Source organism: Homarus americanus, unplaced genomic scaffold (assembly GCF_018991925.1).
Source record: "Homarus americanus isolate GMGI-L3 unplaced genomic scaffold, GMGI_Hamer_2.0 scaffold36734, whole genome shotgun sequence".
In the NCBI taxonomy this organism is placed as follows: Eukaryota; Metazoa; Arthropoda; class Malacostraca; order Decapoda; family Nephropidae; genus Homarus; species Homarus americanus.
This window is the reverse complement of record NW_024733126.1, coordinates 8881178-9025356: the sequence shown is the minus strand read 5'-3', so window position 1 is coordinate 9025356 and position 144179 is coordinate 8881178. Positions and strand designations below refer to the sequence as shown.

The following is a 144179-nucleotide window of genomic DNA, read 5'->3' as shown; positions in this document are numbered from 1 at the left end:
CAGTAAATGACTGCGTTAATTCTTGAAACTACCGACAGTGGTAAATTTAGGATGAGAATGATGAACAGAAGTCACGTCATGGATTCGAGTTTGGTCCTTAATGATCACCATAAATTTCTGTCAACTTCACCTACCAGGTATAATGGTAGCCTCCCTTTTTCGCGAAACAAGTATATAAATTAAAGAAAATACTTGCAGTGTGTTTAATGTATTACAGTATATTATAAATAAATAAATAAATCGGCAAATCTATTTCAAGTAAATGGAAATATTTTACTCACACCAACATTAGTTCTAGTTAAATAACTGACGCTTAAGTGAGTCACTAGTATACACCAGCCGGTAAAATTTGATGCCAATACTTGAAGTGAATTGGCATTATTTTAAATAACCAACCATAAATAAATGGAAAAAAGATCAGAGGTGAGAAACATCATATTGTATGTATGTTGTGTTGTCAAAGGAAGAGAAACAATGAAACTCTGCAATTGTGTGTAAATGAGGCAGAAAGATAAATCAGCAACCTAAGACTTGGTCAAAATTTTTGTGATGCCATATGGAAGTAGGGTCTACCAATAGACAATACTGTGCATTATGCTTCCAATATCTTCCCAGGCAGTAGAATCTCCCTGTTTGGTAGCTGCCTAAAACTTTTAGTAATATTATTACTTTGATACAACATGATAAAGTTGACAAACAATGAAAATAAACAAACAAAAGTTATTTACCAAGACCTCTCTGAGAACAGAGGGTAATTGATGGAGGGGAGATAAGGCTATTTATAGCCTGTCTTTGTGTAGGAAGTCGACCACACTAAAAATAATTCATTTAAAATTTATATTTTTTACATAGAATATTCAGTACATGACTGCGATTATAAAAAATATATATATATATATATATATATATATATATATATATATATATATATATATATATATATATATATATATATATATATATATATATATATATATATATATATATATATATATATATATACACACAGTAAGCTTTCATAGCGGTTTACATATCTGTGGTGCCTTGCCAGCTGAACTTTCACTTAACTTGGATTTTCACAGCCTTGTGTGAGTGTCGGTGGTGTCCCGACAAATTGTTAGATTTCGCACCACCCCACCGCCACCTGCCTGACTGCCTGTTTTAGCTCATAAAATTCATCAAATTACCCAGCCAGAATATAATTTACATTGCTGGAATTCTTATAATTTGGTGATCATTTTGAATATAAACAACATATATTTTGCATTAAACATACAATTTTAGATAAAAATTGTTCTCTAAATGATATGTTATCTTTTGTCAAAATATATGACATTTATATTAAAATATTCCTGGTCTTACAAGGAATCCAGCAATGTCAATTATATTATCCTAACTTTAATCTGAGGTATTATTTTATACTAATATTTAAAAACTCTTGAATGGAGGATTGGTGGGGGGTGGGGGGATTAGGTTGACAGCACGGTTGGAGAGGGAGGCAGGTGGGGTACTTTGATTGACAGATAGTGTTGAAGAATATTTTTTTTTTTTATTAACTGTAGATATTTGTTTTTTAGCTCATAAAATTCATACAAATTATCCGGCCAGAATATAATTTACATTGCTGGAATTCTTATAATTTGGTGATCATTTTGAATATAAACATCATATTTTGCATTAGACATACAATTTTAGATAAAAAATTGTTCTCTAATTAATTATGTTATCTTTTTGTGCAAATATATGACATTTATATTCAAAATATTCCTGGTCTTACAGGGAATCCAGCAATGTCAATTATATTATCCTAACTTTAGTTTGAGGTATTATTTATTAAATTTAGGGTTATCCCACACATCTCCTTGGGACTGGTTATGGGGGGTGGGGGGAGGGAGGGAGGGACCACCATCTGTTACCCTGTGAAGAATTATTTTTTTTATTAACTGAAGATATTTGTTTTAGCTCATAAAATTCATACAAATTATCCGGGTTCAAATATAATTTACATTGCTGGAATTTTATAATTTGATGATCATTTTGAATATAGTTGTATTCTCACTTAACGCGGTCAATTGAACCAGAGGGTCCTGCTGCTAAGTGAAATCCGCTATGGAACAACAGAACATATGGGATTAATTCCAACAGAAACCGCCCGACCCCAAACTCCACTTTTTGAAGGCACACATACCTATGTTGTAGTAAAATAACATCTTAATTTTATGATGGTACATGCACACAATTAATACTTAAGAGAAATAGAGAAATACAGTCACTCAAGTTAATGTCCATTCAAATAATGGACTCAACTCTCCCTCTCACACTACACAGCCGGTTAACAGATGGTCGGTCGTCCCTCCTCCCCACCCCCACCAACCGCCCCAAGGAGATGTGATAACCTTAAACTAAAGTTAGTATAATTGACATTGCTGGATTCTTGTAAGACCAGGAATATTTTGAATATAAATGTCATATATTTTGCACAAAAGATACCTATAGTTACTTAGAGAAAAATTTTTATCTAAAAAAAGTTTAAAGCAAAATTATATAATGTTTATATTCAAAATGATCACCAAATTATAAGAATTCCAGCAATGTAAATTATATTCACCGGAATTTGTATGAATTTTATGAGCTAAACAAATATCTTCAGTTAATAAAAAAAATAATCTTCACGCATTAATTATCTTCGTCAATCAAAGTACCCCACCTTGCCTCCTCTTCCAACTCCATGTCAGTCCTAACCTCCCCACCCCCCAATCAATCCTCCTCTCAGAGTTTTAACATTTAGTATTAAATACCTCAGATTAAAGTTAGGATAATATAATTGACATTGCTGGATTCCTTTGTAAGACCAGGAATTTTTGAATATAAATGTCATATATTTTGCACAAAAGATACCATAGTATCTAGAGAAAAATTTTTTATCTAAAAATTGTAAGTTTAAACAAAATCTATGATGTTTATATTCAAAATGATCACCAAATTATAAGAATTCCAGCAATGTAAATTATATTCTGACCGGTAATTTGTATGAATTTATGAGCTAAAACAAATATCTTCAGATGTATAATAATACCTTCAGTAGACAGATGGTCGGTTGGTCCCTCCTTCCCCCACCCCCACCACCAACCGGTCCCAAGGAGATGTGGGATAACCACTAAAATAATACCTCAAACTAAAGTTAGATAATATAATTGATATTGCTGGATTCCTTTGTAAGACCAGGAATATTTTTGAATATAAATGTCACTTAACGCGCACTGTATATATATATATATATATATATATATATATATATATATATATATATATATATATATATATATATATACATTATATATATGATAGTTAACCTCACTTTACGCTGTTAATGTAACTTACAGGTCCTCAGCGGAAAGTGAGGGAACGCCAGAAGTAATAACATAACATATGGGATTCACTTTACGCGGTTAATGTAACCCACAGGGTCCCGCGGAAAGTGAGGAACGCGTAAAGTGAATAACATAACATATGGGATTAATTGAAATAGAGTCCGGGCTGACCCCCAAACTCCACATTTTGACGACACACAACTATGTTGTAGTAAAAATTTTATATTAACTTTATGATGGTATGAAAAAACAAGTAATATAGAAGAGGTTAGGTTAGGAAAAATAAAGGTTAACATAGGAAAAATAAAGGTTAGGTTAGGAAAACTAAAAGTTATGTGGAACACTTACGTTAGTAGAAGAGATGGGTCGGCATACGGGGATGGAGGCTGGTTCCGAGGCAGAGGGCAGATTACTGGCCCTCAGGTGAATCACCATCACTGTCACTTACAGTTGTCAGGGCTTCCCTGACAAATCCCTCAAAGTCATCTTCACTGTCACTATCACTGGCTTGGGCTGGCTGTGGTGGGTTGCGGGCGAAGAACTCGGTTATGCTTTTTTGACGGCTGGTGTTGATGTTGTCGTGATACACCTTGATGTACGGCTCCATAGCCTGCACCAGTCGGGTATGGAAGACGTCATGGCGTTCATCGTCATTGTCGCGGGAAACGATGGACTTAATTTTTTCTGTAAACTCTATGAGACACTTAATATCACTATGACTTAAACTAGGTTCTTCGGAGAATGACGCACCTTCTTCCTCCTCTTCACTGGCGGGTTCTTCTTCCAACATCTCGTCGGCAGTCACTTCAGGATCTCTGATCACCTCCATGATGTCTTCGTTGGTGGTCTCGGAGAAGCCTTCAGCTGTAATACTGAGCGCAGCTTCTCTGGCAAGGTCCACTGCTATTGCAACAGTCTGAACCTCACCAGTCACAGATTGACTCCTCCTCTCACCTGGTATTCCATGCAACACATGTCTCCATGCGTGACGAATTGTAGCAATAGACAGCTGATCCCATGACTCCACCAAGAAGTCCACAGCTTTCTTGATGTTAAATACTCTCCAGAATTGTTTGAACAGTAATTTTTGCTGTGCCAACTGTTGATCCTCATCTTCTTCGCTCTTGCTATCGGTGGTGGTGTCACTCAGGTTACGCAACTCTTCCCTGGTGTTGGTGTAGTCGTTCAGGAGTTTGAATTTTTTCGTAGAGAATGCAGCTTTTACATTACAGATTAACTCTTGGTCCATGGGCTGAAATATAGACGTAGTGTTGGGAGGAAGGAAGACCACTTTTACGTTGGGGTGACGATCTAACAGTAGGGGCGAGTGTCCTGGTGCGTTGTCCAGCAGCAACAAATTCTTGAATGGCACATTCTGTCGCTCACAGAATTTCTTTACATCGGGAACAAAACAGTCATCAAACCAGGAGAGGTGACAGTATAGAGAACATCCACGCCTTACGTGCGGTCAGCCAGTGGACATTTAGCTTGGTCATGTCCATGGTTTTGTAGGCGTGCGGCCTGCATGCTGTGTGGATCACCGAGAACTTGAGCTTACAGGTACCGGAGGCATTGGTGGTAAACAGGACGGTGATGCGTTCCTTCTGCATCTTCCGGCCCTGAATCTTACTGGCATTCTTTATAACGAAGGACTTGGAAGGTAGCTTTTTCCAGAAAAGACCAGATTCGTCCATGTTAAACACCTGGTCGTCACTGTACTGTCCTTCCTCCATAATCTCACGTAAAAACGGAGGAAATTCCCTAGCCGCAGCACGGTCAGCACTCGCTTCTTCACCACCAATGTTTATATTGGTGATCTTGTTCCGGATCTTAAACCTCTGTAACCACCCAGAGGAAGCATTAAAGGGTTTGGGCTCTGTAATTCCCATCTTTCGTGCCACTGCGATGTACAGTTCACGTGCGTAGTCCTTAACAGAGCGCGTGTCGACCGCCATGTTCCGTCGCGCCTGACGCACCAAGTACCTCACAAGTAATTTTTCTGTCTTGAGAAGCACCTGGTTGTGAAAATACTTGATCATAGAAGCACCTGTAGACTTTGTGATCTTCATGTGCTCCTTTATCTTGGCTGCATCCTTCTTTATTGTTCGAATCGTAGATTCATTCACACCATGCTGGCGCGCCAAATCAACCTGCCTTGTTCCTTTCTCCAACTCTTGGATGATGGTATACTTCACCTCGTAGCTTAAGGAACGTCGTGTCTTCTTTGGCTTAGTGCCGCTGGGTCCAGGTAAGGAAAGGTTTCTCTCTGGGGGTGGTGGTCCGGCGGAAGCCATTTTAGAGAACAATGGATGCACGTTTACACGGTGTGGCCTTGAGGGATGAAACTGCCGCGGCTAGGTCAAGCGTCGTCTTTCCTCCCTCCCTCCCTCCCCCGGGTGGACACGTCATAATACTTTAAGCCAATTACAGCTAGCAGCAGAGGGGGGTAGGGATGCATGGCCAATCACAGTCCGATACGTCATATGACGTCAGTGATAACGCAACAAAGACACACACTGCGCAACCTTACCGCGCGGCTTGCCCAAGCGGAGGGAGGAGGAGGGAGAGGCGAGGAGCACAGGCAGGCAGGCGGGTGGGGCGAATCTAAAAATAGCGTCGCGCCGGACACTCTCCGCGTAATGGGGTTCACGCACCGCGTAATGTGAGCACGTTAGGTTCTGGCAAGGCACCGCGTTAACGTGGAATGTGGGACCGCGTAAAGTGAGGGTTGACTGTATATATATATATATATATATATATATATATATATATATATATATATATATATATATATATATATATATATATATATATATATATATATATATATATATATATATATATATATACACGTAACCTTTTACACTCAAATCCTAATGAAATACCACAATTAGAATACGGTGGTAGCTGTTGTATAAACAGTGGGAACACGGTCCCACCACCGAGACGAGGTAACACTCCCACCACCGATCGTCTCGTGCGAAGCAAGCGTATAAATTAAAGAAAATACTTGCAGTTTGTTTAATATGTTACAGTATATTATAAATAAATAAACAAATAAATCGGTAAATCCATTTCAAGTAAATGGAAAAATTTTACTCGACACCGACATTAGTTCCAGTTACCGGTAAATAGCAGATGCATCAGTGACGTCACTAATGTTTACACTACACCAGCGGGTAACATTTGATGACATTACTTGAAGTGAATTGGAAATAAATAAATAAACAAATAAATCGGTAAATCCATTTCAAGTAAATGGAAAAATTTTACTCGACACCGACATTAGTTCCAGTTTCTGGTAAATAGCAGACGCTTCAGTGACGTCTCTAGTGTTTACACTAACCAGCGGGTAACATTTGATGACATTACTTGAAGTGAATTGGCCTTATTTTAAAAAACCAAGGATGGTTGGTAGAGGACTACTGAGTCAGTGGGTAAGTGTCACATTTGGGGTACTGGTCTTATACAGCAAATAGAGCTCAAAAGCTACTTTTTAAATGGAAATTTGGGGGGACCGTTTTATGCACCCCGACGCCTTATAGGCCGAGATATACGGTAATTGGTTCCAGCTCACCGAAAATTTCCTAATTCAACAAAAATGGTAGAAAAGTTCACTTACTTTGAGGTGTGTATGTAGAAGGCTCCTGGATGATGATGATGATGATGTGCATTTGAAGTGGGAGGTGGAGGAGGAGAAGGGAGAAGAGAAGGCATTGGGGTGGAAGAGAAGTCACCCCATGGCACCATTTCACCCATAAAATTTTAGTTCTCCTGGTGTATTTCAAGATTATTTTCTTTAAATCAACACTGCACTGCATTATATATTGTCAATATGTAAAATAAATTTCAAAATGACCAATAATTTGCTTGGAAACACAGTAAAAAGCGTTTAGTTGAAGAGAGTCTCAAGCAAGATGTTACCTCCAGTGAAAACAGAGAGAGACTAACGCCTGTTTGCTGTGTTATGAGGCTGGATGCCGCGCATTAAACTAGTCACTTTACCTTCAATATGTTCAATAATTGTTAAAATGACTAAAAACTTGAATATTAAACTTTTAAAATTATTGACTAGTATAAACTTCTTGATATTTACTAAAATAGTAAGGAATTTAAGCCCTAGAACCGATTAATGTATTGGCGGACTGATACTAAAGCTGGTTGCCCGGTCAGTGCAAGCGAAAACATGTTGAGGTCGGTTCTTAAGAAATTCGTTAACCGAATTTTTGTTCGTTAACCGAGGCGTTCGTTAAACGAGGGGTCACTGTACAGTAATCGGTTTTAGGGCTTAAAATTCGTAACCATTTGAATAAATATCAAGAAGGTTGTACTATTCAATAATTTTCCAAGTCTAATATTAAAGTTTTTAGTCATCTTAACAATTATTTAACATAATTGAAGTACAGGGCACTAGTTTTTAGCGCGCCAAACAGCCACTTGACTCCCCCAGAATGGCGTCACTTTGTGTCCCTGCTCAGTGGAGGAAGCTTCTTGCTTGACTCTCTTGAACATAAACTATTTTTAAATTTTTACTGTACAATTATTGGTCATTCTGAAGTTTATTTTACATATTGACAATATATAATGCAGTGCAGTGTTGATTTAAATAAAATAATATTGAATTACACCAAGTGAACTAAAATTTTATGGGTGAAATAGCTGCATGGGGTGACTTCTCTTCCACCTCAATGCCTTCTCTTCTCCCTTCTCCTCCACCCCCATTCTAATTCCCATCATCATCCAGGAGCCTTCTACATGCACACCTCAAAGTAAGTGTACTTTACTGCATTTATTTTTAGTTTGTATGTAATTTTCTGTGAGCTGGAACCAATTACCCAAAATCCCATTGAAACAATGGTTTCGGTTAATGAAATTTTCGGTGAACGAACGACCTTCTGGAACGAATTGTGTTCGTTAACCGAGAGACCACTGTATATACAGTAGACTCGCAACTTACACATATTTTTCTTACGCGGTTTCAACTATGCACGGATTATCCCGGGAGTTAGGTTACATTTTCCAATTTCAAGCTCAAATTTTTAAAAATGGTTCGTAAGCCCGTCAAACGCTCCACCCTTGCCATCCCACCTCTCTGTCTTCAGTTGCCGTGTGGGTATTGAGTATTGTCAGAGTAACACCTGCCTCTCGTGTGTGTCAATGTAGTGATCTTAAACCTCTCTCATGCTCTTTCATTATGCCCAAACACAAGCCAAGTCTGTACTGTACAGGGACTCAAATGTACTAAATAATTACTAAAAATTGTATGTCTAGTGCAAACTATAGCATGTTTATATTCAAATTAATCATTATCTTATAGGAATCCCAGCAATGTAAATTATATTCTCCCAGGTCAGTTCAGTGACATTTTATAAGTGATAAACTTAAAGTCCTCTACAGTATATGACAGATAAGACACACAGGATTAATGTTCCCACTGGCTGGTGAATACCTCGCCTCACCTCACCCCCCACTCCTCCCCCCTGCCTGGCTGTCAACACACCACCTCCCCTTCCCAGGGGTAAAGGTAGATTTAGGCTTAAAAAAAATTTCTTATAAAATCTCACAGACTAAAGTTAGGAGAATATAATTTGCATTGCTGGAATCCTTGCAAGACAGCGAATAATTTGAATGTAGACTTTACACACCTCAGATAAGGGATTGTGGACCTGCATTACATTGCAGTACAGGTTGACAACCCTTTATCCGAAATTCCAAAAACAGAAAAGCTCTGAAAACCGAAAGTTTTTTTATTTTTTTTTTATACGGGTATCAGCCCACCCGGGCACAGGTCACTCACTCACATCGGGACCTGGGGGGCGAAAATGTAATAATAATAATAATAATACAGTAATACCCCGTTTTACGCGCTTCTACATTTATGCGGTACCCCGCCAGAACCCAATTCCCACTTTACGCGGTGCATCTACTCATATACGCGGGAAGCGGCGCGGGCAGGGTGCGCACAAGGTCTCCCAGTCATCAAAACATTGCCTAGTTCTTCACCCGCCATCCACCACAGCCGGCCCAAGTCAGTGATAGTGATAATTATAGTGAGGATATGGACTTTGAGGGGTTTGACAAAGAGGCCCTGCAAGCCTCTGTGGTGGATAGTGATACAATTGATACAAGTGATACAGGTGAGGGCCAATAATCTGCCCTCTGCCTCGGAACCAAACCCCCATCCCCGTGTGCCCAGCCATCTTTTCTACTAATGTAAGTGTTAAAAAACCTAATACAGGTTGTGCCTCTCTAGTCCGGCATTCTGTGGTCCAGAAACTCCCGTGGTCCGAAACGATTTTAGTTTGTTCAATAGGTAGATAGGCAGTTTTTTTTTTTTTTTTTTTTTTTCTTTCTTTCTTACTTATCTGAATTATTATTATTACTGGAGTATTGCAGTTTCGCCCCTCAGGCTCCAATGTGGGTCAGTGACCTGTGCCCGGGTGGGCTAATCCCCGTAAAAAAAACCCAACAAAGCCGCGGGAAATTAAGGTTTGTTTACATCCGGCAGTTTGGCTCTCTCTCTCTCTCTGTTTGTCTATACAGTACAGAGTACAACATTTAACCCTTCAATATATATGAACAGTAAATGAGTGTTGCTTTCATATTATTATGTAGAGTAATGACGATATGTTTTCACCTGTGCTCACTTACATATGCACAGTTTCACTTTTTTCTTTAACATTAATGGTTAGCTACTTATATTGTTCCATTTATTAACATTAAATTACATTACTTCAAACAACCATATTAATTTTTACATAAATTTTATTACAGCTACAACCAGGGTCTTATTTTCTTGTTGTTTATTTGTAGAACCACTCAGTCACTGGTTTTGTAAACATTAACGAAAACAATGCCGACAGCCGTCTCGTCTCCTCGTGTGTTTTAATATTCCACGAATTATTAATGAATTGTATTGTTCATTTTGAACACACAAACATTATTAATTCAATAAAAAAAATCAGAAACGTTAATTAAAACCTATATGAACAGTAAATAAGTGATGCTTTCATATTTTTATGTACAGTAATGACGATATGTTTTTCACATGTGCGCACTTACATACGCGCAGTCTCACTTTTTTTCTTTAACATTAATGGTTTGCTACTTTTATTGTTCCATTTATTAACATTAAATAACATTACTTAAAACAACCATATTAATTTTTTACATTAATCTTACTACAGCTACAACCAGGGTCTTATTTTCTTGTTTTATATGTAGAACCAATCATTCACTGGTTTTGTTATCAACGAAAACAATGCTGTCTCATTTCCTCGTGTGTTTTAATATTCTACGTATTATTAATGAATTGTATTGCTCATAATTGTATTGCTCATTTTGCACACATAAACATTAATTCAATAAAAAAGACATTCAGTAATAAACAATAATGAATCTTTTGTACATAAGAGAAATGACGCTGTTTACACGATTGTGCATGTCTGAACGTTGGCGAGCCATTCAAACCCGTCGAAATTCGAGTTTCCGCCGTCAAAATTTTAAAATGTGTAGTTTTTTTTTTTTTTTTTTTTTTTTTCAAATAAAAAACGGTGAATTAAAAACTCGCGAAATTTGAGAAGCTATTGTATGACTTTTAACCCTTCAATATGTGAAAGTGGTGCTAACTTAAGCACAAGTCACTATCTGGCCAGGAAGAGGGTGAATTTCCATGGTCCGGCACCGGTCAGGTCCCAAGTTTGCCGGACTAAAGAGGTACAACTTGTATTATTGATATTTCTCTTAATTATTAATTGTGTGTGCATCCCATCATAAAATTAAGATGTTATTTTTACTACAATGTACGTATTGTGTCTGAAAAATTGGAGTTTGGGGGTCGGCCGAGTCTCTATTGCAATTAATCCCATATGTTCTGTTATTCCATTTACCTGTTTCTCGTTTTACACGGTTCTCCGTAGGTTCAATTGACCGCGTAAAACGGGGTATTACTGTAATAATAATTATTCATAGTAAATAAAAAATTTAATAAAAAATACACAAAAATAAAATAAGAATAACAATAATAATAATAATAATAATAATAAAATATTAATAATAAAATAATAATAATAAGATTAATAATAATAACAATAGTACTGTAATAATAATAATAATAAAGAAATACAAGAATGAAAAAAAGATTAAATGTGAGAAACACGACCTAGACCTATGAATTATTATTATTATTATTATTATGATTATTATTATGATTATTATTATTATTATTATTATTATTATTATTATTATTATTATTATTATTATTATTATTATTATTATTATTATTATTATTATTATTATTATTATATTTTAGCCCCCCAGGCCCCATGTGTGGGTCAGTGACCTGTGCCCGGGTGGTCTGATCCCTGTAAAAAAAACTAACCATTCTGAAATCCGAAAAGTTCTGAAATCCATCTGGTCCCAAGGATTTCGCATAAGGGGTTGTCAACCTGTAGTGATTTATGAGTTCTAGTGTATATGTACAATCGGCCACAGGAATAAGCATACACACTGTAGCTGTAAGGTCCAAAAATGGTCTGGTAATTTTGAAACTGCCCATCCAGATGCATGGTGAAACTCAGCTTCCCCCCACTTGTTATCTCTATCTATTTTCTGTTTCCCTTCTTTATTCTTTTATTAACTCCTCTTCCTTCCTTTACTTATCCAAACATCAGTAAAAAAATAAGTAGGGTAAGAGAAAAAATGGAGGAGGAGGAGGGAGCTGTATGATAAGTGCAATCCCATTTGGCAACAAGTTTACTACCATTGGATACAATATATTACTTGTAATATAAACACAAGACACTAGTAAAACATTCACAACAAATGTATGTTCAGATACAGTGGTCCCTCGGTTAACGAACGGTTTAGTTAACGAATTACCTCCCATAAGAATCTTCAATTCGGTTAACAAACAAAAATTCAATTAACGAAATCCTTACGAACATCACGTTTTGTTGTGAGCATCAGCTGATGGGCTAGTCTGCCAATTCAGTAATCTGTTCTATGTTTACATTCGTTACATTACCTAACCCTATTTTTCCCATTAATTACATGTAATTATATATCGTGATTTAGTATATAGCAAACACCATTGGACCTTGTCTCGCGATATATTCCGACCCTACTGTAGTTCTATTTTAAGCTTTATTCTACTTTTTATGGCAGCAATAAATACTGTATGTAGAGTGAACTGCCCCCCCCCCCCCCACACACACAGGTTCTTCATATTTTCTTATTTTATAGTTTTATATTATTTTATCTTTATATCTAAACCACATTAGAGTACAGGTATATATAACCATGTTCTTTATGGGAGATTTAAGGTATGATATTTTCAAGTGTAATACAGTTTTCTGCTCTTGAAAATGTAACCCCCTCGTAAGATGCGACACGACTGTACAGTATTACCCCGCTTTACACGGTTTCACTTTCCGCGATTTCTCATTTACGCGGTACCTTGCCAGAACCGGACTTTTACTTTCGGCGGTGCATCTACTCATATACGCGTGAAGTATAATTTTTTTTTTTTTTATTTAGCTCATAAAATTCATACAAATTACCCGGCCAGAATATAATTTACATTGCTGGAATTCTTACATTTTGATGATCATTTTGGATATAAACATCATGGATTTTGCATTAGACATACAAATTTTAGATCTAATGTAATAATTTGGTTTACACAAAGCAAGCATTTTATCTTTTGTGCAAAATATATGAAGTTTACATTCAAAATATTCCCTGACCTGCAAGGAATCCAGAAATGTCAATTATATTAAACTAACTTTAGTCTGAGTTATTATTTATTACTAAAAATGTAAATTACTATTTTCTCCCAAAGCTTCTCTGGTAGGGAGGGAGGGACGAACCCAGCTAGGGCCGAGTACAGGTTGTACCTCTCTAGTCCGGCAACCTCGGGACCTGACTGGTGCCGGACCATGGAAATTCACCCTTTTCATGGATAGATAGTGACTTGTGCTTATGCTTGAAAGCACTAGCACCGTTTTCTCTGCATCATGGTCTCTTTGAAGACATATTGAAAGGTTAAATGTCGTATAGTAGCTTCTCAAATTTCGCGAGTTTTTAATTGTTAACGTATTTTATTGGAACACAAGAAAAAAAATATAAATAAAAATATTGACGGCGGAAACTTGAATTTTGACGGGTTTGAACGGCCCGCCAACGTGCAGACGACGTGCATAATCGTGTAAACAGCGTCATTTCTCTTATGTACAAAAGAGTCATTATTGTTTATTACTGAATGTCTTTTTTATTGAATTTATGTTTATGTGTGCAAAATGAGCAATACAATTCATTAATAATACGTAGAATATTAAAACACACGAGGAAATGACACAGCATTGTTTTCATTGATTACAAAACCAGTGACTGACTGGTTCTACATATAAAACTGAAGAAAATAAGACCTTGGCTGTAGCTGTAGTAAAATTAATATGGTTGTTTTAAGTGATCTTATTTAATGTTAATAAATGGAACAATAGAAGTAGCTAACGATAATGGTAAAGAAAAAAGAGAGATCGCGTATGTAAGTGCGCACACGTGAAAACATATCATCATTACTGTACCCGTACAGGGGTACCTAGTGACAGCACTAGGATCCTGCTTCCTCTATCAAGGAATAAACAATTGAAATTGAAAAAATTTAAATTACTTTACATAAGAATATGAAAGCAACACTTATTTACTGTTCATATATATTTTAATTAATGTTTCTGAATTTGTTTTTATTGAATTAATGTTTGTGTGTGCAAAATTATCAATACAATTTATTGATAATGAGGAGACGAGACGGCTGCCGGCATTGTTTATGTTAAAGCTTACAAAACCAGTGACTGATTGGTTCTACATATAAAACTGAAGAAAATAAGACCCTGATTTTAGCTGTAGTAAAATTAATGTAAAAAAATTAATATGGTTGTTTGAAGTACCTGTAATGTTATTTAATGTTAATAAATGGAACAATATAAGTAGCTAACCATTAATGGTAAAAAAAACCTGAGACTGCGCGTATGTAAGTGCGCACATGTGAAAACATATCATTACTCTACATAAGAATATGAAAGCAACACTTATTTACTGCTCATATATATTGAAGGGTTAAATGTTGTACTCTGTATAACAAGCAGAGAGAGAGAGAGAGAGAGAGAGAGCAGCCGAACTGCCCGATGTAAACAAACCTTAATTTTTCGCGTTTTTTTTTTTTTTTTTAAAGGGATTAGCCCACCCAGGAATAGGTAGGTCACTGACCCACATTGGCCTGAGGGGCAAAAATTTAATACTCCTGTAATAATAACACCCAGATAAAAAAAAAAAAAGCTGCCTATCTACCTATTGGACAAACTAAAATCGTTCCGGACCACGGGAGTTTCCGGACCACAGAATGCTGGACTAGAGAGGTACAACCTGTATTTTGATTGACAGATAGTGTCCTTGAAGAATATTTCTTTGTTTATTTAATGAAGATATATGTTTTAGCTCATAAAATTCATACAAATTACCCGGCCAGAATATAATTTACATTGCTGGAATTCTTACAATATGATGATCATTTTGAATGTAAACATCATGGATTTTACATTTGACATACAAATTTTAGATTTAATGTAATAATTTGGTTTACACAAAGCAAATATTTTATCTTTTGTGCAAAATATATGACGTTTACATTCAAAATATTCCCTGACCTGCAAGGAATCCAGAAATGTCAATTATATTATCCTAACTTTAGTCTGAGGTATTATTTATTACTAAAAGTTAAAATCTAGTTTTTTCACATTTCTCTGGTAGGGACGGAAGGTGGGGGGTGGGGGGAGGGTTGGGACCGACCGACCGACCATCTGGCGCGGTTGGAAGAGGAGGGAAGGCAAGTTGGGGTACTTTGATTGACAGATAGTGTCGTGAAGAATATATTTTTTTTTTATTAACTGAATATATTTGTTTTAGCTCATAAAATTCATACAAATTTCTGGACCAGAATATAATTTACATTGCTGGAATTCTTACAATATGATGATCATTTTGAATATAAACATCATGGATTTTGCATTAGACATACAAATTTTAGATCTAATGTAATAATTTGGTTTACACAAAGCAAGTACAGTAGTACCCCGCTTAACGCGGTCATTTGAACCCACAGGGTACCGTGTTAAGTGAAAACCGCGTTAAGTGAACAACAGAACATATGGGATTAATTCCAATAGAGACTGGCCCGACCCCCAAACTCCACTTTTTGACGACACACAACTATGTTGTAGTAAAAATTTTATCTTAACTTTATGATGGTATGAACAAACAAGTAATATAGAAGAGGTTAGGTTAGGAAAAATAAAGGTTAAGTTAGGATAAATAAAAGTTATGTTGAACACTTACGTTAGTAGAAGAGATGGGTCGGCATACGGGGATGGAGGCTGGTTCCGAGGCAGAGGGCAGATTACTGGCCCTCAGGTGAATCACCATTACTAGGTGCATCACCATCACTGTCACTTACAGTTGTCAGGGCTTCCCTGACAAATCCCTCAAAGTCACTATCACTGGCTCTGGCTGGCTGTGGTGGGTTGCGGGCGAAGAACTCGGTAATGCTTTTTTGACGGCTAGTGTTAATGTTGTCTTGATACACCGTGATGTACGGCTCCATAGCCTGCACCAGCCGGGTATGGAAGACTTCATAGCGGTCATCGTCATTGTCGTGGGAAAGGAAGGACTTCATTTTTTCTGCACACTCCATGGCACCCTTAATATCACTATGACTTAACTTGTGTTCTTCGGAGAATGACGCACCTTCTTCCTCTTCACTGACGTGCTCATCTTCCAACATCTCGTCGGCAGTCACTTCAGGATCTCTGATCACCTCCAGGATGTCTTCGTTGGTGGTCTCGGAGAAGCCTTCAGCTGTAATATTGTGCGCAGCTTCTCTGGCAAGGTCCACTGCTACTGCAACAGTCTGAACCTCACCAGTCACAGGTTGACTCCTCCTCTCAGCTGGTATGCCATGCAACACATGTCTCCATGCGTGACGAATCGTAGCAATAGACAGCTGATCCCATGCCTCCACCAAGAAGTCTACAGCTTGTTTGACGTTAAACTTCTTCCAAAACTGTTTGACGAGAACTTCTTGAGTCGCCACCTCTTGTTCCTTGTCCTCGTCGCTTTTACTCTCGCTGTCGGTGTCATCCAGCTTACGCAACTCATCCTTGGTGTTGGTAGAGTCGTTCAGGAGCTTGAACTTCTTTGCAGAGTATGCAGCTTTCACATTGCAGATCAACTCCTGGTCCATGGGCTGGATTAATGACGTAGTGTTGGGAGGAAGGAAGACCACTTTTACGTTGGGGTGACGATCCATAAGTAGGGGCGAGTGTCCAGGTGCGTTGTCAAGGAGCAACAAAATATTGAATGAAACATTCTGTTGCTCGCAGAATTTCTTCACGTCGGGAACAAAACAGTCGTCAAACCAGAAGAGGGACAGAGAAGAGGACATCCACGCCTTACGTGCGGTTAGCCAGTGGACATTAAGCTTGTTCATGTCCATATTCTTGTAGGCGTGCGGCTTGCGGGCTGTGTGAATCACCGATAACTTTGGTTTACAGGTACCGGAGGCATTGGTGGTAAAGAGGACGGTGATGCGTTCCTTCTGCAACTTCCGACCCCATACCTTGCTGGCAGACTGAACAACGAAGGTCTTGGAAGGTGGCTTTTTCCAGAAAAGACCAGATTCGTCCATGTTAAACACCTGGTCGTCAGTGTGCTGTCCTTCCTCCATAACCTCATGTAAGAACGGAGGAAAATCTCTAGCCGCCACACGGTCAGCACTCGCTTCCTCACCACCAATGTTGATGTTGGTGATCTTGTTCCTCTTCTTAAACCTATGCAGCCAACCAGAGGAAGCATTGAAGGGTTTGGGCTCTGCAATTCCCAGCTTACGTGACACTGCTGCGTACAGTTCACGTGCGTACTCCTGCACTGAGCGCGTGTCCACCGCCATGTTGCGTCGCGCCTGACGAATCAAATAACTCACCAGCAAATTTTCCACCTTTACCAGCACCCTATTCTGGCAATACTTGATCATTGAAGCACCTGCAGACTTTGTGATTTTCATGTGTTCTATAATCTTGGCTGAATCCTTCTTAATAGTGCGAATCGTAGATTCGTTGACGCCATGCCGGCGCGCGAGATCAGCTTGACGTGTTCCTTTCTCCAAATCTTGAATGATCTGGTATTTCACTTCGTAGCTTAGGCCACGGCGTGACTTCTTGGGCTTAGGGCGGCTGGGTCCAGGTAAGGAAAGGCTTCTCTCTGGTGGCGGTGGTGGTCTGGCGGAAGCCATTTCACAGAACAATGGATGCACGTATACACGGGGTGGCCTGGAGGGATGAAACTACCGCGGCAGCGTCCTCTTTCCTCCCTCCCTCCCCGGGTGGACACGTCATATTATTTTAAACCAATTACAGCTAGCAGCAGAGGGGGGGTAGGGATGCATGGCCAATCACAGTGCGATATGTCATATGACGTCAGTGATAGCGCAACAAAGACACACACTGCGCAACCTTACAGCCCGGCTTGCCCAGGCGGAGGCGGGAGGGAGGAGGAGGAGGAGGAGGGAGAGGCGAGGCAAGGCAGGCGGGAGCGGGTGGCGGGTGGGGCGAATCTAAAAATAGCGTCTCGAGCCGAACACTCTGCGCGTATATGGGTAGATGAACCGCGTTAAGTGAAAGTTCGGTTCTGGCGAGGCACCGCGTATATGCGAAATCGCGTTAAGTGAAACCGCGTTAAGCGGGGTATTACTGTATTTTATCTTTTGTGCAAAATATATGAAGTTTACATTCAAAATATTCCCTGACCTGCAAGGAATCCAGAAATGTCAATTATATTATCCTAACTTTAGTCTGAGGTATTATTACTAAACGTTAAAATCTAGTGTTTCACCCAATCATTTCTCAGAGAGGTAGGGGCCAGTGAGCTGGGAAGAGGGGGGGGGATTTGAGTCCATTATTTGAATGGACATTAACCTGGCGACTGTATTTCTCTTAAATATTAATTGTGTGAGCATACCATCATAAAATTTAGATGTTATTTTTACTACAACATAGGTATTGTGTCGGAAAAAGTGGAGTTTGGGGGTCGGGCCAGTCTCTATTGGAATTAATCCCACATGTTCTGTGGTTCACTTTATGCGGTTTTCACTTTCCACGGTACCCTGTGGGTTCAATTGGCCGCGTAAATTGAGGTACTACTGTATGTCACTCATAAATTCTTCCTGTTTTAGTTGTGTTTGAAGATAATAGTAGAAGGTTTGGGTAATCATTAAGCTGGTACAGTATTAATACAGTACAGTAGACTCCTTATTTCTTGGTCCAATGCTTCACTTCCTATATCTTGCGACCCCTTAAATTACCTCAAGTTTTCTGTCCTGTGCGGCCATTCGTCGACAAGCTAAACTTTCTTCTGTCGGTGTCACAGTCTGAAAAGAGAGAATGGACATTTACAAAACTGAGGGTGTTTGCCACAGTATGTGGCGTTGGCTCGTGAAAATGGCTCGACGTGAAAAAGATAACAAGAGACATCACTAAGATAAGGACCATCTAGAGGAAGATCTTCTTATCCTTGAAGGCCGCATCTCCTGACAAGTTAACGTAAAATATTTATTTATTAAAAATTCTTGAAGAAATTAAAATAAAAAAAGTTGACTACTGTGACTAAAATTGGCATTGTGTAAGAAAACCGTTAATTATTCTCTATTATCTTTCATTTCTTGAGAGAAACATTAAATGATTTTAATTTGTGTCATCAAATTTATTTTTTAAGGTTTCTTAGAGAAACCTGAAGATATATTCAGAATCTTTCATTCATTTTAGCTGGATGGTTGAGGCAATTATCCATTGAGTCAGGGGTAGTGACCCTGCCTGCCAGTCTGTCTGAGGGGAAGGATTATGCTGGGATATCCCATCATGTTGTCTGGCTCAAGTGCAGTCCAGGGAGCAGTTGGTCAGGCTCAATGTGTATTTGAATTTGTTAAAAATATTTTGAAAGGATGATTATGTATTGAAATGAGTGTTGAGGTGAAGGAAGGAATTGTGAGGATCCCATATGATTGACCACATCGTTGTGACTTAAATAGTCCGGTACTCAGTGTTTTAACTGTACGGGCATCCCCTCTGATACGGAACCCCGGGTTACGGAAATTTGCGCTTTCAAGATTTTGAAATTATGGCCAGAAAATTCGAGATATGGAAATTTTTTTATAAATCTTTAAATTAAAAAATCTGCAATTTTAACCAAAATTTTTACCCAAATTGTTTAGATTATTTCATGTGGATTCTCTGTGGTAGCCATAAGGCATTTGCGACCCCACAACAACAACAGCGGTTTCGGTCCATTTGAATTCTGTCTCCAGCCTGTGTTCAGTTTTGCCTTCGTGTTCAGGACAGTGTTACTGTGTATTCTTATTCATGATGAGTGGAAAGAAGCCATCAAGTACAAGTGCTAGCTGTGGTGGTAAGAGACTACGAAAAAGTGGAAACAAAATTAGGTGTGTTAAGGAGGTTTGATGAGGGGGAAAAACTGAGTTACATCGCCTAAATATTGGGTTTTGCTGCCTCCACTTTCAGAACAATCCGTAATAACAGAGACAAGGCTAGTGCTGTAGGTGCTACATCATTAACAGCCCATAAACTGTATTTTCATGTGAGTGATGTAATGATAAGTAGGGAACACTTACTGAGTGTGTGGGTTGAGGACCAGACCAAGCAACATGTGCCCATTAACACCATGATACTGTACTTGAGGAAAAGGCTGAGAGTCTGTATGAAGATTTAGTGAAGGAAGAAGGTACAAGTTCTGATGAAAACCCCTTTAATGCCACCAAACGATCGTTTGAACGGTTTAAGAAATGCCTAAACTTACATAGCATTAAGATGGTCGATGAAGCAGCCAGTGCTGATACTGAAGCTGCAAAGAAATATCGAGCAGAAAGAAAGGTAATTTGAGGCTGATGGATACACACCACAGTAAGTGTACAACGTTGATGAAACCAGCCTTTCTGTAAGTGTATGCCTGCCAGGACATTTATTTCTACTGAAGAGAAGACAGCTCCAGGTTTTAAGGAGTGTGTAATGCTCCTGGAGATTTTAAGTTAAAGCTCATACTTGTGTACCACTCTGAAGATTCAAGGGCAGCGCCAAACCTAGGTTACCAGTGATATGGCGTTGTAATAAGAAGCATGGATGACTGCCAGCCTCTTCCAAGATTGGTTCACAAACAGTTTTTGTCCAGCATCAGAAAGGTAAAGTAACCAAAGAAATATTTCCAACAAGGCCTTGTTACTGTTAGATAATGCTCCCAGCCACCCTATTAACCTTAATGACCTTTTGAATAATATCAAGGTTGAGTACCTGCCCAAGAACACAACTGCCTTGCTCCAGCTTATGGATCAAGGTGTGATGGCCAGCTTTAAGGCTTACTTTCTATGCAGGACATTCAGACAACTTATAGCTGCAATTGATGGAGAGGAACAGCTATCACTTAGAGATTTCTGGAAACAATTTAACATCACGAATGCTAAAAACAACATTGCTGACTCCTGGGATGAGGTGAAAAATACAACAATGAATGATGTGTGGAAGAACATCTGGCCAGAATGTATCCAAGATTTCCAAGGGTTTCCCCAGGTTCAGACCTTAAATGAGGCGCAACAGGAAATTATAGCTCTCGCAAATGGTGCAGGGCTTGAGGATGTGGATCAGGATGGTGTGGTTGAGTTGTTGGAGTAACACAGAGAAGATCTAATGTTGAGGGAACAGGAGCGAGCTGCTGGTTAGGGAGGGGAGGATACAGATAAATCTTGATAAATGATGAGGTTATGTTCCTGAACACCCATCACTGAGTGAAATATTGTAGACAGGGAGCATTATAACATGGGGTTCAATGGGATATGTTCCCAGCCAGTCCCCATTCACACATGTGTTACTAACAAAAAATTTCAACAAACTACTAATAGTACAAAACAATTTAACAAGACTGACCACATTATCATGAACACGTCTGGTCATCATCACATGTCCCGTTCAAGGCCTTATAAGGGGACCCTTATAGGTGGAGTGGAGACATGACCCACACAGCCTCTGGGGAGTCTCATGCTGCTTAACAATGTCAAGCTTCACCTCAGAGACACAGTTGTCTTGGCCTTCCCAGACATTTTCAAAGTTACACTGCTCACTTCACAATCACAAAAACAGAGCTAAAGTTCTTGTCACAAAAACAGAGCCAACAATGATAGCAAAACCAATGATAGCAGCCAACACTGTTCACATTATTTTCACAACACCTTAGTCACAAAACACAGAAAATATTACTCCACAGTCACCATAACACAGTTCAGTCTAAATGGTAGTGCTGTCCTCTGTCCTCTCATTATATAAGAAAAATAAAACACCGATGGAAAGTACAATGCACGATACCGACCGATAATAGTGAAGCCATACGATTTTGGGTTTACGGTCGACAAAAGACCAAACAGAGCGCTATAGTGTGCAGGTTGGCCGTGTGGCAGCGTGGTGTTACAAATAAAGGTAGAGATGCGTGGTGCATAGTGTTACATAGTTTCCTTATAAAATGTCACTGTCTTGACATTGAAAATTATAATTTACATTGCTGGAATCCTTGCAAGACAGCGATTAATTTAAATATATACAACCCATGGCTTGCACAAGAGATAAAAAGAAATTCCTTCCCAATGGATATCGTGAAAGCAGAGTTTTTGACCGTGACCATCGTGAAAGCAGAGTTTTTGACCGTGACCATCGTGAAAGCAGAGTTTTTGACCGTGACCATCGTGAAAGCAGAGTTTTTGACCGTGACCATAGTGAAAGCAGAGTTTTTGACCGTGACCATCGTGAAAGCAGAGTTTTTGACCGTGACCATCGTGAAAGCAGAGTTTTTGACCGTGACCATCGTGAAAGCAGAGTGACCGTGACCATCGAAAGCAGAGTTTTGACGTGACCATCGTGAAAGCAGAGTTTTTGACCGTGACCATCGTGAAAGCAGAGTTTTTGACCGTGACCATCGTGAAAGCAGAGTTTTTGACCGTGACCATCGTGAAAGCAGAGTTTTTGACCGTGACCAGTGAAAGCAGAGTTTTTGACCGTGACCATCGTGAAAGCAGAGTTTTTGACCGTGACCATCGTTAAAGCGGAGTATCGCTGAATGAAACGTCGTTTATCAAGGTTTACCTGTACAGAAGTTCCATCTACAGCCTGTGAATTGACAACAAAGGTTTTGGCAAAAGGGATTAGTCACGGGAAGATCTGGTTCAGACCTTTGAGACTAATGATCCAGATTGTGAACGCAGCCTCAAGTTTGCAAAAGGATTGGAGAACTTCAAGAGCGGCTACAAGGAACTGTACGTCAACGACAGACTTCCTTAGACAAGTTCTTCACCCCAAGACCACAGCCAGCAACAAATGAAGATGATAGACAGGGAGAGGCAGTAGTGAACCTTGTCTCTCTCACAGTAACTCCAGTTGCACCACCTAACCTCACTTAAGGGAGGCATCTGGCTTAGATAGATGAAAAATTAATATCATAAAATGTGAAAAAAATTCCCGAGCAAAGATGTTGCCTATGGCCGTATGTGGACGGAGTTTTATAGCGTTATTCATAATGTTTATGCAGTTATATCTGGTCCCCCTACTGCTCTTCCCACCTTCCCATGTCCCCTTGGGTAGACATATGAATGATTGTGATAAAATATTTTCCCCCCAAAATATGGAATAAATAGCACAAAAAAGTCTTTAGAAATTCATTTCAGGCAACTCTCTTCCTGTCTGGCGAGTAGAGGAAAGCAAGACATGATTAGTCAGTAGGTCCCAGACCTTGTGAAGGAGAGGAGGTGTGTACTCTGCAGCACTGCACATCTTACCTCATTTGTACTGCTGTACCAGGCTTCTCCTTGAATATCAGGATGGCTTGTTATTCAAAACATAATAGACAACTAAAGGAACCACGTGCCAACAGCACTGCTAAACCCAAGAGGAGGAAAGAAGAAAATATCGCTAAAACTGACAACAGTAACAGCCGTCTCACCTGAGGCACTGAGCTCCAGCCTTCCACCTTGGGAGTCCCCTCCCCTCTACCTCGCATAAAGAATTTAACTGGAGTTCAGTTGGAGATGTAAAAATACACACACACACAAATAAAAAAACAAACAATATATTACATGTTAAATTGGCACTTACACGGGGGAGAAATGTTGAGAAACTTTATCATCCTGTGGTTACTGACCCACATCGGGGCCTGGGGGGCGATAATGTACGGTAATTATATTAATAATGATAATGATAATAATAATAGTAATAAAGAACCATAAATAAATGCAAAAAAAAAAAAAATCAAGAATGAGAAACAATATATGTATGTTGTGTTGTCAATAGTAAGAGAAGCAATTGAGACCTTGCAATTGTGTGTAAATGAGGTAGAAAGTCAGATCAGCAACTTGGGACTTGGTCACCATTTTTGTGATGTTCTTTGACTTTTCCATTTTTTATTCACGGTTTCTGTGCTGGCTCATATTTATTTACTAAAGTGGTTAATGTTTTAAAGCAAATTCTATTGAAATATGAATGGCAAGTGAACAAAAATGAATAGAGGGAATTAAATGAGGTAGGTTAGGGAAAGGTACTTTGAAAACGTATGTTTTATTTCCGTACACTATGTACTTCAGTATTAACCGTCCTTTCGGATTATCCGTCGGCCCCTTCCCCCCATATGTGGTCGGTTAATCGAGGTTTTACTGTACGTGTGTGTGTGTGTGTGTAAAACACATACAAATAAATAATAATGGAAAAAATACTCATAAATAATCAGAAATCAAATTTAGTATTAAAAATGTGACGGTCTACCCTCCAGTCCGTGCTCTATTACTGTACAGTCGTCCCTCTGTTAACAAACACAATTTGTTCCAGAGGGCCGTTCGTTAACCGAAACCATTGTTTCAATGGGATTTTGGGTAATTGGTTCCAGCTCACTGAAAATTACATACAAAGTAAAAATAAATGCAGTGTGTATGTAGAGGGCTCCTGGTTGATGATGATGATGATGGGAATTAGAAGTGGGGGTGGAGGAGAAGGGAGAAGAGAAGGAAGTGGGGGTGGAAGAGAAATCACCCCATGCTCCATGCCGTCATTTCACCCATAAAATTTTAAGTTCACTAGGTGTAATTCAAGATTATTTTCTTTAAATCAACACTGCACCATATATTGTCAATATGTTAAATAAATTTCAAAATGACCAATAATTGTACTGTAAAAACAAAAAATAGTTTATGTTCAAGAGAGTTTCAAGCAAGATATTACCTCTACTGACCAGAGATACAAACTGATGCTTGTTTGGTGAGTCGAGTGGCTGTTTGGCGCACTAAAAACTAGTTTCCTGTACTTCAATTGTGTTAAATAATTGTTAAAATGACTAAAAAATTTAATATAAAACTTGGAAAATTATTGAATAGTACAACCTTCTTGATATTTACTCAAATGGGAACGAATTTAAGCCCTAGAACTGATTACTGTATTGGCGGACTAATATTCCAGCTGGTGAGCAGGCGAAAACATGTTGAGAGGAATTTGTTAACCGAATTTTTTTTCATTAACCGAATTGAATATTCTTATGGAAGGTAATTCGTACACCGAAATTTTGTTAACTGAGGCGTTTGTTAACCGAGGGACCACTGTACTTTATATCTCCATTTGCCGGAATCCCTCAAACACGGAAAACTCCAGTAGCGAGAATTGAAATTTGCTTGGAAAATCGTTCCTAAAGCCAGAATTATCCAAAAAATTCTGGTTTTAGGAAAAAAAATTCCGAGGTTGAAAATTGAGAGAATTTTCTGAAAATGTCTGGAATAAAAATGAAAGCTAAATTATTTTTTTTTGGGGGACTTGACCTGACCTGACTCTATGTCAAGTGAAGGTAGGGTGGGGGAATAGTACTGGGTAGTCTCATATTACTGACCTAATGGAATGTGGGTCTCATGACCTAAAGATGTCTTGAATAAACACGAAAGCTAAAGTATTTTAATGGAGATTGTGAGAAAGCAGAAAGATGTGGGTGATTAGAGAGATGGAGTGGAAAGGACTGGTAACATGCACCAGTGTTGCCGAGCGATAGGCTCCTCAACGGCTGATCTTTTAATTTTCCTCCATGCAGTCACACAACAAGACCCTCAGTGGATGCTTGTTGTCTTAATTCCCGTGTGTGTGTGTGTGTGTGTGTGTGTGTTTTGAGCTTGCCAAGCACATTGTAGGATTTGAAGAAGTTGATGAAGAGTTTGTTCAGGAGTCAGGTGGTGAGGTGACATGCCAAGACACTTACACAACACACACATCAACAGCACTACTAAACCATTGTCTTATAACATTTTACTTTTATAATTTATATTTTAAAATTAATTGATACATGATGGCTCGACAGGACTACTTTTGTACTTAGACGACTGATCAATGAATAAACCAGGGCATATGGAGACTCATTATACACTAGTGATGTAACAAAACTTTGAAACTGCAACCACATAAATTATCACAACCTGTACTCAAATGTACTGAGTTAATTACTAAAATTATTATGTATGGTGCAAAGAAGGGATGTTTATACTCAAATTGGTCACTATCTTACAAGAATTCCAGCAATGCAGATTATACTCTCCTAAGTCAAGTCTTGTATAATCCTTGAGTAACTGTTAATCTTCTCCTGGCTGTTGAACCTCACCTCCCAGCCAGCAGTGGGGGAGCAGAGGGTACCGTAATGATTTATGGGATGAATTTTGTTTTAGGCTTAAAGTTTTCTCTTATAAAATGTCACAGACTTGACTCAAGAGAATATAACTTGCATTAATTTTACTTACTTTTTACTTTTACATTTATCCTCTTCACCACTGATCAGTTCATTAGCAGCTTGGGCGATCGGTCACGTCTCTGTTACGCACCGTTGGCAAGTACTGGGCACGCACCGGCTCCTGAATGTACCTGAACCAGCTCCCGTGTTGGTTAAGTCTGGTCTTGAAAGAACTTACACTCGGTGTCGTCACAACACTTTCTGGTAGATTGTTCCAAGAGTTCACAACCATTACTCCGAAAAAGTTTGCCCTCACAGTTTCTGGGCTTGCGGCTTCTTCAACCTTGAGCTGTGACCCCTTGTGGTGCGAGCATCCGCCAGCTCCAAGTAAGGACACTCGACTGAGTAGTGCCCTTTGAGATGCTTGTACACCTCAATTGGGTCACCCCTTACCTGTCTGTAGTATAGGCTAGGTAATTTTTGGCGCTCTAATCTCTCAGGGTAGCTGAGGTGCCGAAGTGCAGGCACCAGTCTGGTGGCCCTCCTTTGGACATTTTCAACCAACTGACAGTCCCTAGCATATCTCGGGGACCAGATGGGGTGACGGTACTCCAGATGGGGAAGCACTTCACTCTTGAAGATCGTTACGAGGGTCGGGCCGTCTAGATGTCTGAACGACTTTCTTATAAGACCCAATAATTTATTTGCCTGATTTACCTTCTTCTCGCAATGGCCCGAGAACTTCAGCTCATTGTTAACATACACACCCAGGTCCTTTTCACATTCAGTCTCAAATTGTGCAGTTTCTTCGTCCCATTGGGACATGTGATATACCTCCTTACTGTTGGTATGCCCCAGGTGCGTCATCTTACACTTCCTGACATTGAATCTCAGCAGTCATTTCTTCAACCATTCTTGAAGCTTGCAGAGATCCTTTTGCAGCTCTTCACAGTCTGCTCGGTTCTTAATTTCCCAAAATAACTTGGTATCATCAGCAAACATTTGTATGGAGGAGTGTACAGCCATATTTTAAAATGTTACGTAATGTAATGTTGAAGGGATACAACTTTGCTCATTTATACTTATACTTATCACAACCTCCCTAAAATACTTTAGGTTTTCTGTTTATTTAAGACATCTTCAGGTCATGAGACACACTAATCCCCCAGCCAACAAAGGGTGACCTGACATTCCATCAGAAGGTCAGTAATGAGACCACTAATCCCCCACCCTACCTCCACCCGACATTGAGTCGGTCAGGTACACAAGATCCACTAATCCCCCACAGCTCCATGGGAGTGGAAAATACCAGTCTGCTGTAACACAACTTCAGTCATGCCCACATCATATAGATTTTTAATTTTTAAATATATTTATTTAACCAAACATTTTGATAAACTATTCTGGATTGTTAAAGTAAAGAAATGGAGTTTCTAACTTAATTAGAATGCATTTACGGACTCCGGTGGTTTAGACGCAAGGAAAACTTCCCCAGCACCCAGAAACATTCTGGGGAAGTGGGCTAGTGTCTGTGTGTGCAAGAGGTCTAGTTTAGACACTCAGAAAATTTTCCCAGTAACCGGAAAATATTCCGGGGATAAAGAATTTTTCCGGGTGTGAGAAAGTTGTCTGGTTAGCCGTAAATCTCTCATCCCCTGAAGTGCTCTGTACCATTGTTCCGGCTAACGGGGATATCACTGCAATACAGGTAAAAGAATTAATTGTTCTAAGGCCAAACACATGAAGGAAATATACATATTTGTACACAAGTAAAAATGCCCCCCCCCCTCCTCCTCCTCTGCAAATGTTATTTGCGAATTTGGGGGGGGGGCTGTACTACCTACACCTTAAACCAGGCATCCCTCTTAACTCAGCTCTCATCATTTCTGGGAAGTTAAATTTTTTTTTTTTTTTTTTCATTTATTATCATGTTACATCATGAATGACTCACTGTATGTGATTAAAACTGTCTTAATTTGGGCTGCAAAAAATTTCCTTAGGAATAGGAAAAATGGTTTTGCATTGTGGAATTTTGAGAGGGGGAAATATTTTCAAGAACGGAACCTTCCGTTACACGGGGGATGCCTGGATACACCCTGTATGTAGTTTTGTATTTATATTTTGAAACAGAAACCATAATGCTTTATGCAGAACTGTACAATAATTATTGATATATAATTGACACTAGTATTGGCCAGATGTATGTGTAAACAAAGGTCGGGTCAGCACGATAAATTTTCCTTTTTAAATTAGGTTTCAATTAACCTTGTTTTATATAGATTACAGCACAGCACAGTACAGCACAGCACAGTTCAGCACAGTGCAGTACAGCACAGTTCAGTACAGTGCAGTACAGTACAGCACAACACTGTATATTACAGCACAGTACAGCACAACACAGCACAGTACAGCACAATACAGTACAGCACAGCACAATAAAGCACAGTACATCACAGTAAAGTACAGCACAGCACAGTGCAATACAGTACAGCACAGTACAGTGCAGCACAATACAGCATAGTACAGCATAGTACCCCACAGTACAGCACAGCACAGTGCAACACAGTACAGGACAGCACAATACAGGACAGCACAGTACAGCACATCACAGTATAGTACAGCACAGTACAGTACTGCACAGTACAGTACAACACAGTACAGCACAAAACAGTACAGCACAGTACATTAAAGCACAGCACAACACAGTACAGCACAGTACTGCACAACACAGTACAGCACAGCACAACACAGTACAGCACAACACAGTACAGCACAAGCACAGTACAGCACAACACAGTACAGTACAGCACAGCACAACACTACAGCACAACACAGCACAGCACAACACAGCACAACACAGCACAGTACAGCACAGTACAGCACAACACAACACAGTACAGCACAGCACAACACAGTACAGCACAGACAGCACAGCACAGTACAGCACATTACCATTAGTATCATTGTGGTGTGTCATAAACCTTCCTTGCTATGTCATATAACTAACTATGTTGTGTTCGTGCACAATGCTCTGGTGCTTCTACACAATGTTCTCAACTTAATTTTTTCATTTCAGATGATGATGCTCTCTAGTGATGAAGACGAACCGGTGGATAAAAAAATGAAGAACTCAGTGGAGGCAAGTGGAAAGTCTCTTAAGATGGAGAAGAAAACAGTGGCCAGTAATGGTGGTAGGAAGAATACTGGAAGGAGTGACACAAACAATTGGAGTGGCGCCAGAAACACTCGGAGTGGCGCCAGAAACACTCGGAGTGGCGTCAGAAACACTCGGAGTGGCGCCAGAAACACTCGGAGTGGTGTTAGAAATACTCGGAGTGGGCGTGGCAGGAACATTCGTAGTGGTGCTGCAACACAACCAGAAATAAAAACTGAATCAGCCTCAAGTAAAGAGCAGAATGATGTAACTTCTGGCCACATTTTCACAAAAGAAGAAGTAAGACGTTACTGTAATGGTTTAGAAATAATTTGTCTTTCTCTTAATTGTATTTAAGAGAGCTAGGATTATTGTGCACTCAACACACAGTAAGATGACAATAGATGTTACAAAAGATATTTATAAAGTCTGTTGTACAGTATACAGTTGTACCCCACTTAACGCGGTCAATTGAACCCAGAGGGTCCCGCGTTAAGTGAAATCCGTGTTAAGTGAACAACAGAACATATGGGATTAATTCCAATAGAAACCGGCCCGACAACCAAACTCCACTTTTTGAAGGCACATACCTATGTTGTAGTAAAAATAACATCTTAATTTTATGATGGTACATGCACACAATTAATACTTAAGAGAAATAGAGAAATACAGTCGCCAAGTTAATGTCCATTCAAATAATGGACTCGACTCCCTCCCCCTCTCACACTACACTGCTTGGGGGAAAACCACTAAATTTTAATAACTAATACCTCAAACTAAAGTTAGGAGAATACAATTGACATTGCTGGATTCCTTGTAAGACCAGGAATATTTTGAATATAAATGTCATATATTTTGCACAAAAGATAACATAGTTACCTAGAGAAAAATTTTTATCTAAAACTTGTATGTTTAATGCAAAATATATGATGTTTATATTCAAAATGATCACCAAATTATAAGAATTCCAGCAATGTAAATTATATTCTGACCGGGTAATTTGTATGAATTTTATGAGCTAAAACAAATATCTTCAGTTAATAAAAAAAAAAATAATCTTCACGACACTATCTGTCAATCAAAGTACCCCACCTTGCCTCCCCCCCTCTTCCAACCGCGCGTCAGTCCCAACCCTCCCCCCACCAATCCTCCCTTCCAGGGTTTTTAACATTTAGTATTAAATAATACCTCAGATTAAAGTTAGGATAATATAATTGACATTGCTGGATTCCTTGTAAGACCAGGAATATTTTGAATATAAATGTCATATATTTTGCACAAAAGATAACATAGTTAATTTGAGAAAAATTTTTATCTAAAATTTGTATGTCTAATGCAAAATATATGATGTTTATATTCAAAATGATCATCAAATTATAAGAATTCCAGCAATGTAAATTATATTCAGACCGGGTAATTTGTATGAATTTTATGAGCTAAAACAAATATCTTCAGTTAATAAAAAAAAAAATAATTCTTCACTGGGTAACAGATGGTCGGTCGGTCCCTCCCTCCCCCCCACCCCCCACCAACCGTCCCAAGGAGATGTGTGGGATAACCACTAAATTTTAATAAATAATACCTCAAACTAAAGTTAGGATAATATAATTGACATTGCTGGATTCCTTGTAAGACCAGGAATATTTTGAATATAAATGTCATATATTTTGCACAAAAGGTTATGTTTAATGTATGTCAATGCAAAATATATGATGTTTATATTCAAAATGATCACCAAATTATAAGAATTCCAGCAATGTAAATTATATTCTGGCCGGGTAATTTGTATGAATTTTATGAGCTAAAACAGGCAGTCAGGCAGGGTGGCGGGTGGGGCAAATCTAAAAATAGCGTCTTGAGCCGGACACTCACCGCGTATATGTGGAAAAAATCCGTGTTAAGTGAAAGTTCAGCTCTGGCGAGGCACCGCGTATATGATAAAACACGTTAAGTGAAACCGCGTTAGGCGGGGTAATACTGTATAATGTACAATACATGTAGATTTTTACAGTTCCCTCAACCTTACTGGGGGTCCTTTTTTTGGTTACTCCTTCCTTTCATTCTATTGTATTGCTGACCTATGGTGTAATGGTCAACACATTGACCTCGCAAACAAGTGGTCCCAGGTTTCATCCCCAGGCAGGGTGAACTATGGGCAAGTTTCTTTGTCATTTGCCTCTTGTCTTCCAAGCAAAACTTTTGGCCCAGCTTCAAAATACACTTTGACAAAATTATCAATAACAATGAAGAGATCTTACACAGGTTACTGGCCTCCTTCCCTCAACATGGCCACCTCTCATGGGTGGCCATTCAGTAAGTAAGGTTAGGTAAGTAATATGTGGACCATAATGATTAACCATTGCAGTTGGTGAGCTGCCCAGTCTTCTTGGATTATTCCTTGACACCATCATACAGTTCGTTATCTTAGGATTTGGTCGTGTCGTTGGCTTTAACACTTTAAACAAATTCACACTGGGGTGGTCCTAGGCCCGGCCAGCCGTGTATATGAGGGACAGGCATTATTAGCAACTGTTCTGACACTACAGAGTGCTTGTTTTGTTTACTGTAATATTAAAGTAGTTTCCCTTTTTTTTCTAGAGTGATTCAGAGCCTGAGTACACGGGTCTCTCTGAGTATGAGCTCAAGATTCGGCGAAACATCGAGGAAAGACAGAAGTTTTTGGAGTCCTTAGAGATATTCAAGTTGAAAGAGGAAATTAATGCACTGAAGCCCCAGCCAGTCAAGAAGCCATCTTATAGAGGAATAGCTAAAAAGGGGAAGACTCATGCTGAGCCGTACGTCTCTCTCTCTTTCTCTCTCTCTTTGTTTTTTAATTATTTTTTGGGTGTTTTAATTTTCTCTTAATAGTGTCATACCAGAAAGGTCGTTTATCATGGTTTTATACAAACTTAAAAAATTTAGATTGTATTTATGTGGGTTTAGATGAGTTATTTGTGTACAGTTTTTCAAATACTGCTACAAAATGTCTCCTAAAATGTATATACACCGCTGTACTGGATCTCCTGGAGGTGCGGGAATCTGTTACACCAGCAACTTTGTCCTCACTCAGACGTCAACAGGTGAGGATAAGGTTACTCTTTTAATGCATTCCCCATGAATATTTGTAAAGCTGTGTGTATACATTTTTCTGGGACACAATAAGACAGAACCTCAATACACCTGAATTTGCTTCTTTTTTTTTTTTTTTTTTACTCTGGTGCTTTGAACCGCCCCTTTATTCACCAAAAATATTTTTTTAAAAGTCCAGAAATTCTGCCATCAGCCCAGACGGTTTGTGATCGTCTGTGCTTTTGAACGTCCGTGTGGGTGTCACTCTGAGTCCTGCCTTCATCACTGTGCTCCACCTCGCTACCTACACTTTTTTACATGAACTTTTTATGTTGAGTATGTAGTATCTTTAATGGGGATACTTGAGGTTTTAAGAGATGGGTAAAATTAAAAAAAATATGAAGAGAACATCACTTGCTCACTGAATAGTGTACAGTGGTCTAATGAGATATGCTGTAGACCCAACAAGTACTGTATGAGAGCTAAGACACTGTGTATGTAAACAGCTGGGGGGACCGGGCATTGTTGTATTCATCAGGTTTATTTATTGATTCCGTATTATATTCAGCCTCTTAAGGTGTGAGTAATATAACATCTTCATTAATAGAGGAAAAATACAATACACTGGTCCCTCGGTTAACGAACGGTTCGATTAACGAAATTTTGATTAACGAATTACCTCCCATAAGGATCTTCAATTCGGTTAACGAACAAAACTTTGATTAATGAAATCCTTACGACAAACACGTTTTGTTATGAGCATCAACTGATGGGCTAGTCTGCCAATTCAGTAATCTGTTCTATGTTTGCATTCGTTTCCAGTGGGGTAAATATCAAGAAAGTTGTGCTCTTTAATATTTTTGCATTTTTACATTCAAATTATTGGTCATTTGGAAATTTAGTTAACATATTGATAATATATATAGCGCAGTGCAGTGTTGATTTAAATAAAATAATCTTGAATTAAACTTAGTGAACTTAAAATTTTATTGGTGAAATGACGGCATTAAGCATGGGTCCCCTGAAAGGTGATTTCTCCTCCATCCCCACTTCCTTCTCTTTTCCCTTCTCCTCCACCCCACTTCTAATTCCCATCATTATCATCAACCAGGAACCTTCTACATACACACCTCAAAGTAAGTGTACTTTACTGCATTTTGTTTAGACTTTGTATGTACTTTTCGGTGAGCTGGAACCAATTACCCAATATCCCATTGAAACAATGGATTCAGTTAACGAACGACCTTCTGGAACGAATTGTGTTCGTTAACCGAGGGACCACTGTATATAATTTGTAATATGACTTGAAAATAAAAGGATAAGCTGTATTGGAAGGTGTTCACTCAGGAGTGAGAGGTTTTAGCATCTTTACAACAGGGTCACTATAACACACTGTACTATAGTATTTGATGTGGAGTTACTGTACCTTCCTAACAATGTTAGTTATTATCTTTGAGCGATACATGATGGCTCAATTTAACTACTTGTACACTTATTAATGAATAAACTAAGCAGTATGCAGATACACCAGTGGCATATTCTTAAAGAATGCAAGGCGTGCATAGTAGAAAGCAAAATATATTTTTAAATACAGTAATACCCCGATTTACGCAGTTTCGCTTTACGCGATTCTACATGTACGGGGTACCTCGCCAGAACCGGAATTTCATTTTACGCGGTGCATCTACTCATATACGCGGGTGAAGTATAATTTCTTTATTTAGCCCATAAAATTCATACAAATTACCCGGCCAGAATATAATTTACATTGCTGGAATTCTTACAATATCATGATCATTTTGAATATAAACATCATGGATTTTGCATTAGACATACAAATTTTAGATCTAATGTAATAATTTGGTTTACACAAAGCAAATATTTTATCTTTTGTGCAAAATATATGAAGTTTACATTCAAAATATTTCCTGACCTGCAAGGAATCCAGAAATGTCAATTATATTATCCTAACTTTAGTCTGAGGTATTATTTATCACTAAAAATGTAAATATACTGTTTTCTCCCAAACATTTCTCTGGTAGGGAGGGAAGGTGGGGGGTAGGGAAGGAGGGAGGGACCCAGCGATCGTGTGAAGAGGGGGGGAGCGGGAGGTGGGGTATTTTGATTTACAGATAGTGTCTGGGTGACGAATATTTTTTTTATTTAGTGAAGATATTTGTTTTAGCTCATAAACTTCATACAAATTACCCGGCCAGAATATAATTTACATTGCTGAAATTCTTACAATATGATGATCATTTTGAATATAAACATCATGGATTTTGCATTAGACATAAAAATTTTAGATCTAATGTAATAATTTGGTTTACACAAAGCAAATATTTTGCCTTTTGTGTAAAATATATGAAGTTTACATTCAAAATATTCCTTGACCTGCAAGGAATCCAGAAATGTCAATTATATTATCCTAACTTTAGTCTGAGGTATTATTTATTACTATACCTTAAAATGTAGTGTTTTCACCCAAACATTTCTCAGAGAGGGAGGAGCCAGCGAGCTTGGGAAGAGAGAAGGGGGGGGGGGAGTTGATTATTATTTGAATGGACATTAACCTGGCGACTGTATTTCTCTTAAATATTAATTGTGTGAGCATACCATCATAAAATTAAGATGTTAGTTTTACTACAACATAAGTATTGTGTCGGAAAAAGTGGAGTTTGGGGGTCAGTCCAGTCTCTATTGGAATTAATCCCATATGTTCTGTTGTTCACTTTACGCGGTTTTCACTTTCCGCGGTACCCTGTGGGTTCAACTGAGTTCGTAAATCAGGGTACTACTGTAGTCTCTTCAGTAATACAGATTTAATTTTAGAATCTTCACTGTTTTCACTCAAGAAAGTTAAGGAGACTCAGCGTCGCTTAGTGCATGCAGAAGGATAAGCCGCATGCCTTCAATGGACATTTAGCTGTAACTATCCTATCAATAACATGCGAAAATGAACTTTATTGTGTTGAAGCAGAAGGAATTTCAGCTATTTTTAGTAAAATTTGATACTGTATTTTTCCCTTAATAAGCATGAAGTCTTATGTTATACGGTGATATACTTTATTTTTCCCTTAATAAGCATGAAGTCTTATGTTATACGGTGATATACTTTAATTTTCCCTTAATAAGCATGAAGTCTTATGTTATACGGTGATATTATATTACCTAAGAGCTGTTGTTCCATAAAAGTGGCTATTTAATAAGGTTTCTGTAACTAATGGGTACAAATGCATGCACTTCAAAAACTGCATTCACTGGTCCACATTATAATTTTTAATATTTCTAAATAACCCAACAGTCAATTTTCATTTACAGTATTATCACTTGGGAAAGTTATTAAGTTTTCTGTTTTACTTGAAATAATAATCGGATCATATAAATAAAAATATTTACTTATTATTTAAATGTTCATCAATAAGATCATTGGCAACTTTACAGAGGGCCAGCATTGTGCATGATGCCTAGTCATTTTTTTAACTACTTTATTTCTAAATTACTGTAGATCAACACTGAAAGATTAATATTAATTTACCCTAAGTATTTTTACACCAATTATTTAATGAATTGTAATGTATACTTTGTCATGTCACTAATATAATTTAAGGAATTAGGTGTTTATATAAGCTAGACAACCCTTATTTAGAGAGAGGCCAGATCCTACTTGATATTTGATTTGGTAACTGATATATGTGGGTGTTCTGCATGACTCATCAGTGCAGCCACGGTACACCACCGAGATACATAATACACTAGAGTATTATTTATTAACTGATGGTAAATACACTACAGTACAGTAATATGAACCTAAGTGCTGTAGATAGTTGTTATGGTAAACATGATAGATGGAGAGTGCTGGTGATGGAGTTAGGGTGATCAGCTGTTCGGGCTTTGTCAATAAATGGATGAGAATTTAATATGACGCAATGACTTATCTGGGTTGGGTGTGAGATTCTATTACCTGGAAAATGTATAATTTTATGATAATTTTTATCAACCTGGCACCAAATGAACCTAAATAATGTGAGAATTATGATGAAATTACATAAAGATGTGTTAAAGGGATTGTAGTGGATACTCTCCCCTACAACTGCTGATTGGTCACTTACCGTCCGCTTCCCAACACCTGACTGCTCTGTATAAAGAAAATGCCATTGTGAGTTTCCCTCCTCACCTTCATCCTTAGTGCGAGACCTCCTACATGTACGTACGTATGTGAGCCTAACAAAGAGAAAATAGATAAACACAAGGAGAAATTAGCCTACTGGCCACATACACTACGCCACAAGATCTTGGAGAAGGGAGCCACCCACCTGTGCTACCTCCTGTTCCCAGATCAGTCTTGTCTGCCACACACAATATGCCCCCACCCTCTTATTTTTATATTCATAGTACTGTACAGTTTTCTCTTTATTCATAAGGCACATTCTATGTGTTTTTTACGGGAATTAGCCCACATTTAGCCCACCCGGGCACAGGTAAATGACCCACAATGGGGCCTAAGGGGCAAAAAAATAGGAATAGAAAGAAATTAAAAATAGAAAAGAAAAAGGTTATATTAATCTACACCACGAAGATGCTAGAAAACCAGCTTTTTAAAGTGAGACAGATTGTACAAGTATGGAAACACAGAAGACGGCAGAGCATTCCACAGTTTGGCTGTGTGAGGAAAGGAGGTACTATAACGGGTTATTCTAGTGTAGTGGTTCTTAAACTTTTTGGCCTTCCCCCCTCTGTATAAGTCCTAGCACCCCCTGCCACAACCCTTGGTTATTATAGAGTGGGAGGGATGAGCTTTTGTGTACAAGACGCGTTCAGTGCCTGACCAGACTTTTCTTTCACTGTTTGCGACCCCATTGAAATCTTCTGCCCCCCCGTTTAAGAACCACTGTTCTAGTGTGACTGACATCCACAGAGAAATTGGGCATCGAGAGCAAGACGAGTGTTATGAGCCCATGGCCTTGCCGGTGGTACACATCATGCCAAATCCACCGAACATTGCCCGTTAAAGTACCTGTAAAAGAGAGGGAGTGAAGCAACATTGTGGCGAAGAGAAAGGGAAGAAAGATTGTCAACTAAAGCAGGAGAGTTAATAAGACTAAATGCCTTTGATTCCACCCTATGTAACAGTTGGACAGAAGAAGAGCCACCCCAGATATGAGAGCAGTACTCCAAGTTAGGATGAATGATTCCCTAATATACATGAAGGAACTGCTCAGATGGAAGTAGCTACGGCATCTGTACAGCATTCCCAACTTTCGGGAGGTAGCTTTAGCAATGTTGAGGATGTGTGGCTTCCATGACATATTAGAGGAAATGGTGAGGCCAAGCATATCTATTTTAGAATTTGGCAGAATGATAGCGTCCTGAAATGTGATTGGTGGGAGATCATCTAATTTGGAAAGTGTAGTTGGTAAATACTGAGTTTTATTACTATTGAATTTAACCAAGTTTCTACCTCCCCATTCAGAGATGCTGCACAGATCCACATTGATAGATGTAATGATATCAGCTGTAGAAACAGATCTAATTTGAGAGTTAGGGGGAAGGGGAAAATGTGAAGAAGAGTGAAGAGTAGAATCATCAGCGTAGGAATGGATAGAATTAATTGTAGTGTGAAGTAAATCATTGATAAAAAGAAGGAAGAGAGTAAGTGAAAGAACAGAACCCTGTGGGACACCACTATTGGTAGAGAAAGAGCAAGAGATCGATCCTCGACAACAACTGCCATGGATCGGTTCTCAAGGAAGCTAGAGATTAGAGAACAAAATGGGGGAGAGAAACCATAAGAGGGAAGTTTAGAAAGCAAAGACTTGTGCCATACCCTGTCAAATACTTTGGAGATGTCGAGGGCCACGACGAAAGCTTCCCCATAATCCCTAAGAGAAGATGACTTAAGATGGGTGCAGTAGGAGAGCAGATCACCAGTAGATCTCCCCTGGCGAAAGCCATACTGGTGATCCGACAAAAGAAAATGGCTTTCAAGGTGACAGAGAAAATGGTATTCTAGATAGTTTTGAAAATCTTCGGGATGGGCTGAACCGAGGCATGCTTCTAAGAAGAAGGAAAAGTTTGGGTTTTGAGACAGAGGCAAAAGAGGCGAGCAAGCACAGGGGCCAGAGCTTCAGCACACACTCTCAGAACACGAGCGGGTATTACCTCCAGTCCATGTCGCCTTACTCACATCCAACCTGTATCTTTTTATATAATAGGTAGGTCTACTGTAGGTGTGGATGTTATATATATATACAGTGGTCCCACGGTTAACGAGCACAATTCGTTCCAGCAGGTTGCTCGTTAACCGAAAAACTCGTTAACCGAAACCATTGTTTCAATGGGTTTTTGGGTAATTGGTTCCAGCTCATCGAAAATTGCCTAAATTCAACAAAGAAGGTAGAAAAGTACACTTACTTTGAGGTGTGTATGTAGAAGGCTCCTGGATGATGATGGGAATTAGAATGGGGGTGGAGGAGAAGGGAGAAGAGAAGGCATTGGGGTGGAAGAGAAGTCACCCCATGGCACCATTTCACCCATAAAATTTTAGTTCTCTTGGTGTAATTCAAGATTATTTTCTTTAAATCAACACTGCACTGCATTATATATTGTCAATATGTAAAATAAATTTCAAAATGACCAATAATTTGCTTGGAAACACAAAAAAAAGCATTTAGTTGAAGAGAGTCTCAAGCAAGATGTTACCTCCACTGAAAACAGAGAGAGACTAACGCCTGTCTGGTGTGTTAACAGGCTGGATGGCATGCTAGAAACTAATTTCTTTACCTTCAATTATGTTCAATAATTGTTAAAATGACTAAAAAAGTTAATATTAAACTTTTAAAATGATTGAATAGTATAAACTTCTTGATATTTACTAAAATAGTAAGGAATTTAAGCCCTAAAACCGATTGCTGTATTGGCGGACTAATACTACAGCTGGTGGACCGCCAAATGCAAGCGAAAACATGTTGAAGTCGGCTCGTAAAAACTCGTTAATCAAGGGATTGCTCGTTAACCGAAGTTAAGAATCTTTTGGAAGGTAAATCGTTAACCGAGGCGCTCGTTAACCGAGGGACCACTGTACAGTTTTACCCCGCTTAACGCGCTTTCACTTAACGCGTTTTCGCATATACGCGGTGCCTTGCCAAAGCTGAACTTTCACTTAACGCGGGTTTTTTCCACATATACGCGGTGAGTGTCCGGCTCGGATGCTATTTTTAGATTTTGACCACGCGCCACCCACCCGCCCGCCTGCCTGCCTGCCTCTCCCTCCTCCTCCCTCCGCTTGGGTAAGCGGCGCGGTAAGGTTGCGCAGTGTGTGTCTTTGTTGCGTTATCACTGACGTCATATGACGTCTCGGACTGTGATTGGCCATGCAGCCCTACCCCCCTCTGCTGCTAGCTGTAATTGGCTTAAAGTATTATGACGTGACTACCCCGGGGAGGGAGGGAGGGAGGAGAGACGACGCTTGACCTAGCCGCGGCAGTTTCATCCCTCAAGGCCACGCCGGGTTAACGCGCATCCATTGTTCCGTAAAATGGCTTCCGCCGGACCACCACCCCCAGAGAGAAACCTTTCCTTACCTGGACCCAGCGGCACTAAACCAAAGAAGACACGACGTTCATTAAGCTACGAGCTGAAGTACCAAATTGTTCAAGATTTGGAGAAAGGAAGACGCCAAGTTGATCTCGCGCGCCAGCATGGCGTCAACGAATCTACGATTCGTACAATAAAGAAGGATGCAGCCAAGATAAAGGAGCACATGAAGATCACAAAGTCTGCAGGTGCTTCATCTATCAGGTATTGCCAGAACAGGGTGCTGGCAAAAGTGGAAACTTTGCTGGTGAGTTATTTGGTGCGTCAGGCGCGACGCAACATGGCGGTGGACACGCGCTCAGTGCAGGAGTACGCACGTGAGCTATACGCAGCAGTGACACGTAAACTGGGAATTGCAGAGCCCAAACCCTTCAATGCTTCCCATGGTTGGCTGCATAGGTTTAAGAGGAGGAACAAGGTCACCAACATCAGCATTGTTGGTGAGGAAGCGAGTGCTGACCGTGCGGCGGCTAGAGATTTTCCTCCGTTTTTACGTGAGATTATGGAGGAAGGACAGTACAGTGACGACCAGGTGTTTAACATGGACGAATCTGGTCTTTTCTGGAAAAAGTTACCTTCCAAGACCTTCGTTGTCCAGTCTGCGAGCAAGGTAAGGGGCCGGAAGATGCAGAAGGAACGCATCACCGTCCTGTTTACCACCAATGCCTCCGGTACCTGTAAACCAAAGTTATCGGTGATTCACAAAGCCCGCAAGCCGCACGCCTACAAGAATATGGACATGAACAAGCTTAATGTCCACTGGCTAACCGCACGTAAGGCGTGGATGTCCTCTTCTCTGTCCCTCTTCTGGTTTGACAACTGTTTTGTTCCTGACGTGCAGAAATTCTGCGAGCAACAGAATGTTCCTTTCAATATTTTGTTGCTCCTTGACAACGCACCTGGACACTCGCCCCTACTTATGGATCGTCACCCCAACGTAAAAGTGGTCTTCCTTCCTCCCAACACTACGTCATTAATCCAGCCCATGGACCAGGAGTTAATCTGCAATGTTAAAGCTGCATACTCGGCAAAGAAATTCAAGCTCCTGAACGACTCTACCAACACCAAGGATGAGTTGCGTAAGCTGGGTGACACCGACAGCGAGAGTAAAAGCGACGAGGACAAGGAACAAGAGGCGGCGACTCAAGAACTTCTCGTCAAACAATTTTGGAAGAAGTTTAACGTCAAACAAGCTGTAGACTTCTTGGTGGAGGCATGGGATCTGCTGACTATTGCTACGATTCGTCACGCATGGAGACATGTGTTGCATGGCATACCAGGTGAGAGGAGGAGTGAACCTGTGACTGGTCAGGTTCAGACTGTTGCAGTAGCAGTGGACCTTGCCAGAGAAGCTGCGCTCAGTATTACAGCTGAAGGCTTCTCCGAGACCACCAACGAAGACATCATGGAGGTGATCAGAGATCCTGAAGTGACTGCCGACGAGATGTTGGAAGAAGAACCCGCCAGTGAAGAGGAGGAAGAAGGTGCGTCATTCTCCGAAGAACCTAGTTTAAGTCATAGTGATATTAAGTGTCTCATAGAGTTAACAGAAAAAATTAAGTCCATCGTTTCCCGCGACACTGACGATGAACGCCATGACGTCTTCCATACCCGACTGGTGCAGGCTATGGAGCCGTACATCACGGTGTATCATGACAACATCAAAGCCAGCCGTCAGCAAAGCATAACCGAGTTCTTCGCCCGCAACCCACCACAGCCAGCCCAAGCCAGTGATAGTGATAGTGAAGTTGATTTTGAGGGATTTGTCAGGGAAGCCATAACAACTGTAAGTGACAGTGATATTGATTCACCTAGTAATGGTGATTCACCTAGTAATGGTGATTCACCTGAGGGGCAGTAATCTGCCCTCTGCCTCGGAACCAGCCTCCATCCCCGTATGCCGACCCATCTCTTCTACTACCGTGAGTGTTCCTCAAAAATTTTCGTTTTTTAACCTATTCTTTATTTTTCCTATGTTAACCTTTATCTTTCCTAACCTAACCTCTTCTATATTACTTGTTTTTCATGCCACCATAAAGTTAAGATAGAATTTTTACTACAACATAGTTATTTGTCGTCAAAAAGTGGAGTTTGGGGGTCGGGCTGGGTTCTATTGGAATTAATCCCATATGTTCTGTTATTCACTTAACGCGGTTTTCACTTAACGCGGGACCCACTGGGTTCAATTGACCGCGTTAAGTGGGGTACAACTGTATATATATATATATACCGTATATCTCGGCCTATAAGGCGTCGGGGTGCATAACACAGCCCCCCCAAATTTCCATTTAAAAAGTAGCTTTTGAGCTCTATTCGCTGTATAAGACCAGTACCCCAAATGTGACACTTACCCACTGACTCAGTAGTCCTTTACCAACCATCCTTGGTTTTTTAAAATAAGGCCAATTCACTTCAAGTAATGTCATCAAATGTTACCCGCTGGTGTAGTGTAAACACTAGTGACGTCACTGAAGCGTCTGCTATTTACCGGTAACTGGAACTAATGTCTGTGTCGAGTAAAATTTTTCCATTTACTTGAAATGGATTTACCGATTTATTTGTTTATTTATTTATTTATAATACAGTATTACCCCGCCTAACGCGGTTTCACTTAACGCGTTTTTTCATATACGCGGTGCCTCGCCAGAGCTGAACTTTCACTTAACACGGATTTTTTCCACATATACGCGGTGAGTGTCCGGCTCGAGACGCTATTTGTAGATTTGCGCCACCCTGCCTGACTGCCTGTTTTAGCTCATAAAATTCATACAAATTACCCGGCCAGAATATAATTTACATTGCTGGAATTCTTATAATTTGGTGATCATTTTGAATATAAACATCATATATTTTGCATTAGGCATACAAATTTTAGATAAAATGTTTTCTCTAGTAAATATGTTATCTTTTGTGCAAAATATATGACATTTATATTCAAAATATTCCTGGTCTTAAAAGGAATCCAGCAATGTCAATTATATTATCCTAACTTTAGTTTGAGGTATTATTTATTAAAATTTAGTGGTTTTCCCACACATCTCCTTGGGACGGTTGGTGGGGGGAGGGAGGGACCGACCGACCATCTGTTACCCCGTGAAGAATATTTTTTTTTTTTATTAACTGAAGATATTTGTTTTAGCTCATAAAATTCATACAAATTACCCGGTCAGAATATAATTTACATTGCTGGAATTCTTATAATTTGATGATCATTTTGAATATAAACATCATATATTTTGCATTAGACATACAAATTTTAGATAAAATGTTTTCTCTAGTAAATATGTTATCTTTTGTGCAAAATATATGACATTTATATTCAAAATATTCCTGGTCTTACAAGGAATCCAGCAATGTCAATTATATTATCCTAACTTTAATCTGAGGTATTATTTAATACAAAATGTTAAAATTTATTTTTTTCACCCACTCTTCTCTTGAAGGGAGGATTGGTGGGGGGTGGGGGGGAGGGTTGGGACTGACCGCGCGGTTGGAAGAGGGGGGAGGCAAGGTGGGGTACTTTGATTGACAGATAGTGTCCTGAAGAATATTTTTTTTTTTATTAACTGAAGATATTTGTTTTAGCTCATAAAATTCATACAAATTACCCGGCCAGAATATAATTTACATTGCTGGAATTCTTATAATTTGGTGATCATTTTGAATATAAACATCATATATTTTGCATTAGACATACAAATTTTAGATAAAATGTTTTCTCTAGTAAATATGTTATCTTTTGTGCAAAATATATGACATTTATATTCAAAATATTCCTGGTCTTACAAGGAATCCAGCAATGTCAATTGTATAATCCTAACTTTAGTTTGAGGTATTATTTATTAAAATTTAGTGGTTTTCCCCCAAAAATTTCTCAGAGAGGGAACAGCCAGCAGTGTAGTGTGAGAAGAGGGGGAGGGAGTTGAGTCCATTATTTGAATGGACACTAACTTGGCGACTGTATTTCTCTATTTCTCTTAAGTATTAATTGTGTGCATGTACCATCATAAAATTTAGATGTTATTTTTACTACAACATAGTTATGTGTCTTCAAAAAGTGGAGTTTGGGGGTCGGGCTGGTGTCTATTGGAATTAATCCCATATGTTCTGTTGTTCACTTAACGCGGATTTCACTTAACGCGGGACCCTCTGGGTTCTATTGACCTCGTTAAATGGGGTACAACTGTATACTGTAACATATTAAACACACTGCAAGTATTTTCTTTAATTTATACACTTGCTTCGCACGAGACGATCGGTGGTGGGAGTGTTCCCTCGTCTCGGTGGTGGGACTGTGTTCCCACTGTTTATACAACAGCTACCACCGTATTCTAATTGTGGTGTTTCATTAGGATTTGAGTGAAAAAGATTACGGTACGTACTTACTACATACATTTATTACGCAAACATATATATATATATATATATATATATATATATATATATATATATATATATATATATATATATATATATATATATATATATATATATATATATATATATATATATAACCGGTCAGAATAATCCCACTCTAGTTATTGTTTTTTTTTAGTTATAGTGGATGGTAATGCAGTGGAAGCACCCCTCAGAGAAAATCCCGAACCAGCACAAACACAATTAAATAAAAATATTCTCCGTGACCATGGAAAGCTAGCACACTACAGACACAATCAATAATGGTACACAAGCACTAGAGTACTTTTTAGCGTGGCTTAAAACACTATAATGAGGAACAAAAGTTGTACACCAGAACGAGGAACTCGTCTGAAACAGTTCCTTCGTTATCTTACATCACTTAGTGGCACATAAAACATTAGAAAAACATCACGTGCACCAATGAACATGCCATAAGGGCATCCGACAAAATAATAGCAAGCACTGAGAAATAGAAATCCCGGTTTTAGTTATACTACACAAGAATATGGTTCACTCATAGCCTGACTGGGATGACCCACAAAATACTATAATGCTTACTGTCCTAGAACCCGAAGGGTGTAACTACTAACCTGCCAAGGGGCAGGCCTTTACAAGAAATCGAGAAAATCACTCATGACCCATTAGGCAGGCGGGTGCGCCACTGTTTTTTCATTACTCTCTCTAGATTTCAGGAGTCATGAATGTTTTTCTCCACCAATACCTGTAACATGCTTCACACATATGCTTAGAGCACACCCACTAGACTCCTGGTCTCAGTGTGTGACTTTTCCTTCACTCCTGCTGCACTCAGTTTCCTCTCGGTACATCCATAGACAGCAGGTGAACCCTGTCCAGCTGAGGGAGAGGTTCTATTTTCCCATTAGTACGAAATTTTACTAACTGACTGAAGATATGTGGTGTATGAACCAAGGTGGGGAGATTTGGTGACCCAGCACGATCATCAGCCAAGGGCATGCGCAGATCCCACGTACAGTAGTTAGTTGTCAGGGGCACGCGTTCACTTCGGGCATCCCAGCTAAAACCCCGGTAACCAGTGACCAACCAGACCGCTAAATCCGCTTCGACTGCTCAAACCGCGTGGGTTCTCAAAACCTTGCAACAATGATGGAGACGTGCATGCAAAGGGCGAGACCACGTGATCATTTTCCTTGCCAGTTGTGCAGAGAGACGTCATGTCTGTCCCACCGTCCGCGCCTTACTGAGGCTTGGGCTGCGGCGGAATGCCCCAAGGCAAGCCTGCCTACTGACGTCATCTTTAGCAAACTAAATAGCTTCTTTGGACACACGTAACATATTTAGACTGAAAAACGATCTACAATAACTTTAAATTTAATAATAGTCCCTTAACTTCATGAATCGCGTCCATATTAATTCAATAAAGTACATTTAGTATTCTATAGGCCTAGTTCAAAATGCTCCAACTGCACTTGGGTGGCGTTCCTTACACTTATTTCATGCCACGAGGCTTGTTTGGTCTCGGCTTGACTTAATGATGGGTTCAAACGTCTCTAAATGTCACACCAAAATTTCTGAATATTACATATATATACAGTAGAAGTCCAAAAATCCGGACTGCTTGGGGATTGGGTCGGTCCGGATTTTCGGATTTTCCGGATTCTCAGGCAGTACTTTTAAAATTCAAATTTAAGGAGGAATAAAGAAGAGATGAACAGGTACATTTTGATAGTTTATTCATTAGCAATTATAGCATGCTTCATTTATCAAAACGAGCAGTTTTAATGAAAAATCTGTGAATTCTAGAATTTTATTCTTTGCCTTTTTGATATCATAAATTGTAGACTTTCCAATGTCGTATGTTTCCATTAGAACAGTATTGCTCACACCACGTACTAGTTTCTTAATTATTTCAAGTTTGTCACTCAACTTCAACGTGTTCTTCTTTCTCTTCACACAACGAAGTTTATCTACTTTAGGAGCCATTATTATGGGCTTGTACAGTACTCTGTAAATGGAAAGAGTAGAACTCAAAATATTGTTATATTACAATACAATGGTATTCTATTCATACTGTGCTTGATATAATGCATTCACGGAAATGTAATATTTTGCTAAAATGACGTACGTATTACAGCGGAAAGTGGGATCAAATCGTGACGAAAACAATGACTTTCGCTTTCTTTCGTTCAAAAGATGTTACCGTAATCACTTTTCGAATGGTTTAGTTAAAAAACTGTTGTATTACAATAATATTCCCTCCTAATTGACTTGAATAAATATTACGATACCATATTTCTGAATATTTTCATTAAAATCCATCAAAATCATTTTCCTTGTCATCGTCTGCAGCACCAAACAGCTTCTCCCAGTCCTCTTCTTGAACAGGGCTAGAGGGTACGTGTTTTTCGAATCGTTTTCAGTTAAAAAATTATTACATCACACGTATATTTTACCTAAACTGCGCCTGAATGAATATATTCTCGGAAATAAATAGTAGTTTTGCTGAAACGTGATGTATTTCAATGTAAAATAGGATAAAATACATGTCGAAAACAAAAGACTTTACCTAAGCTTCCGATGTTCTTGAGATGTTACTCGTTTTTTTAATAGTTTTCGGTTAAAATTCTGTTATATTACAATGATATTCTATTCATACTGTGCTTGATATAATACATTCACGGAAATGTAATATTTTTGCTGAAATTACGTACGTATTAAAGTGGAAAGTGGGATAAAATCGTGACGAAAACAATGACTTTGGCTTTCTTTCGTTCAAAAGATGTTACCGTAATCGCTTTTCGAATGGTTTAGTTAAAAAACTGTTGTATTACAATAATATTCCCTCCTAATTGACTTGAATAAAAACTTGAATGGAAATATACAATATTTTTGTTGAAACTACCCGCGTGTCAGTGTAAAGTGTTGTAATGATAAATGGTAAACAATTTGCCTTCGGCACTCGTGTTTCAGTTTATAGGACGTAGAGCGTTTTTACTGAAGGTTTTGTTGTTCGCTTACCCTCAAAAACGTGGGTCGAACTATAAACGAGGAATATCATAAATTAACGATTTCTTGGTCAAAAAATCAGGGTTGACAGATAAACGAGGGGGGTTTATAGATGAGTATATACGGTATGTTGTCACAGTTTGATTGCTCGTTTTAAAGTGGAGACCACGTGGTCGCTTGTTGTCGCTGTGCAGCTGTGGCGCTCACGCATGCGCACATACACACAAAAGCCCGCTAAAAAAAAAAAATAATAATAATTAGTTTTCCAAAAGTCCGGATTCTCGGGTGGTCCGGATTTTTGGCATCCGGATTTTTGGACTTTTACTGTACAAATTTTAGATAAAATGTTTACTCTGAGTAAATATGTTCTCTTTTGTGCAAAATATATGACATTTATATTCAAAATATTCCTGGTCTTACAAGGAATCCAGCAATGTCAATTATATTATCCTAACTTTAATCTGAGGTATTATTTAATACAAAATGTTAAAATTTTGTTTTTTCACCCAACATCTCTTGAAGGGAGGATTGGTGGGGGTGAGGGGTGGGGGGGAGGGTTGGGACTGACCGCGTGGTTGGAAGAGGGGGGGAGGCAAGGTGGGGTACTTTGATTGACAGATAGTGTCGTGAAGAATATTTTTTTTTTTTATTAACTGAAGATATTTGTTTTAGCTCATAAAATTCATACAAATTACCAGGCCAGAATTTAATTTACATTGCTGGAATTCTTACAATTTGGTGATCATTTTGAATATAAACATCATATATTTTGCATTAGACATACAAATTTTAGATAAAATGTTTACTCTAAGTAAATATGTTCTCTTTTGTGCAAAATATATGACATTTATATTCAAAATATTCCTGGTCTTACAAGGAATCCAGCAATGTCAATTGTATTATCATAACTTTAGTTTGAGGTATTATTTATTAAAATTTAGTGGTTTTCCCCCAAAAATTTCTCAGAGAGGGAAGAGCCAGCAGTGTAGTGTGAGAAGAGGGGGAGGGAGTTGAGTCCATTATTTGAATGGACATTAACTTGGCGACTGTATTTCTCTATTTCTCTTAGGTATTAATTGTGTGCATGTACCATCATAAAATTAAGATGTTATTTTTACTACAACAGTTATGTGTCGTCAAAAAGTGGAGTTTGGGGGGTCGGGCTGGTTTCTATTGGAATTAATCCCATATGTTCTGTTGTTCACTTAACGCGGTTTTCACTTAACACGGTACCCTCTGGGTTTTATTGACAGCGTTAAGTGGGGTACAACTGTATATATATATATATATATATATATATATATATATATATATATATATATATATATATATATATATATATATATATATATATATATATATATATATATATATATATATATATATATATATATATATATATATATATATATATATATATATATATATATATATATATATATATATGATATATATATATATATTAGACACTTCAGACACAAAGACGGGCTATAAATAGCCTTGTTTATCTCCCTCCATCTCACCCTGACCCAGAGGGAAGGGGTCGTGGTAAATAACATTTATTTGCTTATTTTCCATTTACTTGAAATAGATTTACCGAATTATTTGTTTATTTATTTAAAAGTCATTTACTGAATATTCTATGTAAAAAATAAATTTTAAATTAATTATTTATAGGAGATAAGTATTATGATTAGTAAATATATGGTATTACAGCTAGACCCCGACTTACGACTACGTGGACTTACGTCCATTGGTACTTACGACCTGCTTTGACCGTACGTCCATACGGGACATACGACTGCGACCGTCGTGACCAAAAATTTTTTCAAATGACTCGCGCATTTTCTATACCGAAACGTTTCCGTCCCGGGCGAGAGGGAGGGGTGTCTTGGGTCGCCTCGTGGGTACACTCACTCAGTGGAGCGCTTTGTTTGTGTTTGGCTATCGTATCCTATACTGATCGCGCTGTGAACTTTTGTTATTATCGTACTTAATTGACTTTATAATGACTGGAAAGCGTAAAAGTGAGAGTGCTGGTGGTGCTCCAAGGAAAAGGAGACAGGCAATTAGTTTTGAGATGAAACTGAAGATAATAACACAGTATGAGAATGGAAAAACAGTAGCAACAATCTCACGCGACCTAGGTTTCTCACACTCGACTATATCCACTATTCTGAAGGACAAGGAACGTATTCGTGAAGTAGTGAAAGGAACAACACCTATAAAGGGAACTATAATATCAAAGAAAAGACAAGGTCCTATCCACGATATGGAAAAATTATTGGTGATATGGATAGAAGACCAGATACAGAAGCGTGTACCCTTAAGTGTTCTAACCATACAGGCTAAAGCAAGAAGCCTGTTCCAAAGCCTGAAGGAGCAGGCAGGAGATGAATGTGATCAAACCTTTACAGGAAGTCAAGGGTGGTTTGATAGATTTAAAAAACGCTACAGTCTACACAGTGTTAAGGTGAGTGGAGAGGCAGCTAGTGCCGATGTTGGTGCTGCCGAAGCTTTTAAGGAGGAGTTAGATGATGTGATTGTGGAAGGGAATTATTTGCCTGAGCAAATATTCAATGTGGATGAGACTGGATTATTGTGGAAGCGCATGCCTGAGCGGACATACATCCACAAAGAGGCGAAAACAATGCCCGGATTCAAGGCATTTAAGGACAGAATTACCCTTCTGTTGGGGGGGGGAATGTTGCTGGTTTCAAGCTAAAGCCCTTCATGATCTATCATTCAGAGAACCCCAGGGCTTTTAAACATGTCAGCAAGCACACACTGCCAGTGTTTTATCGCAGTAATAAGAGAGCCTGGATGACCCTAGTACTGTTTGAGGATTGGTTCATGACTTGTTTCATTCCACGAGCCAAGGAGTATTGTCTGCAACAAAGGATTCCATTCAAGATTTTACTGATTTTGGATAATGCTCCGGGACACCCACCACACCTGGACGACATGCACCCTGATGTTAAGGTAGTGTACATTCCACCTAACACTACCTCTATCATCCAACCCATGGATCAAGGTGCTATTGCTGCCTTTAAAGCGTATTATTTACGCACGACCTTCGTTCAGGCTGTTGCTGCTACTGAAGGTGAGAAAACGCTCAGACAGTTTTGGAAGGAGTACAACATTTTGTCATGTATAAAGAACATTAGTGCAGCATGGGATCAGGTTACAAAACATTGCATGAATGGAATATGGAAGAAAATCCTGAAAAGATATGTGCACAGTTTCAAAGGATTTAATGAAAATGAAGTTATTTTGGATATTAGTAACAAGATAGTGGAGTTAGGTAAACAGCTGGAGTTAGAAATTGATACTGAAGATGTTGGACAGTTGGTTGAAAGTGTAGCAGAAGAGCTCAGTAACGAGGATCTTATTGAACTAGATGCACAGAAAGTTGCAGAGGAAGAAGAGAGACAAAATGTAGAAGAAGAACCTGCACCCCCCAAAAAGTTTTCAGTGAAACAAATGGCAGAGGCATTTGCTACAATTAATAAAGGAATGCAAATGTTTGATGGCATGGATCAAAATTATGCGCGTTATGCCAAAGTTGACAGAATAATCCAAGATGCACTTGCTTGCTACAGAAAAATTTATAATGAAAAGAAAAAGCAAACTGTGCAGTCTAAACTGGACTTCTATTTCAAGAAGTCCCCCAGTGCTGTCTCCTCACACCCCACCAGTGCTGCCTCTTCACTCCCTCAAGATGATCCAATACCTTCAACCAGGAAGTTTCCACAGTCCATAAACCTGTCTGAGGAAAGCGACATTGATGACCCACCCAGCCCTGTCTCCTCCTCTGCTTCTTCCAGTTAATGTAGTCTCCATGTATAATTAGAAAATTATGGGGGCCCCGTGTGCATTCAGGTGACTACATTAAAGGTAAGTGCTCAGTCACACTATCCATTCCTCATTATTTTTTAGTATTTAGTGTACTGTATTTCATTGCAGATTTTAATTTAAAAAAAAAATTGAATTTTTTTTGGAAAATTTATTTATTTTATTTATTTTTATCTATGTCGACTTACGTACCATACGACTTAATACCTGATTTGGGTCCCCAACTCGTAAGTCGGGTCTAGCTGTACTCGGCCATGGCCACTTCAGACAAAGACGATAAAAATAGCCCATCTCCCCTCTTCTTACAGCTGCCAATGGGAGCGTCTTGGTAATTATTGATGTTTATTTTCATTGTTTGTCTAATTTATCATGTATCAAAGTAATATTACTAAAAATTGTGTGTAGGTAGTAGGCAGCTACCAAACAGGTAGATACTACGCCTGGAAGATATTGGAAGCATAATGTGTTGTCTAATGGTAGACCCTGCTGCCATATGGCATCACGAAAATTATGACCAAGTCCCAGGTTCAGCGCTGACCTGACTTTCTGCCTCATTTACACACAATTGCAGTTTCAATTGTTCCTCTAACTTTGACAACACAACATACATACAGTATATTATTTCTCACTTTTGATCTTTTTTTACTTTTTGTATTTATTTATGGTTAGTTACTTAAAATAAGGGCAATTCACTTCAAGTAATGGCATCAAATGTTACCAGCTGTTGTAGTGTAAACACTAGTGAGCGCCATATGCCGCCTGTATTTAACTGTCGGTAGTTTCAAATTAATGCAGTCATTTACTGAATATTCCTTGTAAAAAATAAATTTTAATTAATTATTTATAGGAGATAAGTATTATTATCAGTAAATATACCGTGCCATTACTGACCACCTCACGGCTTTAAATAGCCCAATCTGCGGTCACTTTACCTTTCTTGTCTCCTCACTGGCAAATGGGTGGGGGCGTGGGGGAGGTGTGTGATGATAGCTGTGTTTATCACAGGGGTATAATGTTCTTTTACGTTATGTTAGACAGGTTTATAATACATTTTATTATTTTAATATACTGGTAATCTTAATTTGAATCCAGCTTGCCAAACGTGGTTCAGTATAAAATAATTAGTGGTAGGACCTTGTGAGTGGCTTATGATGTTTCCATCACCACTCTTGACACACTAAACCACAATATTTAAGAGGTAAGAATTTTATACTTGGTGATTAAGACCCCCTAACTTTGGGCAGATTTTGTTCAAATTCCGTCTTATAAGCGAGATATATATATATATATATATATATATATATATATATATATATATATATTATATATATATATATATATATATATATATATATATTATATATATATATATATATATATATATATATATATATGTATGTATGTATGTATGTATGTATGTATGTATGTATGTATGTATGTATGTATGTATGTATGTACGTATGTACGTACGTACGTACGTACGTACGTACAGCTAGACCCCGACTTACGACTGCTTTGACTTACCACCGTCGGGACTTATGACCGCCGCAGTTGTGACCATTTTTTTTTTCTTCTTCTTCAAATGACGCACGCATTTTCTATACCGAAACGTTTCCAGTTAATGTAGTCTCCATGTATAATTAGAAAATTATTGGGGCCCCATGTGCATTCAGCTGAGTAAAAAAGAAAAATAAATAAATTTCAATTTTTTAAAAAAAAAAAAATTAAAAATCTACAATGAAATACAGTACACTAAGCATAAAAAATAATGAGGAATGGATACAGTACAGTAAAAGTAATAAATAATGAGGAATGGATACAGTGTGACTGAGCACTTACCTTAAATGTAGTCAGCTGAATGCACACAGAGCCCCCATAATTTTCTATTTACAGGATACATGGAGACTATTTTAATTGGAAGAAGCAGAAGAGGAGACAGGGCTGGGTGGGTCATCAATGTCGCTTTCTTCAGACAGGTTTATGTACAGGGGTAACTTGCTGGTTGAAGGTATTGGTTCATCTTGAGGGAGTGAAGAGGCAGCACTGGTGGGGCGTGAGGAGCCAGCACTGGGGGACTTCATGAAATAGATGTCCAATTTAGACTGCACAGTTTGCTTTTCTTTTCATTATAAATTTCTCTGTAGCAAGCAAGTGCATCTTGGATCATTCTGTCAACTTTGGCATAACGCTCATAATTTTGATCCATGTCGTCAAACATTTGCATTGCTTTATTAATTGTAGCAAATGCCTCTGCCATTTGTTTCACTGAAAACTTTTTGGGGGGTGCAGGTTCTTCTTCTACATTTTGTCTCTCTTCTTCCTCTGCAATTTTCTGTGCATCTAGTTCAATAAGATCCTCGTTACTGAGCTCTTCTGCTACACTTTCAACCAACTGTCCAACATCTTCAGTATCAATTTCTAACTCCAGCTGTTTACCTAACTCCACTATCTTGTTACTAATATCCAAAATAACTTAATTTTCATTAAATCCTTTGAAATTGTGCACATATCTTTTCAGTATTTTCTTCCATATTCCATTCATGCAATGTTTTGTAACCTGATCCCATGCTGCACTAATGTTCTTTATACATGACAAAATGTTGTACTCCTTCCAAAACTGTTTGAGCGTTTTCTCACCTTTAGTAGCAGCAACAGCCTGAGCGAAAGTCGTGCGTAAATAATACGCTTTAAAGGCAGCAATAGCACCTTGAACCATGGGTTGGATGATAGAGGTAGTGTTAGGTGGAATGTACACTACCTTAACATCAGGGTGCATGTCGTCCAGGTGTGGTGGGTGTCCCGGAGCATTATCCAAAATCAGTAAAATCTTGAATGGAATCCGTTGCTGCAGTCAATACTCCTTGGCTTGTGGAATGAAACAAGTCATGAACCAATCCTCAAACAGTACTAGGGTCATCCAGGCTCTCTTGTTAGTGTGATAAAACACTGGCAGTGTGTGCTTGCTGACATGTTTAAAAGCCCTGGGGTTCTCTGAATGATAGATCATGAAGGGCTTTAGCTTGAAACCAGCAACATTCCCCCCCAACAGAAGTGTAATTCTGTCCTTGAATGCCTTGAATCCGGGCATTTTTTTGCCTCTTTGTGGATGTATGTCCGCTCAGGCATGCGCTTCCACAATAATCCAGTCTCATCCACATTGAATGTCTCATCCACATTGAATATTTGCTCAGGCAAATAATTCCCTTCCACAATCACATCATCTAACTCCTCCTTAAAAGTTTCGGCAGCACCAACATCGGCACTAGCTGCCTCTCCACTCACCTTAACACTGTGTAGACTGTAGCGTTTTTTAAATCTATCAAACCACCCATGACTTCCTGTAAAGGTTTGATCACATTCATCTCCTGTCTGCTCCTTCAGGCTTTGGAGCAGACTTCTTGCTTTAGCCTGTATGGTTAGAACGCTTAAGGGTACACGCTTCTGTATCTGGTCTTCTATCCATATCACCAATAATTTTTCCATATCGTGAATAGGACCTTGTCTTCTCTTTGATATTATAGTTCCCTTTATAGGTGTTGTTCCTTTCACTACTTCACGAATACGTTCCTTGTCCTTAAGAATAGGTGGATATAGTCGAGTGTGAGAAACCTAGGTCGCGTGAGATTGTTGCTACTGTTTTTCCATTCTCATACTGTGTTATTATCTTCAGTTTCATCTCAAAAGTAATTGCCTGTCTCCTTTTCCTTGGAGCACCACCAGCACTCTCACTGTTACACTTTCCAGTCATTATAAAGTCAATTAAATACGATATAACGAAAGTTCACAGCGCGATCAGTATAGGATACGATAGCCAAACACAAACAAAGCGCTCCACTCAGTGAGTGTACCCACGAGGCCACCCGAGACGCGCCACCCACTCGCCCCGGACGGAAACGTTTCGGTATAGAAAATGTGCGCGTCATTTGAAAATATTTTTGGTCACGACGGTCGCAGTCGTATGTCCCGTACGGACGTACGGTCAAAGCAGGTCGTAAGTACCAATGGACGTAAGTCCACGTAGTCGTAAGTCGAGGTCTAGCTGTGTATATATATATATATATATATATATATATATATATATATATATATATATATATATATATATATATATATATATATATATATATATATATATATATATATATATATATATATATATATATATGCAAGTAAATCACTGTAGGTGCGCTGGTGATCTAGGTATATGCTGATAACTCACCCTGAAGATGTGAATTACACGAAAGCGCTTTGGGAACTTCGTTTTCTTTCTGTGGTTAATAGCATATATATATATATACACACACACATATACATACAGTTAACCCTACTTTAGTTGTTAATGTAACCCACAGGGTGCCGCGGAAAGTGAGGAACGCGTAAAGTGAATAACATAACATATGGGATTAATTGAAATAGAGTCCAGGCCGACCCCCAAACTCCACTTTTTGACGACACACAACTGTGTTGTAGTAAAAATATTATCTTAACTTTATAATGGCATGCACACACAATTAATAATTAAGAGAAATATCAATAATATTAGGTTTTTTAACACTTACATTAGTAGAAAAGATGGCTGGGCACACGGGGATGGGCGGTTGGTTCCGAGGCAGAGGGCAGATTATTGGCCCTCACCTGTATCACTTGTATCAATTGTATCACTATCCACCACAGAGGCTTGCAGGGCCTCTTTGTCAAACCCCCCAAAGTTCATATAAGTCCACATCCTCACTATAATTATCACTATCACTGACTTGGGCCGGCTGTAGTGGGTGGCGGGTGAAGAACTGGTAATGTTTTGATGACTGGGCGACCTTGTGCGCACCATGTTCACGCCGCTTACACAACATGGTGGATGGCGGGAGGTTTGGATCCAAAAATGCTGGCACAGCCGCCTCTGCTGCACGGGGCACACACGACCAAGGGAATGTGAGCATGTTAGGTTCGGCAGGGCACTGCTAACGTGAACCGTAATGTGAGGGCGATTCGTATATATATATATATATATATATATATATATATATATATATATATAATATATATATATATATATATATATATATATATATATATATATATATATATATATATATATATATATATATATATATATATATATATATATATATATATATATATATATATATATATATGTATGTATGTATGTATGTATGTATGTATGTATGTATGTATGTATGTATGTATGTATGTATGTATGTATGTATGTATGTATGTATAATGAGTGTAATGCATGCACGCACGCATAGCTAGACCTCGGATTTCATTTACTGCTTTTGATTCTACGACCGTCGGGACTTACGACCGCCGCAGTTGTGACCATTTTTTTTTCTTCTTCTTCAAATGACGCACGCATTTTCTATACCGAAACGTTTCCAGTTAATGTAGTCTCCATGTATAATTAGAAAACTATGGGGGCCCCATGTGCATTCAGCTGATAAAAAGAAAATAATAACTTCAATTTTTTAAAAAAAATTAAAAATCTACAATGAAATACAGTACACTAAACGTAGTAAATAATGAGGAATGGATACAGTACAGTAAAAGTAATAAATAATGAGGAATGGATACAGTGTGACTGAGCACTTACCTTAAATGTAGTCAGCTGAATGCACACGGGGCCCCCATAATTTTCTATTTACAGGATACATGGAGACTATATTAATTGGAAGAAGCAGAAAAGGAGACAGGGCTGGGTGGGTCATCAATGTCGCTTCCTTCAGACAGGTTTATGTGCTGTGAAAACTTGCTGGTTGAAGGTATTGGTTCATCTTGAGGGAGTGAAGAGGCAGCACTGGTGGGGCGTGAGGAGACAGCACTGGGGGACTTCTTGAAATAGATGTCCAATTTAGACTGCACAGTTTGCTTTTTCTTTTCATTATAAATTTCTCTGTAGCAAGCAAGTGCATCTTGGATCGTTCTGTCAACTTTGGCATAACGCTCATAATTTTGATCCATGTCATCAAACATTTGCATTGCTTTATTAATTGTAGCAAATGCCTCTGCCATTTGTTTCACTGAAAACTTTTTGGGGGGTGCAGGTTCTTCTTCTACATTTTGTCTCTCTTCTTCCTCTGCAATTTTCTGTGCATCTAGTTCAATAAGATCCTCGTTACTGAGCTCTTCTGCTACACTTTCAACCAACTGTTCAACATCTTCATTATCAATTTCTAACTCCAGCTGTTTACCTAACTCCACTATCTTGTTACTAATATCCAAAATAACTTTATTTTCATTAAATCCTTTGAAACTGTTCACATATCTTTTCAGGATTTTCTTCCATATTCCATTCATGCAATGTTTTGTAACCTGATCCCATGCTGCACTAATGTTCTTTATACATGACAAAATGTTGTACTCCTTCCAAAACTCTCTGAGCATTTTCTCACCTTCAGTAGCAGCAACAGCCTGAGCGAAGGTCGTGCGTAAATAATACGCTTTAAAGGCAGCAATAGCACCTTGATCCATGGGTTGGATGATAGAGGTAGTGTTAGGTGGAATGTACACTACCTTAACATCAGGGTGCATGTCGTCCAGGTGTGGTGGGTGTCCCGGAGCATTATCCAAAATCAGTAAAATCTTGAATGGAATCTGTTGTTGCAGACAATACTCCTTGGCTCGTGGAATGAAACAAGTCATGAACCAATCCTCAAACAGTACTAGGGTCATCCAGGCTCTCTTATTACTGCGATAAAACACTGGCAGTGTGTGCTTGCTGACATGTTTAAAAGCCCTGGGGTTCTCTGAATGATAGATCATGAAGGGCTTTAGCTTGAAACCAGCAACATTCCCCCCCCAACAGAAGTGTAATTCTGTCCTTGAATGCCTTGAATCCGGGCATTTTTTTTGCCTCTTTGTGGATGTATGTCCGCTCAGGCATGCGTTTCCACAATAATCCAGTCTCATCCACATTGAATATTTGCTCAGGCAAATAATTCCCTTCCACAATCACATCATCTAACTCCTCCTTAAAAGCTTCGGCAGCACCAACATCGGCACTAGCTGCCTCTCCACTCACCTTAACACTGTGTAGACTGTAGCGTTTTTAAATCTATCAAACCACCCATGACTTCCTGTAAAGGTTTGATCACATTCATCTCCTGCCTGCTCCTTCAGGCTTTGGAACAGGCTTCTTGCTTTAGCCTGTATGGTTAGAACACTTAAGGGTACACGCTTCTGCATCTGGTCTTCTATCCATATCACCAATAATTTTTCCATATCGTGGATAGGACCTTGTCTTTTCTTTGATATTATAGTTCCCTTTATAGGTGTTGTTCCTTTCACTACTTCACGAATACGTTCCTTGTCCTTCAGAATAGTGGATATAGTCGAGTGTGAGAAACCTAGGTCGCGTGAGATTGTTGCTACTGTTTTTCCATTCTCATACTGTGTTATTATCTTCAGTTTCATCTCAAAAGTAATTGCCTGTCTCCTTTTCCTTGGAGCACCACCAGCACTCTCACTTTTACGCTTTCCAGTCATTATAAAGTCAATTAAATACGATAATAACGAAAGTTCACAGCGCGATCAGTATAGGATACGATAGCCAAACACAAACAAAGCGCTCCACTGAGTGAGTGTACCCACGAGGCGACCCGAGACACGCCACCCACTCGCCCCGGACGGAAACGTTTCGGTATAGAAAATGTGCGCGTCATTTGAAAATATTTTTGGTCACGACTGCCGCGGTCGTATGTCCCGACGGACGTACGGTCAAAGCAGGTCGTAAGTACCAATGGACGTAAGTCCATGTAGTCGTAAGTCGGGGTCTAGCTGTGTATATATATATATATATATATATATATATATATATATATATATATATATATATATATATATATATATATATATATATATATATATATATATATATATATATATATATATATATGCAAGTAAATCACTGTAGGTGCGCGTGATCTAGGTATATGCTGATAACTCACCCCTGAAGATGTGAATTACACGAAAGCGCTTGGGAACTTCGTGTTTTCTTCTTTCCTTGTGGTTATCAGCATATATATATATATATACACATACACATATACATATACAGTTAACCCTCACTTTACGCGGTTAATGTAACCCGGAGGGTACCGCGGAAAGTGAGGAACGCGTAAAGTGAATAACATAACATATGGGATTAATTGAAATAGAGTCCAGGCCGACCCCCAAACTCCGCTTTTTGACGACACACAACTATGTTGTAGTAAAAATATTATCTTAACTTTATGATGGCATGCACACAATTAATAATTAAGAGAAATATCAATAATATTAGGTTTTTTAACACTTACATTAGTAGAAAAGATGGCTGGGCACACGGGGATGGGCGGTTGGTTCCGAGGCAGAGGGCAGATTATTGGCCCTCACCTGTATCACTTGTATCAATTGTATCACTATCCACCACAGAGGCTTGCAGGGCCTCTTTGTCAAACCCCCCAAAGTTCATATAAGTCCATATCCTCACTATAATTATCACTATCACTGACTTGGGCCGGCTGTAGTGGGTGGCGGGTGAAGAACTGGTAATGTTTTGATGACTGGGCGACCTTGTGCGCACCATTTTCGCGCCTCTTACACAACATGGCGGATGGCGGGAGGTTTGGATCCAAAAATGGCGCGGCTTGCCAGCCGCTCTCCGCGTAATGGGGTACACGCACCGCGGAATGTGAGCATGTTAGGTTCCGGCAGGGCACCGCGTTAACGGTGAACCGCGTAATGTGAGGGTTGACTGTATATATATATATATATATATATATATATATATTAGTGTTTCTTATATTTCTTATCGTAGAGTCTGATACCTTCACACTGGTTATATACAGGAGATTATGGTGTATCTACGTAGAAATTCACTCCACCACCCGACATTCCATGATTTATACTTGATAAATGATGATTTAATGAGCTCCATTAATTTCCAACATCCATCTAAGTTATTGGTTATACTTTGTCATAACAAATCAGTCATTACCTTTAGTAATAATAAGATAAGATCACAGATACTGGCAGATTATTGTACTTACATTATTTGGCAAGCTTCCATACAATGATTTACAATTTGCATGGATATATGATTCATTCACATTCATGCCGTACTAAACATTAATCTTTTAAAAGAGGGAATTTTCAACTTGGGGACACATGTGATTACTCTACTATGGGTATGACTTAACAGAGCCTTAGTTCTTCAAGTGATACATTTACTGTCAGCCTGGATTGCTCTTGTTGCAGTCAGGCTTTTGCACATGATCTTCTTTCCACGGGGGATAAAAAAAAAACTTGGGTTACCACACATAGTCTCGGGTTACTGACAGTCACTGCAGACGGTTGTCGCGGCAAGAACTGGTAAGCGTGACTTGATTTACCACTTAGGTTCAATAGGCCAGCCTGGATTGCTTTTGTCGCAACCAGGTATCCACATATGATCTTTCCACGGGGATAACGAACCTTGGTTAGCACACTTACACCCGTATTATTAAACAACGTCTTCTCTTGAAGGGGGTCGTCGTGTTTCCAATATTGTTAATTAATTTTATTGAAATTAGTTAATTGTACCGCCACACCACCCCGTTAAGTACAGTACTGTGGTGTCCCTCAGGACTCATTTAGTTTAAAACTCGGGTTGAAACACAACGACCCTCTTCAAGGGAAGATGATGTTTAATAATACGGGCGTTACCGTATTTTTCGGCTTAAAAGACGCACTTTTTATGACAAAAATATACCTCGAAAATTACCATGCGTCTTCCAGGACACTAGTCGATGAGTTATAGCAGAGGTTTTTTAAATCAGTCCCTTACAAAGACTGTTACCTCATTACAGTTCTTAACAATTACAAGTATTCTCTATACAGTACTATAAAACTGTTGATTTAACTAATATTGTTGATTTATTGCAAAAAATAATAAAACTAAACCCTTGGTGCTGTGTGGTTTGTTTACTAATGGCAGTGGTGCGGCAGCGCCATCTATTGAGGAATTGCTAAAGGTTGTCTGCTGGTCTCAAAGCGCAGGAATGTTTGTTTCTTTATATGTAAGCTCTCATATTTGGACACCTATTTACAGTAGGCTCTCAAATTTGGATACCCATTTAGACTGTAAAAACCCCACAAAATTAAAATCTTCCAAATTTAAATACAACTTCGTCATACAAGTAAAAACACGCACACAACAACAACAGCAATTTGGCAATATGAGGACCTCCTCTACATCACACTGCTTGGTGAGCTTTCTGGATTTTCTGCACAAAAACTTGCAGAAACGTAAGACATCACTGGCCGTTGCCCTTGTGGACTTCAGGAAGGCCTTTGACCTTGTTGATCACTGCACTGTTATCAACAAGGCTATTGCACTAGGGCTGCCCACCAACCTGGTCTCATGGCTCACTGATTTCTTGAGTGGACGTCGCCAAGCAGTTAGGTATCAGGGCTTGGTCTCTACATTCCAACACCTCACCTGCGGTGTTCCCCAGGGGACCAAGATGGGACCACTGTGCTTCCTCATCCTGATCAACGACGCTCTATTGGACACTCCTCACAGGTGGAAGTACGTGGATGACTGCACTGTGGGGGTTTCAGTGGACAACACCGCACCAGACTACTCATCGCTCCAAGGCACCCTGGACAGGCTACAGGCATGGACTACGGAGAACAAGGTCACCATCAACCACACCAAAACCGTAGTCATGCACAACAATACCGCCACCACTCCAGTGCAAGCCCCAGCAGTCACAGTGGGTGCCCATCCTCTCCAGCTGGTGCAGTCTGCCAAACTCCTGGGTGTAACTATAGACAACAAACTTGACTGGAAGGCCCATGTAAATAACACAGTCAAGGCAGCCTCGTACCGTCTCTACATGCTACGAAGACTTAGGTCACTTGGGACACCCACGGCTGAGCTGAGGACCATCTACAACGCCTTTATTCTCCCCAAACTAACGTATGCGTCACCAGCCTGGTCGTCTTCTCTCAACTCCACCCAACAACATCAGCTAGAGAAGGTACAGAAAAGGGCCTGCAGAATCATGCTCGGCGCAGAATACTCCGGCTACACCAACGCTCTCTCCACCCTGGAAATGCCATCCCTCAGTGACCTCCACCACCAAGCACTGGAAAGGTTTGGCCGTGGACTACTGCACCACCCTCGCCATCGCCACCTCCTGCCACCTGCAGCTCCCCACCCAACTCGCGCAGTCCGCCACTACAACAAAATTCAGCCCATAAGAGCCCGCACCGATAGATATAAGAACAGCACCATCCCATCTATTGTTAAAATAATAAACAACTCCTGATTTATGTACTGTACAGCCCTGTAAATGTATTCAATGCATATTATATCATTATGTCTAAATCAAATGTAAGTCTGTATATTTTCAGCCACCGGCTGCAACGCTATTAATAAACCGTTTATTATTATTATTATTATTATTATTATTATTATTATTATTATTATTATTATTATTATTAACATTGGCTGTCCTTATGTTTTCAAGTTTACCACCACTGGTGGGTAGATTTTTTTTTAATTCAGAAACATTAATTAAAACATATATGAACAGTAAATAAGTGTTGCTTTCATATTCTTATGTAGAGTTATGACGATGTGTTTACACATGTGCTCACTTACATATGCCATCTCACTTTTTTACCATTAATTGTTAGCTACTTCAATTGTTCCATTTATTAACATTAAATAACATTACTTAAAACATCCATATTAATTTTACTACATCTACAACCGGGGTCTTATTTTCTTCAGTTTTATAATTACAGTAGTACCCCGATTTACGCGGTCAATTGAACCCACAGGGTACCGCGGAAAGTGAAAACCTCGTAAAGTGAACAACAGAACATATGGGATTAATTCCAATAGAGACTGGCCCGACCCCCAAACTCCACTTTTTCAGACACAATACCTACGTTGTAGTAAAAATTACATCTTAATTTTATGATGGTATGCACACACAATTAATAATTAAGAGAAATATCAATAATATTAGTTTTTTTAACACTTACATTAGAAGAAAAGATGGCTGGGCACACGGGGATGGGGGGTTGGTTCCGAGGCAGAGGGCAGATTATTGGCCCTCACCTGTATCAATTGTATCACTATCCACTACATAGGCTTGCAGGGCCTCTTTGTCAAACCCCTCAGGGTCCATATCCTCACTATCACTATTACTGACTTGGGCCGGCTGTGGTGGGTGGCGGGTGAAGAACTCGGTAATGTTTTGATGACTGGGCGACCTTGTGCGCATCCTGCCCGCGCCGCTTCCCGCGTATATGAGTAGATGCACCGCGTAAAGTGAAAGTCCGGTTCTGGCGAGGTACTGCGTAAATGCGAAATCGCGGAAAGTGAAACCGCGTAAAGCGGGGTATTACTGTATGTAGAATCAATCAGTCACTGGTTTTGCAAACAACGAGTTGTTTTTTACTTTTATTTTCTTGTTTTTAAATAAAGAGTTTTTGTTTTATTTAGACGTTGATATACATGTTTACATTTGCTTACCTTCTACTGTTGGGAAATATTTCCCGTCATTGTCATACCGACAAAAACAAGAGAAAGAATGTAAGCACTACAGCCCCTAAGATGTGGGGGTGACCAGGTGTATAAAATGAGTGCTGTATTAAAGACTTCACCTTCTTATACAGATTTTTTTTTTAAATTGATGAAAATGACGACTGATAAGAAGTTCTAACTGATGATATTCAAAGAGGTGTGTGTACTTGTGCCAAAAGGGCTGTATATCAAGCAACGGTTTCACTGGTGTAGGTAGTAGGCAGCTCCCAAACAGGGAGGTACCGGGTACTACTGCCTGGGAAGATATTGGTAGACCCTGCTGCCATATGGCACCACAAAAATTGTGACCAAGTCCCTGGTTGCTGTTCTGACTTTCTGCCACATTTACACACAATTGTAGGGTCTCAATTGTTTCTCTTACTTTGACAACACAACATACATATATTGTTTCTCACCTTTGATTTTTTTTTTATTTCTTTATGGTTCCTTATTATTATTATTATTATTATTATTATTATTATTATTATTATTATTATTATTATTATTATTATTATTATTATTACTACTACTACTACATTTTCATCCCCTAGGCCCCGATGTGGGTCAGTGACCTGTGCCCAGGTGGGCTAATACCTGTTAAAAAAAAATTCATTTCCAAAATCAGGGTGCGTCTTCCACGATGCAGCGTCTTCCAAGCCGAAAAATTCGGTAGTCTCGTGTCGCTGACAGTCCGCAGGACAGGGTAGAGGTGGAGGGCTCTGTGTGGCGTCTTGTTCCCTAAAGAAGGGAGAGAGTGGGACGTCTTAACTAACCCATAGTCTAGGGGATACTACTAAAAATGTGGTTTTGGGGCGTGAGACGATGAACAGTACAACACTGTCTCAATCACCTCCCTCAATAGGCCGGGTGCCTTATCTCTAGTAAAACAAACTTTGGAGTTGGTTGCCTGGGTAAGCCTAACGCAACCCATGACAACATCTAACCAAGATGACACACCAGCAACCCTACGAGTGGAGATTATAGGAAAGTGCAAAGGTTCAGTAGGAGGAGCAGGGGTAGGAAGGATAGAGTGGGAATTGTCTAAGGTGGAGTTAGAGGAGAATAAGGTGCCAAAGAGATTGGCTTTGTCAGGGTGAGAGTTGGCTATAGAGTAAACAGATCGGAAGAGAGAAGGAAAAGAAGGAGTGCAGATGTTTTTGGTTAAGGACCAGAAGGATATACTAGAGGAAGAGTTATTCAGGACAGCGGTCTTTCTTTTTATAAAATTCCGCTTGGCCCTACAAAGAATAGCCTTACAATGATTCCAAGAAGTAATGAAAGAGAAGTGGGTAATAGGAGGAGATAGATTCATAGCTTGATATGCCCTATCTCTCTCCCTACATGCAAGAGAGCAGGAGTGATCAAACCGTGATTGTAATGTGAAAATTTTGGTAGAAGATGGGATAAATGCACTCATACCGCCCTGTATAACCCCAGCAATACTGTCAGCACATACCGAGGCGTCCCGAGTGGAAAAGCAACATTCATTCCAAGGAAAGTTGGTGAAGAATTCTCGCAAGGATTGCCAGCTTGCCCTCCGATAGTGCCATAGTTGACGTTTAGAGGGGGTTGGGGGAGGTGGTCGTGCCCAGTTTGATTTAATAGAAATAAGATTACTGTAATGTGATACAGGTGATTAATTTTTATATCTTGTGCAAAGTATATGATGTTTTTATTCAAATTATTCACTGTCTTGCAAGGATTCCAGCAGTGCAAATTATATTCTGCTAACTTAAATCTTTGATATTATATACAGTAAGATAAAAACTGTAAGTCTATAACCACCAAACCCCAGCTGGGAAGATGGGGGGGAGGGAGGGAGGTGAGGTGATATTTTTGACAGTTGGTGCCAAGGTCTAGTGCTTATTTATTTATCTGTCCTTAAGAGTGACTTTAAGTTTTTCTCTTGTAAAATATCACTGAACTCACCTGGGAGAAAATAATTAACATTGCTGGAATTCTTATAAGATAGTGATTAGTTTGAATATAAACATGCTATAATTCGCAAGACATACAAATTTTAGTTCTAATTAGTAATTTTATTACAAAGGTTTAAAATTGTTATCACTTATGCAAAATATATGATGTATATGTTCAAATTATTCTCTGTCTTGCCAGGATTCCAGCAATGCAATATATATTCTGTTAACTTTAGACTGTACCATTTTATGTCAAGTTTAGTCACTTTTATTGGCCTCCAGAACCTCACCCTATTTTTCCCATTGATTACATGTAATTATATATCGTGATTTAGTATATAGTGAACATCTTGGGCCGGATTCCTAGTCATTACGACGATAATGACGATCACAATCATCATCACGATGCATCGAGTGTCGGTATGCAACCACCCAACGCTGAGCGCCATATTTCTAGTCGCTCACATGAGCCTTTAACTAGGAATATAGCGTGTGTAAACACTACAGTTCGTGTCGTATGGCCACACAAGCGCGAGTGCCAAATGCATTATTTCACATAATTGGAAAGACGGCTTAGAGAGATATTTAGTTGTTATTTTATACCGGAACAATAATATATTGTGAAATATCTTTTTTTTTTTATCAAATTGAACTTTAGAATTTGTTTGAAACAAATTACAGATGCTTTTTTCATCTGTGTACTTGGCAACAATGTTTGCGCGGTTGTTATCAAACATGGAGAGGAGAAAGTGTTCTGCAGCCCTGTCAGTAACCCAGCACATAGCACTTTTGCGCCTTATTGAGCAAAGGCCAGTCGTCAAGGACGGGTGTACTAGTACTGTAACACACTAAATGATAGCAAAAGAAAGGCCTGGGAGGAAATTAATGCCTCATTAAATGCTAGCAACCCAGACCAACTCCCTGCACAGCCAAGCAGCTCAAGAGGAGCTCCAACATAAAAAGGAGTAAGTATATGTTTATTTCTAAGTTCAGTATTTAAAAATACATTTTTTTGCCATTAGGTTACTTAATTGAGTAGGATTACAGTATTTAAGTGACGGGTCAAGTGAGGAGTCCCACCTCCTACCGAAGTAGACAGAAGGAAAGCTCCCATCTCACCTCCCCATTTTCCCTTCCTTCATATAATTTTATGATGACGTTCAGTTATACAGTGGTCCCTCGGTTAACGAACGCCTCGGTTAACGAAATTTCGGTTAACGAATTACCTTCCATAAGAATCTTCAATTCGGTTAACGAAAAAAATATTTATCAACAAATCCATCGGGAAATCAGAAAATCACGTTTTGTTTTGAACATCAGCTGATAAGCTGAGGAGGTACTCAGCCAATTCAGTAATTTCTTCTATGTTTACATTCGTTTCCATTGGAGTAAATTTCAAGAAAATTGTGGTCTCTAATATTTGTACATTTTTTTATACAGTATTAAAATTATTGGTCATTCTAAAATTTAGTCATCTAAGCTCTCTCTACATAAAGTTTTTCAACTATTTTTGGCTCATATATGTAACTTTATTCATGTTTACATTCAAATTAATCACTATTTTATGAGAATTCCAGCAATGCAAATTAAATTCACCCCGGTCACTTCTAATAAGTTTTATAAGCAAAAACTCAATCTAAAGGACATAAATTAGCAATTAAATACTTAACACTACAGGCGACAACTGTCAAACATGTCACTGTCACCCTTCCCTCCCTCCCTACCCGAGAAATGTTTGGGGAAAAGCCCTAGGCTTACAGGTTTAATCATATATCATATCTCAGACTAAAGTTAAGAGAATATACTGTAATTGGTATTGCTGGATTTGTTGCAAGACAGGGAATAATTTGAATATAAATGTCATATTTTGCACAAAACATAAAATTTTTGCTCTCTAATAAAGTTCTTAAATTAGATCTAAAATTTGTATGTCAAATGCAAATTATAGCTTGTTTATATTCAAATTAATTACTATCTTATAAGAATTCCAGCAATGTAAATTATATTCTGGCCGGTTTTTTATATAAAATTTTATGAGCAACATAAACACATAAATTAAATACTTTACTAGACCTTCCCCCTAACTGTCACTCAAAGTACAACTCAACTCCTGCCCCTCCCCCCTCTTCCCTCCCTCCCTCCCACTGTATATCAAAATAAATGTTTTTTATGTCTACTTTCATAAATTTTATATGCCTAAATGCTATTCAATGCGGGTGTCTAAGTAGGATTGACCATATACAGTCATGCACCGGTTAACGTCCGATCGCATATGTGTGCGTGCCCCCCCCCCTCCCTTAAAAAAAACTTCCGTGACGCCTGCTGGACCACTACTCCACGACCCCCTGACGGAGACACGATGATCCTCCCCATACTGGTCAGATATTATGTGTTAAAGGAATATGCTTCCTTACTTAGGCTTTTTTTAAGCATTTGCCTACAGGTGAAATGTTAACCTACATCTATTGAGGATAAAATCTTTCACCTACAAATTGACAATAACACATTTGCTGTAATCAGACATATCTAGTTGCATTGGGGTTGCACTTTCAAATTCTGTGGCATTACTAAAAATAGTAAAGTTTCTGGTGCACTCTAAGATTAAGAGAGAAAACGGAGGACTCAGGCGTCCTGATGTGAGAGAAAACGGACTCTATGACGGGGGACCAAATAAAAAAAGCATAGCTACATGTTTTGTGGACTACAGTATTAAGCGTACCCTTTTCATCATTTTGTAATAAACCTAGCCATGCCTGTGTGTGTTTATGATATTTACCATAACATTATATATATATATATATATATATATATATATATATATATATATATATATATATATATATATATATATATATATATATATATATATATATATATATATATATATATATATATATATATATATATATATATATATATATATATATATATATATATACAGTTGTACCCCACTTAACGCGTCAATTGAACCCAGAGGGTCCCGCGTTAAGTGAACAACAGAACATATGGGATTAATTCCAATAGAAACCGGCCCGACCCCCAAACTCCACTTTTTGAAGGCACATACCTATGTTGTAGTAAAAATAACATCTTAATTTTATGATGGTACATGCACACAATTAATACTTAAGAGAAATAGAGAAATACAGTCGCCAAGTTAATGTCCATTCAAATAATGGACTCAACTCCCTCCCCCTCTCACACTACACTGCCGGCTCTTCCCTCTCAGAGAAATTTTTGGGGGAAAACCACTAAATTTTAATAAATAATACCTCAAACTAAAGTTAGGATAATACAATTGACATTGCTGGATTCCTTGTAAGACCAGGAATATTTTGAATATAAATGTCATATATTTTGCACAAAAGATAACATAGTTACCTAGAGAAAAATTTTTATCTAAAATTTGTATGTTTAATGCAAAATATATGATGTTTATATTCAAAATGATCACCAAATTATAAGAATTCCAGCAATGTAAATTATATTCTGACCGGGTAATTTGTATGAATTTTATGAGCTAAAACAAATATCTTCAGTTAATAAAAAAAAAAATAATCTTCACGACACTATCTGTCAATCAAAGTACCCCACCTTGCCTCCCCCCTCTTCCAACCGCGCGGTCAGTCCCAACCCTCCCCCCCACCCCCCACCAATCCTCCCTTCCAGGGTTTTTAACATTTAGTATTAAATAATACCTCAGATTAAAGTTAGGATAATATAATTGACATTGCTGGATTCCTTGTAAGACCAGGAATATTTTGAATATAAATGTCATATATTTTGCACAAAAGATAACATAGTTAATTTGAGAAAAATTTTTATCTAAAATTTGTATGTCTAATGCAAAAATATGATGTTTATATTCAAAATGATCATCAAATTATAAGAATTCCAGCAATGTAAATTATATTCAGACCGGATAATTTGTATGAATTTTATGAGCTAAAACAAATATCTTCAGTTAATAAAAAAAAAAATAATTCTTCACAGGGTAACAGATGGTCGGTCGGTCCCTCCCTCCCCCCCACCCCCCACCAACCGTCCCAAGGAGATGTGTGGGATAACCACTAAATTTTAATAAATAATACCTCAAACTAAAGTTAGGATAATATAATTGACATTGCTGGATTCCTTGTAAGACCAGGAATATTTTGAATATAAATGTCATATATTTTGCACAAAAGATAACATAGTTAATTTGAGAAAAATTTTTATCTAAAATTTGTATGTCTAATGCAAAAATATGATGTTTATATTCAAAATGATCACCAAATTATAAGAATTCCAGCAATGTAAATTATATTCTGGCCGGGTAATTTGTATGAATTTTATGAGCTAAAACAGGCAGTCAGGCAGGGTGGGGCAAATCTAAAAATAGCGTCTCGAGCCGGACACTCACCGCGTATATGTGGAAAAAATCCGTGTTAAGTGAAAGTTCAGCTCTGGCGAGGCACCGCGTATATGATAAAACGCGTTAAGTGAAACCGCGTTAGGCGGGGTAATACTGTATGTATATATATATATATATATATATATATATATATATATATATATATATATATATATATATATATATATATATATATATATATATATATATATATATATATATATATATATATATATATATATATATATATATATATATATATATATATATATATATATATATATATATATATATATATATATATATATATATATATATATTTAGTGGGTCTAAATGGTCGTAAAATGGGAACTTGGGGTTGGGTCTTGGGTAAATGAACCAATTAAAATAAATCCCATAGGTTCTGTACTTTCGTTATCGGCGGGGTCCCAATTAGGCGCGATAACCAAGGGATGACTGTACTGTACTGTATGTACTTGTGACACTGGCCAGTTGCTTCTGGTGTCACTGTACCAAGTGACATCACTAGGATCCCGCTTCCTCTATCAAGGAATAAACAATTAAAATTTAAATTGAAAAAAAAAAAAATTCAAATAAAGGGACCTAGCAAACCTAAATGGCCCTAGAGCGGGCACAGTCACGTATGCATCGCGTATTCTTATAGATTGTGTTGCCAGGTGTACGTTATCTAGTGAATTTAGTCAATATTGTACAGTAACAATGGACCTAAGTGCAAACCTGTATTGTACATGTACTAAATGATTACGGTACTAAAATTGTTATGTCTATTGCAAATATAGCTTGTTTATACAGGTATTCAAATAAATTACTATCTTACAAGAATCCCTCCAATGTAAGTTATATTCACCCAGGTCGTTTGGGTGGCAAATTATGAGAAGAGCTTAGTCACTCTTAAGTAATGATAAATAAACACGCAGGCAGGCCTTCAGCGCCAACTGTCAAATCTTATCTCAAATAAATAAACAAACAAACGCCAGACATTCTGTCACCTCACCTCCCGCCCCCTCCCTCCCAGACAAAAGATTGGTGATTTCTTTATGTTTATTTTATATAATATCTCAGACTAAAGTTAGGATAATATAATTTGCATTGCTGAAATCCTTGCAAGACAGAGATTAATTTGAATATAAGCATCATATATTTTGCTCAAGATATAAGAAATGTAGTACATTAGTGTACAATACTGTAGTACATTTTATAAAAAGTTTTTCAACTGTATTTTTGGGTAGATTTACATAAATTTCTTCATTTATTTTCATCCATTTACATGCACACACCATACTAAAAGAAACGTAAAATAAATTAGTGCAAAGCTGGAGTGCACATGTACTAATTTGATTACGGTACTAAAATTGTTATGTCTAGTGCGAATTACAACATGTTTATATTCAAATAAATCAGTATCTTACAAGAATCCCAGCTATGTTAATTATATTTTCCTAGGTCATATCACTGGCATTTTAAAAGGAAAGAAGCTTAGTAGGACTGTTAAATAAACACACAGAGACCTTCACCTCAAACTTATCACCTCAACCCCCCCAACCCCTCGCTGGGTGGCGGAGCCATCAGTCCCTCCCCCCAGCCAGGCTTTTAGGCTTACAGTTTTTATCTTATATAATATCTCAGACTAAAGTTAGGAGATTATAATTTGCATTGCTGGAATCCTTGCAAGACAGCCAATAATTTGAATATAAACGTCATATATTTTGCTCAAGAGATAAAAATTGTTGTACATTAGTGTACAGTACTGTAGTACATTTTATAAAAAAGTTTTTCAACTGTATTTTTGGGTAGATTTACATAGATTTCTTCATTTATTTTCATCCATTTACATGCACACACCATACTAAAAGAAACGTAATAGAAATAAATGACCTTAGTGCAAAGCTGGAGTGCACATGTACTAATTTGATTACGGTACTAAAATTGTTTTGTCTAGTGCAAATTATAGCATGTTTATATTCAAATTAATCAGTATGTTACAAGAATCCCAGCTATGTTAATTATATTCACCCAGGTCATTTCACTGGCTTTTTATAAGAGAGAAGCTTAGTCTCCTAAGAACTGATAAATATACACACGTTAGACCTGGGCCTGTGCCAACTGTCAAACGTACTACCTCCCCTCCCCCCACGCCCCCTCGCTCGCTCCCACCCTCTCCCCCATCTGCTCGGCGTTGCTGGAATCCTTGTAAAACAGTGAATAATTTTAATATAAACATCATGTGTTTTGCACAAGAGATAAAAATTAATCACCTGTATCACATTACAGTAGTGATTTAACAGTAAAAGTGTATATGTACGTATATAGTATTCCACATACACATGAGTATAAATAAAAAGTTTATGTGATGATCGGACAACGTCCATTTCGGTTAATGTCACGTTTCCAAGAATGTATCTAGGACGTTAACCGGCGCATGACTATAGTTTAATATATGCAAGTGTTAGCCATTGATTTATTTTTACTCCTAAGAGTGCTAGGTTAAAATTGTGTACGATACCTGAAAAAAAATTTAATTCATAATGAAGGAACTGTTATGCAGGCTAGAACAGTAAAAAGGTGCCTCAGCCATACTGTGTTAGGTTCTCTTGTTTGAAATCTTTAATTGCCAGTGAGTAACTTGAACAAAACATGGAACACTACGAATTAATGCTTTAATTACATGTTTTATTTGTAGTAATAATTATATACAAAAGATGACAACTAATAATTTTTTTTAACACTACAAATTGGTAAATAAAAAAATATTGATAAAAAGTTATATTTAATATTTTGTTAGGTAGGTTAAGTAAAAGTGAGGTTAGGTTAGGTGAGGTTAAGTTAGATTAAGTTACAATTAGGCTAGATTAACTTAAATTCAGTTAAAGTTAGGTAAAGTTAAAATTAAGTTAAGTTAAAGATAGGTTCGAGTAAGTTAAAGTTAAGCTAGGTTAAGTTAGGTAAGGTTAGGTTATTTTAAGTTAAAGTTAGGTTATTTCCATGTTTTGTGCCAGTTATTGACTGGCAATGGGTGGCCGTTGTCATAGAACCAAGTTATACAGCACATAACTCTATATGAAATAGGTATTATTCTGCAGATTTGGTGTACTTTACATTAGGTGCCTGGAAATATTTTACGACCATGACATGCACCAAGAAAAATTGGCAAGTATGGGGCTGGTGCCCCCACACAATTAGCAAGCCCAAATAATCTGGCAAGATAAGCTTTAAACAGGTATAGGCTCAGTTTCTGAAGTGTCACCTCAAATGACTTGTCAGAAGCATATGAGTCATCATTACCAGCATATAATAATTTTTATTGCAAATATGACTGTAGCCGAGTAGATATGTGTTTGCCTGTTTTAGGCCTACTTCAAAAACTTTTTTCTCTATTTGTTTTTTGATATACTGATGTAAGTGAACATCAGCATCGTAAAGTATAACCACGTTTTCTTACTCAATTTTTAATGGTCAATTTACATTTTTTAAACCTATATACAGCTCCTCCCAGACTTACGACCTACTCTACTACTACCACCCGCACTTACGACCTGCCTCAGTTGTACCAATTTTTTTGTCAAATTACATATTTTCGAGTCACAACGTCAGTACACAGACAAAATTTTCGTTCTTTAATTCATTTTAAAATGGCTGGCAAGCTGAGAATAGAAAGAGACACCCATTTTCGATTTCCTATGTATTATTTAAGCATTTTCGACTTACGACCTGGATTTGGGTCCTTAACTCCGTCGTAAGTCAGGGATTAGCTGTACAGGCTCTTTAAACAATGCTTTACTATATTGTAAAATCCTTCAAAACCCTAACATATTTCTTTTGTGGTGCATATACGAGATCTGTCCGGAAAGTATCCAGCCATTTACAGTGACCCCTCCGTTAACGAACTCAATCCGTTCCAGAAGGTCATTCGTTAACCGAAAAGTTCGTTAACCGAAACCATTGTTTCAATGGGTTTTTGGGTAATTGGTTCCAGCTCACCGAAAATTTCCTAAATTCAACAAAAATGGTAGAAAAGTTCACTTACTTTGAGGTGTGTATGTAGAAGGCTCCTGAATGATGATGATGATGATGGGATTTAGAATGGGGGTGGAGGAGAAGGAAGAAAAGAAGGCATTGGGGTGGAAGAGAAGTCACCCCATGGCACCATTTCACCCATAAAATTTTAGCTCTCTTGGTGTAATTCAAGATTATTTTCTTTGAATCAACACTGCACTGCATTATATATTGTCAATATGTAAAATATATTTCAAAATGACCAATAATTTGCTTGGAAACACAGAAAAAAAGCGTTTAGTTGAAGAGAGTCTCAAGCAAGATGTTACCTCCAGTGAAAATAGAGAGAGACTAACTCCTGTTTGCTGTGTTAAGAGGCTGGATGCCGCTCATTAAACTAGTCACTTTACCTTCAATTATGTTCAATAATTGTTAAAATGACTAAAAAATTTAATATTAAACTTTTAAAATCATTGAATAGTATAAACTTCTTGATATTTACTAAAATAGTAAGGAATTTAAGCCCTAGAACCGATTAATGTATTGGCGGACTGATACTAAAGCTGGTTGCCCGGTCAGTGCAAGCGAAAACATGTTGAGGTCGGTTTGTAAGAACTTCGTTAACCAAATTTTTTTTCGTTAACCGAATTGAAGATCCTTATGGAAGGCAGTTCGTTAATCGAAATTACGTTAACCGAGGTGTTCGTTAAACGATGGGTCACTGTACTATTAAAACAAATATTGCTTTCCTAGGACAATGGCGCCTTAGTCCCCTTCAAAGTACTCCCATTGGGACCTCACACACTTCTCCCAGCGTCCATTCCACTTTTCAAAACAGTCTGCAAAGTCTGTTCTGCATCCACTTTGCCCATAGACATTGGTGATGAAAGCATGATAAAAGCCTATGCTGTTGCTCTTATTATTTATGCTTGTACTGTATACAGTATTTATTTTCTTATGTTTCTTTCAGAACTAAAAACAGAGATATACAAGAAAGAAAGATCCTAAAAAAGACAGGTGGTGGTCCCCCAGACAAAATATCGGAAGCTTCAGAAGAAATCGCCTTAGCAGCGTCAATGATGAGAGCTGAATTATCAATGGCTGATGACATTTATGAGACCTTCCGCATTCAACCAGTAGATGAAGCAAATAATACCTTATCAAATGTGCAGATAGGTGAGAATATTACAGAAAAGTGATTGATTGATGCAGTTGTGTGCATTCATACCTCCCATTGCTCAATCTCCTTTTGCTATCTAAAAATCAAACGGGAACAGTGGCCGACAGCTAAATATTTTATCTGATATTTTTCTTATGTCACTCTTACCTTTACCTGATACACGCGTGCTGACACAGTGTACTGTTTCAGCATGTGCCGAGGTGCACGAGCAACCCAGTGCTCGTGGCATGCCGAAGACTTCTGCAAGTGTACCTTCTGCTTCACTTCCTCACTCCTATGATCCACTTGTTTTACCTGTTCCAACCCCAGGGCCATCAACTGTGTCTTCTGCACAATTTACGGCAGTTTCATCTACTTCTGTTGATCGACCTCTAATTTCACCCTCTGTTCCTGTCTCACCAGTCAATGTTCCTGCCTCACCAGTCATTGCTCCTGCCTCACCAGTCAAAGCCCCTGACTCACTATCTAGTGATCCTGCCTCACTCCCTCCTGCTCATGCTTCTGACCAACACCTTTCTTCAGTGTCCAGGGCATCTGGTTCTGGGCCAAGGATCCCACCAAGGCGAATTAGGAGGGTGACAAGTGTCTATGAAATGTGTGAGAAAAGACAAGAAGAGTTACATAAATCTAAATTGTACATAATGAAAAGGGAGCATGAGGAGGAACTGAAACTGAAGAAGGAAATAATGTCAACACATAAACTACAACAAAAATTAAGTGAAACTGCAATTACATTGATTGAAAAGACACATGAAAAATTTAATAATTCTTTTGAATTGTTAGATAGTGTTTTAAGGAAAGCAGGAGCTGCATATGATGCAATGGCTAAAACTTATGAATGATGGTTGAGTAATAACTTAATGATTTTCAATGTTTATGATTTTACTATACAATGGTCCCTCGGTTAACGAACACAATTCGTTCCAGAAGGTCGTTCGTTATCCGAAAATTTCATTAACCGAAACCATTGTTTCAATGGGATATTGGGTAATTGGTTCCAGCTCACCTAAAATTACATACAAAGTAAAAATAAATGAAGTAAAGTACACTTACTTTGAGGTGTATATGTACGTAGAAGGCTCCTGGTTGATGATGATGATGGGAATTAGAAGTGGGGGTGGAGGAGAAGGGAGAAGAGAAGGAAGTGGGGGTAGAAGAGAAATCACCCCATGCTTCATGCCGTCATTTCACCCATAAAATTTTAAGCTGGTGAGCAAGCGAAAACATGTTGACATGATTTCGTAAAAAATATTTTAAGCGAATTTTTTTCGTTAACCAAATTGAAGATTCTTATGGAAGGTAATTCGTGAACTGAAATTTTGTTAACCGAGGTTCTCGTTAACTGAGGGATCACTGTATATGATGTAATATTTCAGAAAGTGGCATATAAAATAAAAATTAATTTTACTATTTTTTACGTATTCAACTAATTTTATTTGAAAGAAATAAACCTACATGTCTTTATTTTGACAAAGGTTTTCTTTGGTTACAAAAGCTCTCAGAAGTATGGTAGCTAATTATTTTTTTTTGGGGGGGGGGGATATTTATAATATACATGAAGGATGTGATTTTCAAAAATTGAATTTCTTTCCTGTGCTAAAGAATAAAGTTTTGTTTTGTGTTCATTTATAATATAGGTTGTGCTGTGCAAAGTACTGTATAGAGGAGATTTTTTGTTATTAAATTTTATGCATTCATATAAATTGCTTTAGAAAAAAAGTCAATATTTCGTTTTTGTGCCAAAGATATATTTTCACGTCAGTTACAAATATTGTCCAAAGTTTGGCAGTTAAGATTTTTTTATATCTATTTATAATATGAGCTGTGAATTTCAGGAAATGCAGAGTCATGTATAGAAAAATTAATATTTATTTTCTTAATTTTTACACATTTAGAAAAAAAATAAATCTATACAGTGATCCCTTGGTTATCGAACGCTTCGGTTAACAAAATTTTGGTTGACGAATTACCTTCCATAAGAATCTTCATTTCGGTTTACGAAATTCTTACAAGATTGTGTCAAAATGCTTTCACTTGCTCACCAGCTGGAATATTTGTCCGCCAATACAGTAATCGGTTCTAGGGCTTAAATTCGTTCCCATTTGAGTAAATATCAAGAAGGTTGTACTATTCAATAATTTTACGAGTTTTATATTAAAATTTTTAGTCATTTTAACACTTATTTAACATAATTGGAGTACAGGTAACTAGTTTTTGGTGCACCAATCAGCCACTTGACTCACCCACAAGGGCATCAGTTTGTATCTCTGGTCAGTGGAGGTAACATCTTGCTTGTGGCTCTCTTGAACTATTTTTACATTTTTACAGTACAATTATTGGTCATTCTGAAATTTATTTAACATATTGATAATATATAATGCAGTGCAGTGTTGATTTAAAAAAAATAATCTTTATTTACAGCAATTAAACTTAAAATTTTAGTGTTGAAATTGAATCCAGCATGGGTCCAAAGAAATCTAGAAAGGTGATTTCAATCCAGGTAAAACAGGAAATAATAAAGAAACATGAACATTGAACAAGGCATTAGAACAAATGTGCTTAGTAAAGACTATGGCATGTTGGCATCAACTATGTTGACAATTCTTGCACAGAAAGACAAATTCAAGGAAGTGAAAGTGAGAGACAAATCTACCAGACTGTTTAAAGGTAGATCCTTAATTGTAGAAACAGAGAGGTTACTTTTCATTTGGATTAAGGAAAAACAAATGAAAGGAGATTCAATTTCGACAGAATTTATTTGTGAAAGAGCCAGGGAAATTTACGAACATTTGAAGTAAGAGCAACCTGGTTCTTCTGGCACTGAGTTTGAAGAGTTTAGGGCCAGCAAGGGCTAGTTTGAAAAATTTAAGAAAAGAAGTGACATTTTCAGTGTTATTAAGCATGGTGAGACTGCCAGTGCAGATAAAGAAGGAGCAACAAAATTTGTAGTGGACTTTAAGGAACTGGTGGAGGAAGAAAATTATCTTCCATAGCAAGTGTTCAATGTGGACAAAACTGGGCTGTTCTGGAAGAAAATGCTCAAAAGAACATTCATCATCATAGATGAAGCCGCTTTATCTGGGCATAAACCCATGAAAGACCGTCTCACTCTATTGCTTGGTGCCATTGCTTCAGGGGATTTCCAAATGAATCCTATGCTTGTCTACCACTCTGAGAACCCCAGGGTGTTCAAGCAACAAAAGGTGGTAAGAGGACAACTTTGGAGTTTATTGGAAGTCCAACCGTAAGGCATGGGTGACAAGACAGCTCTTTAATGAATGGGCTGTTGAGGTGTATTGCCCTTCTGTGAAGAGCTACCTAACCACCAATAAGCTCCCTTTAAAGGCTCAATTTGACTTTGTCAAAGTGTTGTTTTTGCCTCCCAACACTACATCAATTATACAGCCAATGGACCAGAATGTGATCAGCAACTTCAAGAAGTTGTACATGAAGAAAATGTTCAGGAAGTGTTATCAGGCAACTTCCACTGATCCTGATCTAACACTAGCACAGTTCTGGAAGACACAATTTAACATCCTGGAGGCTGTAAAATTGATTGTGTCCTCATGGCGAGAAGTCTCCATTAGATTCCTCAATTCTGCATGGAAAGCACTGTGGCCATCAGCAGTCCATGATTTTGAGGGATTTGAGGAAGAAGCAGAGTTGGACAAGGAGATTGTGTCCATTGGTCAGTCAATGGGCCTCGAAGTGGAGGAGGATGATGTGGAAGAGCTTGTGATGTCTCATGAGCAGGAACTTACTCCTGAAGACTTGCAGCAACTGGATGAGATGTTAGAAGCTGACAGTGGTGAGGAGGAAAGGGAAAGTGATGACCATATGTCTTCTTCAGACTTGAAGGATGTTGTTCACTACTGGGAGAAGTTCAGGAAACTGGCTTCAAGGCACCCTGATGTGGAAACAACAGAACCTATTTTGTGTAATGTTGAGGATAGAGTGGTCTCCTTCAAAAATCAGTTAATGATGAGGAGGAGAAATGCCCCACAAACAAAAATTGACAGTTTCTTCTCTAAGAGGCAGCGGGAGAAAGATGCTGCCCCTCAGCCTTCCACTACAAAAAAGGAGAGAGGATTTTCCTGCTGGAGAATCTGTCAGTCCAGAGGTTCCTGGCATTTTTATGGAAGGTGACTCGCCTTCCAAGATGCAGTAAAATGCTTCTCCTCCACCCCCACTTCCTTCTCTTCTCCCTTCTCCTCCTCCACCTCCCACTTCAAATTCACATCAGCATCATCAACCAGGAGCCTTCTACATACACACCTCAAAGTAAGTGTACTTTACTGCATTTTTCTTTGACTTTATGTAATTTTCGGTGAGCTGGAACCAATTACCCAAAATCCCATTGAAACAGTGGTTTCGGTTAACGAACGACCTTCTGGAATGAATTGTGTTTGTTAACCGAGGGACCACTGTATTTCTTTCCTTTGGTTGTCTTCATAAAACCTTACAGGTGAATTACCTTACATATTGAGTTACGCTTTATTATTAAAGACCTCAGTGAAGTAAAACTTAGACAATTTGAGGCAATGTACCGTATATCTCGGCCTACAAGGCGACGGGGTGTATAAGACAACCCCCCAAATTTTCATTTAAAAAGTAGGTTTTGAGCTCTATATGCTATATAAGATTACCTCAAATGTTACACTTACCATTGGGAGCTTACTGACCCAGTAGTCCTTTACCAACCATCTCACTGACCAGAGCTGTTTACACATCCTTGGTAATTGAAAATATAAGGCCAATTCACTTCAAGTATTGGCATCAACTGTTACTGGCTGGTAAAGACTAGTGATGTCACTTAAGTGTCTGTTATTTAACTGGAACTAATGTCGGTGTCGAGTAAAATTTTTCCATTTACTTGAAATGGATTTACCGATTTATTTGTTTATTCATTTATTTATAATATAATGTAATATATTAAACACACTGCAAGTATTTTCTTTAATTTATAAACTTGCTTCGTGACAAAGGAAGGCTATACCCGGTAGGTGAAGTTTACCTGATACATTTATGGTTGCATCATCATTAAGGATCAATCTCCGAATCAGATGACGTGACTTCGGCTTCTTCATTCAATTCCTAAATTTAGCATGAAGAAAACTACCACTACCGGTAGTTTCAAGAATTATCGCAGTTATTTACTGAATATTCTTTGGAAAAAAATAAATTTTAAATTAATTATTTATAGGAGATAAGTATTATGATCAGTAAATATACCGGTATGCATTACTGGCCACTTCAGACACAAAGACGGGCTAAAAATAGCCCTGTCTCCCCCTCTTGCAGCGGCCAATGGGTAGCGTCTTGGTAATTAAATTTTGTTTGTTTATTTTCATTGTTTGTCTAATTTATCATATTGTATCAAAGTAATATTACTAAAAGTTGTGTCGGTAGTAGGCAGCTACCAAACAGGGAGGTACTACCACCTGGGAAGATATTGAAAGCATAATGTATTGTCTTATGGTAGACCCTGCTGCCATATGGCATCACGAAAATTGTGACAACGTCCTAAGTTGCTGATCTGACTTTCTGCCTCATTTACACACAATTGCAGAGTTTCAATTGTTTCTCTTATTTTGACAACACAACATACACACAGTATATTGTTTCTCACTTTTGATCCTTTTTTCATTTTTGTATTTATTTATGGTTCTTTATTACCGTATATCACGACCTATAAGACGAAATTTGAACATTAAAAAAATCTGCCCAAAGTTAGGGGGTCGTCTAAACCACCAAGTTTAAAATTCTTACCTCTTAAATATTGTGGTTTAGTGTGTCAAGAGTGGTGATGAAAACATCGTAAGCCACTCACAAGGTCTTACCACTAATTATTTTATACTGAAACTTACGTTTGGCAAGCTGGATTCAAATTAAGATTACCGGTATATTAAAATAATAAAAATGTATTATAAACCTGTCTAACATACCGTAAAAGAGATTTATACCCCTATAATAAACACAGCTATCATCACACACCCCTCCCCACGCCCCCCCCCCCATTTGCCAGTGAGGAGCCGTGGAGGTGGTCAGTAATGCATACCGGTATCGGTATATTTACTCATAATAATATTTATCTCCTATAAATAATTGATTTAAATTTTATTTTTTTACAAAGAATATTCAGTAAATGAGTGCATTAATTCTTGAAACTATCGACGGTTAATTACAGACGCTCAAGTGACGTCACTAGTGTTTACACTACACCAGCTGGTAATATTTGATGCCATTACTTGAAGTGAATTGGCCTTATTTTAAGTAACTAACTATAAATAAATACAAAAATTAAAAAAAAGATCAAAACTGAGAAATAATATACTGTATGTATGTTGTGTTGTCAAAGTAAGAGGAACAATTGAAACTGCAATTGTGTAAATGAGGCAGAAAGTCAGGTCAGCAACCTGGGACTTGGTCACAATTTTCGTGATGCCATATGGCAGCAGGGTCTACCATTAGACAACACATTATGCTTCCAATATCTTCCCAGGCAGTAGTACCTCCCTGTTTGGTAGCTGCCTACTACCTACACAATTTCTAGTAATATTAATTTGATACATGATAAATTAGACAAACTGAAAATAAACATCAAATTTAATTACCAACACGCTTCCCATTGGCAGCTGTAAGAGGGGGAGATGGGCTATTTTTATCCCGTCTTTGTGTCTGAAGTGGCCAGTAATACCATATATTTATTGATCATAATACGTTTCTCCTATAAATAATTAATTTAACATTTATTTTTTTACATAGAATATTCAATAAATGACTTTTAATTCTTTTAACTACCGACAGTGGTAAATTTAGCATGACAATGATGAAGAAGAAGTCAGGTCATCTGATTCGGAGTTTGATTCTTAATGATTACCATATATGTGTAAGGTGACCACGTCAGGTCATGTGTAAGGTGACCACGTCAGGTCATGTAACGGTATCTATCCCCAAACGTGATACCCCTTCTCTCATTTGCCTTGTCCAGTTGTTGAGTTATCACTCCATAAGCAATAGCACTCTCTCCGTGTGAACACTACGGTATATTAATACTGTATCCAGCTACCACAAAACCTCACCATGGCTCCAATTGTTAAACGCATGAGATATGAAGCTTGTTTTAAGCTGAAAGTGATTGCATATGCCCAGTCACACAACAATTGTGCTGCTTCAAGAGAATACGGTGTAACTGAGAAGATGGTGCGGGATTGGAGATCAAAGGAACACTTACTACGAAGTATGCCCAGGAATAAATGTGCAATGAGAAGAGGCACTGCACACTGGCCGATTCTAGAGAAGCACGCAGTAGACATGGTCCATGAGCAGCGTCAAAATGGGTATATTGTATCAAGAAACATGATACGTATGTGGGCACTTAAGTGGGCTAAACAAAATCAAGAGCACAGCAAAGACTTCAAAGCCACGACTTCATGGTGTAGCCGTTTTATGGAAAGAAGCAATCTGGTACTGAGGCAGAAGACAAAAATAGCACAAAAATTACCAGCAGATCTTAACTGTAAAATTGTTAATTTCCATCGCTACATAATACAACAACGTAAGAAACATTGTTATCCATTAAGCAACATCGGGAACATGGATGAAACACCTATGAACTTCGACATGGTCGGTAATCATACTGTCGATACAAAGGGTGCAAAAACAGTGTTAGTGAAAACAACAGGACACGAAAAGACACGGTTTACAGTAGTACTTTCATGCATGGCAGACGGAACCAAGTTGAACCCAATGCTAATTCTCAAGAGGAAAACAATGCCCAAAATCAAGTTCCCGGCTGGAGTTTTTGTTCACGTCAACGAGAAAGGGTGGATGGACGAACAAGGAATAAAGTTATGGATTGATCATATATGGTGTAGGCGACCTGGTGGCTTTCGAAAACAGCGTAGCCTGTTAGTATGGGATATGTTCGCGAGTCATTTAACAGAGGGAACAAAAACCAACATGGCGAGGAACAACAGTGACATTGCAGTTATTCCTGGTGGATTAACTTCAGTTTTACAACCACTTGATGTTTGTCTAAACAAACCATTCAAGGACCGCGTTCGTGAACAATGGAACAAATGGATGAACAGCGGCAAAAAGTCTTACACGAAAGGTGGGAATATGCGTGCTCCCGAACTGGATGTACTGTGTGATTTTGTTATCAAGGCATGGAATGATATTAATGTGGAGACAGTTATCAAGTCTTTTAAAAAGTGCAGAATATCTAATTCAATGGATGGCATGGAGGATGACATGTTGTGGGAGGACGAGGATGAAACAGAAGCCGAAGCCACGTCATCTGATTTGGAATTTGATCCTTATGATGAAGCAGCCATAAATGTCTCTCAGGATGTACTTGAAGAACTTATGATGTCAGATGTTGATGATGTGGATTTTGAAGGTTTTTAATACATGATGACGTCAGTAATAATCATGTGCTAATAACATTTTTAACTTGTCGGGTAATTTGCTTTTAAAATATTGTGACTTAGTAAATTAAATGTGTGCATGTGTATGTATGTATACATACAGTATATATAAATATGTTTGTGTAATAAATGTATGTAGTAAGTACGTAATATTTTTTCACTCAAATCCTAATGAAACACTACTGGAGAACATTCCTTTGTCGCAAAACAGTTTATAAATTAAAGAAAATAATTACAGTGTGTTTAATATATTACAGTATATTATAAATAAATAAATAAAACAAATAATTCGGTAAATCTATTTAAAGTAAATGGAAAATAAGCAAACATGTTATTTACCAAGACGCTTCAGTCTGGCTCAGGGTGAGATGGAGGGGAGATAAGGCTATTTATAGCCCATCTGAAGTGGCCAGTACCCTAATGCACCATAAATAATTCATTGAACATTCATTTTTTGTACATAGTATATTCAGTATATATATATATATATACAGTCTACGCGGAAGGTTAAGGCACAAATTGGGCTGTGACTTCACTTTTAGCACAAATCGTTTTACCCTCAAGATAGGGATAAATTTTGATTAGAAATATTTAGTCACAATTCTAACGGCATCTGGAACCCTTAGGCGACAGCTGTCACATAGCAGCAACCGCTCAGTCTTTGTTTAGGTTGCGTGGGTGGAGGTTATTGTACCCATGTGAGCGCCACGTGCCGTGATTTTACGCCTGAGTTACAGTGCTTTATCGTGTGATTTCTGGGTCTTTAAGATGTCCAGGAGAGTTATTAAGCGTGAGGATATTGCACAGGTGATTGGTTTATAAAAGACTAATCATAAAGTTACTGAAATAGTTGAATTAACCGGTGTGTGCCGCCGGTCAGTGTACCGATTCATCTCGGAGTTTGAAGCAAACAGCCAGGAAGAGTTGCCTACCCCTAAACCCAGGTCTGGGCGACCACGGCTTACGTCTCCTAGAACCAGGAAGGTGATTGCTAGGCAAGTTAATGCTAATCCTAAGCTCACGGCCCGGGAATTAAAGCAAGCTAACCCCGGACTCCTTGGTCACGTCTCCTTAAGGTCGGTGCAGCAGCTTCTTCATGACGATCTCGGTTATCGCGCCTACCGCCCACGCCGTAAGCCCCTGCTGACTGCTGCCCAGAAGAAGAAGAGGATCACTTTTGCGAAGAAGTACAGTGTCTGGTCCCTTCAGGATTGGAGGAACGTCCTGTGGAGTGGTGAAGCCAGGGTTTACAGTGAGTGGTTGTGGTCACGATAGGGTGTACCGCCGGCCAGACTCTGACCCGCTCGACCCCAGGTACACCGTCAAGACGGTCAAGCATCCTGACTCAGTGATGGTATGGGGTTGTTTCACTTATTACGGTGTTGGTGAGTTGGTTGTGCTTGATAAAAACATTAAAGTTAACCAGGGTGTGTACCTCGAGCTTCTCTGTGACGTTCTGCCTGACTCGTTTGAGAAAACAAGCGCCGTCGTGTTCATGCAGGACGGTGCTCCCTGCCACACAGCCAAGTCGGTAACTCAGTGGTTGGAGGATTGCCAGGTTTCATATTTTAAGGACTGGCCTGGCAATTCCCACGACATCAACCCTATTGAGAACCTTTGGGGGCTCATGAAACGTCGCCTACGTGACCTCGACACCTCGTCCGTCCCCAAGCTCACCACAGCAATTAAGCAACTGTGGGCCAATTTCACCCCACAGCACCTGCAAAACCTTGCAGACAGTGTTCCACAACGACTGAAAGAGGTGCTGAAGAGGAAGGGAAACACAACAAAATACTAAGAGGGGTGGGTGAGTGTTATTTTCATTTTTTTATTGCCTTAACATGATTTTTTTATTTTTTCCCCACGGTGTGCCTTAACCTTCCGCGTAGACTGTATATATATATATATATATATATATATATATATATATATATATATATATATATATATATATATATATATATATATATATATATATATATATATATATATATATATATATATATATATATATATATATATATATATATATATATATATATATATATATATATTTGTGTAATAAATGTATGTAGTAAGTACATACTGGTAACCTTTTTCACTCAAATCCTAATGAAACACCACAATTAGAATACGGTGGTTGCTGTTGAACCACATGTTGTATAAATAGTCGGAACACAGCCACACCACCGAGACGAGGGAACACTCCCACCACCGATCGTCTCGTGTGAAGCAAGCGTATAAATGAAAGAAAATACTTGCAGTGTGTTTAATATGTTATAGTATATTATAAATAAATAAATAAATAAACAAATAAATCGGTAAATCCATTTCAAGTAAATGGAAAAATTTTACTCGATACCGACATTAGTTCCAGTTATCGGTAAATAGCAGACGCTTCAGTGACGTCACTAGTGTTTACACTACACCAGCGGGTATAATTTGATGACATTACTTGAAGTGAATTGGCCTTATTTTAAAAAATCAAGGATGGTTGGTAAAGGACTACTGAGTCAGTGGGTAAGTGTCACATTTGGGGTACTGGTCTTATACAGCAAATAGAGCTCAAAAGCTACTTTTTAAATGGAAATTTGGGGGGGGCGTCTTATGCACCCCGCCGCCTTATAGGCCGTGATATACGGTATTACTATTTTACTTTAAATTTTGAATTTTTTATTATAAATTTTATTTACTGTGAATTATTATTATTATTATTATTATTATTATTATTATTATTATTATTTATTATTATTTATTATTATTATTATTATTATTATTATTATTTTTTTTTTTTATTATTATTATTTATTATTATTATTATTATTATTATTATTTATTATTATTATTATTATTATTATTATTATTATTATTATTATTATTACAGTATTATTATTATTATTAATATTTATTATTATTATTATTATTATTATTATTATTATTAGTATTATATTTTAGCCCCCCAGGCCGCCATGTGTGGGTCAGTGACCTGTGCCCGGGTGGGTTAATCCCCGTTAAAAAAAAAAAAAAGAATACCAGTAATGCTATGATTGTGTTATAAATATATTTATTTGTGGAATTATTATTCCGATAATTATTTGTAAAACCTACGTGGTCTCCCAGGTAAAGTCTGACAACAGTCTGCGTGGGTGTGTTGCTGAGAACTTCTTAAGAAGAGTAATGCAAATAAAATAAAGTCTAAATGAATTATTTTTGGGAAATACGTATTATGATCAGTAAAGAAATGCATTATTGGTTAATTCGGACACAAAGGCAAGCGGGAAAATGACCCCTAAAAGTGCGCAGTGACAGCGAGCGCTGGATGTAAAAAAAAAGCTTTCCCTTTTTTGTCTCGTCACTGGCAAATGGCTGGCGGTGCGTGACGATAGCTGCGTTTATTACCGGGGTATGTTGTTATTTTACGGTATGTTAGACAGGTTTATAATACATTTTTATTATTTTAATATACCGGTAATCTTATTTTTAATCCAGCTTCCCAAACGTAAGTTTCAGTATAAAATAATTAGTGGTAGGACCGTGTGAGTGTTTTACGGTGTTCTCTATCACCACTCTTGACACGCTAAACCACAATATGTAAGAGGTAAGAATTTTATACCCGGAATTTAAGACGACCCCTAATTTTGGGCTGATTTTTTGGGGAGTTCAAATTCCGTCATAGGCCGATATATACAGTAATTTAAGAATGAATGACTACGCATTAAAAATTAAATATTTTATAACTAGTAGAGTCTGATAAACCAATGTTTTATTAAAATTTAATGACATAATCGTTCACCACTTAAAGATGATATTTGATTTCTGTAAGCAGCTCCCTGGTGCTGTCCTTAGATACTCTGTAGCACTGAATAAATTCCTCTTCATTATAATACTGAAAAGGATCTCATCTTACATGAAATCGTCGCTTCCTCTTATCATCAAGCTGACATAACATCCTTATTTCTTCGATGTCATCAAGGTGTTGTCTGTAGGTCTGCATGCTGTAAAATCATAACATTGTCATTTTATTTATTTGTTATAAATTGAAATTTTTTAACAAAATTTGGTTCTAGGACAATTGCCCCCCTACAACTGCCCCCCATTGGACAACTGCCCTCCTTGAAAATTGCCCCACATTACCAGTGAATAACGCACAAAACATGGATCGAACCTAACTTTAACTTAAAAAAAAAACCTTACCTAACCTAACTTTAACTTAACCTAACCTCACTTTAACTTAACCTAATCTAATTTATACTTAACCTAACATAACCTTAACCAATTTTAACTTAACCTAACTTTACCTAACCTAACTTAATATAACTAAACTTAACTTAACCTATATTAACCCTTCAAAATGTTAAATATGACTGATCCACAATTTTTTCAATTAACCAATGTTTTTTATAGAAATCGGTAAGTGTTGTTGATTGAAAATACCATAATACAGATGGCAAAGCTAAACTGATCTGTCATGCCAGTGCAGTGGGGGCCCCTGCCTTGCATTGTACACATTTCAAGTTACATAGAAAATTCTTAAGAGCCAAACTGCATGAAGTTGACAAATGTGCATCTCATGTGGGTTTTTTTTTGTGACAAGTTTGGTTCATTGTCACTCCCTTTCTGCTGTGTGCTTTTCTTATATTGTTTAGAATATAGCTAAAAAATGTAGTTACAGTCGGCCCTTAACATTCGCGGGGGTTAGGTAACAGAGATACCCGTGAATGTTAAAAATCCGTGTACTATTGCTGCCCCCCCCCCACCTAAAAAATCCCTGGCCCCCCATGTCCTTATTTACCGTATATACCTGTGTGTAGTTCGACTTTTTAAGACCAAATTATTTGGCAAAAATTGGGGGTCGACCTCTAAACGGGTAATAGTTTCGTTAGGTTGAAAAATATTTACCAGTAACTACCAGTAAACAATGGAAACGATGCACCAACGCACCACCAGCTGTGAGTGTCGGTACAGTTCCCAGGGCAGATCTCTTGCGAGCCCAAAGTAGCCAAATCCATGGTATGGTAGCACAGGACGATGTAAAACAAAGTATTCATTTATTAAAGTTAATTTATAGATACTGGACATAAATTTTTGTTCATTACATTTGAAACATCAATCTTTGTTAATTAAATTTGAAACAAGAGAAAACTACGATACTGGATTTTCATTAAAATATTACATCACAAGTATATTTTACCTTAACTGTGACTGAATGAATATATTCTCGGAAATAAATATGTAATATTTTTGCTGGAATGACGTACATATTATAGTGGGAAGTGGGATAAAATCATGACAAAAGACTTTCGCTTTCTTTCGTTGTTCAAAATATTTTACCGTAATTGCTTTTCGAATGGTTTTCAGTTAAAAAACTGTTGCATCACAAGTGAATTAGGATAGAATATTATTGTAATACAACAGTTTTTTAACTGAAAACCATTCGAAAAGCGATTACGGTAACATCTTTCGAGCGAAAGAAAGCGAGTCATTGCTTTCGTCACTTTCCACTGTAATACATACGTCATTTCAGCAAAAATATTACATTTCCATGTTCTCAGAAATAAATGGTGGTTTTGTTGAAACGTAATGTACAGTATTTAACATTAAAATGCAAAAATAGCTATAAAAACAATTAATACACCCATAATGTACTGGCTGGCATCTCCACTCGTCCCTGCTCCCGCCAGTCACCTCCTCCCCGCTCTATTCCTCCGCCTCCTCCCCACTCTATCCCTCCGCCTCCTCCCCGCTCTATCCCTCCGCCTCCTCCCCGCTCTATCCCTCCGCCTCCTCCACATCGTCACTACTGTTGTATTACAATAATATCTATCCTAATTGACTTGAATAAATACTACAATACCATATTTCTGAATATTTTCATTAAAATCCATCCAAATCATTTTCCTTGCCATCGTCTGCAGCACCAAACAGCTTCTCCCAGTCCTCTCCTTGAACAGGGCTAGAGGGTACGTGTTTTTTGAATCGTTTTCAATTAAAAAAATGTTACATCACACGTATATTTTACCTAAACTGCGCCTGAATGAATATATTCTTGGAAATAAATAGTAATTTTGCTGAAACGTGATGTATTTCAATGTAAAATAGGATAAAGTACACAACGAAAACAAAAGACTTCACCTAACCTTCCAATGTTCAAGGGATGTTACTCGTTTTTTTAATAGTTTTCGGTTAAAATACTGTTATATTACAATGATATTATATTCATAGTGTGCTTGATATACTACATTCACAGAAATGAAATATTTTTGCTGAAATGACTTAAGTATTACAGTGGAATGTGGGACAAAATCGTGACGAAAACAATGACTTTCGCTTTCGTTCAAAAGATGTTACCGTAATCGCTTTTCGAATGGTTTTTAGTTAAAAAACTGTTGCATCACAAGTGAATTAGGATAGAATATTATTGTAATACAACAGTTTTTTAACTGAAAACCATTCGAAAAGCGATTACGGTAACATCTTTCGAGCGAAAGAAAGCGAGTCATTGCTTTCGTCACTTTCCACTGTAATACATACGTCATTTCAGCAAAATATTACATTTCCATATTCTCAGAAATAAATCGTACTTTTGCTGAAACGTGATGTATTTCAATGTAAATTAGGATAAAATACATGACGAAAACAAGAGACTTTACCTAACCTTCCGATGTTCAAGAGATGTTACTCGTTTTTTTAGTAGTTTTCGGTTAAAATACTCTTATATTAGTGACATTCAATTCATACTGTGCTTGATATAATACATTCACGGAAATGTAATATTTTTGCAACTACAATGCTGATGTCAACACAAGTGTGGTTACAGCGAGACTGACTGAGTGAGGGAGAGCTATGCGTGTGTGTGTGTGAGGTTGCGGGAGCGGGCGGTGTCCCGTGTTCGGTGCCGCACGCGAGTTGAATGGCGCGCGATTTGAATGTACTTCAATTACTTCAATGTACAGAATATTCCTCTGGCGGGGCAATGCGCGTATTTGCGAATCCGTGAATGCTAAACCCGCGTATGTGAAGGGCCGACTGTATACTTAAATGAATGAAAATATCGTTTGTAAAACTTAAAAGCAAATAGATTTTTTTTAGCAAAGAGTGCAGTGTACAGTATCTGATGTTGCTTGTATCATTAAAACTATGATGTAGCCTAGTATTGCAGAATTTTAGAGCCAATTATTTGTATTGATAGTAATCAGGACTTATTCTTTATATAATTATTGACAGTAAATATTTCAGTTAAAGTATAAAGAAAAATAAATCTTCTGCTTACTTACTGTATGTCGGCCTACTGCTGCCTGACACACACAGACATTGTAGATCGTAAACCATAGCTTCTATCTTGCTTATAATAAACTATATTACTTGGCCCATCCCTGTGATATTTTCCTTGCTAAGCTCAAGATAGAGTGAGCTCACTTGGCTTGCCTCATTCGGGAAAAAATAAGTGAATTTCGTGGTTTAGATGGTTGAAAATTTATTACCACGACGACAAAAATATTGTATAAATGAATATACAGTTATATTCCCCACTTAACGCGGTCAATTGAACCCAGAGGGTCCCGCGTTAAGTGAAAACCGCGTTAAGTGAATAACAGAACATATGGGATTAATTCCAATAGAACCCAGCCCGACCCCCAAACTCCACTTTTTGACGACAAATAACTATGTTGTAGTAAAAATAACATCTTAATTTTATGATGGTACATGCACACAATTAATACTTAAGAGAAATACAGTCGCCAAGTTAATGTCCATTCAAATAATGGACTCAACTCTCCCCCTCCCTCACACTACTACAGTACACAGCCAGCTAACAGATGGTCGGTCGGTCCCTCCCTCCCACCCCCACCAACCGCCCCAAGGAGATGTGTGGGATAACCTCAAACTAAAGTTAGGATAATATAATTGACATTGCTGGATTCCTTGTAAGACCAGGAATATTTTGAATATAAATGTCATATATTTTGGACAAAAGATAACATACTTACTCAGATTAAACATTTTATCTAAAAATTGTATGTTTAATGCAAAAAATATGTTGTTTATATTCAAAATGATCACCAAATTATAAGAATTCCAGCAATGTAAATTATATTCTGGCTGGGTAATTTGTATGAATTTTATGAGCTAAAACAGGCAGTCAGGCAGGGTGGCGGGTGGGGGGGTGGTGCGAATCTAAAAATAGCTCTCGAGCCGGACACTCACCGCGTTGCTGTGGAAAAATCCGCGTTAAGTGAAAGTTCAGCTTTGGCAAGGCACCGCGTATATGCGAAAACGCGTTAAGTGAAAGCGCGTTAAGCGGGGTAATACTGTAGATAAAAAACACACCTTAGATTATAACAGAAGAAAGTGTTAATTGAAGATGAGACTCAGCAGTCGTCAGCGAGTCGGAGCTGTGATGTCAACATTCCAATAATGTTTCAAGTTCATAACATTGTGAAAGTTGATTTATCCGTATTGACACTTCTTTTAATTGTACTTATAAAAAAAATATAATATCATTCGACGTAGACATCTGTAATAAAATACTGGAAGAACTTTCATAAAATATAATGATGATTATTATTCGTCGTAAGGCAGTCACCGGTAGAGGGTAGGCACCCGATGTTGTTTCCAACAATATAGGGGTATGCGCACTGTTACCTTCCAATACCTCGTTTATCGGGATAACTAGTAATAGACCAGCACGAACACTATCAATAGGCATTGTGCTTCGTAATGACTAGGAATACGGCCCCTTATCTAGCGATATATCCCGACCCTACTGTACATTGAAATCCCCTAGGTAGAGGATCTCGGTGTTGGGGTGTGTGGATAGCAACGACTCATGGCAAGAAGTGAGATAGTCAAAGAGTTCCAAATAGTTGGTAGAGTTGGGAGAACAGTATAGGAAACAAAGAAAAATAGTCACAGTAGGTAGAGATATTTTGAGCCAGATGACATCATAAAGGGAAGATTCAAGATCCGTGAGTCGAGCTATAGGTGTACGTGTGTTACAGTAGGCGCATACACCTTCCTTAGAACGGAAGGAGGATATAAAGGTTGTAGTTGGAGACTTGAAAAGGTTTGGGTGAAGCTGCTTTGGTCAGTTGAAGTTCAGATAGTAGTAAGAGGGCGGGGGAAGAGGTTAATAGATGGTGCTCCACAGAAGGAAAACTGGATCCCAGGCCGCGAATGTTGGGAAAATGAAGTATGAAAAAAGCCGATCCTCCAGCAAGTTGAGGCCCCAGTAGTTTTATGATGATCAGGTCGGCCCTGGGGTTCACAACCTTCCCGACCAGTGGGACCCATCCGGGAAGGCCCCGCTTCAATATTAATATCAACTGACATCATAGGTGAATAAAATAAAATAAATAGAACAGATCAAGAGTGAGTACGGTTATATTTGTTGTGTTGTCATTAGTAAGAGAGACAATTGAGACCCTGCAATTGTGTGTAAATAAAGCAGGAAGGAAGATCATCAACCTGGGACTTGGTCACATATGGCAGTAGGGTCTACCATTAGACAATACAGAATGCTTTCAATATCTTCCCAGGTGGTAGTACAGTACCTCTCTGTTTGGTAGCTACCTACTACCTTGGGGTCAATTCCGTCTCGTCAATTTAAATCAAATTCCAACAAAATGGAAATTTATTAATTCCAATTTAATTCAAATCAATTATGAGTATGAAAAATAATTCATCAATTCCAGTTCAATTCATGTGCTTTTCAATTGCAATTCAGTTCAGTTCAGTTAGATGTTCGAAATAGTTATCATTCAGATTTTACCTCTCTGTCTTGAAGAATTTGCCAGCAAGGGAAAACAGTTGTTCTACAGGAGCTGATGTAGCAGGGATGACCAGGTGTTGTGATGGGAGCCTAGTGAGGACTGAGAACTCAGGCTACTTGGCCTTCCAGTATCCAAGAGGATACATTCAAGAATGAAACTGGTTTTATACATTAGACATGTTGAACAAACTTTGATGACATATCACCAACATGTTTGCCATCCAAAAAACACATTTGATTATTTTTATATACTGCAACAGTACTTCACATCAATACATTGCATCAGTTCCAATTCACATATTTACCCAATCAGTTCCAATTTAATTCATAATGGACCCCATCCCTGGTTACATATAACACTTTACAGTACATAACAATCATCGGTGAAAATGGCTGTTGACAACCAGACTGATATTGAACCCAAACAGTTATATCTCATTGTTGATGTAATAGTGTTTTAATAACCTTGTTATACACTTAAAGAACTTAGTTGTTGAAGTTCACTAATAACATTATAACAACAACTGATTTTCTTTAAAGTCCAAATAAGCAGTTTTATCTCCAACCCCCCTCCCCCCTCCCTCCCCCCCTCCCCCAAAGATTTGATTTTTGGGGCTTTGCATTTTCTGGACTGGGGTCTGCCCCAGTTACCCCCATGTATCGAGGTACTACTGTATACATTTTTCTGAGACGCCCTTAACTAGCAGTATTTACCGCTAAATCAAATTTCCGTTATTTTCGCTTGATTTAACGAACTAGTTCACTAAAGGAGCGTGATTCCATTAAATTGCACGCCAAATGCGCCGCTTGGCGCGTGCGGTTTGTTTACAACCGCTCAGTCTGTGTTCTGTCACCACCGCTTCCTCTCGGTCAACTAATTACTGTGCTGAAAGTCTCTCTGAAGTCTCAGAAAGGAAGTGGTGTGGGGGAGAGTGTGGCTATCAATTGGAAAAAAGTTTGGAAATACCCGTAATAGAAAATATTGAAAACAAACACTGACCCCCCTAGTTTAAGGTAGACCATGAATAATGGTTCTATGTACACATCGTGTGTCTGAGGTGTCTCCTTAGGTGTGAGCGTATTAACGGAGTTAATCTAGATTTAGTGAACTACAGTAGTTCACTAAATTGAGTGAAAATGACGGAAAAAATTCCTTCCGCTAAATCATGAGTTGTAATATCTCCGTCGGCTGGAACCCCTCACACCCGGAACTCTTCAATAGCTGGAATTGAAATTTACTCTTGAATTTATCTGGAAAATTCTCTGAATTCCGGGTTTGGGAACAAATTCTGAGGTTGATCAGGTGCATTTTCTGAAAATTCCAAGAAAAATTCTGGAAAATCTAATATTTTTATTTCTGGATCTGGGAATAAATTTTCAGGGCATTCCAAAAGATTGCATCATGCTCCAACCCATCCACCACATGCCAGACGCGTGGGTGGCCCGGCTGTTTGGATTGCTTAGTTCATATTCTGCTGCCTTTGTAGAAGGTTGTTCCCTTGCTAGCTGCTATTTTTTGTACAATTTATGTTGTGCAGTGCTGTTAACGGTTAACAGTGCCTCGGTTAACGAGTTACCTTCCATAAGATTCTTAACTTCGGTTAACGAGCAATCCCTCGATTAACGAGTTCTTTACGAGCCGAACTCAACATGTTTTTGCTTGCATTTGGCGGTCCACCAGCTGTAGTATTAGTCCGCCAATACAGTAATCTGTTTTAGGGCTTAAATTCCTTACTATTTTAGTAAATATCAAGAAGTTTATACTATTCAATAATTTTAAAAGTTTATATTAAATTTTTTAGTCATTTTAACAATTATTGAACATAATTGAATGTAAGGACACTAGTTTTATGCGCCCCATCCAGCCTGGCAACACACCAAACAGGCGCCAGTCTCTCTGTCTTTTCAGTGGAGGTAACATCTTGCTTGAGACTCTTCAACTAAATGCCTTTTTTCTGTGTTTGCAAGCAAATTATTGGTCATTTTGAAATTTATTTTACATATTGACAATATATAATGCAGTGCAGTGTTGATTTAAAGAAAATAATCTTGAATTACACCAAGAGAACTAAAATTTTATGGGTGAAATGGTGCCATGGGGTGACTTCTCTTCCACCCCAATGCCTTCTCTTTTCCCTTCTCCTCCACCCCCATTCTAATTCCCATCATCATCATCATCATCATCATCATCATCATCATCATCATCCAGGAGCCTTCTACATACAAACCTCAAAGTAGGTGTACTTTTCTACCTTTTTTGTTGAATTCAGGCAATTTTCGGTGAGCTGTAACCAATTACCCAAAAACCCATTGAAACAATGGCTTCTGTCGACTCCTTAGTTAAGGACATTCAGGTTACGGGCAAGTCGAAGGGAATGATTGAAACCCGTCTTTTGACGCATTCAATATTTATTGATGTGGTCAAAACATGCAGAGGAGAAGGCGTTCATAATATTACAAGGTGATCCATCTGATACATAATTAGTTAGTCTCACACAATTTTATCTTAATTACAATTTATTAAACATACTGACTTAAGACAAAGTTCATAACTCTATTAATCTCAGCTTCGCTTCACTCTGCATTGTCTTATTATTCCAGGTTAGGCAGAAACGAGTAGGCGTAATTATTCAACAATATTTTAGTACCGAGGGGTAGGTCATCACTTAGGCTGTACTTACAAGTGCGGGTCAATGCAGATCAGTATGGTGTTCCAAGAGAAAACAGTATTGCGTAAATCATCCCAGCACAAATTCTCGGACAGAAGGCTGGTCTTCACAGCATCACTAGAGAGGGCGATCTGTCTCATGGAGGGGCGGGCAGCCACCGCCACCAGTCTAAGACAGTCCACTCAGCAGAACCAGGACTTGTCTGTAAACACTTCTACATCTGGCGAGGTCACAGGTCGAAAGATTTAATGGCATCACACGCCAGCACTGTAGCTGAAGCCAGCGGCGATAACAGTTTCGGTTAACAAGTTTTTCGGTTAACGAGCAACCTGCTGGAACGGATTGTGCTCGTTAACCGAGGGACCGCTGTACTGTACCAGAACAAAGTTAACCAAGAATTCAGTGTTAAAACAACAGTGTTAAGATTGTAAAAAGTTATTACAGTTACGTATACTATACTGTATCTACAGTAAGTGGGAAACACTGGAGCTCCTTACCTTTCATCTTTATTCAAGACATCTTCAGGTCATAAGATCCACTAATCCCCCACCCCAACAATGGGTGACCTGATTCAAGTCAGAAACATGACCCACTAATCTCTCACCTAACCTCCATTACAAATGTTAAGACATGATTACAGTTAAGCATTACAGTACTGTACAGTCTGCTGTTGACTACAGTATACTGTACAGTATAGTAGTGCAGTAGTATAAATTATTTTGTTTACAGTATGAACATATTATATGTGTACAGTGGTGTTTGTGTAAATAAATACAGCTCCTGCGAGTTGCATTGTTTAGACTCGTGGAAATTTTTCTGTGAAGCGCGGAAAATAACCCAAGTCGATTAACGTCAGTATGGCAGACACCCAACTCTTCAGAGGTAGCTAAGCAGCAACCATTTCTGAACTTTTAAAATGCCATACCTGCAACATTTATTTTTAAATCTACAAATACCTGATACAAATGAAGATTTACATATACAGTAACTTTCTTTTCATATTTGCGTCTGTTAATATCGCTGGCAGCATTGTAGCCAGGTTAGACTTGTCACTATAACCACCAGACTACTGGTGTTATGGTTGTTTTTCATCTCGTATTTTCAGGTAGATATACCTAACTTTCTTCATTTATTTGTTCTCAGTTACATACTCACACCATCTTACATATATTTTGAGAAAAAGCAAAAGAAATAATTGTCCTAAGGGCAAACACATAAAGGGAATACATATACATTTCTTTGCACACAAGTTAGCTGTCTCACTGGGTGACCTGACATTCCATCAGAAGGTCAGTAACGTGACACCACTAATCCCCCACCCTACCCCCACCTGACAATGCGTCAGGTCAGGTACACAAGACCCACTAATCCCCTACAGCTCCATGGGAGTGGAAAATATCAGTTTGCTGTAACACAGTTTCAGTCATGCCCATATTCTTTTGATTTTGATTTTTTAAATATATTTATTTAACCAAGCATTTCGATAAACTATTCTGGATTGTTATAGTAAAGAAATGGAGTTTCTAACTTAATTAGAAATGCATTTACGGACTCTGGTGGTTTAGACGCAAGGAAAACTTCCCCAGCACCCAGAAACATTCTGGGGAAGTGGGCTAGTGTCTGTGTGTGCAAGAGGTCTAGTTTAGACACTCAGAAACTTTTCCCAGTACAGCCACTCCTCGACTTACGACGGGGTTAGGGACCCAAATCCAGGTCGTAAGTTGAATTGGTCGTAAGTCGAAAATGCGAAGATAATACACAGAAAATCTAAAATAGGTGTCTCTTTTTCTTCTCAGCACCACAAAACTCTCACTTTTAAGCTTGCCAGCCATTTTAAAGTGAATTACAAAAGAAAATTTTGTCAGTACACAGCGCAATCACTAACGTCGGGACTCGAAAATACGTAATTTGAAAAAAATTTGGTACGACGGGCGGTCGTAAGTCGAGTAGGTCGTGAGTTGAGGAGTAGCTGTAACCGGAAAATATTCTGGGGATAAAGATTTTTCCGGGTTTGAGAAAGTCGTCTGGTTAGCCGGAAATCTCTCATCCCCGGAAGTGCTCTACACCAATTGTTCCGGCTAACGGGGATTGAATTGAATTGAATTGAAACAGTTTTTTTAGCCAGAAAAACACAGATACAGAGTGGATAATAATAACAATATTAACATGGCTGAGCCAGTTAAAAACCTGACCTCTCCTGTAGGGTTAGGGACCCAAATCCAGGCCGTTAAGTCGGAAATGCTTAAATAATACGTAGAAAATCTAAAATGGGTGTCTCTTTTTCTTCTCAGCACCACAAAACTCTCACTTTTAAGCTTGCCAGCCATTTTAAAGTGAATTACAAAAGAAAATTTTGTCAGTACACAGCGCACTCACTAACGTCGGGACTCGAAAATACGTAATTTGAAAAAAATTTGGTACGACGGGCGGTCGTAAGTCGAGTAGGTCGTGAGTTGAGGAGTAGCTGTAACCGGAAAATATTCTGGGGATAAAGATTTTTCCGGGTTTGAGAAAGTCGTCTGGTTAGCCGGAAATCTCTCATCCCCGGAAGTGCTCTACACCAATTGTTCCGGCTAACGGGGATTGAATTGAATTGAATTGAAACAGTTTTTTTAGCCAGAAAAACACAGATACAGAGTGGATAATAATAACAATATTAACATGGCTGAGCCAGTTAAAAACCTGACCTCTCCTGTAGGGTTAGGGACCCAAATCCAGGCCGTTAAGTCGGAAATGCTTAAATAATACGTAGAAAATCTAAAATGGGTGTCTCTTTTTCTTCTCAGCACCACAAAACTCTCACCTTTAAGCTTGCCAGCCATTTTAAAGTGAATTACAAACGAAAATTTTGTCAGTACACAGCGCAATCACTGATGTTGGGACTCGAAAATAAGAAATTTAACAAAATTTTGGTACAACTGAGGCAGGTTGTAAGTGCAGGTGGTCATAAGTCTGGGAGGAGCTGTATTATGTAACATTTTGTAAAATCTGGAATAGTACAATAGCTTGGTGGTAATAAGAACATCTCATAATGTTACCACGGTTATAACTTCAATATTTATTTATTTATTTATTTATTATTTTTTTATTATTTATACAGTAGAAGTCCAAAAATCCGGACTGCTTGGGGATTGGGTCTGTCCAGATTTTCGGATTTTCCGGATTCTCAGGCACTTTTAAAATTCAAATTTAAGGAGGAATAAAGAAGAGATGAACAGGCACATTTTGATAGTTTATTCATTAGCAAATATAGCATGCTTTATTGATCAAAACGAGCAGTTTTAATGAAAAAGCTGTGAATTCTAGAATTTTATTCTTTGCCTTTTTTATATCATAAATTGTAGACTTTTCAATGTCGTATGTTTCCATTAGAACAGTATTGCTCACACCACGTTCTAGTTTCTTAATTATTTCAAGTTTGTCAATCAATTTCAACGTGTTCTTCTTTCTCTTCACACAACGAAGTTTATCTACTTTAGGAGCCATTATTATGGGCTTGTACAGTACTCTGTAAATGGAAAGAGTAGGACTCAAAATATTGTTATATTACAATGGTATTCTATTCATACTGTGCTTGATACAATGCATTCATGGAAATGTAATATTTTTGCTGAAATGACGTACGTATTACAGTGGAAAGTGGGATAAAATCGTGACGAAAACAATGACTTTCGCTTTCTTTCGTTCAAAAGATGTTACCGTAATCACTTTTCGAATGGTTTTCAGTTAAAAAACTGTTGTATTACAATATATTCTATCCTAATTGACTAGAATAAATACTACGATACCATATTTCTGAATATTTTCATTAAAATCCATCAAAATCATTCTCATTGTCACTGTCTGCAGCACCAAACAGCTTCTCCCAGTCCTCTCCTCGAACAGGGCTAGAGGGTACGTGTTTTTCGAATCGTTTTCAGTTAAAAAACTGTTACATCACACGTATATTTTACCTAAACTGCGCCTGAATGAATATATTCTCGGAAATAAATAGTAGTTTTGCTGAAACGTGATGTATTTTAATGTAAAATAGGATAAAATACATGACAAAAACAAAAGATTTTACCTAACCTTCCGATGTTCAAGAGAAGTTACTCGTTTTTTTATTAGTTTTCGGTTGAAATACGGTTATATTCCAATGATATTCTATTCATACTGTGCTTGATATAATACATTCACGGAAATGTAATATTTTTGCTGAAATTACGTACGTATTACAGTGGAAAGTGGGATACATTCATGACGAAAACAATGACTTTCGCTTTCTTTCGTTCAAAAGATGTTACCGTAATCGCTTTTCGAATGGTTTAGTTAAAAAACTGTTGTTTTACAATAATATTCCCTCCTAATTGACTTGAATAAATACTTGAATGGAAATATACAGTATTTTTGTTGAAACTACCCGCGTTTCAGTGTAAAGTGTCATAATAATAAATGGTAAACAATTTGCCTTCGGCACTCGTGTTTCATGCACGGCGAGCCTCGGTTTATAGGACGTAGAGCGTTTTTACTGAAGGTTTTGTTGTTCCATTACCCTCAAGAACGTGGGTTGAACTATAAACGAGGAATATCATAAATTAACGATTTACTGGTCAAAAAATCAGGGTCGACCTATAAACGAGGGGGGGTTATAGACGAGTATATACGGTATGTTGTCACAGTTTGATTGCTCGTTTTAAAGTGGCGACCACGTGGTCGCTTGTTGTCACTGTGCAGCTGTGGCGCTCACGCATGCGCACATTCACACAAAAGCCCGCTAAAAAAAAAAAAGTTTTCGAAAAGTCCGGATTCTCGGGTAGTCCGGATTTCTGGCATCCTTATTTTTGGACTTTTACTGTAGTATATGCATAAATTACAGTGGAATTGAAAAACATAAGTATAAAGGGGGAGCAGTACAACATGGGTTGTACAGTATTAAGGTTGAACAAGAGGACAGAGCTGTCTGGATTATGTCTAGTTGGCAAATATACTTATTACAGTCGACCCTCGTTAATTCGGACCCCTTTAATCCTGATTTCGGATAATTCGGACAAAATCTGAACCTTTTTTTTTTTTTTTTTTTTTAAGATTTGTAGGAATATTACCTACGCGGACCTTAAGCTGAAATGCTGGTCCACCCACTGCTGGGATAAAACATCTCCACCACTAGTGTGGGGGGGGGATGCAACTTTTCGCTTCAGACATGAAAAATATTTACCATTTACTGCCAGTAAACAATGGAAACGTAAAATATGTACCAATTAGTAATGAAAAGTTGTGCAGTTCCTTCAGCAAATGAAGCTCACCAAATTACAATGGGCTAAATTACCTTACAATGTGTTTTCAGTAGTCTATGTTGAAGTTCTTAGCACAGTCTAACTTATCATATCATATACGGTATCACACTTCTCATTGATCTACAAAAAATATCGGTAATAAAAACCTTTTCGATATTTCACACTTAATATAATACCCGGTAATCTACTTCAACCTCCTGTTGTTTACAACGAAGCATGACGCACCACCAGCTGTTGAGTATCAGCTAGACGGTACACTTGTTTTTCGAATCGTTTTCAGTTAAAAAACTGTTACATCATATGTATATTTTACCTTAACTGTGCCTAAATGAATATATTCTCGGAAATAAATAGTAGTTTTGCTGAAACGTAATGTATTTTAATGTAAAATAGGATAAAATACATGACGAAAACAAAAGATTTTACCTAACCTTCCGATGTTCAAGAGAAGTTACTCGTTTTTTAATAGTTTTGGTTAATATTCTCTTATATTACAATGGTATTCTATTCATACTGTGCTTGATATAATGCATTCACGGAAATGTAATATTTTTGCTGAAATTACGTACGTATTACAGTGGAAAGTGGGATAAAATCGTGACGAAAACAATTACTTTCGCGTTCTTTCGTTCAAAAGATGTTACCGTAATTGCTTTTCGATTGGTTTTCAGTTCAAAAACTGTTGTATTACAATAATATTCTATCCTAATTGACTTGAATAAATACTACGATACCATATTTCTGAATATTTTCATTAAAATCCATCCAAATCATTTCCCTTGTCATCGTCTGCAGCACCAAACAGCTTCTCCCAGTCCTCTCCTTGAACAGGGCTAGAGGGTACGCGTTTTTCGAATCGTTTTCAGTTAAAAAACTGTTACATCACACGTATATTTTACCTAAACTGCGCCTGAATGAATATATTCCGGGAAATAAATAGTAGTTTTGCTGAAATGTGATGTATTTTAATGTAAAATAGGATAAAATACATGACGAAAACAAAAGATTTTACCTAACCTTCCAATGTTCAAGAGAAGTTACTCCTTTTTTTAATAGTTTTCGGTTAAAATTCTGTTATATTACAATGATATTCTATTCATACTGTGCTTGATATAATACATTCACGGAAATGTAATATTTTTGCTGAAATTACGTACGTATTACAGTGGAAAGTTGGATAAAATCTTGACGAAAACAATGACTTTGAAATATAATGCAATATTAACCCCTAAATCGGTTAATTCGGACAATCGGCTAAAACAGACACCCTGCAATATTAACCCCTAAATCGGTTAATTCGGACAATCGGCTAAAACGGACACCCTTCCACCCCTATTACTCCGAATTAACGAGGGTCGACTGTACAATGGTAATTTCTTATCTATTTACATGATAATTTCCGATAAAACGGTTTTGATGGTACAATAAAAGCAGGTACTGTAAATATAGTAGGTAATACAAGGAATATTAATACTTAGACAATAGATATTTTTTAAGAGATGATTTAAAGGAAGGGAGCGTAGTCTGTGAGGGAATTACTACACCACGTCAAGCCCCTCATAACACCACCTGTGAGGGAACTAGTACTCCACGTGATGCCCCTCATAACGCCATCTGTGAGGGAGTTACTACTCTACGTGTCTGCTGTTCAACACCTCAGCTCACATGATCTACGTGTGTAAACATTAATCTGTATGTTCACTGTATGTTCCTTCACCTTTCTCTAATGAAGGCTTTTGTTAAACCACCAATGTATGTAATAAGTCATTTATGTCCAATGTATTTTTCAGCCTTCGGGCTGCAAACTTTTTCAATAAACCGTTTATTATTATTATTATTATTATTATTATTATTATTATTATTATTATTATTATTATTATTATTAAGTTGTTCCACACTTTCACACCGTGATATTTTATGGAGGTCTGGGACTGAGAGGAGCATATGTGGGGTGGTCTTAGTAGCTCTGAGTGCCTAAAGTGTTAAGTTCAAATAGTGAATTTGATTGTTTGTTTTGCAGTGTTGAAATACGCCGAAGTCTGAGGCAACGGAACCTAACACCAGATGGACTGCATCTGCCGCTGCCTTCAGAGATGGAAGTGGCAAGAGTTGCTTCAGCTACTGAGTGGTGGTCCAGACCCTCACCTGGTGAGTATCCCCCCCACTCTACTGTACTCTACTGTACTGTACAGTGAAACCCTTATCTAATGAACTCTGCAGATCCTCAGATCCTCAATCTAGCGGACTTCTCTCCCCATATAGACTGGTGGTGGGGGGTTAAGGGAATCTGGAATAGTGCTCCTGTTGTTGGTATGTATGATTGATGTTGTTGGTATGTATGATTGATGTTGTTGGTATGTATGATTGATGTTGTTGGTATGTAAGATTGATGTTGGTATGTATGATTTATGATGTTGGTATGTATGATTGATGTTGGTATGTATGATTTATGATGTTGGTATGTATGATTGATGTTGTTGGCATGTATGATTGATGTTGTTGGTATGTAAGATTGATGTTGGTATGTATGATTTATGATGTTGGTATGTATGATTGATGTTGGTATGTATGATTTATGATGTTGGTATGTATGATTGATGTTGTTGGCATGTATGATTGATGTTGGTATGTATGATGGATGTTGGTATGTATGATTTATGATGTTGGTATGTATGATTGATGTTGTTGGTATGTATGATTGATGTTGGTATGTATGATTGATGTTGTTGGTATGTATGATTGATGTTGTTGGTATGTATGATTGATGTTGTTGGTATGTATGATTGATGTTGTTGGTATGTATGATTTATGATGTTGGTATGTATGATTGATGTTGTTGGTATGTATGATTGATGTTGTTGGTATGTATGATTGATGTTGTTGGTATGTATGATTGATGTTGTTGGTATGTATGATTGATGTTGTTGGTATGTATGATTTATGATGTTGGTATGTATGATTGATGTTGTTGGTATGTATGATTGATGTTGTTGGTATGTATGATTGATGTTGTTGGTATGTATGATTGATGTTGTTGGTATGTATGATTTATGATGTTGGTATGTATGATTGATGTTGTTGGTTGTATGGATTGATGTTGTTGGTATGTATGATTTATGATGTTGGTATGTATGATTGATGTTGTTGGTATGTATGATTTATGATGTTGGTATGTATTATTGATGTTGTTGGTATGTATGATTGATGTTGTTGGTATGTATGATTGATGTTGTTGGTATGTATGATTTATGATGTTGGTATGTATGATTGATGTTGTTGGTATATGATTTACGTTGTTGGTATGTATGATTTATGATGTTGGTATGTATGATTGATGTTGTTGGTATGTATGATTGATGTTGTTGGTATGTATGATTGATGTTGGTATGTATGATTGATGTTGTAGTATGTATGATTGATGTTGTTGGTATGTATGATTGATGTTGTTGGTATGTAAGATTGATGTTGGTATGTATGATTTATGATGTTGGTATGTATGATTGATGTTGGCATGTATGATTTATGATGTTGGTATGTATGATTGATGTTGTTGGCATGTATGATTGATGTTGGTATGTATGATGGATGTTGGTATGTATGATTTATGATGTTGGTATGTATGATTGATGTTGTTGGTATGTATGATTTATGATGTTGGTATGTATTATTGATGTTGTTGGTATGTTTGATTGATGTTGTTGGTATGTATGATTGATGTTGTTGGTATGTATGATTTATGATGTTGGTATGTATGATTGATGTTGTTGGTATGTATGATTGATGTTGTTGGTATGTATGATTTATGATGTTTATGTGATGTTGGTATGTATGATTGATGTTGTTGGTATGTATGATTGATGTTGGTATGTATGATTTATGATGTTGGTATGTATGATTGGTATGTATGATTGATGTTGTTGGTATGTATGATTTATGATGTTGGTATGTATGATTGATGTTTGTTGGTAAGTGTATGATTGATGTTGGTATGTATGATTGATGTTGGTATGTATGATTGATGTTGTTGGTATGTAAGATTGATGTTGTTGGTATGTATGATTGATGTTGTTGGTATGTATGATTGATGATTGATGTTGTTGGTATGTATGATTGATGTTGTTGGTATGTATGATTGATGTTGGTATGTATGATTGATGTTGTTGGTATGTATGATTGATGATGTTGGTATGTATGATTGATGTTGTTGGTATGTATGATTGATGTTGTTGGTATGTATGATTGATGTTGTTGGTATGTATGATTGATGTTGTTGGTATGTATGATTGATGTTGTTGGTATGTATGATTGATGTTGTTGGTATGTGTGATTGATGTTGTTGGTATGTATGATTGATGTTGTTGGTATGTATGATTGATGTTGTTGGTATGTATGATTGATGTTGTTGGTATGTATGATTGATGTTGTTGGTATGTATGATTGATGTTGTTGGTATGTATGATTGATGTTGTTGGTATGTATGATTGATGTATGTTGGTATGTATGATTGATGTTGGTTGGATTATGTATGATTGATGTTGTTGGTATGTATGATTGATGTTGTTGGTATGTATGATTGATGTTGTTGGTATGTATGATTGATGTTGTTGGTATGTATGATTGATGTTGTTGGTATGTATGATTGATGTTGTTGGTATGTATGATTGATGTTGTTGGTATGTATGATTGCATAAAAGTTTTTAGGGAACTAAGTGATTCACATGAAGATTAGGTTTAGACACACTAGCTTATTTCACCTGATAATTAAACACCTTTTCCTATTTCACCTGATAATTAAACACCTTTTCCTATTTCACCTGATAATTAAACACCTTTTCCTATTTCACCTGATAATTAAACACCTTTTCCTTTTTCATCTGATAATTAAACACCTTTCCTATTTCACCTGATAATTAAACACCTTTTCCTTTTTCATCTGATAATTAAACACCTTTCCTATTTCCCCTAATAATTAAACACCTTTTCCTATTTCACCTGATAATTAAACACCTTTCCTATTTCACCTGATAATTAAACACCTTTTCCTATTTCACCTGATAATTAAACACCTTTCCTATTTCACCTGATAATTAAACACCTTTTCCTATTTCACCTGATAATTAAACACCTTTCCTATTTCACCTGATAATTAAACACCTTTTCCTATTTCACCTGATAATTAAACACCTTTCCTATTTCACCTGATAATTAAACACCTTTTCCTATTTCACCTGATAATTAAACACCTTTTCCTATTTCACCTAATAATTAAACACCCTTTCCTATTTCACCTGATAATTAAACACCTTTTCCTATTTCACCTGATAATTAAACACCTTTCCCTATTTCACCTGATAATTAAACACCTTTTCCTATTTCACCTAATAATTAAATACCCTTTTCTATTTCACCTGATAATTAAACACCTTTTCCTATTTCACTTAATGATTAAATACCCTTTTCTATTTCACCTGATAATTAAACACCTTTTCCTATTTCACCTGATAATTAAACACCTTTTCCTATTTCACCTGATAATTAAACACCTTTTCCTATTTCACCTGATAATTAAACACCTTTTCCTATTTCACCTAATAATTAAACACCTTTTCCTATTTCACCTGATAATTAAACACCTTTTCCTATTTCACCTGATAATTAAGCACCTTTTCCTATTTCACCTGATAATTAAACACCTTTTCCTATTTCACCTGATAATTAAACGCCTTTTCCTATTTCACCTGATAATTAAACGCCTTTTCCTATTTCACCTGATAATTAAACGCCTTTCATGCTACCTGGTGGGGGTTAGGTTAGGTCAAATAGCATGTCCAAAGAGTTTAGAGAACTGATTCATGTGTGTTATATTACAAGTATTGAAAGGAGAATCAGCGCTGTGAAATAAGGAACTACTGTACTGGTGACAACTATAATGCATCATGTTTGAGATGTAATTTTTTGCAGGTCCAGCGCCTCTGACAGACTATTACAGCTCCCAAAACAAAGAGAATTTTGAACTATTTAAGAAAGACTTTGAGACATTGTCATCCCCTGCAGGAGGAAAGGGTGTTTGGTCTGGCAGCATGACAAGGTATGTACTGTACACTATTCCATAATCATGATTGGATAATTATTACTATGTATAATTATTGTGGTATTTCTCAGAATGATTTGATTATGTCAGCAACTGGAAAGGGTGAAGCCTTAACCCCTCCCTGTATAGTCATGATTCAGTTCAGTAGAGTATGACAGATTGTTTCAGCATTATAAATGTACAGTACATGTCAGTGCTTGTTGCTGCACTGTACAGTATTAACTGCAAACTGCTATCACTTAACTTCCAGTGTCAGTTTATCTCCTAACATATTTTTTACCTCTACATATTAACAATAACCAAGATGTTATATTGGACTTGGAATACTGTATACAGTACAGTATCTCGTTAAAATAGAAGCAGTGGATTTTGTTTTTTTGCTCAACAATGTACAGTTGGGTCGGGATATATCACCAAATAAGGTCCAAGGATGTTCGCTATATACTAAATCGTGATATATAATTACATGTAATTAATGGGGAAAAGAGGGTTAGGTTCTGGAGGCCAATAAAAGTGACTAAACTTGACATAAAATGGTACAGTCTAAAGTTAACAGAATATAAACTGCATTGCTGGAATCCTGGCAAGACCGCTAATAATTCAAACATAAACATCATATATTTTGCACAAGAGATAACAATTTTAAACCTTTGTAATAAAATTACTAATTAGAACTAAAATTTGTATGTCTATTGCGAATTATAGCATGTTTATATTCAAACTAATCACTATGTAATAAGAATTCCAGCAATGTTAATTATATTCTCCCAGGTCAGTTCAGTGACAGATAAATAAATAAGCACTAGACCTTGTCATCAACTGTCAAACATATCACCTCACCTCCCTCCCTCCTTCCCATCTTCCCAGCTGGGGTTTGGTGGTTATAAGCTTACAGTTTTTATCTTATATAATATCACAGACTAAAGTTATGTGAATATAATTTGCATTGCTGGAATCCTTGCAAGACAACGAATAATTTTAATATAAATGTCATATATTTTTCACAAGATATAAAAATTAATCACCTGTACGTATCACATTACAGTAGTGAGTTATGAGTTTTAGTGTATATGTAAGTATATATTTTATATAGTGATTTATGGGTGATTTAGGAGTGTTTCTGACTTTACACGAGGCCCCAGGAACGTAACCCTGCGTAAGTTGTGAGTCTACTGTATATTGGAAAATGTCGATAATTTTGGTAACCGCAATATAAAAAAATTCTTTATATAAAGTCGCTATATATCCCGACCCTACTGTACCACATAGCACTTGAATGAATTACAGGTTTCCCTCATTTAATGGTAGGGATGAGTTCCTGAAAAACCTGAAGTTAGTCAAATTTCTCTAAACGGTGGATCATGAGGAGTAATATCCGTGGAGATGGCATGTTGCCCTGTTACACGTAATGAAACTATGTAATTTGTGGAATAACCATTACAATACCCCAATGTGGCTTAGTTATAAAGAAACATACAATATATTATAAAACTATAATTTGGGATGACACTTTTGTTATATGGTTACAGTATACATATAATTTTGTTCTTTCATTTCAGTGTGTTACAGACGATGAAAAAAATGGAAATCAATGAGGCTCGTGTGGCTAAGGTCATGCCCAGCCGGACTTTTTCTGTGCAAATCCACCCAACTGTGGACAAAACTTTGCTGCTGGTTGGTGGTAAATGGGGTGAATTAGGTAGGCTCCGTGGACTGTGTTATAAGTTTGGTTGTTGTATTATTGTGGAAGTGTTAAGTCTCCCAACATCAAAACCATTTTGTGAATTGAAAGCTTTACTGAATTTATGTTTTACTAATGTCATATTTTAAGTCCTGGTTATGAACATTTAAATCTTGCTTCCTTGAGTGTCCAGCCCATCTACTGTACAGAGCCAGAGAAAACATGCCTTCTCTAGATAAGTCATATCTATTATTTTCTTATTTTTAAATCACTTATGATAAATGTAACTGTATATATGAGTCAGTAGTGTCATGTAATCCGACCGCCCGCCCGCCTCATACCACCACCATCATTGATTCCAAATTGATAGTGTATTAAAATAGTTGGTGTTCGTTTGTGACTGGGAATTTGATCACTACATGTCACCTGTACACTCCTCCCCCTCTAAATCTTACACTTTATGTACTGTAGCTTCTCTTATGTAACAACTTATGCTATGCAGTTTTCCTTCATTTTCTTCATGTTCTCTCTTCTTACAGTGTGTGTGTGTGTGTAATAATAATAATAATTAACGGTTTATTGAAAGAGTCGGCAGCCTTAAGGCTGAAAATATACATTAGACAAAAATGATTTATTACATACAAAGACATGGGGTGGGTGGGTCATTGACCAAAAGCTTTCATTACTGAAAGAAGAAGGAACAATGATTGAACATACAAATTATTATAGTTTACATTTGATGGCCCGGGCGTGGGCTGGTCATTTAGACACCAGGTGGTGTGGTGTTCACGTGGTGTACTAACTTGTCCTCGGGTGTTGATATGAGGGGTCTCACGTGGTCATGGAGACACCGGGTGGTGTGATGTTCACGTGGTGTGGTAACTCATTCTCCGGTGTTGATATGAAGGACCTCAAGTTGTCATGGGGACACTGGGTGGTGTCACAGTACCTCACTGCTCGGTGATGTTGTGTTATCCCGTAGTCAGGTGCATAGCCGGCCGGCCCTCTGTTGTTCCCAGGGTGGACTGATTAGCACCTCCTGGTCAGAAGATGGTGGTCAGTTCCCAGGGGTGCTTATCTCACTGGTGGGTCACGGTTCTCACTGGTACTGTCTAGTGCTGAATTCACTGGCTTAAACACTGTTGATCACTATTCAACACTGATCCCACTTCTTTCCGAAACTAAATTGTCTTTTTTTTGTGTGTGTGTGTGTGTGTGTGTGTGTTATTTATATATTATGAAGTGTACCCTACAAGACCCAAGTGACTCCTGAATCCTTACAGGAATCTGGGATGTTGAACGTAAGGACGAGACTTGTGGCGCATACTACTTGAGTCCTCACTCCCGCCCCATTAACTGCCTCACTGTTGACCCTTGGAACCACAGGCATCTGTACACAACAAGTTATGACGGCTCACTCAGAAGAACAGACTTAGAAGCTGGTGTTGTCCAGGAGGTACAGTATGTCACTCATTAAGATCTTGTGGCAGTTGTGGTGTTGAGGAATCACCATTGAGAAAGTTACATGTGTTGGGCATCATGTTAACATATTCTGCCCATTTTGATATTGATGTGTTGTGTTATGAGTTCCCTTAGCCTAACAGAGCATTTAAATAGTTGAGTTTTAATAAGGTGAGCAGCAGTATGAACAGTTCAATCTATTGAAGAATCTCTAACATTGGTGTAGTAGGTTGCCAGCCCTTTATAGGACACTTAATATTAACTCCAGTGGGAGATGTTTTAGCAGGCCCAACATCGACGCTGCGTATGTGCCAAGAAATGTGAATTTAAATTTTTGATTAATTAATCAATTTTAGTCTAAAAATATTTTTCCTACAATTATTTATGACAAAATTTTACATAATTTTTTTTTTTTTTTTACCTTGAATTATGTGGTAATGATTTATGTTTTTTATGAGGATGAATTTCATAATCTGGGTATTCATAACTTGGGGGACCAGTGTTCCTCGAAATTGAGGAAATATGGTTTAGGGCGCCAGTTTAGACAAAGACAATGATGCCTAGCTTGGCATAGCTCAATTCACTTTACACACAGTTTATAGGTTAAAATCAACACTTTACATACATTCACTCGAATCCTGGCACTGTCCGTGGCTACCTGTCAAATGAGATATATTAACCTCATACAGACATAAATACGATAACTTCAGCCTTTATTTTAATTTGGTGACATTTGATCTAAGCTGTTGCATTGCCAGGGAAGTAATTACCACAACCAATCAATCAATTTAACACAGTTTATGTGTCAACCTCAACACTGTACATATACCTAATACACTTGTGAGGTTCTCAGATCATTATACTTGTAAATATATCTCTCTGTCACAGAAGATAGTTATGTTTATTAATATCTGATGAACATAAACAAAATAGCCTTCAGACAGTGTTCTACTATTACAGTATTACACAATTAGGTACCAATTAGGCCTTCCCAACAGTCATACAAATAGGCACCTTCAATTTTCCCTTAATCCTGGTTATATGATGTACAGACATAAGGCTACATGCACGATTACCCCTTTGAGGCACTGACCATTTTGTGTGGCACAACACATCAGTAAACTTTGATACTAACTACCTTGAGTGATAATATTTTGTTTGTTATGCAACTGTGATATAAAGCATAAGACTAGTGGTGCAGTGAATGGGTGAAAATAAAGTATTTTGTACGGGATGTATATTATGGTAACTGATATTTTACTTTGTTTCCACAGGTGTACAAGTATGTTGAGGAATCGTTGTACAATATGTATATAAATTACCATGCACACGTGGACATGAACAACATACTCGTTGGAGCAAGTCACGGTGAAGTCATCCATGTAAGTAGAGTACAATGCAGTATTGTAAACTACTAAATCCAAACAACTTTTTCAATTAGACAAATAGAGGGAGTGTTCACTTGACCCACCATGGTATAGTAAGTACAGATAAAACTCTGGCAACCAAGTACAGGTTGGACCCCGCTAATCCGATACCACATAGTCCGGCAGCTTCGATGGTGCGGGACGTCTGTCATAGCAGCTGTTGCCACTATTTTATCTTTAAATACTTATAATTTACCCCTAAATATGCCTCCTAAGAGACCAACAAGCATTGGAAGTGGTTTTAATGTGGCAAAACATAAGCATGTGGCATCAACTATTTTATTAAAAGTGTCTTTACTGAAGAAATTAGACAGTAATTATACATTTATTGCATTATTTTGCCGGGTTTTTTTACCTCAGCTTCGATGGTTCAGAATTTTTGCTCATCCAGAGCCGGTCTGGTCCCAAGCTTACCCGATTAGTGAGGTCCAACCTGTAGATATCTTCACAAAATTCAGGGAAACTTGGTTGTCATAGATAGATTTAATATGTACAGTGGGGTCTCATTTTAATTGGGTCTCGTGTGCGTGGTTATCGCTTACACGATTGGTTCAAATGTGACCATAGTTATAGCATACGCAGAAAGCCACGAGTAGTGCGGGTAGCGGTATAACATTAATTTAGTGATCTTTTGCTTATTTAGGTTAATTCGACAAAAAAGGGGCTCTGGGTCAGTCGAATTACCGAGTTGACGAGTAATAAGACAATTAGTTTACTGAAGGAATATCAGTACAGAGGCAAAAGCACGGGACAGACGCGTGCTCTGTATGGACAGACTGGTAAGACTGCCGGGTGAGCCGCAGACCTACCCATGTTGATATGGTTTACTACCGTGACGGTAGTTTGGGTGACTGGGTAGTTTGCCAGGTGTTGAACAATATAACAAAACAAAGTAATGGTAACTGAACCTACATAGGCTTTATACATATACAGTACACCTAGCTAACTGAACACTCAGAGAGTTGGTGAGTGCTGGCAACATTGTTAGGGAGAGCAAGAACGATCAGCTGATACCACGCTGTACTGTAAACAAGAGACTGCAATGGCTCATATGGGATTGAGTGCTAGATTTTCTTGGTAAAATTATTTACTCGTATTTGTCAATAATGTTTTAATCACCCGGCACTAAATGAACCTAAATACAGTCATGCGCCGGTTAACATAATTTAAGTACAGGGAAACTAGTTTCCCTGTACTTAAATTATGTTAAATAATTGTTAAAATGACTAAAAATTTTAATACAAGTTGTACCTCTCTAGTCCGGCATTCTGTGGTCCGGAAACTCCCGTGGTCCGGAACGATTTTAGTTTGTCCAATAGGTAGATAGGCAGTTTTTTTTTTTTTATCTGAATTATTATTATTATTACAGGAGTATTAAATTTTTGCCCCTCAGGCCCCAATGTGGGTCAGTGACCTATGCCCGGGTGGGCTAATCCCCTTAAAAAAAAAAACAACAAAGCCACGGTAAATTAAGGTTTGTTTACATCCGACAGTTCGGCTGCTCTCTCTCTCTCTCTCTCTGCTTGTCTATACAGAGTACAACATTTAACCCTTCAATATATATGAGCAGTAAATAAGTGTTGCTTTCATATTCTTATGTAGAGTAATGACGATATGTTTTCACATGTACGCACTTACATACGCACAGTCTCACTTTTTTTTACCATTAATGGTTAGCTAATTATATTGTTCCATTTATTAACATTAAATAACATTACAGGTACTTCAAACAACCATATTCATTTTTTTTACATTAATTTTACTACAGTTACAATCAGGGTCTTATTTTCTTCAATTTTATATGTAGAACCAATCAGTCACTGGTTTTGTAAGCTTTAACATAAACAATGCCGGCAGCCGTCTCGTCTCCTCATTATTAATAAATTGTATTGTTAATTTTGCACACACAAACATTAATTCAATAAAAACATATTCAGAAACATTAATTAAAATACCGTATATACCCGTGTATAGCACGAGTTCTGAAGACCAAATTTTTGGGCAAAAAGTTGGGGGTCGACCTCTATACGGGTAATAGTTTCGTTAGGTTGAAAAATATTTACCAGTAACTACCAGTAAACAATGGAAACGACGCACCAACTCACCACCCGCTGTGAGTGTCGGTACAGTTGCCAGGGCAGATCTCTTGTGTCATCATAGCAAGCCCAAAGTAGCCAAATGCATGGTATGGTAGCACAGGAGTATGTAAAACATAAAGTATTCATTTTTAAAAGTTTATTTATAGATACATAAATTTTTGTTAATTAAATTTGAAACATCAATCTTTGTTAATTAAATTTGAAATAAAAGAAAAATACGATACCTTATTTATAAATATTTTCATTAAAATATTACATCACAAGTATATTTTACCTTAACTGTGCCTGAATGAATATATTCTCAGAAATAAATATGGAAATGTAATATTTTTGCTGAAATGACGTACGTATTACAGTGGAAAGTGGGATAAAATTGTGACGAAAACAATGACTTTCACTTTCTTTCGTCGTTCAAAAGATTTTACGGCAATCGCTTTTCGAATGGTTTTCAGTTAAAAAACTGTTGTATTACAATAATATTCTATCCCAATTGACTTGAATAAATACTATGATACCATATTTCTGAATATTTTCATTAAAATCCATCAAAATCATTTTCCTTGTCATCATCTGCAGCACCAAACAGCTCCTCCCAGTCCTCTCCTTGAACAGCATCGTCATATGGATCAACACCATCATCAGCCATAGGATCATCAATATCTTCATCCTCATTCACGCTCTCATTAGCCTCATAATCCCACAACAAGTCGTCTTCTGTTCCATCAAGAGCATTCGAAATCCCACATTTCTTAAAAGATTTCACCACAATTTCTGGTCTGATTGCATCCCAGGCCTCTACAATCCATTCACATAATGTTGCTGGTGATGGAGCTTGGATGTTGCCTCCCTTTGTGTATGTCTTATCGCCTTCTATCATCCAGTTGTTCCACTTCACTCTTACCGCATCTTCAAATGGTTTGTTTATGGAAACATCCAGTGGTTGGACAAGACTTGTTAATCCACCAGGAATCACAGCTGTATCAGTGTTTTCCTTCCTAATCCCAGCAGTAACACTGTCAACAAGATGTGACCGAAACATATCCCACACAAGAAGACTTTTTTCTTTGCGCAGTCCCCCTGGTCTAAAGTTCCAGACTTTTTTAAGCCATATTTGTATGCCGCCTTCATCCATCCATCCTTTCTCGTGCACATGGATGATTAAAAAAATGCTGTCTGACTTGCAACACTGTTGGTAGGGTCAGGTGGTTCTAACGGCACCTGCCAGGACCCGGCAATCAAATTTATAACAGTGTCTAACCTCAATTACTGTAGTTTATCTGATGTAAGCAATATGAAGTAAAAAATACCAGTTAAAGTGAGAAATTGGAAGAGAATATACAAGAAAGATGTCATTGGGCTATTTTTGGTAGGGCTGAGGGACAGAGTACCAGCTGTTTGGTCCTTTTTGGCGGGAGAGTCACGCAAATAACCACAGTACTGGTATTTGTTTGGTGTCTTCTGTATTTTTAAAAATGAATACCGTAACATTGTATTATATACAAACTTGTCATATTTCTGGAAAATAAGAAGCAAGAAAATAAAAATATACCGGTAAACACAATTTCAACTTACACTAAAATTAAAAGCTGCTTAAGAAGGGCCGATGCAAACACAAAGCCTCCGCGACCAGGGCGCTGCCGTATCAGCTAGACGGTACACGTGTTTTTCGAATTGTTTTCAGTTAAAAAACTGTTACATCACAAGTGAATTAGGAGAGAATATTATTGTAATACAACAGTTTTTAACTGAACCATTCGAAAAGCGATTACGGTAACATCTTTTCAACGAAAGAAAGCGAAAGTCATTGTTTTTGTCACGATTTTTTCCCACTTTCCACTATAATACGTACGTCATTTCAGCAAAAATATTAATTTCCATATTCTCAGAAATAAATAGTAGTTTTGCTGAAACATGATGTATTTCAATGTAAATTAGGATAAACTACATGATGAAAACAGAAGACTTTACCAAACCTTTCGATGTTCAAGATATGTTACTCGTTTTTTTAATAGTTTTCGGTTAAAATACTGTTATATTACAATGATATTATATTCATACTGTGCTTGATATACTACATTCACGGAAATGTAATATTTTTTGCTGAAATGACGTACGTATTACAGTGGAAAGTGGGATAAAATTGTGACGAAAACAATGACTCGCATTCTTTCGTTCAAAATATGTTACCGTAATCGCTTTTCGAATGGTTTAGTTAGAAAACTGTTGTATTACAATAATATTCCCTCCTAATTGACTTGAATAAATACTTGAATGGAAATATACAATATTTTTGTTGAAACTACCCGCGTTTCAGTGTAAAGTGTCGGAATAATTAATGGTAAACAAGTTTATAGGACCTAGTGTTTTTCTGAAGGTTTTGTTGTTCCTTTACCCTCAAAAACTTGGGTCGACCTATAAACGAGGAATATCATAAATTAACGATTTCTTGGTCAAAAAATCGGGGTCGACCTATATACGAAGGGGGGTTATAGACGAGTATATACGGTATATATGAACAGTATATAAGTGTTGCTTTTATATTCTTATGTAAAGTAATGACGATATGTTTTCACGTGTGCGCACTTACATACACGATCTCTCTTTTTTTCTTTACCATTATTGTTAGCTACTTCTATTGTTCCATTTATTAACATTACTTAAAACAACCATATTAATTTTACTACAGCTACAACCAAGGTCTTATTTTCTTCAGTTTTATATGTAGAACCAGTCAGTCACTGGTTTTGTAATCAACGAAAACAATGCTGTGTCATTTCCTCGTGTGTTTTAATATTTTACGTATTATTAATGAATTGTATTGCTCATTTTGCACACATAAACATTAATTCAATAAAAAAGACATTCAGTAATAAACAATAATGAATCTTTTGTACATAAGAGAAATGACGCTGTTTACACGATTATGCACGTCGTCTGCACGTTGGCGGGCCGTTCAAACCCGTCGAAATTCAAGTTGCCGCTGTCAAAATTTATATTTATATTTTTTTTGTGTGTGTTCCAATAAAATAAGTTGAATTAAAAACTCGCGAAATTTGAGAAGCTACTATACGACATTTAACCCTTCAATATGTCTTCAAAGAGACCATGATGCAGAGAAAGTGGTGCTAGTGCTTCCAAGCATAAGCACAAGTCACTATCTATCCAGGAAAAGGGTGAATTTCCATGGTCCGGCACCGGTCACGTCCCAAGGTTGCCGGACTAGAGAGGTACAACCTGTATAAGACTTTCAAAATTATTGAATAGTACAAACTTCTTGATATTTACTAAAATAATTTAAGCCCTAGAACCGATTACTATATTAGCGGACCAATACTACAGCTGGTGGCCAGCCACATGCAGGCGATAACATGTTGGGAAAAATTCGTAAGAAATTCATTAATCGAGAGAATGCTCGTTAACCGAAGTTAAGAATCTTATGGAAGGTAATTCGTTAACCGGTGGATCACTATATATATATATATATATATATATATATATATATATATATATATATATATATATATATATATATATATATATATATATATATATATATATATATATATATATATATATTTCATGTACAGTAGATCCTCAATGAAAACGTGGATAAGATAAATCTTGATAAAATCACACGTGTGATTTTATCAATATATATATACACCTAGACCCCGACTTACGACTACGTGGACTTACGACCGTCGGGACTTACGACCGCCTCAGATATAGATAAAAAATAAATAAATAAAATAAAATAAATTTAAATGACACACGCATTTTCTATACCGAAACGTTTCCAGTTAATGTAGTCTCCATGTATAATTAGAAAATTATGGGGGCCCCATGTGCATTCAGCTGACTACATTAAAGGTTAAGCGCTCAGTCACACTGTATCCATTCCTTATTATTTATTACTTTCACTGTACTGTATCCATTCATCATTATTCATTACTTTTACTGTACTGTATTTCATTGTAGATTTTTTATTAAAAAAAAAAAAAAAATGTTTTTTTTTATCTATGTCGGACTTACGACCATGTCGGACTTACGACCTGGATTTGGGTCCCTATCCCCGTTGTAAGTCGGGGTCTATCTGTATGTATATATATATATATATATATATATATATATATATATATATATATATATATATATATATATATATATATATATATATATATATATATATATATATATATATATTCACACAGAGTCATGCGCAGGTTAACATCCTAGATACGTTCTTGGAAACGTGACGTTAACCAAAATGGATGTTGTCCGATCATCACATAAACTTTGTATTTATACTTACGTGTATGTGGAATACTATATACATACATATACAGTTGTACCCCACTTAACGCGGTCAATTGAACCCAGAGGGTCCCGTGTTAAGTGAAATCCGCGTTAAGTGAACAACAGAACATATGGGATTAATTCCAATAGAAACCAGCCCGACCCCCAAACTCCACTTTTTGACGACACATAACTATGTTGTAGTAAAAATTCTATCTTAACTTTATGATGGTATGAAAAAACAAGTAATATAGAAGAGGTTAGGTTAGGAAAGATAAAGGTTAACATAGGAAAAATGAAGGTTAAGTTAGAGAAACTAAAAGTTAGATGTAACACTTACGGTTGTAGAAGAGATGGGTCGGCATACGGGGATGGAGGCTGGTTCCGAGGCAGAGGGCAGATTACTGGCCCTCAGGTGAATCACCATTACTAGGTGAATCACCATCACTGTCACTTACAGTTGTCAGGGCTTCCCTGACAAATCCCTCAAAGTCAACTTCACTTTCACTATCACTGGCTTGGGCTGGCTGTGGTGGGTTGCGGGCAAAGAACTCGGTTATGCTTTGCTGACGGCTGGCGTTGATGTTGTCATGATACACCGTGATGTACGGCTCCATAGCCTGCACCAGCCGGGTATGGAAGACTTCATAGCGTTCATCGTCATTGTCGCGGGAAAGGACGGACTTAATTTTTTCTGCAAACTCTATGGCACACTTAATATCACTATGACTTAAACTAGGTTCTTCGGAGAATGACGCACCTTCTTCCTCCTCTTCACTGGCGTGTTCTTCTTCCAACATCTCGTCGGCAGTCACTTCAGGATCTTTGATCACCTCCAGGATGTCTTCGTTGGTGGTCTCGGAGAAGCCTTCAGCTGTAATATTGAGCGCAGCTTCTCTGGCAAGGTCCACTGCTACTGCAACAGTCTGAACCTGACCAGTCACAGGTTCACTCCTCCTCTCACCTGGTATGCCATGCAACACATGTCTCCATGCGTGACGAATCGTAGCAATAGTCAGCAGATCCCATGCCTCCACCAAGAAGTCTACAGCTTGTTTAACGTTAAACTTCTTCCAAAATTGTTTGACGAGAAGTTCTTGAGTCACCGCCTCTTGTTCCTTGTCCTCGTCGCTTTTGCTCTCGCTGTCGGTGTCACCCAGCTTACGCAACTCATCCTTGGTGTTGGTAGAGTCGTTCAGCAGCTTGAACTTCTTTGCAGAGTACGCAGCTTTAACATTGCAGATCAACTCCTGGTCCATGGGCTGGATTAATGACGTAGTGTTGGGAGGAAGGAAGACCACTTTTACGTTGGGGTGACGATCCATAAGTAGGGGCGAGTGTCCAGGTGCGTTGTCAAGGAGCAACAAAATATTGAATGAAACATTCTGTTGCTCGCAGAATTTCTTCACGTCGGGAACAAAACAGTTGTCAAACCAGAAGAGGGACAGAGAAGAGGACATCCACGCCTTATGTGCGGTTAGTCAGTGGACATTATGCTTGTTCATGTCCATATTCTTGTAGGCTTGGGCTTGCGGGCTGTGTGAATCACCGATAACTTTGGTTTACAGGTACCGGAGGCATTGGTGGTAAACAGGACGGTGATGCGTTCCTTCTGCAACTTCCGACCCCTTACCTTGCTGGCAGACTGGACAACGAAGGTCTTGGAAGGTAACTTTTTCCAGAAAAGACCAGATTCGTCCATGTTAAACACCTGGTCGTCACTGTACTGTCCTTCCTCCATAATCTCACGTAAGAACGGAGGAAAATCTCTAGCCGCCACACGGTCAGCACTCGCTTCCTCACCACCAATGTTGATGTTGGTGATCTTGTTCCTCTTCTTAAACCTATGCAGCCAACCAGAGGAAGCATTGAAGGGTTTGGGCTCTGCAATTCCCAGCTTACGTGACACTGCTGCGTATAGCTCACGTGCGTACTCCTGCACTGAGCGCGTGTCCACCGCCATGTTGCGTCGCGCCTGACGAACCAAATAACTCACCAGCAAATTTTCCACTTTTGCCAGCACCCTGTTCTGGCAATACCTGATAGATGAAGCACCTGCAGACTTTGTGATTTTCATGTGCTCTTTGATCTTGGCTGCATCCTTCTTGATCGTGCGAATCGTAGATTCGTTGACGCGATGCTGGCGCGCGAGATCAACTTGCCGTGTTCCTTTCTCCAAATCTTGAACAATTTGGTACTTCACCTCGTAGCTTAATGAACGTCGTGTCTTCTTTGGCTTAGTGCCGCTGGGTCCAGGTAAGGAAAGGTCTCTCTCTGGGGGCGGTGGTGGTCCGGCGGAAGCCATTTTACGGAACAATGGATGCGCGTTTACACGGTGTGGCCTTGAGGGATGAAACTGCCGCAGCTAGGTCAAGCATCGTCTCTCCTCCCTCCCTCCCTCCCCGGGGTGGTCACGTCATAATACTTTAAGCCAATTACAGCTAGCAGCAGAGGGGGGTAGGGATGCATGGCCAATCACAGTCCGATACGTCATATGACGTCAGTGATAACGCAACAAAGACACACACTGCGCAACCTTACCGCGCGGCTTGCCCAAGCGGAGGGAGGAGGAGGGAGAGGCAGGCAGGCAGGCAGGCGGGTGGCGCGTGGGGAAAATCTAAAAATAGCGTCTCGAGCCGGACACTCACCGCGTATATGATGAAAAATTCCGCGTTAAGTGAAAGTTCAGCTCTGGCAAGGCACCGCGTATATGATAAAACGCGCTAAGTGAAACCGCGTTAGGCGGGGTAATACTGTGAATATATATATATATATATATATATATATATATATATATATATATATATATATATATATATATATATATATATATATATATATATATATATATATATATATATATATATATATATATATTGATTTAGGGAAGATTTAGAGGAATTTTAGGAGTGTTTCTGACTGTTTTTGGCTTTACTTTGTATATACTTTTCTGTGAGCTGGAACCAATTACCCAATATCCCATTGAAACAATGGTTTCGGTTAACGAAATTTTTGGTAACGAACGACCTTCTAGAATGAATTGAGTTCGTTAACCAAGGGACCACTGTTCACCCATTTTTAAGGACATGTTAAACAAATTTGCTAAGGGCATGCTAAGCTCTTCCTTACATTCCTTTAATACTCTGGCAAATATCTCATTGGGACCTGGTGACTTATTAGGCTTTAGTTTGTCCATTCTCTTACTAACATCGTTACTCGTCACTGTTATCTTGTCTGTGCCTCAGGTATCATGTTTAAATTTTCGGTGGTGAAAACTGTTGAAAAATATTTATTCAGATTATTGCTCATTTCTCCGTCATTATCAGTTAGCTTGCCATGACATCACATACGGGGAGCCAGCGCACTGTTGGGCCGGTGACGACGACCCAGGTGTTATAAGAGAAAATACCATTTTTTACGACATATACTATCAGACATAATGTTTCCAGTAGGCTAAGTTCTACCTAACCCAACTCCAGAATTTGAAATATGTTATTGTTTGCTTAAACACATTATTACTTTTATTAAATAAAATAACAATCAGTATTATTGTGTACGTATACTCCAGTAGAGTCATGCGCCGGTTAACGTCCAACCGAACAACATCCGATCGCATATACGTCCGTGGTCCCCCCCCCCCCCCAAAATAACTTCCGTGACGTCTGCTGGACCACCACTCCATGACCCCCTGACGGAGACACGATGATCCTTTCCATACTGGCCAGATATTATGTGTTAAAGAAATATCCTTCCCTAGGCTTTAGTAAGCATTTGCCTCCAGGTCTAATGTTAACCTACATCTATTGAGGATAAAATCTTTCACCTACAAATTGACAATAACTTATTTGCTGTAATCAGACATATCTAGTTGCCTCAACAATTGCAACCCCAGTTGCAATTGGGGTTGCAATTTCAAGTTCTGTGTCATTATTAAGGAATAACGAAGTCTCTGGTGCACTCTAAGATTAAGAGAGAAAACGGAGGTCTCAGGCGTCCTGAAGCGAGAGAAAACGGACTCCTATGATGGGGGACACAAGAACTCACACGTGCCACTCATATTGACAGACTTGACACTCACTTACTTGACAAGTTTTACCAACCATTAGTTGTGTACATTATCTAGTGAATTTACTTAATATTGTACAGTACAAGTACACTGCAATACAGTGGTCCCTCGGTTAACAATGGACCTAAGTGCAAACCTCTACTGTACATGTGCTAAAATTGTTATGTCTATTGCAAATGTAGCTTGTTTATACAGGTATTCAAATAAATCACTGTCTTACAAGAATCCCTCCAATGTAAGTTATATTCACCCAGGTCGTTTGGGTGGCAAATTATGAGAAGAGCTTAGTCACTCTTAAATTTTGATAAATAAATACGCTGGCAGGCCTTCAGCGCCAACTGTCAAATCATATCTCAAATAAATAAACAAACAAACGCCAGACATTCTGTCACCTCACCTCTCGCTCCCCCCCCTGCTCCCCCCCTCTTCCCACGCTCGCTGGCTACCTCCCTCCTTGCCTCCCTCCTTGTGTTCCCAGACAAAAGATTGGTGATTTCTTTATGCTTTAAGGTGTTTGTTTTATGTAATATCTCAGACTAAAGTTAGGATAATATAATTTGCATTGCTGAAATCCTTGCAAGACAGAGATTAATTTAAATATAAACGTAATATATTTTGCTCGAGACATAAAAATTGTAGTACATTAGTGTACAATACTGTAGTACATTTTATAATATAAAGTTTTTCAACTGTATTTTTGGGTAGATTTACATAAATTTCTTCATTTATTTTCATCCATTTACATGCACACACCATACTAAAAGAAAAGTAAAAGAAATAAATGACCTTAGTGCAAAGCTGGAGTGCACATGTACTAATTTGATTATGGTACTAAAGTTGTTATGTCTAGTGCAAATTATAGGTTGTTAATATTTAAATTAATCAACATCTTACAAGAATCCTAGCAATATAAATTATATTCACCCAGGTCATTTCACTGGTTTTTTATAAAAGAGAAGCTTAGTCACTTAAAAATTGATAAATAAACACGCGTTAGAGGCAGTGCCAAGTCAAACATACCACCTCACCTCCCGCTCGCCTCCCCCCCCCCCACGCTCGCTCGCGTGGGGGGTTTTAGGCCTTAAGTTTTTCATCTAATATCTCAGACTATAGGAGAATATAATTTGCATTGCTGAAATCCTTGCAAGACAGAGATAGAGATTAATTTAAATATAAACGTCATATATTTCACTCAAGAGATAAAAATTGTAGTGCATTAGTGTACAATACTGTAGTACATTTTATAATATAAAGTTTTTCAACTGTATTTTTGGGTAGATTTACATAAATTTCTTCATTTATTTTCATCCATTTACATGCACACACCATACTAAAAGAAAAGTAAAAGAAATAAATGACATTAGTGCAAAGCTGGAGTGCACATGTACTAATTTGATTATGGTACTAAAGTTGTTATGTCTAGTGCGAATTATAGGTTGTTTATATTTAAATTAATCAACATCTTACAAGAATCCTAGCAATATAAATTATATTCACCCAGGTCATTTCACTGGCTTTTTATAAGAGAGAAGCTTAGTCACTTAAGAACTGATAAATATACACGCGTTAGACCTGGGCCTGTGCCAACTGTCAAACGTACTACCTCCCCTCCCCCCACGCCCCCCCACACCCTCTCTCTCCCCCATCTGCCCAGCGTTGCTGGAATCCTTGTAAAACAGTGAATAATTTTAATATAAACATCATGTATTTTGCACAAGAGATAAAAATTAATCATCTGTATCACATTACAGTAGTGATTTATGAGTAAGAGTATATATGTACGTATATAGTATTCCACATACACGTAAGTATAAATACAAAGTTTATGTGATGATCGGACAACGTCCATTTCGGTTAACGTCACGTTTCCAAGAACGTATCTAGGACGTTAACCGGCGCATGAATTTATACCAAATAAATTTCTTTACATTTGTATCTGTTAACATTGCTAGTGGCATTTGTTGCCATGTGAGACTCATCCCCATAGCTCTCTTGCTACTAGGCCAAGCTGTGAGTTTTGTTATGGTAATTTTTCAACAGAATATGCAAAAAAAAAAAAAAGTAAAAAAAAGGATGGAGAATAAACAGTTCTTCATGTGCGAGAGTGAGCACACTGAGTGGGGGAGCGGTGTGTGGAAGCCCTCCATTGTTAGGGGTCAGCGTCCTAATGATGAGTCTGGAGGCCAAGCTGACTGGCAAAGTGTGTTATGCGCTGCACACTTTGTGTTGTTTGACTCAAAATTAAAACAAAATCCATGGTGATGCATTTGTGTTGGTTTCTTTTGTTTTAATAATTTTTCTTTATTTTAAACAACAAAAGGGAGAAACAAACATTATAATAAAGAGGCATCATTGCCAGAGATACACTCAGTACTTGTTTGGGACAAGCTAGTGTTCAGCCCCGGATAATTATATCTTGTATAAATGTATGTATACTGTACTTCACATATATATTATTTATTTACTATATGTGTATGTCCTTGAGTACATTATACTGTACAGTCTTGTGTATCACATATACAGGCAATTACTGTACACAAGTAGACACACAAGGTTTGTTGTGGGTGGTACATACAGTACAGTCTCTCTTCGACTTACGACGGGGTTCCTTCCCGATGACCAGGACGTAAGTCGAAAATGCGAAAATAATACATAGAAAATCTAAAATGGGTGTCTCCTTTTCTTCTCAGCACCACGAGAACTCTCACTTTTAAGCTTGCCAGCCATTTTAAAGGGAATTACAAACGAAAATTTTGTCAGTACAGCGCGATCACTAACGTCAGTACTAGAAAATACCTAATTTGAAAAATAATAATATACGACCACGGCGGTCGTATGTCCGGGTTGTCGTAAATCGAGGAGTACCTGTACTGAAAATGTCCAGCTTTGTTTGTTAGTTTACATAACTGAAACTTTGGCCTTATATTTCTATCAAAAATGGGGTTTGGTTGGAAAAAATATAAACTTGAAGTAAAGCAAAAGTGAGACATTTAGAAAAGACAGCATAGAAGAAGAAAGACATTTTTTAAAGAGAAATAAGATGTACAAGTTGGTAAGAGAGAACCTTGGTAATGTTGATGTGTGCCAGAGAGGGTGTAGGGAAACACCAGCTGTTATGTGTGGCTAGTCAGTTTTTCTCTCACCAGAACCAGGTGAAATATTATAGGCTCTGAGCTATCCACCTGTCTTCATGCAAATGGTTTCTGCACAGTAAGCAAAGATCAAATGACGTGAACCCTCAAAGATCTGGACTAAAAGGGGGGACTACCTGTCCGGAAAAGCCGATTGTCTGAATCTTCCGGCGAATGTACTAATGTATAGAAATTATAAATAATGATATAAAAAACACCAAAAATACAGTACATATTATCCTGACTACTGGGGTTAGTTATATACACATTTTCCTGTGAAAAACCATAATTTTGAGCAACATATTACTGTACTCAAATGTACTACACTAAATGTTTAAATTTTTATCTCACGCAAAATATATGATATCTGTACTCAAATTAATTGCTGTTTTGCGAGGATTCCAGCAATGCAATTTATATTCTGCTAACTTTAGTCTGTGACATTTTATAAGATAAAAACTTTAAGCCTAAAACTACCTTCACCCTGTTTTGGGAATGCTTTCTTAGGGAGGCTTCTTAGCCCAGAACCCCCAAATTTTTTGTCCGAATCTTCTGAAATTTGGATTTACCGAGTCCGGATCTTCGAGGGTTTACTGTAGTCTCATTACAATCAATCATAAATAATCTTCAGACATAATACATGAATCATTCCATCGATGGCTCAGATGTCAATTAATTTTGCAGGTTGACTTGCGAGCTGCGGAGAAGAAGCCCGTGGAGTACCTGGTTCACAACAAGACGAGTGTCAAGTTGGTGACGGTTCACCCAACTCAGAACCACTATTTTGCCACGGCCTCACGAGATGGGTTAGTTTTGAAGGAATTTCATCTCTTGATGGTGTACACTGGTGAAATGATGATGTCAGTACTGTGCTCCTTTTGACTAAGCTCTCCTAGTTTTGGTGGAATCTGTCCCTGTGGCAATCACGGGTGTCTGCTGTGGGGGGATCAAGCTTGCGTCAAGGGAAGCAATGTTTGGTTGGATCAGGGATTTATGTGGTCAATTTTCTGAGGTCAGGCAATCAGGTGCAGGTGTGAGGTTAGGTTAGGTTAAGTAGCTGAGGTAAGACTCCTGACCCTAGGGTAAGCAGTTTGACAACACTGATAAAATTAGATCAGGTCATATAAAGCAGACCCAGGTCACCCAGCTACTGTACAAGACACCATCATGCCACTGACTACCTCTGTTTTAGATTCAGTCATTTACTCCTTTGGAATACATGAAGTTATAAGGTAAGAAAAGTTTGGTATTTCTTTAAAAGATATTAACGTGATTTCATATAGATTTTTTTGTATCGGCTCTGTGGGTTTGTACCAAGACTAATGTTTTGGTACCGTACCATGGTTTTAGATCACCAGCTGCCCATGGTGGCAATATTCTTCTCTTAACAAGAAGTTAACTGCTGTGTAATACTGTACAGTGGTTACTGAGGACATGAGATGTTGGCACAACTTAGTCAGTAGTTCAGTTGTGATGTATTTTGTATCTTTTTTCCTCCTAAATTTAGAAGATCAATTTGTGCTAATTATTAGGTTTATAATTATTTGTGTGATTTTATTATTTTGAAACATGAAAACCAAAAGTATATACTGTACTATACAGGGTGACTCAGAAAAAATTTATACATACTGCCTGATAGATTATTATGGTGACCACAAGAATGCTTGTACCTGTACAGTATTACAACAGAAGCATTGTCATCACTTGCTGGTATACAAGGTCTTCTACAAGTGAGAACAGTTTTACATTGCTATGCTTCAAGCATTTGTGTAATTACTATGAGAATCTGTAAGGGGCATGTATAAATTTTTCTGAGACAACCTGTAGTAAGTTTTATTTTCAGTACAGGTTGTACCTCTCTAGTCCGGCATTCTGTGGTCCGGAAACTCCCGTGGTCCGGAACGATTTTAGTTTGTCCGATAGGTAGATAGGCAGCTTTTTTTTTTTTTATCTGAATTATTATTATTATTACAGGAGTATTAAATTTTTGCCCCTCAGGCCCCAATGTGGGTCAGTGACCTATGCCCGGGTGGGCTAATCCCCTTAAAAAAAAAAAAGCCGCGGGAAATTAAGGTTTGTTTACATCCGGCAGTTCGGCTGCTCTCTCTCTCTCTCTGCTTGTCTATACAGAGTACAACATTTAACCCTTCAATATATATGAGCAGTAAATAAGTGTTGCTTTCATATTCTTATGTAGAGTAATGACGATATATTTTCACATGTGCGCACTTACATACGAGCAGTCTCACTTTTTTTTTTACCATTAATGGTTAGCTACTTATATTGTTCCATTTATTAACATTAAATAACATTACAGGTACTTCAAGCAACCATATTCATTTTTTACATTAATTTTACTACAGCTAAACTCAGGGTCTTATTTTCTTCAGTTTTATATGTAGAACCAATCAGTCACTGGTTTCGTAAGCTTTAACATAAACAATGCCGGCAGCCGTCTCGTCTCCTCTAATATTCCACGTATTATTAATAAATTGTATTGTTAATTTTGCACACACGTACATTAATTCAATAAAAACAAATTCAGAAACATTAATTAAAATATATATGAACAGTAAATAAGTGTTGCTTTCATATTCTTATGTAAAGTAATGACGATATGTTTTCACGTGTGCGCATGCGCACTTACATATGCGATCTCTCTTTTTCTTTACCATTATCGTTAGCTACTTCTATTGTTCCATTTATTAACATTAAATAACATTACTTAAAACAACCATATTGATTTTACTACAGCTACAACCAAGGTCTTATTTTCTTCAGTTTTATATGTAGAACCAGTCAGTCACTGGTTTTGTAATCAACGAAAACAATGCTGTGTCATTTCCTCATGTGTTTTAATTTTCTACGTATTATTAATGAATTGTATTGCTCATTTTGCACATACCGTATATCACGGCCTATAAGGCGGCGGGGTGCATAAGACGCCCCCCCCAAATTTCCATTTAAAAAGTAGCTTTTGAGCTCTATTTGCTGTATAAGACCAGTACCCCAAATGTGACACTTACCCACTGACTCAGTAGTCCTTTACCAACCATCCTTGATTTTTTAAAATAAGGCCAATTCACTTCAAGTAATGTCATCAAATTATACCCGCTGGTGTAGTGTAAACACTAGTGACGTCACTGAAGCGTGGTGGGAGTGTTCCCTCGTCTCGGTGGTGTGACTATTTATACAACATGTGGTTCAACAGCAACCACCGTATTCTAATTGTGGTGTTTCATTAGGATTTGAGTGAAAAAGGTTACCAGTATGTACTTACTACATACATTTATTACACAAATATATATATATATATATATATATATATATATATATATATATATATATATATATATATATATATATATATATATATATATATATATATATATATATATATATATATATATATATATATACTGAATATACTATGTACAAAAAATGAATGTTCAATGAATTATTTATGGTGCATTAGGGTACTGGTCACTTCTGATGGGCTATAAATAGCCTTCTTTATCTCCCCTACATCTCACCCTGAGCCAGACGGAAGGGTCTTGGTAAATAACATGTTTGCTTATTTTCCATTTACTTTAAATAGATTTACCGAATTATTTGTTTTATTTATTTATTTATAATATACTGTAATATATTAAACACACTGTAATTATTTTCTTTAATTTATAAACTGTTTTGCGACAAAGGAATGTTCTCCAGTAGTGTTTCATTAGGATTTGAGTGAAAAAATATTACGTACTTACACAATTGTTCCTCTTACTTTGACAACACAACATACATACAGTATATTATTTCTCAGTTTTGATCTTTTTTTTTAATTTTTGTATTTATTTATAGTTAGTTACTTAAAATAAGGCCAATTCACTTCAAGTAATGGCATCAAATATTACCAGCTGGTGTAGTGTAAACACTAGTGACGTCACTTGAGCGTCTGTAATTAACCGTCGATAGTTTCAAGAATTAATGCACTCATTTACTGAATATTCTTTGGAAAAAAATAAAATTTAAATCAATTATTTATAGGAGATAAATATTATTATGAGTAAATATACCGATACCGGTATGCATTACTGACCACCTCCACGGCTCCTCACTGGCAAATGGGGGGGGGGGCGTGGGGAGGGGTGTGTGATGATAGCTGTGTTTATTATAGGGGTATAAATCTCTTTTACGGTATGTTAGACAGGTTTATAATACATTTTTATTATTTTAATATACCGGTAATCTTAATTTGAATCCAGCTTGCCAAACGTAAGTTTCAGTATAAAATAATTAGTGGTAAGACCTTGTGAGTGGCTTACGATGTTTTCATCACCACTTTTGACACACTAAACCACAATATTTAAGAGGTAAGAATTTTAAACTTGGTGGTTTAGACGACCCCCTAACTTTGGGCAGATTTTTTTAATGTTCAAATTTCGTCTTATAGGCCGTGATATACGGTATAAACATTAATTCAATAAAAAAGACATTCAGTAATAAACAATAATGAATCTTTTGTACATAAGAGAAATGACGCTGTTTACACGATTATGCACGTCGTCTGCACGTTGGCGGGCCATTCAAACCAGTTAAAATTCAAGTTTCCGCCGTCAAAATTTTTATTTATTTATTTTTTTGTGTGTTCCAATAAAATACGTTAAGAATTAAAAACTCGCGAAATTTGAGAAGCTACTATACGACATTTAACCCTTCAATATGTCTTCAAAGAGACCATGACGCAGAGAAAGTGGTGCTAGTGCTTCCAGGCATAAGCACAAGTCACTATCTATCCAGGAAAAGGGTGAATTTCCATGGTCCGGCACCGGTCAGGTCCCGAGGTTGCCGGACTAGAGAGGTACAACCTGTATCTTTATTGAACCCCCCCCACCCCTCCGCTTGATGCGGGTTTGCTCGAACACTTTTTTTTATTACTACCCGGTATTGCTTAACATGGGTCTCAGATTTACTCGAACGCAAGTTAAGCCGGGCTAACGTGGGAAAGTTCGGGCAAACATTGTTTGGTAGAAAACATTGTGTGTGGACCAGTGGTTGGGTCCATTACAGTTCATGAGTAGTGTCCTCAGCAGGCCAGTGGTTGAGTCCATTACAGTCCATGAATAGTATCCTCTGCAGACCAGTGGTTGAGTCCATTACAGTCCATGAGTAGTATCCTCTGCAGGCCAGTGGTTGAGTCCATTATAGTCCATGGGTAGCATCCCCAGGCCACGTGGTCTCAGAGTTTAGCTAGTGCTCAGTCCGGCCACAATAGAAAACTTTAATTGGATTAACTTCAGTTTTCTTTGCTTGGTTTTGTCACCATGGCTTCACCTAAATGTTCTCTAAGTGCCCCTCTGCCTAGGGACACTCCAGCAAAGAAGAGCAGGACCACATTTACTCTAGAGAATAAATTGGACATTCTTATACGACTCGAGTGAGGCCAATCCACCGCCACCGCCATCATGCATGAGTACAGAATAATTATTATTCTCACTTAAATACTGATTCATCATGTTTAAGTTTAGACATTCTTATGACTAGAGAGAGGCCAGTCAGCCCACTCTGACAGAGTGGTTTCTCCGTGAACGAGTCAATCAAGAGGAAAGTTGAGAAAATTAAAAGTTGTAATTTGGGGGGAGATAAAGATAACTTTCTTCGTAATTTTTTATTCATTTATATGCACACACAATCCTACATACAGAATGTGCAAAAAAGAAAAAGAAAAATTAATCACCATTAGGTCAAAAACATAAAATAATTAAACATTTCTTGGTGTGCCAGTAGGAGGGGGAGCATTGCTAATGGAAGTCCCCAGCCAGGCCGGGTTGCCATGGTGAGGCTTGAGGGAGGCCACGCATGACTCAGCCAGGCTCTGCAAATGGCTGCTGTGTTAAACTTTTGTGAACTGAGTTCATGAACATGTCAGTGCCTCCACAACATCATGTTTGAGTGAATTTGGTAGCTGTAGGTGTATTAATGAGCTACTTAGAGCAGCAAATGTCTTTGAACTTTGGTTTTTTAATATTTTTGGTGTGTGTGTATGTGGAGGGGGGTCTGCCTGACACATCCCCTGTCTCCCTTTTTATAATGGGTTAGCTCTACACGGCATTTTCTGAGAACACAATCTCCAGGTTAAGCAAGGGAGCAGTGTATGGGGGTCACAAGTTTTGTCCTGGTTTCTTTATTTGTTGTTGTACCCAATAAAGTCATGCCATTTTTTCAGTCAGGTGGAGAGTGACTGTTTGCCAAGTTATGTAATGAAATATGAATTTTGAAAATTAAAAAAAAAAATAATAATTCCAGAAGTGTTTGCCTGTGGGATGTTCGTCACCACATAAAAAATATCCCAATTGCCACATGTGCTCATGGAAGGAGTATCACTGGTCTACAATTTTCTCCATTAACAGGTTTGTCTAATATTTATACTGGAGGTCTGATGGGAGGCTACAGTGTTATGACAATTACATTACGTTACAGAAGTTAACCTGTTGAGTATTATTTGCTGATGATTAATAAAAGAGAAGCTTGTAGCATTAGGTTATGACATCTTGATTCCTTGTCTTATTTATAATCGTGTTTACCATTACAGGAAAGTCCTTGATATCAACCTGCATGGACAACAATTTACGATTCATAGCCTGTGATCTGACGGACCTGAGAGGTAAACACTTTGCTCTTCATCTGGGACTACAGTGAAACCTCAATATAACGGACTCATCTCTCTGTATTGTATAATCCGTTAGTTGGGGGTTTCATATCTAATGGAGCTTTGTTATAATGAACTTTCATCACTATAATTCGTTAAGTAGCGGTTTCATTTACAGGGGATCCCCGACTTACGAACGGGGTTCAACTTTAAATTTACAGTATTTTACTTACCTGATGACTTATTTTTTACTTTACTGTATTTTGTCATTCTGACTTAAGAACGTCCTCAGGACGTAACCCGGGGACCCCCTGTATAATGGGCCGTCGATATAATGGATTTTCCTCTCCATATACCGTACAGTATACCCTTGATTTAACGGAATCCAATATCACGAACTCTCAATTTAGTGGAAGGAATTTTTTTCGTTATTTTTCGCTCGATTTGGTGAACTAGTTCACTATATTGAGATCAATTCCGTTAATATGCTTACACTTACAGAGACACCTCGGACACATGATATGTAGAGTACAGTGATTTCTGCTATAACGCGTGTTTTGATAACGCGAATTTGCTCTAACGCAATTTACGAATTAGGAACGATATTTGTATAACGCGAACGCTTGTTTGCTATAACGCGATTTTTGCTTACTATTTCTCCAATTTTGTGTAAAGAAGAATATCAACAAGAAGCGTTCTGGTGATAGAATTCCTGGTGATGATCGTAAAAGAAAGGATATAACACTTGAAGAGAAGCTCGATTTTATCAACCTCAAAATCACCCTTCTCCCCCATCAAGTAAAGTGTTACATTTACTGTATGATTTCATTATTAGATATGAATGTAACATTTATTTAGACTGTGCTATCCTTTGTGTTAGGCTAACTACTAAATTTTTTCGATTTCGAGTAATCTGCACCTAACCCTATTTTCTCCATAAGCCCTGTTATTTCTATTACGCGATTTTCTATAACACGATATTTTACAAGAACACAATTATCGCGTTATAGCAGAACTACCTGTACATATAAACATTAGAACCATTATTCATGGTTTACCTTAAGCTAGGGGGTTAGGTGATTGTTTCCAAACTTTTTTCCAATTAATAGCCACACTCTCCCCCACACCACTTCCTTTCTGAGACTTCTGTGAGACTTTCAGCATGATGTCTAAGCACAGTACAGTAGTTAGTTGACCATGAGGTAGCAGTGAACAACACACTGAGCGGATGTAAACAAACTCCACACGCCAAGCAACGCAAAATTTAACAGACTCACGCGGGATTTAGTGAACTAGTTCGCTAAATCGAGCAAAAATAACAGAAAGTTTGATTTAACAGAAAGGGGCGGCTCGAATTAGTTGGTTAAATGGAGAAAATGGTGTCCATTAAATAGAGCCTTCACTGTACTGTACTCTACTACTTCACCTCAAGTTTATTATTGTGTGTCGATAAAACTGTTTAGTGTAGTTTTATTTTTCTCAGTCTTCATATAATGTTAGCAGTTAGCATCACAAATCTAGTACTGTACAGTATTTGCTTAATCAGTTAACATTATTCACTTAACAAGTTGAATGGCTTTTGTGTTATTTTATTAACTTGTTACATTAATAAAGTTGCTTTTATTTTTGCTTGAATATATTATGTATTATGGTGCATTATAGTGACTCCTTTTGTTACTTGAATATATTATGTATTATGCAGTATAGTGACTCATTTTCTTGCTTGAATGTATTATGGTGCATTTTAGTGACTCATTTTATTGCTTGAATATATTATGTATTATGGTGCAGTATAGTGATACATTTTGTAACTTGAATATTTTGGGTATGGTGGTGCAGTATTTGCAGTGTTCAAACTCATATACTGTAACTAATTTTTTTTTTTTTCAGTTGAACGAAAAATCCCACACAACAACCAGACTGGGAGATGGCTGACCACCTTTAAGGCTCATTATGTTCCCTGCCGTGAAGACTTGATAGTCGTGGGTTCACTTCTGCAACAACGAAGAGTAAGGAACTCTCAGTTTTAACTCTTCTCTGGGTATAACATTATGCAAGACAGTTTTGTGATGTACACCCAGCATCACTTCCACCTGGTACAGTGGCTGGTGTGATTTGTGAAATGTAGCAATTCTGTGTAAGTTTACATCACAGTAAATCTACTGGAATGGCCAGAAGGACCATGCAATAGTAGTCAGATGTGTGTTGCAAAATAAGCAGCAGATGTTATCTGCATGGACAACAATACACTGCCAAAGCAGCTACTCTGTGGTCATTTAAAGAATGGCAAACAATGCTGATGGACAACAGAAAAGGTACAGTATAAGGATAGTCTTGAAAAGTGCCAGATCGACTCCTGCATCTGGGAGACCATCACTCCACACCATAATGTTTGGATGAGCACAACATGAGAAGGTGTTACTACTGTCCAGGTAGCTCAATTATATACCAATGCAACCAATGCCAGAGCTAGAAAGACACCGCTTCCTCTGCCCCTCCTGCACTACACTTAACCCTCCACTCATGCAACATGTGCAGACAATCCTGCCGGTTCCTTATTGGGCTCTCGAGTCACCTCTGAATTCACCAACGAAGGTGACATTATAAGCCTCTTGGGGGTACTGGGAGTTTCTCTGTGCTAAATAAAATATTGAAAGTGGTTTCCAGTAGTGAATGGGTTGATAACCTTGTATCATTCTGTCCTCACTGGATGATCATCATACTGTACTCGATTATGAGTGACAGCAAAGTAGTGGTAGTAGTTGTGCTAATGCAGTATGGATGTTATATTATTTTGATTATAAGAACATTTTCAAAACATTGATATGTAGACTAAATTTTTCATTGTAAATGAAGTCTAAGTTGAAACCTATCACATTTGTACTTTTAAAAATATTTAAATACTATAATAAGGTAATTATGTATCCCATTCTGCTTGCAGGTGGAAATCTGGGGGTGTGATGGACAACTGAAACACAATTTTATGGGAGAACACTTTGCATCAGTTGCAAGTGTCACCGCTCTTCACCCCACCTTACCAGTCTTGGCCGGATGTAACTCTTCAGGCAGGGTTCATGTCTTCAAGTAGTGTTAGTCTACCTCATCTGGATGACAATGTGCCAGAGTTGCTAGTATTTGTTTGAAGGATTTACAGTGTTATTTATGGCACAGGTGAATTACTGTGAATATTCACTTAGCTCACAGCATTACTAAGATAAGTCAGGGTTTTGCTGAATCTCTGGGCAATAGACTGATAGATGAAGTCTGTAACATTTTTGTTTGTGCATATTACTCTTATGTTTTTATTCACTCTAATCCAGGGTAAATTATTTACTTGTAATCATAAACAACTTCATTTAAAAAAAATATATTTACCGGTCCAAAAGAAGTTGACCTGCATTTGAAATTTTAAAGAGAAACACAGGAGAAATAATAAGTAGTATCATAAACTTTACTACAGTATGTCCTTTGGTTCTCACATTTTCTCTTTTCAGATTATTATTCAAGATCATAATTTTTAATTTTGCTGCACTTTACAATGTCTGAAGTGAATAAAAAAAAATAGGGTAGATTAATAAGGCATTTCTCACTGGTCTTTTTTCTTATTTGATAATTTTATATTTTTTTTACTTCTAAGTTATATTAAGAGTATTTAGATTTTTTTTTCTCAAACAATCATAGGTAAGTGTTAAACACAATGGCTTAAGTGAGATGCTAGGTGGGTTGGCTCGCTCGAGAGGAAGATCCAAGCGTAAGGAGCGACTCGGGTCAGACTCGTTTAAGCAGGGTCGCATACACATACTCTGAAATCCTACTGTCCTAAAAAAATTTATCATAATACAGTAATTAACTTAGTGCTGTATGATAATTGTGTAGTATATATTTTATAAATACCTCTAGTACAATTATATTTTATGAAACAAATAATGTTATTCTTTTTAACAACTACTGCACCAATCTGTCTGTAACCTTTTGTAACTGGTATGTTGGGCTAATGTACTTGTAGGTGTATCTCAACCTGAGTGGGTCAAATTTGTCTGGGTTACTGTTTGCTAAATTATATAAGTGGTCAGAAATAAACATTGTGTGAAACAGAAAGAAAAAGGTTAGATATTCTCAGTGTTGTAGTCAAGAAAAACTACCATAACTGTTTCAGTCCTTGTTTCCATGAAGAAGAAAACACTTCGTCACTTTGGCAACAATAGTCACGGTCTTCTGGGTAAAGTAATCCAACTTAATTTTGTTTGAGACATGGAGACATGTGATGGAGATGTATAATACTGTACTGGGGATATTATTCTCTTAAAGTATAATACTGTACTGGGGATATTATTCTCTTAAAGTATATTACTGTACTGAGGATATTATTCTCTTAAAGTATAATACTGTACTGGGGGATATTATTCTCTTAAAGTATAATACTCTACTGGGGATACTATTCTCTTAAAGTATAATACTGTACTGGAGATATTATTCTCTTAAAGTATATTACTGTACTGAGGATATTATTCTCTTAAAGTATAATACTGTACTGGTAACACTGCCAACATTACCTCCAGTTTTACACAAGGTAGTTCAGTATATCCCTGTGTTGTCGGGTTTAAGTGGAACATTGAATAAAGTGCAGTTGCTGTTACTGTGCTTCATCCCGAGTGTCTGGTGAGGACCACAAGTGTATTTTACAAAGTTTTAGGGATAATGGTGACTCAAATGACATATGGTGTGACTTATAATGTGTGTATGTGTATGGTGTCTTATAATGTGTGAATGGTGTGTCTTATAATGTATGTATGGTGTGTCTTATAATGTGTGTATGATGTGTCCTATAATGTGTGTATGGTGTGTCTTATAATGTGTGTATGGTGTGTCTTATAATGTGTGTATGGTGTGTCTTATAATGTGTGTATGGTGTGTCTTATAATGTGTGTATGGTGTGTCTTATAATGTGTGTATGGTGTGTCTTATAATGTGTGTATGGTGTGTCTTATAATGTGTGTATGTGTGTGGTGTGTCTTATAATGTGTGTATGGTGTGTCTTATAATGTGTGTATGGTGTGTCTTATAATGTGTGTATGGTGTCTTTATAATGTGTGTATGGTGTGTCTTATAATGTGTGTATGGTGTGTCTTATAATGTGTGTATGGTGTGTCTTATAATGTGTGTATGGTGTCTTATAATGTGTGTATGGTGTGTCTTATAATGTGTGTATGGTGTGTCTTATAATGTGTATGGTGTGTCTTATAATGTGTGTATGGTGTGTCTATAATGTGTGTATGTGTCTCATAATGTATGGTGTGTCTTATAATGTGTGTATGTGCATGGTGTGTCTTATAATGCGTGTATGGTGTCTGCACGTGTGTATTTTGTGTCTTATAATGTGTGTATGGTGTGTCTTATAATGTGTGTATGGTGTGTCTTATAATGTGTGTGTATGGTGTGTCTTATAATGTGTGTATGGTGTGTCTTATAATGTGTGTATGGTGTGTCTTATAATGTGTGTATGGTGTCTTATGATGTGTGTATGATGTGTCCTATAATGTGTGTATGGTGTGTTTTAATGTGTGTATGGTGTGTCTTATAATGTGTGTATGGTGTGTCTTATAATGTGTGTGTATGGTGTGTCTTATAATGTGTGTATGGTGTGTCTTATAATGTGTGTATGGTGTGTCTTATAATGTGTGTATGGTGTCTTATAATGTGTGTATGGTGTGTCTTATGATGTGTGTATGATGTATCCTATAATGTGTGTATGGTGTGTTTTAATGTGTGTATGGTGTGTCTTATAATGTGTGTATGGTGTGTCTTATAATGTGTGTATGGTGTCTTATAATGTGTGTATGGTGTGTCTTATAAATATTATTGTGTATGGTGTATGTCTTATGTGTGTATGGTGTGTCTTATAATGTGTGTATGGTGTGTCTTATAATGTGTGTATGGTGTCTTATAATGTGTGTATGGTGTGTCTTATGATGTGTATATGATGTGTCCTATAATGTGTGTATGGTGTGTTTTAATGTGTGTATGGTGTGTCTTATAATGTGTGTATGGTGTGTCTTATAATGTGTGTATGGTGTCTTATAATGTGTGTATGGTGTGTCTTATGATGTGTGTATGATGTGTCCTATAATGTGTGTATGGTGTGTTTTAATGTGTGTATGGTGTGTCTTATAATGTGTGTATGTGTATGGTGTGTTATAATGTGTGTATGTGTGTATGGTGTGTCTTATAATGTGTGTATGTGTATGGTGTGTCTTATAATGTGTGTATGTGTATGGTGTGTCTTATAATGTGTGTATGTGTATGGTGTGTCTTATAATGTGTGTATGTGTGGTGTGTATAATGTGTGTATGGTGTGTCTTATAATGTGTATGGTGTGTCTCATAATGTTTGTATTTTGTGTCTTATAATGTGTGTATGGTGTGTCTTATAATGTGTGTATGGTGTGTCTTATAATGTGTGTATGGTGTGTCTTATAATGTGTGTATGTGTATGGTGTGTCTTATAATGTGTGTATGGTGTGTCTTATAATGTGTGTATGTGTATGGTGTGTCTTATAATGTGTGTATGGTGTGTCTTATAATGTGTGTATGTATGGTGTGTCTATGTGTGTATGTGTATGGTGTGTCTTATAATGTGTGTATATGTATGGTGTGTCTTATAATGTGTGTATGTGTATGGGTGTGTCTTATAATGTGTGTATGTGTATGGTGTGTCTTATAATGTGTGTATGTGTATGGTGTGTCTTATAATGTGTGTATGTGTATGGTGTGTCTTGTGTGTGTATGTGTATGGTGTGTCTTATAATGTGTGTATGTGTATGGTGTGTCTTATAATGTGTATAGGTGGTCTTATAATGTGTGTATGTGTATGGTGTGTCTTATAATGTGTGTATGTGTATGGTGTGTCTTATAATGTGTGTATGGTGTGTCTTATAATGTGTGTATGTGTATGGTGTGTCTTATAATGTGTGTATGGTGTGTCTTATAATGTGTGTATGTGTATGGTGTGTCTTATAATGTGTGTATGTGTATGGTGTGTCTTATAATGTGTGTATGTGTATGGTGTGTTTATAATGTGTGTGTATGTGTATGGTGTGTATAATGTGTGTATGTGTATGGTGTGTCTTATAGATATGTGTATGGTGTGTCTTATAATGTGTGTATGTGTATGGTGTGTCTTATAATGTGTGTATGTGTGGTGTGTCTTATAATGTGTGTATGGTGTGTCTTATAATGTGTGTATGTGTATGGTGTGTCTTATAATGTGTGTATGGTGTGTCTTATAATGTGTGTATGTGTATGGTGTGTCTTATAATGTGTGTATGTGTATGGTGTGTCTTATAAGTGTGTGTATGTGTATGGTGTGTCTTATAATGTGTGTATGTATGGTGTGTCTTATAATGTGTGTGTATGTGTATGGTGTGTCTTATAATGTGTGTATGTGTATGGTGTGTCTTATAATGTGTGTATGTGTATGGTGTGTCTTATAATGTGTGTATGTGTATGGTGTGTCTTATAATGTGTGTATGTGTATGGTGTGTCATATAATGTGTGTATGTGTATGGTGTGTCTTATAGTAGTGTATGGTGTGTCTTATAATGTGTATGTGTATGGTGTGTCTTATAATGTGTATGTGTATGGTGTGTCTTATAATGTGTGTATGTGTATGGTGTGTCTTATAATGTGTTGTATGGTGTGTCTTATAATGTGTGTATGGTGTGTCTCATAATGTGTGTATGGTGTGTCTTATAATGTGTGTATGGTGTGTCTCATAATGTGTGTATGGTGTGTCTCATAATGTGTGTATTTTGTGTCTTATAATGTGTGTATGGTGTGTCTTATAATGTGTGCATGATGTGTTTATAATGTGTGTGTATGGTGTGTCTTATAATGTGTGTATGGTGGTTCATAATGTGTGTATGGTGTGTCTTATAATGTGTGTATGTGTATGGTGTGTCTTATAATGTGTGTATGTGTATGGTGTGTCTTATAATGTGTGTATGTGTATGGTGTGTCTTATAATGTGTGTATGTGTATGGTGTGTCTTATAATGTGTGTATGTGTATGGTGTGTCTTATAATGTGTGTATGTGTATGGTGTGTCTTATAATGTGTGTATGTGTATGGTGTGTCTTATAATGTGTGTATGTGTATGGTGTGTCTTATAATGTGTGTATGTGTATGGTGTGTCTTATAATGTGTGTATGTGTATGGTGTGTCTTATAATGTGTGTGTGTATGGTGTGTCTTATAATGTGTGTATGGTGTGTCTTATAATGTGTGTATGGTGTCTTATAATATGTGTATGATGTGTGTATAATGTGTGTGTATGTGTGTGTCTTATAATGTGTGTATGGTGTGTCTTATAATGTGTGTATGGTGTGTCTTATAATGTGTGTATGATGTGTCTTATAATGTGTGTATGGTGTGTCTTATAATGTGTGTATGGTGTGTCTTATAATGTGTGTATGTGTATGGTCTGTCTTATAATGTGTGTATGATGGTGTGTCTTATAATGTGTGTATGTGAAGTGTGTCTAATAATATGTGTATGGTGTGTCTTATGTGTGTATGTGTATGGTGTGTCTTATAATGTGTGTATGGTGTGTTTTATAATGTGTATGATGTGTCTATAATGTGTGTATGATGTGTCTTATAATGTGTGTATGGTGTGTCTTATAATGTGTGTATGGTGTGTCTTATAATGTGTGTATGGTGTCTTATAATGTGTGTATGGTGTCTTATAATGTGTGTATGGTGTGTCTTATAATGTGTGTATGTGTATGGTGTGCCTTATAATGTGTGTATGTGTGTGTCTTATAATGTGTGTATGGTGTGTCTTAATGTGTGTATGATGTGTCTTATAATGTGTGTATGTGTATGATGTGTCTTATAATGTGTGTATGTGTATGGTGTGTCTTATAATGTGTGTATGTGTATGGTGTGTCTTATAATGTGTGTATGTGTATGGTGTGTCTTATAATGTGTGTATGGTGTCTCTTATAATGTGTATGATGTGTCTTATAATGTGTGTATGGTGTGTCTTATAATGTGTGTATGGTGTGTCTTATAATGTGTGTATGGTGTGTCTTATAATGTGTGTATAGTGTGTCTTATAATGTGTGTATGGTGTCTTATAATGTGTGTATGATGTGTCTTATAATGTGTGTATGGTGTGTCTTATAATGTGTGTATGGTGTGTCTTATAATGTGTGTATGGTGTGTCTTATAATGTGTGTATGGTGTCTCATAATTTGTATGGTGTGTCTTATAATGTGTATGGTGTGTCTTATAATGTGTGTATGGTGTGTCTTATAATGTGTGTATGTGTATGGTGTGTCTTATAATGTGTGTATGTGTATGGTGTGTCTTATAATGTGTGTATGGTGTGTCTTATAATGTGTGTATGGTGTGTCTTATAATGTGTGTATGGTGTGTCTTATAATGTGTGTATGGTGTGTCTTATAATAATGTGTGTATGGTGTGTCTTTATAATGTGTGTATGATGTGTCTTATAATGTGTGTATGGTGTGTATATGTGTATGGTGTCTTATAATGTGTGTATGGTGTGTCTTATAATGTGTGTATGGTGTGTCTTATAATGTGTGTATGGTGTGTCTTATAATGTGTGTATGTGTATGGTGTGTCTTATAATGTGTGTATGGTGTGTCTTATAATGTGAATGGTGTGTTAAAATGTGTGTATGGTGTGTCTTATAATGTGTGTATGGTGTTTTATAATGTGTGTATGGTGTGTTTATAATGTGTGTATGGTGTGTCTTATAATGTGTGTATGGTGTGTCTTATAATGTGTGTATGGTGTGTCTTATAATGTGTGTGTATGTGTATGGTGTGTCTTATAATGTGTGTATGTGTATGGTGTGTCTTATAATGTGTGTATGTGTATGGTGTGTCTTATAATGTGTGTATGTGTATGGTGTGTCTTATAATGTGTGTATGGTGTGTCTTATAATGTGTGTATGGTGTGTCTTATAATGTGTGAATGGTGTGTCTTATAATGTGTGTATGGTGTGTCTTATAATGTGTGTATGGTGTGTCTTATAATGTGTGTATGGTGTGTCTTATAATGTGTGTATGGTGTGTCTTATAATGTGTGTATGGTGTGGTGTGTCTTATAATGTGTGTATGGTGTTTCTTATAATTGTGTATGGTGTGTCTTATAATGTGTGTATGGTGTGTCTTATAATGTGTGTATGGTGTCTTATAATGTGTGTATGGTGTGTCTTATAATGTGTGTATGGTGTCTTATAATGTGTGTATGGTGTGTCTTATGATGTGTATGATGTGTCCTATAATGTGTGTATGGTGTGTTTTAATGTGTATGGTGTGTCATAATGTGTGTATGGTGTGTCTTATAATGTGTGTATGGTGTGTCTTATAATGTGTATGGTGTCTCATAATGTGTGTATGGTGTGTCTCATAATGTGTGTATGGTGTGTCTTATAAGTGTGTGTATGGTGTGTCTTATAATGTGTATATGGTGTGTCTTATAATGTGTGTATTTTGTGTCTTATAATGTGTGTATGGTGTGTCTTATAATGTGTGTATGGTGTCTTATAATGTGTGTGTATGGTGTGTCTTATAATGTGTGTATGATGTGTCTTATAATGTGTGTATGGTGTGTCTTATAATGTGTGTATGTGTATGGTGTGTCTTATAATGTGTGTATGGTGTGTCTTATAATGTGTGTATGGTGTATCTTATAATGTGTGTGTATTTTGTGTCTTATAATGTGTATGGTGTGTCTTATAATGTGTGTATGGTGTGTCTTATAATGTGTGTATGGTGTGTCTTATAATGTGTGTATGTGTGTGTCTTATAATGTGTGTATGGTGTGTGTCATAATGTGTGTATGGTGTGTCTTATAATGTGTGTATGGTGTGTTTATAATGTGTATGTGTGTCTTATAATGTGTGTATAGTGTGTCTTATAATGTGTGTATGGTGTGTCTTATAATGTGTGTGTATGGTGTGTCTTATAATGTGTATGGTGTCTTATAATGTGTGTATGGTGTCTTATAATGTGTGTATGGTGTGTCTTATAATGTGTGTATGTGTATGGTGTGCTTATAATGTGTGTATGGTGTGTGTCTTATAATGTGTGTATGGTGTCTTATAATGTGTGTATGGTGTGTCTTATAATGTGATGTGTATGGTGTGTCTTATAATGTGTGTATGGTATGTGTGTCTTATAATGTGTGTATGGTAGTGTGTGTATAATGTGTGTATATGTGTATGGTGTGTCTTATAATGTGTGTATGGTGTGTCTTATAATGTGTATGGTGTGTCTTATAATGTGTGTATGGTGTGTCTTATAATGTGTGTATGGTGTGTTTATAATGTGTGTATGGTGTGTCTTATAATTGTATGGTGTGTCTTATAATGTATGGTGTGTCTTATAATGTGTGTATGGTGTGTCTTATAATGTGTGTGTATAGTGTGTCTTATAATGTGTGTATGGTGCTATAATTTATGGTGCTAAATGTGTAGGATAATGTGTATGGTGTGTCTTATAATGTATGGGTGTCTTATTGTGTGTATGGGTGTGTCTTATAATGGTGTGTATGGTGTGTCTTATAATTATTGTATGGTGTGTCTTATAATGTGTGTATGGTGTGTCTTATAATGTGTGTATGGTGTGTCTTATAATGTGTGTATGGTGTGTCTTATAATGTGTGGTGTGTTTATAATGTGTATGGTGTGTCTTATAATGTGTGTATGGTGTGTCTTATAATGTGTGTATGGTGTCTTA

General features: G+C 37.6%; 2 protein-coding genes across 2 annotated transcripts; both read left to right on the top strand.

Moving 5' to 3' along the window:
• Positions 1-20302: 20302 nt before the first annotated feature.
• On the top strand, positions 20303-21157 carry LOC121869291 (tigger transposable element-derived protein 1-like). Its single transcript, XM_042370536.1, has 2 exons — positions 20303-20365; positions 20702-21157. Exons 1-2 carry the CDS (start codon positions 20303-20305, stop codon positions 21155-21157), a joined length of 519 nt encoding a protein of 172 aa, XP_042226470.1.
• Positions 21158-29293: 8136 nt separating this feature from the next.
• Positions 29294-137220, top strand: LOC121869327 (WD repeat-containing protein 76-like). The gene is made up of 12 exons (XM_042370618.1): positions 29294-29667; positions 31966-32162; positions 103541-103668; positions 107482-107608; positions 109171-109310; positions 110576-110748; positions 112028-112135; positions 126457-126578; positions 132070-132173; positions 132356-132427; positions 134303-134421; positions 135354-137220. The coding sequence occupies exons 1-12, from the start codon at positions 29296-29298 to the stop codon at positions 135498-135500; spliced, it is 1809 nt and encodes a 602-aa protein (XP_042226552.1). The 5' UTR covers positions 29294-29295; the 3' UTR covers positions 135501-137220.
• Positions 137221-144179: the final 6959 nt, after the last annotated feature.

Bases quoted from the DNA above. Each gene is read 5' to 3' on its own strand.
- LOC121869291 (XM_042370536.1), top strand. From the start codon at position 20,303: ATGGTCGATGAAGCAGCCAGTGCTGATACTGAAGCTGCAAAGAAATAT. The intron at 20,366-20,701 runs GTAATTTGAGGC...ATTTCCAACAAG, and splicing joins AATATCGAGCAGAAAGAAAG to GCCTTGTTACTGTTAGATAA.
- LOC121869327 (XM_042370618.1), top strand. From the start codon at position 29,296: ATGCTCTCTAGTGATGAAGACGAACCGGTGGATAAAAAAATGAAGAAC. The intron at 107,609-109,170 runs GTATGTACTGTA...CTTTCATTTCAG, and splicing joins TGGTCTGGCAGCATGACAAG to TGTGTTACAGACGATGAAAA. The intron at 132,174-132,355 runs GTTTGTCTAATA...TTACCATTACAG, and splicing joins ACAATTTTCTCCATTAACAG to GAAAGTCCTTGATATCAACC.